General features: G+C 39.4%; 4 protein-coding genes across 10 annotated transcripts; 3 read left to right on the top strand and 1 right to left on the bottom strand.

Annotated features, from left to right (window-relative positions):
• The first annotated feature begins 7,911 nt into the window (after nt 1-7,911).
• Nucleotides 7,912-10,596, top strand: RIPPLY2 (ripply transcriptional repressor 2). Its single transcript, XM_066179612.1, has 3 exons — nt 7,912-8,295; nt 8,432-8,496; nt 10,294-10,596. Exons 1-3 carry the CDS (start codon nt 7,984-7,986, stop codon nt 10,457-10,459), a joined length of 543 nt encoding a protein of 180 aa, XP_066035709.1. The 5' UTR covers nt 7,912-7,983; the 3' UTR covers nt 10,460-10,596.
• A 1,038-nt stretch (nt 10,597-11,634) lies between these two features.
• CYB5R4 (cytochrome b5 reductase 4) lies at nt 11,635-42,460 on the top strand. Its single transcript, XM_066179610.1, has 16 exons — nt 11,635-11,765; nt 12,869-13,022; nt 15,824-15,924; nt 17,943-18,027; nt 21,836-21,877; nt 24,160-24,214; nt 25,541-25,598; nt 25,708-25,801; nt 26,378-26,410; nt 27,169-27,291; nt 34,217-34,357; nt 35,530-35,682; nt 36,290-36,440; nt 39,334-39,420; nt 40,811-40,975; nt 41,842-42,460. Exons 1-16 carry the CDS (start codon nt 11,691-11,693, stop codon nt 41,894-41,896), a joined length of 1,572 nt encoding a protein of 523 aa, XP_066035707.1. The 5' UTR covers nt 11,635-11,690; the 3' UTR covers nt 41,897-42,460.
• Nucleotides 42,461-66,247: 23,787 nt separating this feature from the next.
• MRAP2 (melanocortin 2 receptor accessory protein 2) lies at nt 66,248-86,350 on the top strand. 6 transcript variants are annotated; one of them, XM_066180534.1, is made up of 11 exons: nt 66,878-67,617; nt 68,307-68,410; nt 69,062-69,202; nt 71,106-71,168; nt 71,289-71,383; nt 72,083-72,231; nt 74,087-74,220; nt 74,968-75,072; nt 75,469-75,618; nt 80,605-80,704; nt 85,099-86,350. In XM_066180534.1, exons 9-11 carry the CDS (start codon nt 75,492-75,494, stop codon nt 85,490-85,492), a joined length of 621 nt encoding a protein of 206 aa, XP_066036631.1. In that variant the 5' UTR covers nt 66,878-67,617; nt 68,307-68,410; nt 69,062-69,202; nt 71,106-71,168; nt 71,289-71,383; nt 72,083-72,231; nt 74,087-74,220; nt 74,968-75,072; nt 75,469-75,491; the 3' UTR covers nt 85,493-86,350. The 6 variants fall into 6 exon arrangements, with proteins under 6 accessions (XP_066036635.1, XP_066036631.1, XP_066036629.1 ...); XM_066180532.1 differs by having other exon boundaries at nt 68,304-68,410; XM_066180535.1 differs by lacking the exon at nt 69,062-69,202 and having other exon boundaries at nt 68,304-68,410.
• A 4,042-nt stretch (nt 86,351-90,392) lies between these two features.
• Nucleotides 90,393-142,283, bottom strand: CEP162 (centrosomal protein 162). Of its 2 annotated transcripts, XM_066179608.1 has the most exons (28): nt 142,047-142,283; nt 141,317-141,402; nt 140,387-140,490; nt 128,769-128,907; nt 119,883-120,035; nt 119,442-119,628; nt 118,464-118,513; nt 117,098-117,213; nt 116,117-116,147; nt 115,625-115,747; nt 114,722-114,913; nt 114,474-114,555; nt 113,364-113,631; nt 111,963-112,230; nt 110,104-110,246; nt 109,084-109,311; nt 108,321-108,455; nt 107,307-107,419; nt 106,401-106,506; nt 105,583-105,709; nt 104,513-104,676; nt 103,009-103,113; nt 101,747-101,971; nt 99,377-100,047; nt 98,429-98,570; nt 97,391-97,489; nt 94,422-94,556; nt 90,396-92,714 (listed from the first exon to the last, which is right to left on the bottom strand). In XM_066179608.1, the coding sequence occupies exons 3-28, from the start codon at nt 140,444-140,446 to the stop codon at nt 92,496-92,498; spliced, it is 4,281 nt and encodes a 1,426-aa protein (XP_066035705.1). In that variant the 5' UTR covers nt 140,447-140,490; nt 141,317-141,402; nt 142,047-142,283; the 3' UTR covers nt 90,396-92,495. The 2 variants fall into 2 exon arrangements, with proteins under 2 accessions (XP_066035706.1, XP_066035705.1); XM_066179609.1 differs by lacking the exons at nt 140,387-140,490; nt 141,317-141,402 and having other exon boundaries at nt 90,393-92,714.
• Nucleotides 142,284-143,760: the final 1,477 nt, after the last annotated feature.

Genomic DNA, 143,760 nt, shown 5'->3' with positions numbered 1-143,760 from the left:
TGCCAGTAACCATGGTGGCTGCAGGATTAAACAGACTTCACAGAACCCTTAGGGACTACTGCTCCCATTTTATACTGGGTGGCTGTTGTTAAAAAGGCTCTTTAAACCTGGCTGGTCAGTTTGAGATAATGAGGATTTCATTTTTCCATAGACTTGAATTATATAGTACTGCATTTATGGTACGATTCTCATTAATTTCAAATGCAGTCCTGAGCCTCAGATCCAGTGTTCAAGCTACTTAGGACACAAAAATGCAAGAGGGAATTTGCACTTGCAAACCCTGGGACGGATGGACTTAAACACTCCTACAAATCTTAGTGCAGTCTCTCATATCAATCAAATACAGAAACATGTCATTTGGATTCACATTACCTCACTTGAGACATCTAAAAGCTATTGTGAAGCTGAATTAGGCATTTCTAAGTTAAACTGGTCATCTTTCAGAGGCAGTAGAGACAGATTGTGCCAGAGAACCTGTTGTCTTGCCTGCCCTGTGCATTTTAGACATTTTATGACATTTCTAGAAGACATCCTCTTTTTCTAGGACACAATCAGTTGTCTGAAGGTTTCTATTGAACAGCAGCCTGAATTCATCATGTTAAATTTAGATTAATAACTATTAAAACTTAAATTTGATGATCTATAACTCACATGTGAACCTCACAGATTTTTTTTTAAGTTTCTTGGGTTTTTTGGGTGACTTACTACAGTATTAAAATTGTTCCACATTACAGTCTAGAGGTGAACTGCTATGTTATGCAAATACCGATGGAACAACTAGGAGGGAAGAAATCATGGGGTCATGCAATAATAGGACCTGGATGGAAAACTTCAGGCCTATGCTGCAGGATTTTGAGCTACAAGACTAACTAACTGTTAGTGGTACTAACTTGGAGCCTCACTAGAAGGAAATGGGACCTTTGCAGCAAGTTTCTCAGACTGCTGAAATAGTGTTTCCTGAGGTCCACCTTTGGAAAGGTGTACACTGGGGCTACAACTCCTATGCCTATTTTATTCCCAACTCAATTCCCCTCTCCCTTCCCCTCAATGTAGTAATAATTTAGTCATGTATCTTCCCAATTTTGGCTTTTCATCTTACTTATTAACCAGTCCCAGGTTCTAGCTTTCAGACCTCTCTTTAGCTCATATCTGGAAACAAGACATCCAGGCTCAACGTCCTTCATTAAGAACAACCTATCTCATGTCTTTTGACAGTTTTTCCAGTATTTTCTCATTTGTAAACACTTGGGAGTTCTTCCTGTCCTCAGTCTTTCACCTCAATCTTCTTACCCCGTTCTGACATCAGCAAGTTGTTCTTTTCCAGTCTGAATTGTCCTTCCCATGCTAAACCCTTTCTTTTGCCAGCTCCTGTTCTAGTCACTCTTGCTTTGCTTCTGCAACCTGGCTCCTTGGTGACTCCTTCTCTCTTCCTGTTCTCTGCTGCCTATTTGGGACTTGGATCCAGTCTCCTTGCTTAGACATAGTCTGTTCTTCTCACATCCTCAAGCTGCCCTTCCCCCTATCTACTGAAGACTACTTCTCTCCAAAAAAAGCCACCAGAACTTTTTCATATTGCAAGATGATCTTCCAATCCCCAGAAATGTTCAAGGCCAGGTTGGATGGGGCCCTGAGCAACCTGATCTAATGAGTGGCATTGCTGCCCTGGATAGAGGGGTTGGAACTAAGTGATGTTTAAGGTCCTTTTCAACCCAAAACATTCTACGATTCTTGAAAATGGCTCAGTGATTTGAGCTGTCTTACTTTGATTGCAGTCTCCTCTAGTCCCACCTTCCCCGTACCACCCCCCACCCCGTCCCCTAACTAATTCCTCTACCACAGGAAAATTTAGCCCAAATAAAATCTGGAAAATTATAAGCAATGGAAATTGTGATTTTAAGGGTACTGACAAGCAGCCATAAAAACAAATGGTATCAGTTTTAACCTTTGGTACCTTCAGCATTTATCTGTTTCATTAAAACAGACAGGCTAGCAGCCTATTCCTTGTGTTCAGTGCTACCAATAAGGATCTCTGGGATGTGAGCATGCACAAAGAAGTGCTGAAATTCTGACATGATGGAATTGGCAGCCTCATAACATCAGTCACAAGAAGCCAGGCAGGAAGTGCAGGCTTAGAAGGTCTCTGTCAGCATCTATCTGCAGGCACCTGTGTAAGAGCTCTGACATCCCTGCAGTGCAGTATGAGATACCGTGTGTACTCCTCTGGCTGGCACTGCTTCTCTTTAGCACTCACATCCTTTCTCAGGTGCTTGTTTAGTGGAGGTACAGCTCTGTTTCTTGCAATTCATTCCTTCCTGAGTGAGGTTAAATGCTCCATTATATACGTCATGATGCATTATATACATCATGCTTAGTGGCATGCATCTTTTCAAAGAGTTGGTGCTGTGCTGATAGCTTGGAGAGACAAGGGAAATTGAAAAACAACCACTCTGCCTCCATCGCTATCTTTGTAGCCAGGAAAGCAATATATCTGAAGAAACAGTTAATTGAATGGAACATTGTGAGAGAGGAGATGACATTGGTAGGGACTGTATTACCAGAGGGGTCAGATCAGGACATTCCAACGATTATCTTAATTTCTTCATCTCTTCTGTCAATAGCTGTTGACTTCATTTCATTTGGCTGCTTCTCACTTATTTCCAGAGGCAAGAGGGTAAACCCTGCCAGTGCCACACTGCAGCACTATGTGCTCCAACTGCAGCAAACACTGTGACATTATGCTGCATTATGCTGAGCCAGCCAGACACTTCTGCTGAGCCCTGGCATCAATGATGTATCAGGGTTTCACTGACTCCCATTCTATTAAAAGAGGTTAACAAGATTGGTGTTCAGCACTGATGTCTCTGTTTCTTATCTGCATGGAATTTAAAGTGCCCATAACTCAATAGCAAGCGATACTCCTATTTTTTTAGAAGGTCCCTGTAACTGATGGCTGATTCCATTACACATTCTCAGTCCCTTAATGTGCTGCTTTCCCATGTGGATACATTATCCTTTACCATTTGCCAGCCTGGGCCTGGGAGCGGAGTGCAGAGGGGGAGGGAGATGAGGAAGCCCAACCTGCTGTGTGCAGTCACACTTTGCCACATGGATGTGCGGGGCTCTCACGTAGCCGCACACGTGCCATGAACACAACACACTGCTCATCTCCTGGCAGATTCCAAGGATCGCCCGACCACAAAGTTTGTGACAGCATCAGCTCTGGGATAAACCTAAGAAAGTTGGAGGGTTTCAGTCTCATTGACAGAATGAAGGGTAGAGCTGTGCCCCTTCAAGAAGTGCCATTCACTCCTGAATTACCAGGAGCTGGTTTCCAATAGCAAAAAGAGGGCAAAAAGATATCCTGTCTCGGAATTGGATCCCTCCTTTTCACAAAGTATTCCTTCCAGTGTTTCAGTTAATTAGAGGAAGGGGAATAATAATTTTCTCCATAAAATGAAAGAATGATGTTTAATACTACTACAGCCTAGTCAAAATCCAGAGAAATGAGGAGAAGTGGAATGGATATGTCCATAAAAGAGGATTTCATCTTTAGACATCCAACATACACCACTGTAGGAATCACCTGGCACTTTGGTTTAAGTGAAATTACACTGTTTGATTATATACTGCATTTTTGCATATAAATAGGATGGGAAAATACACACCAGCAACAGGTGTGTAAATAAGACAAGCTCAACACTTATTAGCCAAGCAATCATTTTATAGCCATTGGTAACACTAGTAATGTGAATACACTGGTCTACTGACTCAGTTCTACTCCTTTTTTTAATATAAAAAAGTTAATTAGTATTTATTTTATTTTATTTCTTGGAATGTAGTCTGGATCTTATATTATTTACAAAAATAAATCATTTGTGGAAATGCTGAATGAACCCCACTTTTAGGTACATTAGGTCTGTTGAAAATACGGTATCAAATCCAAATAGTGGTATGGATAAAGGTTGGTGAACACATCTGTTGTGGTCTTTTTTCTTTGCAAATTGATATTTTATTTTCAAACCATAACAGAAAGAATGCCCTTTGTGTCATATCACAACTTAAAAATGATAAAGGCCTCATAAAACACCATTGCAAAGTCTCCAGTAAATTGTCATTGCACACAGATGAACATCTGTACAACACAAAGTTGATCACAAATTTCCTGAGCAAACTTTGCTTTTAGTGGGGGAAAAAAAATCAATTTATGAGCTAACAGACCAAACATGCAAATAAATGACATATGCATGTACAGTCAATATCTATATGCAAATATCAGGCATACACTTAATTTCAAAACCTGGTCCTAAAGTGTTGCTAAAAGTGGAAGCATGAAGATGAAGCTGGGCTATAAAATAATCAAGGTCAAATTTTGTCGGTTAATCAGTTTTCTCACTTCAGTCTCAGTAAGCAGAAGAACAGTTCCATGTCTGACCTTGCTTTTGTCACTGAAACAAATTCCTGACAAGATCAAGCCAATTCCCTGTATCAACTCATGCAATGATTTTCATGCAATGTCCCTGCTTTACTAATAAGTGAGAGGTACCTCTGCCTTAAGGGAGGTGAATATGAAGCCAGCTGACTGTCCTCTGTCCAGATATTCCCATGTCCCAGTGTGATTAGCACTGTTCTGTCAAATTTAGCTCTAAGCCATTTGTGAACACCTTCTTTGTTTATAGTAGCACACTGAAATCTGCACAGATCTCTGTTTGCTTTTCTGTGTATCCTATTAACAGCTCACTGCATTTTAAGACGTCACACTGCAGAAAGCTACAAAATCGTTTTAAACCAATTTAAACCAAATTTTAAAAAGTTACTTTCATTCTGGAAAAATACTGCTTGGTATAATTCTGAGAAAACAAAATTGGGGTTTTGTTCCACTGATGTAAAATTAGAGTGACTGTAAGAGAATTTTTGTACTGCATTTGAAATTCTTCACTTGCAATTTTGTACAAAAATCTCTATAAAAATCAAACTATGGTTGAGCAGGATTGAACCCTGTAAATGAGTGGCTATGATCACTTGGAAAGTGGTATAAAGAACTTTTTTTAATCTATGCCCTTGAGAGAAATATTCAAAAAGCTGATAACTGAACAAAAGCCCAGGTATTTTTATTATTGCACAAGAGTAAATAGAACCATAAACCACAATATTTCAGTTTTCATTCCAGTATAATAAAGCACAGTATATTAGATCCTGATTCCCAGCCCTCCTTCCCTAGAGGCAGTCTAGTTATATATGTACAACCAAGAACAACCTTCAACCCAGGACGTGCACTTTTTTAAAAAAGTAGAAATACAAAAAAGCAGGGACTAAGGCACAGAATGGGGAATACTGCTTTAGTTAGATGAGTCAAGAATGCATGAGGGAACTGACTCTATTTGACTTCATGTTGAATTCAAAGCTATGTATTCCACTACTATATTAAAATAACCAGTTTAAAGTGTATTCCATCACTCCTATTTGACCAACTATTTGTTCAGCAGTTGTTTGCAGCTCCTACATAAAGAGATTTTAGCACGATGAAACCAATGCACTGTTACTGTGCACAAATTGCAGAAGAGACAAACATGACAAAGCGCCTTCTATCCCTGATTTACCAGTTTCCAGCTTGTATTTCAAGGTCAATGGGAAGATAGCAAAATGTTAAGGGTTTTTTCTTGTTCAGGTTTTTTTTTTATTATTATGTCAGTGACAACAAGTTATTATTACGACAGACTTCTGTATTTCTCTCAACAAACAGGACTGTGTTACAGAACTATAAGGCCAAGAAGACTCATACAGTGTGAAAATATGCAGGGAAACAACAGCTGTTAGTCATTATTTTCTCCTTATCCTTTCAACACCTCTCTTTCAATTTGCTCTCTAATGGGTAAATCACACTTTCTCCCTAGGACATTTTCTCATTTCAGGCAGGTACTAAAAAGAATCCTGAGACAATTAAGAGTCGTTGGTCAAAGACACCCCATCTTTTGTTGGTTTCACTATAGACATTAAAACTATTTTTTATGCTTTATCAAACAGATAAAGCTGGTGTGTTCTCCTAGCCCTTTGTCACTACTAATGAGATGGAGGTGTTTCTGCTTTTCTTCTTTAGACAATGAACCCTCCCTGTTTTTTTTTCCTTACACAGGCTGTGTTAAACTTCTCAAAAGAGAAATGTGAAATATAAAATTTATTGCTCTCCCTTTATTCAGGCCAAAGAAGAATCAACCATCAGACAGCTTTAAAACATTTCTTTTATGCTTTACATCACTTGAGAAGCTTCACAGTAGCTATTTGGAAAAAAGAGGAAAAGTAGAAACAGTTTTCCTTATGATCACATTTGGTTTATTACACAATTCACTATACTTTGCTCTATTCTCTGTTTCTTAGCTGTAAGATGAATATGTATTGTAATTTGTTCACCCTGATCTTTAATTCTGATTTTAATAAATCTGATTCTAGGCGACAGCAAAAATGAGGTAGGGAAAACCCAAACAGCTACAAACTTCATGTCCTACTAAACTGGATTTTTAACTGGAAAATACATTTTCCTTTGCTAACTCTTGAAGTCATAATTATCAATTTTTCCAAGTGGCCAAATGGCACAGATCTCCAAAATGACAGCATGCCCACTGGTGAAGCTGGAATCTATCACAGGATAGATTCACAACAAGCTTGAATGTATGCACTCTTCCAACTATTTCTTGTTCAAAATAAGTGGTTGCTTTCCTTTAGAAAGCAAGTCAGTCTACATCTGGTTTTGACTTTAGGACGTGAAATATTAACCTGATTAAATTTCCCACAGAGCTACTAATAAATAACATTTTTTACAACTGGTACTGCTGGTACTAGTTAGTGAAATGGATTGTGCTGAAGATGTTGTGGAGAAGGCACAAGTGTGGTGATGCTCTTTTTAGAGTAGCAGCTACTTGCAGCTATTCTTAGGCAATGCTAAGGTAGGCACACTCCTTATGCCTCATACAAACTCAAGAAAGAAAGATATTACTACAAAGAGTACCTCAGTCTTTGTGGCACCTCAGTAACGAGGGTCTTTAATGGGACAATAAATTACCTGGGGTTTAAGCCCTCCTTCGCATCTAGGGCAGCTCCATCCCACCAACCCTCCTAGTCTTTAAGGTTAATATGATTACTGTTTACCAGCTCTTATATAACTTGTTTCTGCCCCTGTGCATCACTGACTGCAGCCTCAGAAAGGAAAGGGGAAATAAGAATAATAAATAAAAATAGAAACGAAAGTGAACTCTCTTGGTACCGGGGAACATGGAAACGGCAGGAGCTCCGTGTAAACCTTGCACGTGGAGTGACAGCACCCAGCGCTGGCAGCAGAATGAAGTATTGGGACCACATGAAAAAAAGAATTAAGGCAGGCACGTTTCCTCGGTAAAAATACCCTTATTAAAAAAGGTGTGTGTGCATACATATACGTATACACACACACACACACACACATATATATATACACACACAAAGACCCACCACCGTTGCCTGAAGGGAAGACGTCATGGAGCGCACTGGGGCTGACGCGTTATTGACCAAGGACCCCTCCAAAGGGCGTCATGTTCTCCGCCACCCCGGGATGGATGGGGTCCCTTTGTCCGTGCCTGCTCCCGCGTGGAGCGGCGGGCGCTGCCATCCGTGGGGTGGGGGTGGGGGGTGTCGCGGTGCCCACACGCCGTGACTCGCCGCTCCGGAGCACAGACAAACACGCCTGGAACAACAAAAGGCCGCGGTCGCGCCGGGGCGCAGAGCGGCCGGGCACGTCCCCGGTGCCGCCGCCCCCCGCTCCGTTCCCACAGGGCTGTCCCCGCCCGCCCCCCGGCAGCTGCCATGTGTCTGCCCGAGTGCGATTAGCACCGACTCGCCAAATCCCCCCCACGCCCGCGTCCCCTCCCCGGGCCATTTGGGGCATGCACGCGCCCGCGCCCCGTGTTTACACGGCGGCGCCTTCGCGCGGAGCCTGTTTGTGCATGGCGCTGGCAGATGAGCCGGGGGAGGTGGGGGCTCCGCGCCGCGCAGCGCCCGCCGCCGGCTATAAAAGCCTCCGGGCCCGCGGGCGGCAGCGCCAGGCGAGCGGCCGCGGACCGGCGGAGGATGGAGGGCCGCTGCCCCGATCCCCTCTCGACGGCGCTGCCCCCGCAGGGCTACTCGCCCCTCTCCTCCTCCCGGTGCGGGGGGCGGCCCGGTCCTGCCCTGACGGCCCTGCCCTCGCCCCGCCGCCCTGCGCCCTTCTGGAGACCGTGGGTGCCCGTGCCGGATGAGGCGGCCCGGCGGAGCGGCCCCGGCCCCGCAGCGGTGAGTGGAGCGCGGCGCGGCGGAGCTTCTGCCGCCGGCATCGCCGCGCACTCGGCTGGGGAGTCCCGGCGGGGCGGGGGGTGCTCGGGGAGGGCCCGGTGCTGTGCCGGCGGGCTGACCTCTGCTCTCTCCGCAGCCTCGCAGCCCCGGCGGGCTGACGGAAGCCTCCCGAAAGCTGGCGCAGTACACGCACCCCGTCAGGTAAGTGGCAGTCCCCAGCCGCCGCCGGTTCCCGCGGGGGACCTCGGGGCACCGGGGGCCCGTGGCGCTGCGCGGCCAGGAGAGTCCCTTGCTCGCCAGTGTAGTGTCTTAGCATTAGCTCTCCCTCCCCTTTTGTTAACACCCATATATTTATGTAGATATTAAAGCGCCTTGGGAGTGAATTGGCCATCAATGCGCTTTTGAACTGACAGATCCTTGGGCAAAGGATTGCCAGGACTCCTGGATTTAACATATTTGAGTTGTTGATGTGCCTCTGTGGTGTGAGACTTGAGACCTATTACAAGTTAAGTGGGTGTTTTTGGTGATGGTGATGGAGTTGGCTGGAGCACTTTGTTACTCATTCCTGTGCCCAGGATTAAAAAAGGCACGGGGGTGTAGTTCCTAGGCTGTGTTGCTCTGCAAAAATCCAGCGCCCTCCCAGAGCAAAGAAGCAGGTGGGGGCGTGGGAGAGAATGGCAGGAGGAGAGGGTATGCGCTGGCTAAGCCACCGTTGCCGAGGAAGATACTTGCGTAGCTACTGCTTTAATGATAAAGGTAATGATAGTATCTGCACTGTCAGTTCTGAAAACGAAATAAAGAAAGTAACAACAGTTGAATCTTTAGGAGAGTCTGTATTCAGAAATGCTGGTAGGTGTGGCGAGGTAATTAAAGTAATTGCGCAGGTAGTTTTTCCAGACAAGATGTAGCTTTCTTTCAAATCTAGACCCCGATCCTTCAAACAGTGATGCACTAACAAAGCAACTATACAGGCAAACTTCACTGTGACTGCTCCAATGCTTAGGTTTGAGAGAATGCTGTTGCAGGGAACATTGGTAATGGAGACCTGTTACAAAGCCGATGTCAGTGGCTTTGTGCTGCCAAGGAAGCAGTGTTCTGTTAAACAGTAGCCTAAAAAGTATTTCTTGTAATTGTTAGAAAGCCATCTAGTTCTGTTCCTTAATGCATTTCTATTTTAAACAATCTCTAGTCAGCATTTCATTATGTTGTTGTGGGCTAGTCTTGGCTCTTGGGACTTCCATGGTCTGTTCCTTCTGGCTATTTCTAAACTGTAAGCGAAAGAGGATGGTAGTTGAAAAGGAACAGGAAATTGGAGTATATTAATTGGAATATATTATCATTAGCTGATACCCATGCTAACTATGATCTTATCAGCCTTTTTTTTTTTTTTTTTTTTTTTTAATTTCTGGATACAACACAGACTGCTTTAAAATCTACATCCGTGAGACATCTTCCTTAAGGAGTCTGTTGATTGTTTTGGGAAAGACAGTTGAAATATCAAGGTCTGATCACCCCATGACCTTTATCATACCTTTAGAATTTTAGAATGGTGTGAAACAAGTATCAACAACTTCCTAGGACTGGGACCTTCAGTAAGAAAACTACTAATTTGATTCAAATGTATTTTTGATCCTGTTTGACACCCATTATATTCCCTAGGAACAGTTCCAGTAGGGGCAGTACCACTTGGATCAGATCCCCAGGTAGCACTGTAAATGGGGTACTGGAGTGGGAAGTTTCAGATGCAGGCTCTTGGGCTTTCATAGTTTTGCTGCAAAACTAGCACTCGAAATCATCTTTATCTCTTCAGATGAAAATAAGAATCCAGAGAATTTTTTTTTCCTAATTGAATGTAGAAAGAAACTTAGAAATTGAGCATGTAAGGAAAAGCTCTGTAGGATTCTTGTTTTAATAGAATTTCACTTTGGTTTTTTGCATGTCAGCCTCCAAGTAAAATATGTAATAACAATAAGCAAATCTATTGTGTACTTGTTTCAGACTATTTTGGCCCAAATCAAGGTGCTATGATTACTTGTATCAGGAAGCTGAAGCACTTCTGAAAAACTTCCCAGTTCAGGCTACAATTTCCTTTTATGAAGACTCGGATAGTGAAGATGATGAAGATCACCTGGAACAAGATTCAAGAACAGAATCAGGTTGCTGACTGCAGGGAAGGCTGATGTAACTTCTAAGACTTAATTTAAACTTAATATAAATATGTATTATAATATTTTTAAAGATAATTTATTTCTATGTAAGTTATTCTTAATAAAACTGAGATGTCTTGTAATTTTATCATTTTCCCTTTGTCCTGCTCCTGTCTTGGTTTAAGTGGGAAGGTATTGATTGGTATTTTTATATCTGAGGTCTAATAGTTTGTAGATCATAAGTTGAACACCAATTTCTGAAGCAGAGAACAGATGCCGTACTTTGAAGGGCTCTATGGTTATGTGGCTTTCTCAAAGTCTGAGGACACAAGGAAAGCTTGTCATTGTGATTTAGTAGGCTCCATATGGAAGTGTATCAAGTAATCATTGGATTAAGTATTCCAACTGTGTTGTGCCTGCTGTTACAACAGAGTTTCAAACATGGAGAAGACAAACAATATAGCTGGTTTTGAAACAGAGTGAAGAGTCCAAATTCTAATCTAGCTCTTGTTGTGTGGAACAGTTTGCCTTACCCACTCACGCTCTCACGTATATGTGCTGTATTGTTATACATAAAAGTGATAGTTTCATACTGCAGTTATTAGTAAAGCGGACATCAAGAAATGAGAAAATTGTCTAATTTAGATTATAACAGTGAGCTTGGTTATAATAATTGAAACGAAGTTTGCTACCAATCATGGTGAAGGCCAAAGCCCCTAAAAGAACAACAAAACAAATCCAAAGCTTTGAATTTAAGGCCAGTTCCTCTGTCAGGTGGCGCCTGTGTCCATACCTGGCTCTGCCCTTGCCTGCGCGCTGTGTGTTGGCTCACTGCGCTAACACCAGCCAGCAGGGAGTGTTTGCCCCGTCCCGTGTGCTCCCAGGGGCGCTCACCCGCAGCCTTCTCACGCTAAACCTCCAGAGCGTGGGGTGCAGCGGCTGTGTCTGCCACAACCTTCCAGCCTAAGCACCTGCCGCTGGGAAACCTGGACGGAAGACCAGTCCTAGTGCAGGGGCAGACAATTTCCCTCGCCCGCGGGTGAGACGAGGCGGCGGGCGGGGTACTGGCCTCTCCCTGCCCACAGGGACGTCCGGTCCCGGCCGGTCTTCCCCGGGCGGCGCCCGAGCCGAAGCCGCCGGCCCCACAGGCGGCCGGGCCGCGGCCCCGCCCGCCGCGCCGGAGCCTGCGCGCTGTGCCCCAGCGCTCCGCCCGCCCGCCGGGGCCCGGCTGCGGCCCGGCCCGGCACCATGCTGAACGTGACGCCGCCGGCCTTCCCCGCGCCCGGCTCCCAGCAGCGAGCGGCAGCGGGTGCCCGCAGCAAGGTGGGGGCGGCTCTGCCGCTGTTGGTCGCTTTGGGGGAGGTGAAGGGCGCCCGCGTTTTCCCGCTGCGCCGGCGGCGGCTGCCGGGCCCGGCCCCGCCTGGCCGAGCGGCGGTGGTTCCCGGCTGGTTCCCGGCCGGTTCCCGGCTGCCGCCGGCCGCCCCCCTCCAGCTGCCGAGGGACCGCGGCAGGGTCTCGGGCGGGGGGCCGGCTCGGCTGTGTCGCTGGAAAGCGCTTGGTACTTCTCGTTCGAGAGGGCGGCGGTGATAACGCTTCCGGCACTTCCTGCCCCGGCCGTTCCTCCTGTGCAGAGATGGAGACTTTCACCTTGGAAATTACTGCGTGCAGCTTATGCTTTATGTGTTGGATCTTCATCTTTGGAGGGGTTTTGAGAACACTTGTTTTCTAAAGGCCTTTCTCGGAAAGCCGGCTTGGACTAAAGTAGCATTAAGCAATGTGTGTTTATGTACGCTTTAGTTTTTTTGCGTCTGTTTTGCCTGTGGTTTTGTAAGACCGCAGTTCTTTAACCCTGTTTCCTGTTGTTAAAGTTTGGATCAAAAGGGTTGCCAGACTGTGGTGCTGTTGAAAAGAAAGGTGTCAGATACCCTGAAGATCTTACTTTGCCTTTCAGGACAGGCAGGCCATGGCAATACTTCTCTGGAAAGCTACTTACTAGACTTCTGTCCCAGCTTTCTCTGGGTGAGGCTTCCAGTTGCTGTAGAGCTTGTGGAAGGTCTTTATGAAATGCTATGAAGGCGAAACTTGCCTTACTTGGCCAGGCTTTTTAAGTCTCCTTTCTTTATTGCTTGTAGTTTTCCAGACCATATCTTAAATGATTTGCCACCACAGACAGACTTGGTATCTTCAGTTTGCATTGGGAAGAGTCATCTGAATATTTGTTGGCGTTCAATAATTTCTGTGTCACTACCTTAAGCACCCTTACTACTGAGTAGGGCTCCCAAATATCAGTGAATAATATGAGTTGGGTTATTTCTTTCTTTTTTTTTTTTTTTTCTAAGCCTGCCAACGGAGCTTTGGAAAGTGTATTAGAATGGCTTTTTCTTCCTTTAGTGTTTGAAGTTGTTTGTACATTTGTTGTTTTTCAGGTACCTTTAAAACCAGGAAGGAGTCTTATGGATTGGATTCGGCTAACTAAAAGTGGGAAGGACTTGACTGGTTTGAAAGGGAGGCTGATTGAAGTGACCGAAGATGAGCTCTCTAAACACAACAAAAAGGAGGACTGCTGGATATGTATAAGAGGTTGGTTGCTGTGATGTTTCTTCTGCATTGTTTACCTGGCTTCTCTTTTCTGTACTTAAAAGAAGAAGCAACAAAACTCAAAAAACAAGAACAAAAGCCGCACTCCAAGAGAAACTATGCACCACCTGTGCTTAGGCCATGTGTAATCTTGACATAATTTGGCATAACTTCAAGTAAGAGGTTTTGTGTTACAAAGATTTTCTTTCCTTCCAAACCTTTCAAAAGAAATCTTCCAAATGGGCATATTTTATACCTGTTTTATAGGTGCCTATGTAAGTAATAAACCCAAGATTTTAGGCAATGGATCAAATAAAAAGGACTTAGCAAGAAAATAGGGCTTTGAAAATGCTGACATGTGCACTCCACAGTCTTGGACAGTTTATGATTTTGAGCAGTTGACTATTTCTAAGGATTCCTTTAGAGCATCCAGTGACATAGAAATATTAAAAGTACTACTTAAACCTGGGGAATGGTCTTTGGGAAATAACTGTGAAAGCACATATACTACTTCATAGAATTTGGTAATGCAGATGACAGTTGCCACACAATGCAACTGTAATCTCTGTCTACAATGACAGTACCTGTGGTAACCATGCAATTCTGTTATTATTTTAGTTAAATTTTAGCTTGGAAGTTGAATCATATGTTATTTAGCCATGTGTGAAGGTGGTGTGGAGCAATAACCGTGGATAGAAGAGTGTTTTCAGAGTTGCAAATAAAGTTTCTAATTGTCCTACAGAAAGGAGTAAAATATTTACTCTGTGGTTTAATCATTTAGAGGCTAAAATACACTAATGTCACTGTAAATTTGTTAGGAGATAACCCAAATTTCTATGAAGATAGAACTGCTTTTCCTACAGAAATGTCCCATTAGCTACTCTGATCTTCTTAATCTGTTAGTAATAACATTGATCTGGTTAAGGAACAGCATTGATTTTTCATAAAATGTCATGTCTGAACTTCAGCAAAAGAAAGTTAAGAATTTCTCTGTGATGATGATTGTATTATTGTTGGGTGTTAAAGGGGATGAGAGTGAAAGTAAAGGTAAAATGTTATTCAATACTGGCCTTTAAGCAAAATAATAGGATTGTTAATTCCCTATGCTGCAGTTGTTTGTGCTAGTAAGACTATAATGGGAGGAGAGCTAAAGAAAGCTTGTTTGCTATGGACATCTGTTAATTTTTCACTCTGAAAAAGGAACATCTACTGCAGACAGAATTACTGTCTAAAAATACTTCTGTTTTCTTTTTAATTTCATCCTACCTTCACTGCATCTCTGAGGCTGTTTTTTTTACAAGAACTCCATCAAGTTGCCTCTGTATCTTTCCTTAAATCTTTCCAGGTCTGCCTTTTCTGTGTTCTCAGATGAGCAGTGAAAAGACTATCATAACTGAAAATCATGGTAGCCCTCATATGTGGACAGGTAGTAAAAGAATATGATTATGGAAAACCTAAATTAGGTCTCTGCATTGGTAGAGACAGTGTCTCTGTAAGAAGGAGCAGAAACCCATGAGAGCAATGTGAAGTAAAAGAAGAGCAGAAACAAACTTGGTTCAAAACCCCAGTGTGATGAAAGAAAGCTGTCATATAGGGCACAGATTTGTATATAAAGGGGGGTTCAGGGGAGTTAAAAACACATGAAGGGTATACAAGTGATATTTCTTTTGCTCCAGCAAGTTTGATGGTAGATTTGAGTAATAGTCAGGAGGCCATGGCTATGCAGATACTTAAAATTTATTGTGTGCAGTAATCGCTGCTGCACACAAGATGGCACAGTGAATACAGCCATCAGAAGAGCAGGTGGGTAAAGATCCTTCCTTTGTTGTTGACTGGGTCTTTGTTGTTGACTGGGATGGTTGTTCTTGCCAGCTAGGATTGATCCAAGTATGTCTGCCCCAGGGTCAGTGCTGAATGCCTTTCTGTCCTTCTGAAGTAATTAATCTACACTTCCTAATGTCTTCAGAGCTTCTTCTCAGGGCACTGCTACAGTTCCGTTTTTGGTAGCTTTCTGTTTTGATAATGTTAAATACCTTCAAATATTCAGCTAGGTAGGGATGCAATAATCATGTTAACAGCAATATGTCTGTAGTTAAATCTGTTTATAGCTGCATTCTTCAGGCTCCAATAACCCAGTTGCCTAGCAACAATAATTAGCCTTCATCATTTTAGACCTGTAAAGAAACATTGTTCTATCTCACTGGAAGTGTAGAAACAGTGCTGAGCCCTTTTGCTGGGGCAGATACAACCAGAGTTGTAAGCCATTAATGAGCACAAGCTATGTTAAGTTTCTTATACTGCTGAATGTAAAGAGTGGAAGTTTTGTTGCTGATGGTGACAGTTTCTCCTTATGCGAGACAGTTCATTCCTGGAGGCATTCCATGATGGTGATGGGTGGTAGGGAAACAACTATGACAACTCTTCAGGGATAACTTAATTGGAAGGGAAACTGAAAACAATTCTATGCACTAGCTGGTTCAATTTTGTCTCATTTTAAACCTGCCTGTGGTACTTTTACACTCTAGCTAGGATACATCATGTTCAATTTCTAGGTTGAAGTCTTAACCCAGGGCAAGTGGTGTGGCATTGTAGGATTGGCATCTCCATGTGATAAGATAGCTCTTGTGCGCTATACAATTGTGTCACTTATGTTTCTGTTTTTGTGAAGTCATACTGTTTTTTTCCAATTATGCCTACTGTTTGCTAGTGCACTCTTTAATTTATGCTAATCTTTGCACTATTTTTGGAGACAGAAGTGGTTATAGAAATGCTGCTCATATGCTTTTATATTCTGTTTTTTTCAGGATTTGTATATAATGTCACGCCATACATGGAATACCATCCAGGTGGTGAGGATGAGCTAATGAAAGCAGCAGGAACTGATGGTACAGATCTCTTTGATCAGGTGAGAACAACTGGCAGCAAATGACACTTGCTCACTGTACTTTGAAAAATGCATGTTTTGCGATTATTTTTAGGGCATTTCAGTGGAAATGCTGATTTGAACTTTTTCAGTCCTAAGGAAAGGCAGCAGGTGACTGCTCAGAATGACACGTGCTGGAAGAGACGTGTCGTTTGAACTTTGCATCAAAAGACAGTAATGAAAATGTCACTTTATGTTGTTAGATCTATAGTTCAATTAGATCTCTTTTTTAGCAGAAATAGCAATAAAGCTAGCAACAATTTGAGGTACCGCCTTCTTTATAAATTGCTGCAATGATTACTGTTGTTGGAAAGGCCTGTTTTTCTAAAAGCTTTCACTTACTGAAAAAAGCTTGTAGAATTCTTTATTTACTTGGCAGCTGCATTATCAGAAAAAATGCTGGAGCTTCTATTAACTTTAACTGGTGAACAAATCACAAGATGATAGTTGGTCTCTTATTTGTTTACTATTTCTTTAAATGTTTTGAACGTACTCAGAAAATAAAGGTTCTGCAGCATGGGTGTGCTTTCTGCAAGGAATTGCAAACTTGGTGCTGTAACATGTAATTCACTGAGTTGGTATTTTTTAGAAACAGATATTCTGTAGGTCTCCATTACTCAATCAGTTTATCTGAGAAACTGGGGAAGAGCAGAAAAGAAATCTCTGTTTCTGAAAGGAAATATGTTATCTCTTTACATGATGTGTGTCAGAGTATGTTATGCCTTCATTTGCAAAATGTTTTTAACATTGTGAATAAAAATGGATAATGTTTTAGCTTTGTTGAGTTTGTCCTTGGTTAATCCTTTCACAAATGAAGTGTTGGTTTGGGGTGCAATTCTTTGATTTCAAGAAATTTGTAGTATCAAGTATCCAGTATCAAGCTGTGGCTTGGAATTATGTTGCTGGGTCATTATATGATGTCCTTGAAAACTGGAGTCTTGACATCAGTAGTATTTGGGGAAGCCCCTGTAGTTAAGTTCAGATATATGCTTGCAGCTTTCTAGTTTTTTGTTGTGGGAATGGAAGCAGGTTTAGATCCTGAAAATGTGATTTTCACTTTTATTGTTTCTGACTTATGACTTTCCTGTAACTGGAGGTGTTTGTTTTCCCCTAAACGCATTCTGTGTCTGTCAGATAGTGGTCTTTTTTTAATAGCTTGGTAGATTGCTAGTGTTCCCCAAATTTCTGGAAAAATTAACTGTCATTCATAATCCTTCATTTCTTTCTGTTACCTGTATATGAGGAAACTACAACTTGTTGATGAGATTCTTGATCTCATCTCCTTAACTTGTCCAGTGTAAAGTTTTTATTTTAAAATCTAGATACCATTCAAATTTGTCATGCAACACTTTGTTTCCTTTTCTCTTCTTGTGATGTTATCCTGGATGCCCTATCAGAATTCGCTTTTCTGCCATCCATTTCCTCTACAAGTTCTCCAGTTCTGGTCTGTAAAGCTACTGCTTTTTCTTCACTTTATTTTACTTTCTAAAATAGGGTATTTCTAAATGATTCAGTCATAGTAAGACAGAAGCAAACAGAAATACACCAGCTTGGTAGGAGGTGTTTGGTTTTTTTAATTATTATTCTTTATGTTTGTTTCCTTCATCCCTTTTCCCTTCACTTGTCTAAACAAGACTAATAAACACTGTGGTAATGACAAGGTCTTTGTTCTGTTAGTTGTGTAGCACGCATCATAAAAATGCTGTTCTGAAATATATTCTGTAGCTCAAGGTTATGATGTTCAGATATTGCAAAGTATAAATGGGTAAATTAAACTATTGTTACTTTTTTCATAATCCTATTGTTTCACTTAATGCCATATCTGTAATAGAAGTAAAAATAAGTACTGATTGATGTAGCAGTGACTTCTAATGTGTTTTAAAAAAATCTGCTAAACGAATTATATTAGTCAATGTACAAAAACAAACTTTTCTATTTCAGTGCATAGAACAACATAGCAAGAAGTCCAAATTTTATGAAAAAATACTTTGTTAATTTAGGTTCATCGTTGGGTCAATTATGAATCAATGCTGAAGGAATGTCTTGTTGGGAGAATGGCTGTCAAGCCTGTTGCTGCTTCAAAAGGTGGGTTGTTTTATAGAATATTGTCTATTACACTTTATTCCAAAATTATCTGGAAATTATGGGAAGTCCTAAATCACCTCATATTTATGAGGAGAGCCTCTATCCTTGCATAGACTTCAAGGCTTTTGCATATGTTAATTTTTTACAGCAGATACCTGAAGATGAAAGTGTTGTATGGTTGAAGACTTCTAGTAATGTACTGCTATGTTTCTTCTTTTGTTTTTAGTCATTAGAAAACAGCTGTGCATGTGTGTTACATGTGTGTGTACCTGGGAAGCAGACACTGTTACTCAGTATTAGCCCTTAGCAAAACTGCAGTGAAAACATGAAAGGATTAATGGTTGCAACTATTTTTTCTCCAATTCTGTGTCGTGTCATGCTTTAGTTTGCAGTTTCATCTATCTTGTAGCTCTTCAGCTCCTGAAGAAGTGTGCTGTGTGCTTGCTTAATGCTTAGATAACATCGTCTTAACAGTGAGGTTGACTTTGTTCTTTGTGTGGAGTGGAATAGTATTTTGCATCTCCATGAGGCTAGGTACCTAATTCCAGTATGGAACTTTCAAGGTAAATGCTGGGAAATATGGAGAAACCTCAGCAGCATAACTGCCTCACTGAGTTGAGGTATTACAGAGACATTGTTGCTACTTCGTCAACTGAGTTAGAAATTTAAAAGTAAACATGAATTTTTTTGATTTTATTAATCTAACTTTTCTGTGACTGGAAGGAATTCTTGTGACAGACAGTCAGTAAAACATGAACACATCTTTGCCCTTGCTGGTTCTGGCAGTTCATTTTCTGCTGTTCCCTTTTTCTGCTGTGTCCTGTAATAGGACTATCGATTTTGCTGTAGTAAAATTTGCAGGATAAAGATTGTTAGTTCTGTTGCCTTTGTCACTTTTAGCCATTTCAGACTTGAAAAAATGTAATTTTGTTAATAAAAAAATCAAACTGATAACAGAACTACAGAGTCATTTTGGTTGGAGAAGACCTCCCAGATCGAGTCCATCCTTTGAACAGCCATCACCTTGTCAACTAGACCATGGACTGAGTGCCATGTCCAGTCATTTCTTGAACACTTCCAGTGATGGCAACTCCACGGTCTCTCTGGGCAGCCTGATACAATACTTGACAGCCCTTTCAGGGAAGTTCTTCCTGATTTCCAACCAGAACCTCCCCTGGTGTAGCCAAGAGGTCAATCCCCCTCTGGCTACAGCCTCCTTTTAGGGAGTTGTAGAGAGCAGTAAGGTCCCACCTCAGCTTCCTCTTCTCCAAGCTAAACAACCCCAGCTCCCTCAGCCACTCCTCATAGGATTTGCCCTCTAGACCGTTCACCTGCTTTTTGACCTTTTCTCTGGAACACTCCGGCACTGGATTTGCTGAAATCTTTCACTGTAAGATTCTCAAGGTTTATGTCGATTCCTGGGAGGTTATATATCCTCCTCCTTTGAATTATCAAAAAGTGATTGACTTCACTCTTAGCCGGCAATAAATCTAGTCTTTTATCCTTCCAGAAGACCATATTCTGTAAAGTTTGCATTTCAGAACAGAAGAATAAATTACTAAGTTAAAGTGCATGTTTTTGAATAGAGGATTAAATGGGCCCTGTAAGTATAGAGGGAAGACAAGACTTCAAATTATGGATAACATTGCTTTCTTTTTGTGACAGAATGAGTGTTCAGTCGTAGGACAAACCTTGGTACTTGCAGTTTGGTGCAATCTCAGTACAGAGCAAGGAAGGCAGATGTTGGTTTGTTGGGCCATTGTTGTAAGATTTGTATTTGTTTAGCTTAGGGGTTTTTTTTATGTGTTCCCGTGGTTTCTTGGGAGATGGTGCAATTTGCTAACTGAACTGCTTAAGGAAGCTGAAGTTTGTCTTTGCACACTCTAGGTTGGTTTTTTTTTGTTGGTTTGTTTTGTTGTTTTTTTTTTTTGATAAAGAAGAGTCTTTTTTTTGCTGGGGATAGTTAATGTTTTGTCAACTGAATTTTGAGAATGCTGCTTCATCCTTTGATAGTGACTAAGAAGAAATTTGAGGTGTCCCTTCTGTAGTTTTACAGTGGATCTTTGCACTGAAACATGTAGGGTTTGTTCTTGCTGGGTAGGCCTGTGCAATACCCAGATATGTAAGAGGTGATTTCAGAATCTCCCTCAGCAAACCTGTACAGCATGAAACTGCTTGCTGTCCCTTCAGGGTGCTCAGCTGTAAACATTATAACATTCTGAAAAGTTTTAATACTGCTGATGTTTCCAGAGACACTTGTTAGTGTATAGTAACATAGTCCCTATGTTACTTTAATGGTTACTTGGGTGTCAGAATGCATGTTGTACTGTTGTTAGTTCAACAAGATTAGACTGAGAGCTGTGATGTCATCCAAGGAAAAGAGGCAGAGCTCTGCCTTCATTGTGTCTCACATAGTCTGTAAAATTGCAGTTCTGATTTCTGTGCAGTGTGTTTAAATGTAGTGAAATTAGAGTAGACTTCTATATACAAAAAATTGCCTTTCATTAGAAAGACGTTTTTGTGAACAACTTGCCCATCCTGGCAGAAACTAAAAAGCGGTGTATAGCAGAATATGCAGACAAATGTTGCCTCAACCAAAATTTTGTGGAGTATTTTCTTGTTGCCTCAACCAAAATTTTGTGGAGTATTTTCTTGTTGCCTCAGCCAAAATTTTGTGGAGTATTTTCTTTTTACCTCAACTAAAAATATGTGGAGTATTTTCTTTTTACCTTTCAATGGCTTGACATTAAATCCTCTAATGAAGGTTGTTCTTGAAGAGCTCTGAAGTAATTTTGCAATACTGTATGGTAGATGCTTTGCTCTAGGAGCCTTCCTTTGCTTCTCTGTAGCATTTTTCCTGTAACACTGGCTGGTGTGATGCAGAGCGCTGGGGAGGATATGGAAGAACAGGGAAGAAACATTCCCATTTTGGTTTTCATAAAAGGGAGTAAGAAGAACAGTTTTGTTTCTCCGACTTCGCAAACTTGGCTCCCATAAGAGAGAATATAAATTGGATCTTTCATGTTAGGGCATTCTAAGGTGTGCAGTGTAGAGAAGGGCAGAAAGGGGCCCAGGTATATCCAGTGGTCTGCTTTCCCTACAGATTTACTGTGAACAGAAGGACGTGGTAGAGAGGTGCAGAGTGAGAACTTTCCCATCAAGTTGAGCACCTTATAAATGAATTGACACTGTGTAATTCAACTTGGTCTTTTTTTTTTTTTTCCTTTTTTTTTTTTTTTTTTTTTTTTTTGGCCTGCTAGAGTTGGTTGGTTTGGAATAGTTGTAGCATACTGTAGAATTAATGAAAAACACAGACAGTAACTTGAAAATAAAACCATTTGGCAGTAGGAGCTTATAGAAAGATTTCCTTTTTCCTGTCTTCCTGCCAAGGATTTGGTTTAGATTTCTAAGGATTTGGTTGATCAGATTTACAATCCACTGTGCCATTTTGTAAGACAAGTGTCATTGGAATTCTTAACAGAGTCAGTGAGCTTCTTAATTATGAAGTTTATAAAAGATGATTTGTGATGGGTTTTTTTTGAAGTGTCAGGGTTCTGCCATTTCCTGTCCTTAAGTGCTGTGCAACTTTTCGTGCTTGTAATGTACCAGTTATTTAATTGGACTTAATCTTTTGAAATGGTAATCAGGGCTGCATTTATTGTTGCTTCTTGATGTCTGAAGCATCCTGGTCATTCTGTTAAGCCTTTTGGAATGTTTATTTGGAGATCCTTACTTTGGCTAATTTAGCATGTGGGCAAGTACTGTAACTTCTTAACTGTTGTTCTTGTTTTTTTCTTAATGTTTGCAGAGGTTTCTTCTACTGTGTCTGAAGACAAGAAACAGCTTAATGGTAAGTTTTTATCTGAATCGAAGTGGGGAGTGAATCTCAAACTTACGTGAATATCGTTGAATGAGCAGTATTTACCCACACCTCTCTTTGCATTTGAATCCAGAGCTGAGGCTGTTGTGATCTGTGGAAATTTCAGAAGACAAAATCCTAACCAAGTATTTTGAATTCTGTGTTTGAAAGTATTGTAAAACTGCAGTGTAGGCAAGGGAGGTATGGGATGGACAAGCAAGGTCAGCTTGTCTGTGAAATGCCGGGGAGATTTTCTGCCCAAGTCTTTTCTGTCCAGTCAGGTCTTCCACCTGTTTTGCTGGATCTTTTTTTTTTTTTTTTTTTCTTTTTCTTTCAAAGTGCAAAATTCTGCATTTCCTTCAGAGCTTCATGAAGTTTTTGTCAGCCCATTTCTTCAGTCTCTCTGCATCCCTTAATAACCTTAACCTTTCATGTTTTGCTTGTTTGAATGATATGTTATTGCTCTGACTGGGAGAGTGTGTACCCTGTAGGTTGTTAGTGATGGTGTGAAACAATGTCATCATTCCCTGTTCCCTGGGGAATGCTAACAGTAACTGGCCTCCAGCTGGATTTGTGTGCTGATAATGCCTTTTGTGACTGGCAGTTCTACTCATTTTCTGTCTGTGATGCATTCCACCTGCCAAACCCAGCTCTTTCCAATGTGGCTATAAAGATGGCATGAGAGCCTTTATTGCTGGCCTTGCTGTTCAGTGGGATTGTGCAGAGCAGTCCCATGATGTGCAGGGTTGTAATTCTGCTGTTCATCTGGTCACCTTAAACTCTTCATTTCGTGCCTGCCATCAGCCCTTGGCTTCACCCACAGCTTTTCTTTATTTATGACCGCCATGACTAATAGAGCACTTCGCTTAATTGGTTCACAGATCACCTGATTCATCGTCTTTTTATTGAAGCGTGAATCACTGTTTTCATGTAGCATCTCACAGTATTTCAAAATAATTCATAAATAACTTGGTTTGCAGAATGTTCTGTTTTATTGTGACTGTTCATATATTTCTCTGGAACTGCAGAAGCAAGTAGGAGTATGTATGACCATGGATTTCTGTTATCCCTGGAGACCAAGCAAGTCATACCATGTGTGTCCTCAAGAAAGGCTTAGCTTTTGAGACGGCTTTTGTCATTAGGTGATTGGTTTTCTTTTGCAGTGATCTGACTGCTCTGCCATTTAGCTTCCTTGGCAGCTGCAGATGGTGAGTGCTTAGGAGTAATTAAGGATCAAAGAATAAGTAATTTGACTGAGTTTTAATTGCTTTGGGTAAATTCTGGATGATCGAATAGTTTTGACAGATTGGATTAGACCAGAGTGGCTCTTTTTGTTTTTATCTACATCCCACGTGGTAGAGCCACTCAATTATATGTTTAAGCTTGTAGTCATACTACAAAAGTTATTGGCATTTAGAAGAAAATAATCTGGGTAACTGAGAATTCGTGTGCTAATTATTTTATGCATAGCCATTTCAGGTTTGCAAAGTTTGCCTTTGGGCTTGAAACCAGCACTTAGCAGCTGTTCAGTCTGCAACTTCCTCCATCATTTAGCTTCTTTGTGTTAAAAGTGATGCAGGATTGCAGTTGCTTTTATCTATCATCTCTGTCCTGAAGTTTTTGCCAAATATGTTCTATTTCTATTCTGCCAGAGATTAGTACAACTGACATTTTGAAAGACTGACCAATTGTTGCTTCCCAGCAACGGCTGTTTCAGGCTGTTTTGTGCAGTTAAATAGTTAGAGTGAGTATCTGACTTCTGTGAGAATTCCTAGTAGAGTGCTGTGTAGAAAGATTTGGACTGATACCTTTGCTTAATCGACTGACATTAAATTTTACTTGTGAATTAGGTTAGATCAGACATCTCAAATTGAATTTATTCATCTGAGTTGTATAAACAAATAATTCTGTTAAAGGAAAGTCGTTCAGATAACATTTTTTTGTCTTTTTGTGCTTCCCAAAGTGTAAAAGCACAAGCCAATAACAGGTGAAACTGAGTACAGCACAGGTACTGTGGTGTATAGAATTCTTAATTTCTGAATTAGACCTCTATATTTTAGGACCCTGCTCTCCAAGAGAAATTGCTGAATAAAAACTAAATACGAAATGTACATGGTCTGGCTGTATGTGGAAATAAAGCCACCAAAAACTGTTCAAGGGCACTTAGAACATTCAATTAAAAAAACCAAAACCACAAACCCCAAACATACCTGTGTATTATTTATATTAAGCAAGCATCCCAGAAAATATTTTAATGACTCTGCTCTTTGCAGGTGTGCTTCCTGAGAAGAAAGTACTGCCTTCTTCTGCTAAAGATTTAAGTCCAAGGTAAGCCTTTGTTTGTCATTATCCGTTGGATATTCTATTTAAGAATTCTGTGCAATTCTTAGTAAATACAAGGCAAGTTCTTCCATGGGTAGCTCTTGAAATTTCAGTTAAATGAGTATATGTCATGACCATCCTTGTATAAGTAAGTAGGCAAGTTGAAGTTCAGGTGTAAACAACTTGCCAGAGGTGATGCGGGCCGATGATGGTTCTTTGCAAGTCCTGTTGATTCCTAAATCTTGGGCTGTCTTGATTGTATACAAATGTATGGCGTGTATTTGCAGGCTCTTCAGCTTTGTTTCTTGAGAAAACTCATGGAAAGTGATTTCAACTGGACTGATTACCTTCTTGACACTAACTATTTTGTCCATAAACGATTGCCATGCCTTGAAAATGGCATCATTTCAAGTTGGATGTGATAGCTGCATTCAAGTTTCTACAGTATGTAAAGGAAAGCAGGCCCTCATATATCCCTGTGATGTGCCTGCTGTTGTCACTGAGGCATAATTTTACTCCATGATGCCTTTGGTCCTCAAGGTGCAGTTTCTCACTTGGCAGCAAAATCCCCTGGGAGTGTGTGTTCTCTTGGCTACTTACATGCCCTAGTCATAAAACACTGTGGCTTGTGAACAGTTTGAATGAGGTTTATTTTCTGAAGTTCTCCAAACGTCACTGCTTTTCTTTCCATGTGTGTCTGGCATATTCTGGCATGTGACTGGAGAGTGTGCAGCCTAAAATGTGTTGGCTGTCAGGAGTGTTTGCTCCTCCCTTTGTGCCTGTCTTTCTGGTCCAGGAGCAGATGGAAGTTACCTCCTGGCAAAATAATGAACATTCAAAGGCTTTGTTGTTTTTTTTTTTTTTTTTACCTTACCCTGGATTTATTACAAGGTTTGGACTTGGGAAATAGGAATGAATGCAAAAACTTGATTTGTGGAGATGAAAGGAACTGGTTTTGTGGTATGTGCATCAAATCCTTAACTCTTGGAAGCCACCCTGCCTATTTAATGCTTTCGTCTGGACTCAAGATTCTGATCATCTATATGCAAGGTTCATATACTACAAAGAGAATGTATGTGCTTTTTAAGTAAAACTAATGCCATACAATTTTAACTACAGTATGCTGACTATCAGGATGCATAATAAGATAGTTATTTTAGTAATTTTGTCAAAATTACTGTCTTTGAGCTTAGTCTTCAGAAGTGGTTAAGTAATATGTTTGGCTTGTAAATTTGTTAAACAAGCTCTGTTTGAAGGCTTGAGGTTAAATATGTTTTAATATGGTCAAAGAAAGTATGTATTTTTTTCTTAATTGTATTTTTTGTTTTACAGTTATGACTGGTTCCAAACAGATAGTTTGATCACAGTTGTCATATATACTAAGCAGAAGGTAAGTGTATTTCATGAAGGAAGAATTACAAGATCCAGTTGTGATCTAGCTTCAGTTCTGGGAGAATTTTATAAAAATTGTTGGATTTTTTTTCCCTTGGCTATGAAAGGACATGAATGCAGATTTGGTGATAGTTGACTATCAAGACAAACGATTAAGGGGAGAGATCATCATGGATGACTACTCATATCTTGTAGAAGTTGGTAGGTACTGTAATTTTACAGTTGCAAGTAGTGAATTTCTTTTCTACTGTATTAAAACCTGCTCATCAGACCATAAGCATTTTACATGTACCAATTAATATTTTATTCCTTTTTCATTAGAGTTTGTTAAAGTAATGATGTAAAGGATCATCCTTGATGTACATCCTTTATGTAAAGGAATTATGTTGTTTATCAACTCACAGCTAATTTGTTTATTATGTACTAAATTTCTTGCATGTGGACTAAAATGCAGTAAGAAAATGATTTTAAAGTTGTGTAAAATTTTTCTTCAAATGTGTTTTTTATGTTTATTAAAAGCCCTCATTCACAAGGGCAAGTGCAATAATTGGTAGCTTTACATGAGCCATTGTTAAAAGTAATGGGAAAAAGAATGCCTTCATGCATGAGGCTTGTAGAAGTCATGAGTCAAGTTTCAAGGTCAAATAAACATGCATAACTTCTTAGGGTTATTATTTCACTCAGTATTCCTAGACTTACTTATACTTTCTATGTGTATGATGGCTGGAATAGAATTTTGATATTGCTTAACACAGAGTTTGTTTGTATTTCTTTCAGACTTGGATCATGCAGTTTCAGAAGATGTGGCTGGTAATTTCTGTCTCTTGCACCACTTCTGTATCTCTTCTAGGATAGTCCAGTCAGGAGCTGAACTTCCATGATCCTTATGGGTCCCTTCCAACTCAAGATATTCTATGATTCTGATACCAGAATGTGGAATTTCAGTTTATTTTTCTGACTTATCAGATACTTAATGGTTTTACTTACCATCAGGTCCTGACACAGTCAATCAAACCAAGCCATAACATTATTTTTTTTTTAATTGTGGCATTTGGGCCTGTGAAAGTAATAAGTTGATAGGGCTCCGATCCCTCTAAATATGATTAAATGTTAAAATAGCTGGAAGTTAGTTCTGTTGTGTATTCTGTTGTAAACTGTTCTTTGCTTAGACTGGGATTTTCTTAGATTTGATTATTAATTCAAATGGCCTTGAAAAAAAAAGTAGTAACTAGTGGTAACTACCAGTTTCCAGTATGTGAGGACTCTGGGTTTGTGAGGATTTTTCTTGATTTGAATGGTCTGTGAAGTTGTCCTAGTTCCACAGTCTATTTAGCAAATAATGTGTATTAATTATGTATATGCAGTTAGTGCTTGTTTAACTGCACTCTAAAACATTATAGAGAGATAGGTTGGAAGTACCTTCAATTAGATATTCTAATGTAAAAAATTAATTACGTGTGTCTTGGGAAGTAAGTAATTGTTCTGAATTTCGTTATAGTTGATGTGTGAAATAGTATTTTGTGTGGAGTATAACTAAAAGTAACAATATGAAATGTTCTTTCTTTTAGTAAATATTGCTGAAAAAGTAGGGAAAGTAGAGATTATTTTAAATAAAAAGGATAGCATTCATTGGAAAATGCTGGGACAACCCCGGGAGGCTCACAATACATTTATCAAACACAGAGACAGAGGTAAGCAATTTCATTTTTAGGACTTCTTGGAGCTTGTTAGTCATATTTGGTTTTTTTCAGGATTTTCTTTTTCTTTTGTTGTACCTTCATTTCTTTCACAATTGTTGTCTGATCTTGAAAGCTGTTCAGGCATTTTCCTAGAAGAGGTTTGACTTGGAGGAGGGTGTTCTGCTGTGCTTTAGTTTCTTGGTTTGTTTTGTCCCACAGTGGAGTTGAAGGTGAACCTAATATTGGAAGGTGAACAATTCCCAAGTGTTGTTCTATCTCATGGTTCCCTCTGTGCTTAATGGCCTCTCTGTCCATTTGAAAAACATCTTCTCAGTAGATCCTGAGGAGAGAGTGTATGGACATGTGTCAGTCATTATGGGATTAACTGGAGTGAAGGATCAAAACCCTTCACTTCTAGTTGTTAGTGTAGATACAGTAACGTCTGTCAGTGCTGTAAGGTTGTTCCAGTACACTGCATCTTTGTAACTTGAGCTCAGATTAAATAAGGGACTTCCAAGTCATGTGTAGGTATTAAAGCCAGCTCTGAATAAGTTGATGTGTCTGCAGTAAATGTTATATATGGATTCATTTTGTGGTTACAGAATAGTATGAACTTGTTGCAGCACCAAAGTATATTACAGTGATCAGTATGGGTTTGGGTTTGTTTCAGCTAAATTGAACATTTCTGCACAATTACATTGTGTAATGTAACCACACTCCTGATGTTATTGCGGTCACCTAGTTTCTCAAAAGCTCTCTTGGTCCTCTGTCTAATAATGCTCAAAAATTGACTGTTGGATTATAGTCTGCCTTATTTTGTGTGAAAGCAAAGCTGTGCATTGTTAAGAGCTAATGAAATGTTGCTTACTCTTACTGGCCCACAGTTACACTACGTGGACCTTTAAAGTTGAGAGATTACTGTGGTACAAAGAGGAAGACTGCATAAAAGCACGTCTCTCTAGCTACCTTTAGTTTATGTGGAGTGTAATTTTCCTTTTGAGTGTTTCAGAAACTGTTGAGTCATCCACTTTAAAATTAGATTTTTCGATATAATCCTCTGTATCTAAGGGGTTATAGCCTGATCTGATATGTTGTCCACTGTCTGTTGCTCATTTTTCTCCCTCCTTACGGCTTTTTGTGATTATAGAAAACAGAAAGAGAAGGTATCTGAAAGAACAAGAGATACAGAATATAGTGGCTTTATAGATCCTTTGCAAATGAAGAAGGTGTGGGTAGTTAGATGCAATTGACAAAATACATATTGAGCATTAGTAACCAATGCTTTCTAGATAATTACTTTTTTTTTTCCCTAAGAAGTCAATCTCTAACATAACATTTCTCCTGCGTATGCAGAGGCGTGTTACAGGTATTGGATAAGTTTATTATATATCATTGACTGAGTTCACATCAGCTTAAACTGAATATGAATAAACTTAAGTTGAAGGGCTTGCTGACCCTGAGTTTCTTCAAATCTCCAATTACAGAAATGAGGAACCTAACAAATAAATTTATATCGAGCTTTTTTTATCCCTACTCCAGAAACTCCTATTTTGCAGCTTTTTAATTTTAAAATCCCCAGATTTAAAATTGAGCATGCAAGAACGTTTATAGAAAACGAATGCTCAGGCCTACATGTCGTTCCTTCATTTGAACCTATGATTTCAGCTCAGCCATAAAAGCTACATGTTGCAGGCTTCTATTCACTTGATTTAATTTTAAGGAAGCATTTTCCTTTTCTGCTTAGATTGTGCTCCCTTATTCTAAATTGCAGAGTTTTCATTTTTGTTTCCGCTTTTGTGGGAGCAAAATAATGTTACAGGTAAAGAAACCCGTATCTTGTGCACCGTGAACAAAGAAATAGCTAAAACAATAATTTTTTAAAAGCTGTTTTATGGCTTTATATCTGGTATTTCTGTGCAGCACTCAATATATAGTAGTACTGATGTGTTGCCCTAAATATTCTTGAATCTTCCTCTGCTTACACTCAGCATTGCCCTTTGTTTCTGATGCATATGAGAGTCTTGTGTGGAGACAGTGCAACTGCTAATTTCCACTTCTGAAAATTTGAGAACAGATAGAAAGTAGCTATGTTATCTTGTTACACTTTTTTAAAAAAATATTTTTTTCAATTTTTATGTATTACTAGTTCTTTCAGTAACTTATGCTTTCCAATAAAAGTAATCATTTTGCCTGAAATTATTCCAGTTTGGTGGCAAGGCTGTGAATAGTCAGTGCCTATGGGAGCACTGGTGTTTAATTAATTAGGTTTTTCTTGTCTTTGAGTTTTTTAGTATTTCTGTGTGTATTGACCAGTTAAAACACTTCCATTGTATTCAGAGCACAGGAGGAAGCACTGAGAACCAGTCAAGATTGACACTTGAAAAGTTTATTTGATTTTATGTCTTTATTACATTATATCTTTATTACTTGTTGATATAACAGCATTCAGGAATGAGTTTGTAAAGGGCAGGTGTGTGATCACATGTGCAGAAGCATCTATACTTTATAAAGTTATTTAATATTTATTTTCAAAGCAAACATGTCTAAATTCTACAAAAAAGTGATAAAGGCCTTCTTCAGGAACAATGACTTAATGCAAAGATGGTACTGGAAGCCTATGATAACTTTATTATATGAAGAAACAATTAAGATAAGCCCCTACTTTTTTCTGCATAGGCGAGGAAAGTCATGCTGCCAGATAAATTGCCTATGTACTCTCAAATTCCTGCTGAGTTTATACTAACGTTTTGGCCAGTATATTTTAGTTAATTGGATGGAATGAACAGAATTGTTGAATTTCCTCATAGTGGAAGGGGATTTTTTTTCCCCAGAATTGTACAATTTCAGTTAACTCTACTGTGTCTTAGGATGGTCAGGAGTTTCAGAAGAATATCCAATATTGCTTCTGCTTTTTGAGAAGGATTAAGTGCTTAGTTTTCTGGAGAAGTAATTATTTGTAACCCACAGTATTGTATTGAAGACACTATTCAGTATAATTAGGTTGTCAGTGTAGGGAAGTTGATGACATTACTTTTAGGTAGCTATTATAAAACTGGTCATTAAAAGTGTAAACAAAGGCTTATGGTCATAGGGCTGGCATCCTGTGTAATTTAAATGCAGTATAAAAATAAGATAGAGCTTTCTCATTAAAACAAAATAAACCAAAACAAACCCCTAAAACTTGACCCCTCCCAACCAACCAAAATATCATACAGTGATAGAGTGCAGGTTTTCACATAGGTATTAAGATGTGATTTTCTAGTTGGTGCTTTTTCTGGGAAATAAGATATGGAAACCCACTCAGGAGGGGCATGCACATAAAAGCAGTAGCCATATGCAATTAAAAAAATATGTTAGTAGGGGTGACTTGGGTGTGTGTGACTTGTTTTTTTTCCATGGAGAATAAACTGCTTCTTCTGAAAATGATTCTGAACTTTTACTCAGATTCCTGTTTTGAAACATAACCTAATTACTAAGTTCTGCTGTTTTAAAGGGTGTGCAACAACTGGCAGATGTTTAGAGTGTTCAGTAAAGAAACAAGGTGTTGTTGCCTCTGAGGGCTGAAATGGGATGCAATTTTGTTTTGTGCAGTGGTTTTCATGTGCAGCAAGTGGATGATCATAGAGGTTTTGTGTTGAAAGTACCAGAAGGGAGCAGAGTGCTGCCGCAGCACTTACTGTGTATCAGCAAGACTGATGCTGTGACAAGCTGCTGTGGAACCAGGGAAAGTTTTAAAGGTGTAAATTCAGTTGGAACTTTTTTTTGGGAGGGGACAGAGGCCGTCTGGGAAGAGCATGGCTGGCCTTTTTGGATAATACGAGATAGCTTGTGAAATCTAGCAATTAACTGAAGCATTTGAGGGTACTGATGATTTGATGGTCAGCAGTGAGGGTTTGTGGTTGTCTTAACTCTGAAGACTGGGCTGCTGCTGTAAGTGGTAAGCAGCCACCTTCCTTCAGCTGTGTGGTCTAATCTCCATTACATTGGCAGTAGGAGTACTTGAGGCTCCACAACCAAGTAACCTGAACAAAATAAGGATTAACTTTCAGCTGGTCGGTGGACATGTTTGGGTGGTAAATGCTTGCTGAGAATGGAGTAGAATTCCTCTACCTGCGGTGGAAGGGTAGTGGAGCTATTCATCTTTTTTCCCAAGCCAACAGGTTAATGTTACCACTACATCATCACTAGGATTATGATTAGTAACTAAGAAATAAGAATTGTCGTTGAAGTTTTATCATTGAAGAAAAGCAAAAAAACATAATTAAGGAAAAATTCTTTAACTCCCTTTCATGACAAGGAAGAACACGCAGGAGGATGATACTCTCCAAAAGCTGTCATTTTCTGTACAGCAGGTTTGTTACTAAAACTGAATTTGCATGCCTATAAATCAAGGTGCTGTAGTTCTTGATTCCAGCAAAGGTGGAAGCTGAGTGAAGTCTCTAGCCCATGATTGTATTGTTTTTTTGTGGCAAGCCTTTGGTAGTGAGGTGCTGCAGGGCTGCTTCTCCTAGATCAGGAGCTGCAATGCTGACACTTGATGTCTGCAAAATGTTTAATCAAACCTAACCTCCTCACTAATGACTTTGGTCACTTTGAAAAATTAGGATTTGCTGTTGGATATTGACATTGTGATCCAAAATTGAGAGAACAGTACCTTTTGCTTCTGTATAGTAGCAAATCATATGTCTTTGAGATCTGACAGTTACTATGGCTTTGTGGGTTGACAAAGCCAGCTGTTTGGCTTCAGCTTGCTACTAGAGCTGGCTCCTTTTGTTGAAAGTCTTTTCTGCTTTGACATGTTTTTTTGCTTGTGTCCTCAGATTTTATAGGAATGACTGATAATGAACTAATTTTCGTTAATGTAGCAAAGACTAGTCTAAACTAGAAGTTTACTTAGAAGGTTTTCAAAAGTTACATTGAATAAGTCAGAACAAAAGTTCTGTGTGGCAATTAAAAAGAGAGAGATAAAGGTTATTTATGAGGAAAAAGCTGGAATTAGGTTGGAAAGGTGGAAAAATTGTCAGGGAACAGTGAATCAGTTGATGAATCAGTTTTAAACTTCTTTTTCCACTCCCAAATATATGTAAAGAGTATTAGCTGATTAGTGCTGTGGGTTATATTACCAACCAGACACATCCTTTTAAGCAATTCTTATGTCTGCAGAATTAACAGCAATCTTGGCATTTTTTTTGGCTACTTTGCTTTGCAGTCTTATTGCATATTGTTTATCAAAAGGATAGAAAACAAATTTCCACAAACTTTTCATAATATTTATGTAGCTGGAGAGATGCTGATGATTTGTTTTACTTCAAGATTGGTATGAAATGGAATTACTGACTTCCACTTTTTCAGAGCTTTAGGCATCCTTTTGATTCATCCAAAATGCTTGTTCTTTCAAAATAAGGGATTTGTAGGATGTTAGATGAAAGATGTGAGAAAATCATAATAAAAAAATATTTATTCTAAGTCAGAAGTTTTACATCGTGTTTCTGCAGGCATTTGTAGTGGATAACTCACTAGTAGCTATTTGAATTATTTTAAAAAAACAGTGTATGAAGAAAAATGCCAATGGTAGACTGACTTAGTTGAAGGGGTGCTCTGGCAGTCATTTGATCTAACCTCCTGCTCGGAGCTGTTCATTCAGGGTTTGAATGTCTCCAAGGACAGACTCCCTCTGAGCAGCTGCCCCAGTGTTTGGCCAAACTATCCTCATGGTAATGCCTGGTGGGAATTTCCTTTGCATCTCATCCTGTTTCATGAGTAGCTCCACTATTCATGTAAGCAACATGAGTATTTTCCAATACTATGAAGAAAAGGGGAAAAGAAATGCTGCTTCACTGAAATTGCTCCAACGTAGAAAGTGTTGTTAGAAGGGTGTCATGCTCAAGTATTCTCATAACCTGTCAAATTTTGAGAGGCTTTACATAAAAAGACCCACTTGGACTGGTCACAAATTCTACATTGAAAATGGCAAATGACATGGTAGGATTATTATAGGAAAGTGGCTTCTTCTCTCTGCTTTTTTTTTTTTTTTCTTAATTGTTGTTTGGCTTGTTTTGGATGTATGAACTTTAGATAATGCTGCTCATAGGATTTGGTTGCTTGTTAGTTTGGGGTTTTTTTTTTAAATCTTTGCAAAGCTTTTAGTACCTAATACCCCGTGAAAGTTCCTTTGAGTTACAAACCTGTTTAGGCACTGGGTGCTGTGATCACACTGATAAAATACTGCAGTGCTGAAACAAAGACCTAGCTGAAAAATACTCTTCTAAAGGTAGAGGAGGAAAAATTACTCATAATCTTCTTCTTTACTGGAGGCTCCTATAAACTTCCTGGAGCTTTCTCTTCTCCGGGTTGAGCAACCCCAACTCTTAGTGTATCTTCATAGGAGAGGTGCTCCAGCCCTCTGTTCATCTTTGTGGCCCTTTTCTGGACTTGCTCCAGCAGGTCCACACCCTTCTTATGTTGGGGACCCCAGAGCTGAGCATGGTACCCCAGGTGAGGTCTCACAAGAACAGAACAGAGGTGCAGAATCACCTCCCTCAGCCTGCTGGGTGGCTGTGGGTAATCTGTTGCTGAGGAGTGTGGTGTGATGCTGGCTTATGTTTCATTTGCCTTCCACCATCTGGTTTCAGTCTGCTTGTGTGTACCCATGCTGTGCTTGTATGGGGAGCTCAGTGCAGGTGCAGTTTGGTACAAATGGTTCTGATAGTGTTTTTCTGCTTATTCCTAGTCAATAACTCAGAGGCTCTTAAAAATGTTATAAATGGATCCTTAGTCCAGAATTATCAAAGTTATTATAAGTAATTATACAAGAAGCATCTATTTATTTTCTTTTTATAAGTATGTAGCGAAAGACACAAATTTGTCTCTCTAAGTGAAAGATATATAATAACAGAATGATAGATTGAGACTTAACTAACAAGTAAAATGTTTTTAGGACTGTTCTTCAGAAAATGCAAGTTGGTTTCTAAGACAGAAGTTACCCATGACACCAAACTCTTCTGCCTCATGTTGCCTAAGGGCACACATCTCCGTGTTCCCACTGGACAACATGTTTACCTCAAACAAGTTATTGCAGGTAAGAAAATTTGAGAATGTAGTAATGGATATATTAACATAAATCCTTTTCATCCTTGAGAGAATGCCAAGTCCATGGCCACTAATTCCCTGGTGGTTGTTGGCAAGTCTCTGCTTCCAGGATCACAATCAGTGCTTAATAATGAACTGACTGGATTAATATTAATGGAAAGCTTATTATTGGGATGGCTGGCATTTACTGGTGACCTTATTCTCTGTACTGTCAACTCTCCCTTTAAAAACACCAAAGCAGTGCTGTTCATCTTTGAAGTGTGGGAAGCTTATTGTGTATGTCTTATGTATCATTAGTCAGTTCATTGTAGTTTGCAGCTTTTTTGAAATGAGGAGGGTACTCTTGCAGTTTTTTCCTTTTTTTTTTCCTTCTTCTGAGGGATTTATGGTAGTCATGGTAACACTGCTTTACACTCCAGTTGTGCAATATTAACAATAACGTGAGGTTATGAGAGGAATGTGTCTTGAAAAGCACATGTGCTTTTTCTTTAATGTGCTCTTCTTCAAACTTTTGTAAAAACTTAAGAAAAGAAAACAGAAGGTCAAAGAAATAGCCAATTAACTATTATAAACGGTACTTCTTAAAATTTGCATATTAATAGTTATACTGATGACTGTACTTGGATTGCAGTATACATGATAGAGACTTTGCAGAACACTTTTTAAACATCCCTTAATTGAGAACTGTTTTGACCTCCTCCTCCTCCCTTCCTATTTCTTTGCTAGTGTCCAGCTCTTGAGATCTTACTATCATTATATGATAGCTTTTTGAAATGATGCTGCAAGAAATTATAATTGTGCAGTATTAAAAATCTGCTGTTTGAATTTAGAATAAATCAAGCTGTGGTACTTGAAAATTAATGAAAATGTTTAGATTTTCGTGTTCTTTGGGGATGACTCAAGATCTTTTCGTCCTGTGTACTGACTTGCTAAGTACCATGGAAATAACATACTCAAGTTTTAAATTGGAAGTAGAAGGCTTCCAATTCTGTAATAAAAACTGGTGCAGTGGAAAAGTAATGACTTGCCTAAAAGCAAGGGTTGGTTGTATTTTTATGGTGCAGGGTATTTATTTACTCTTTGTTTATTTCAGTATTTGCTTGTGGTATCTGGATGTAGGATACTTTTCATATTTGTGATAAATTTCTGTCTGCTCTTTAGGGACAGAGGTAGTAAAACCATACACACCTGTGTTGCCTTTTTTGTCACTGGACTTCCAAGAGCCACCTCGCCATGATGGAGTACATATATATTTAATGATTAAAATTTATTCCCATGGACTGTTCACACAGGCACTTGACCACCTACAAATTGGTAAATATATGCTGGGGGGTTGTGTTTGGTTTTGCAACAATTTAATTATTTTTAAAGATTCACTGTCTGAGTATTGTGACATTCTTATTGTTCACCTACTTAATCAGGACCTACTTAAAACTTCTTTTAAACCTTATTCTCCATTCCCTGCATTTAAAGGCTTGTCCTCACTGTAACTAGGAGTTGTCCATTACAGAAAGTTCTCTCCTGAGTGATCTATGTGAACTGTATCACACATCATAGTTGATGGCTTTGATGTCATATGCTCTGAGAACAGCTTCTTGTACTTCTGCAAAAGAAAGTAGGTCTGGTTTATGGGACTGAGGATGCACTTCCTTTTCCATTTCAGATACAGACGTAGATTTTTAACACTGACTTTGGGAATGTTAGTGTACTCACATTGCATAAAATTCATCAAGACAAAACATTTTATTTGTACCTCTCATCTTTTTACAAGAATGATCCTTATGTGAAGTGCATAGTACCTTTCTGAAAGAAACCCTGATATTAAAAAATGAAGACAATATGAAATGGCCTTTAAAAGTCAGAATGCTAATTAGCTTGCTTTCATCAAATGAATGTTTACTTTTTCATTTTTTAAATGAAGGAGACTATATTTCTGTCAGCAATCCTGAAGGCAACTTCAAGAAGTCGCAAGTTGAAACTTCAGAAGATCTCCTTTTATTGGCAGGAGGCACAGGTTTCACGCCAATGGTTAAGCTCCTGAATTTTGCTCTGACTGAAGTTAGCTCTCTCAGGTATGTGGACTTATTGACACACAGACTTCAATATTAATAAAACAGTTAACAAAATAAAATGGTATTGAAAACATTTTTCTTGAACTTACACCAAAAACTGACATGCTTTAGGGGAGAGTCTGGCAGAAGCTGAGGCAATTTCTACTTATTTGGTCATTGGCTACCATCAACATAATGGACTGATTTTGAATTTTAGTTGTGGTATAAAATGAGCTCACTGAGTAGAAACTTTGAGGAAGTTTTTTTTTTTTTATCAGCTTCACATTTGAGTGTCTTTTTTTATATGGAAATATTACAATGTAGATACTGGATTTTGGACTCAGGAGGGCTGCAACTGTTTACATATGGCTTCTGTCTGATACATTAGAATAGTTGGCTGGTGGTTTTTGCCTGCTATGCAGCAGTAACACAGAGTTCCAGTTGAGTTCCAGTTTTCACAGATTTATATGTCATTTATGTAAGTACAGCATTAAGTATATTAGAATTCATGAAAATATGTATATTACATATGCATTCTGTACTCTGTTAAATCTACAAGAAAGCACTATTTGCTCTTGGTCAAGGGAACATATTGTTATGTCCTTCAGAACTGCAGAACTAGTACTTCTGCTGTTGAAACATAGATTAATTGTACACTAATCTTCAAACTGAAGCTACAGAGGATGATATAGACTGCAAAAGTTTGTTTCTAAAAAACCAAACCCTAAATCCAAACATCATTCTTATAATGTTATATTTCAACAGTTACATATAATCCTGTTCTGTGAGCAGAGAGGCTGTACTGTTTAGCTCTTCCAAAATGTCCTGTACTATCAGTAGCAGAAAAAAAAGTGGCTGACTGGCTTTGCAAATCCGAAGGATGAGTCTATCATGTGACAGAGTGCTTGGCAACACATTTTTAGCTATTTTCAGCACAATTTCATATGGGAGTTCAGTGTTAGTTTAGGGTGCGCAGCATCTGTTTCCTTACTGGTCAAAGTAAGTGAATTTTTCCTTCTTGCTGTGGAGGCTGGTTAGATGCTGGAATGACTTGAACTGAGACAGATGCTATTTATATGTAGACTCTATAAGGCTTTGTTTTTCTGACTGTTCTTAGGCAATTTGGTTCCTTGGCCTTATATTTGCTCTTTAACCCTCAATATATATTTTTGGGAATATATTTTTACTACCAGTCTCTTTTATATATGTGCATGTTTATCGGTATGAAATATATATGTGTGTATATGTATGTATGAGCAGTATAAATGTGATTTGCATATAATTATCTTACTTTGCAAAGCAACTAGCTATAAGCTTGGATTGCATATGCTAGGACACAAATTGCAGAAAGCTGAGGAATAATTTGTACAATGACAGACTTGTCACCTGAGGGTGCCAAAGCAACCTCTGTCTGGAGTGCTGGGTGAGTGCTGCTGAACCTCTGGGGCTGCACTGTGAATGCTGGAGAATCTTCAGCTTCCCTGGGCAGCATTTGTTGCAATGGGCTTGGATAATTGGATTTGCATTCTCACTGTCTAGACAAAGCCTGCCTATTGTAAGTCTATTTTTTGCCTACTGTAAATGGGCAAAATAATTTGTTCCCTTTATAGCTGCACTATCCTTTTGTGCATCAAGTCATGATGCTCTTTCTTCAGTCTTGTTTCCCCTCTTACGGGCCAAATTTTATTTAGCCAAAGTATTAACTGTAAAAGAATATTGGTCCTCTTGTTCTCCTTTTTCAGATGAGGTTTTTTTGCTCCTTTTACTAGCTGTGTACAACTGCAGTCAGGTGGGTACTTTTCTTAAAGAAGACTGAAGCACAAAGGCACTAAACACTAGGTAGGGAGCTAATGCTCTTCTCAGGTGTAGGATGCTTGAAGAAGACTAGAAGCAATCTATTCTTGCTTCTCCTTGGTAGTTGTATCTTTGTCTCCAGGTTTTCATTTAAAAATTACCACTCTGTTCTCATATTCACTTTTAATATGGTATCCCACTTTCATCATCATTCTTGTTTGGAAGGTAATTTTTTAACTTTCTATCTCCTCTTCTTCCTCTGTGTTAAAATCCTTTAAGGGTGTCTAACTCCTCTTTCAGAACATTCTTCCATAAGACCTTGCGTACCAGTGTTTTTAGTTCATTAAAATCTACACCCCTTGAAATAGTTTCCACTATGATATATTCACTCTCTTTCCTTACAAAGGGCTGATGAAGCTTTTTATTTGTTATCTAAGTTTTTGTCATCATTCTGTCAACCTGCTTTTCTTTACTGGTGGGGATCATATCTAAATTTCCACTTCTTCATTATAGTTCCTCCCTTATTTCCAGCAAAACTGTAACCAGTTTATTCCAAGTTTGTAGTTTTCTGTTCTTTATAGTGCTGAGCACTGAGCAGAACTGCAGCAGATACATTTGTCTACCCTGGGGAGTACCAGTAAGGGTGTCTCAAAATACTGTTCTCCAAATAACCAGTTTCTACTTTTGTGCCCAGTGGACAAAATGCATGGCTTTCCTATGCGCTTTTTATTGACTTTCCCCCCACCTGAGTAACACTCGATCCTCTGGTGCACCGTGCCACCATTTAGAGCACTGCTTTAGTGTAGTGGGCTTTATTTTTCATGTTTTCAGAGACATGGGCCCTGGGAAGTGTGTAAAGATTCTGGCACATTCTAGTTTCTGAACAAGATAATTTTAATGTTTAAAGATGTAGCATAGCTGATTTGGGGCTGTTTTGTCTATACCAGGCAAGTTTTCCAAAGCTTGTTCAGTGTGTCTCATTTTGACTTATAATGCCTCTGGAGAAAGCAGAAAATATAAGTAAAAGGTTTCTGTATGGTGCATTAAGTTCTGATTCTTTAACAGAAACAATCTGCAGTTAACTTAATTGTTTTGTTTTGTTTCGGTTTGTTATTTTAAGGACAGTGAAGCTGATCTTCTTCAACAAAACCGAGGATGACATACTCTGGAGAAACCAACTAGAGCAGTTAGCTCTTAAAGATGAAAGGTAGTTAAAAGTCTTGTGGAGAGCAACTAGTAACATCTCTGTGTACAGAACAAGTCTTGGGACTTAGACTAGGTGTACAGCTTTGGCACAAGGACAGATTCTGATTCTGTAAGCTCTTAGCTAAGAATATAATGAGATCTAGGGAATGGAAGGAGATACACTGTTCACAGATGCATGGTAGAGGCTATGTTGTTATGTTCTGTAGGTCCCATGGGAAGCCAGAGATTTGATTTACCGTGTTTAATAGATAGGTACTGGAGATGATACGTTCGATGAGATGATTTTTAAAACTGAGAAGCTTTTTGATGCAGAAGAAAATTTGCCTTAGCCTTAACAATAGAAAACACAGTTATGCTAAAAGGAGCACAGCAGAGAGAAAGAAGGGGAATGTACCACAGGAGAAACATTCTGAATTTAGACAAGTCTTATAAAAATCATTTTGGTGTCCCTGCTTATGAAAATATTTATGTAGAAATTAAAAGTTTAAATAGGCTCATTACTTAAATTTTTTCTTAATAATTATTACAATTTGCCCTCAATTACAATGTATTTGCAGATTAAAATGCAAGTAGTGCACGTGTAATGTCAACTTAATTCAGCAGGCCATAGTTCTGTCAGGAGACACAGGATTATCAGATTACCCTTTAATTTCAGTTCCCTTGCTGTTACCACTAGATAAATTGTCACTGCTTAGATTTTATGGGATAAAAATAGGTTTTGTTTATGGTTAATTCTTAGCTGAATTCTTGCTCAGTAGAAGTCTCTTGTTCCTTCACAACATTGAAGTGAAAAATCAATACTATTTCATACCCTAGTGATGTCTGGCACATTCAAAGCCTTGTAGTCTAGACATTGTGCAAATTTACAGTGAAAGCCTGTTCTCCCTTTCCATAGGAGCCTCAGATACAGGAGTGCTTGGTTTTTACTCAGTTACCATTCTGTTAGTGAGTGTTTGAAACCAAGATTCAGTAACGAGCATTTTCTCATTACTGAAGTTGTGCTCACATTTTCACGAGTTTGACCAAGCATTCTTATCTCACTGCTTGTGTATTGAGCTACACCAACATTTGTGTATAAGTGACTAATGGAGCAGTAAAATCTGTGCTTAAGTATCTTAATTGGTGCTAGCTGGGGTTTTTGTAAGGTGAAATAGAAAGCTGGAATTTTTAACATTGAAAGATTTGGTTAAATAAATATGCAATATTGGAAGTGATTTGACTGACTTGATGAGTAGGAATGACTAAATACCTGTGAGATCTGATATTGCAGCGGGGAGCTGAGCAGAACAGGAAGATAATCATAGGAAACATTAGTGTCTTGGTCACTAGCATTTTGTGTAGCAGATTTCTTATCAGAGGTAATATTTATGAAATATTCTTCTGCTTACCAGGTTTGAGGTTCAATTCATTCTTTCACAACCGTCAAAAGAGTGGGTAGGTAAACAGGGGAAGATTTCTTCATCTCTTCTCTCTGAGTTTGTGAAAAGAAGCAGAAGAGACTCCAAAGTGCTTATCTGCATCTGTGGTCCAGCACCTTTTACAGAACAAGGAATACAGTGAGTATTTTAAATAATGAACTGGAAAGTGAATTTTTTTTTAAATTTGATCACCTAATCAGCTGTAGTGTTCCTGATTTGGTAGTCTTTAAAAAATGCGTTGTCTGCTTTGTAAGAAAACTTTCAAAATTAAACAAAAAAAAGGAATTAAAAAAAATCCCTTGCACCATATTTGAGAAGTGTATTTATATGTAGCTAAGTATCAGCAATATGTAAGTTTCATGAGTTATAGTAAGTTGTCTAAAACTTTCTAAAAGCAACTCTTAAACAGTGACCTTTTTTCCCAAGGTTTTAAATGTTGCTTTTAATTTGATGTTCATAGAAAAGCTGGAATAATATGAAATAAGCTCTTTGTTGGTGTTAGCATGGTAAATTAACTTACAAAAGTTAAGTTCAAAGGAGTTGTTCCATCAGAAGCATTTTTCTCAAATATTTTTAAATTAATTCATTTATTTGTGTCTGTACCTAGTATTTTCTTGTTTTCATGCATGTTTTAAGATAAAAAGTCCTCTAAATTTCTCTTGCCCAGCTTCAAAATACTGAACCAATATGATGTCATTTGCACTTCTGCAGTCCTACTGAAATCAATGTGTATTGGCCAATAATTATGCTGCCTCTTGAGAAATCTGAGATAATTCGGATATCTGCATTTATTTTTAGAAATAGTTTTCATTACCCAAAAAGTTAATATAGTGTATCTGAGCTCCTGGGCATTGACTGTTTTCTAAATGTACTTGCAGGGGTAAAGTTGAATGTGCATGTCTGAATAAAAACAAAGAAGTGGTGCTGAAGTTATGCTTCATCTGTGTCTGTGGTGGGTTTTGAGTTCCAAATATTAATATTCCAACTTGATTTCTGACTTTTAGATATCTGAAGGATCTTGGATACTCCCAAGAAGAGATACACGCTTTTACTGCATAAACCCATAGGAGGATATCAATGTTTATTTGTATAATTCAGTGTTATTTATTTATTTCCATGAATTTAAATAAGTGAGAAACAATTTTGTAAGACTTGAAATTTCATTCTTGGTACCAAACTGTTTCTTGGAAGAGGCATATCTTTGAAAAAAGGTTTTATACTGTGTTTTATCTTCTTTTTGTAAATACTTTTGCTAATATTTAAGTCATCCAGGGTATTAATTTATTGTAGAGGCAAGCAAAAAAGTGTAGTATACATTATGTCAGGTGTTTCATGTTGTTGGTTCATGGGAATTCTTAAATTTACGACAAGCTCTGATTAAGGTTTTGACTTGATAAAGCTTATTATTTCTTACTGTAAAAAGTCCAAAGAGCAATACTGTCTGAAATTAAATACTGCACTGTAACTCAGGTAATCGGTCATTGAAAAATTTTTCTTTTCATCTGATGTCTCTACTTGACTTGCAAGTGATCCAGATACATTTTTGGCTTTGTAAACAAAAAAGAAAAGTACCTTTGGTAAAATATAAAATTTACATCAAATAAAAAAAATAATTTTACATTGCTTCATGTGTTTCTGCAATTTTTTTTCGTATTTTCAGTTAAGTGTTATAAAAAAGAGGTTTCCACAAGCTTAGTACTCAAGATGATAACTCAAAACAGAGCCATGGAGTCTTGGCCTATCACAAAACTTCCCATGTGACCATGTGACTGATGTCAGGTATCCCTTGTTATGACACAATCTGAGGTGAAAAACATGACAGCCCAGATAGACCGCAGAAATACCTAAAAATATTTGACAGGTTGCACTAGGTTTAAATGAGGTTATTTCCATCAGTGTGATTTTTTACACACCATTATTAAAAATATGTTATCATGAGTAATCCGCAGCCTAATAGTATTTTGGGGAAAAAATCAGTAGAGCTGCTACTCTTCCTTCTAGATGTTGTCATTAGTATACGTAGGTGTTGTTTGGTGTGACATCTAGCACTGTTTATGTCTTCCTGTTCTGTTGAATGGATATTTCTTCCTCTTATGAAGCAAGACTGGTATTTGTGGCATTAATACATTCAAGAAAAATGTCTTAATGATACCTTTTAAAGAGGCTTAAATTACTATCTGACAGTGACTGGATATGCTTAACTGAACTGTAATCTTTTCAGTGCCCCTCCTCTGTTTAATGGACTTGAAGTTAGAAAAGGATCTGGTTGACGGTTGTTGCTTGTATGTCACAAGTTATTTCAGAATTCTGTAGTTGAGAGCAGTCATAATTTGGTGTCTATAGTGCAGTTAAGTGGAGGGACACTTTTCAAAGTTCCAAAGTGAACTTTCTGCTAAGATGAGCAGAGCTACTTGTTTTTCCCAGGACTGTCCCTCAAAACCTTAGGCAGTTTGAGGATTTTTCAGATGTAATTTAGGACTAATTGTCATACTTCTAAAAGCCTCATATTTCTGTTGGAGTTTTGCGTAGATCTGTTATTACTCATAGCAGATCTTTGTGTGAGTAGCTCAGCAACAAATGGTCATTTGACATTACTTCAACTTGCTAATCTAGATATGATACAATTTGTTAAAAAGGCCTGAAGTGTATCATTTAAGTTTTACTTATATTGTTCTAGTACTTGAAAGACTTGTTGTTGCAGGTTATAAATTTTATAATACATTCCTAAAGTGATGGCCACCAGGCTGAGCATCTAAAATCAAATGGAAATGTTTTTTGGATGCAGCAATGCCCATGGTCTGGCTGTTTGCATTAGGAATTGTCCCAGCCTTAATGCGACTGTTAAAATGGAGCTGCTGGCAGTCAGGTTTATTTCTTTTAATTAACCATTATTGCTGGCGATGTGGCACAAAACATTTTGACTGGAAAGCAGCCCAGTGCAAAAGGACTTGGGGGTCCTTTTTGACAGTGTTGAACATGAGCCAACTGTGCCCAGGTGGCCAAGAAGGCCAATGGCACCCTGACCTGTATCAGCAATAGTGTGGCCAGCAGGACCAGGGCAGGAATTGTCCCCCTGTTCTCTGCAATGGTGGCACTAAATCTTGAGTTCTGTGTCCAGTTCCGGGCCCCTTTGCTACAAGGATGACATTGAAGTGCTGGAACAAGTCTAAAAGACGTTAACAAGGCTTGTGAAGGGTCTGGAGAGTGACTCACTCATATGAAGAACAGCTGAGGAGGGATCTGGGTTTATTTGTCTGGAGAGGAGGCTCAGACATTCTCACTCTACAGCTGCCTGAAAGGAGGCTGCAGCCTAGTGGGGGTTGGCCTCTTCTCCCAGACAACCAGTGACAGGACAATCTCAAGCTGCACCACAGGATGTTCTGGTTGGACATCAGGAAGAATTTCTTCAAGGGCTGTCAGGCATTGGAATGGGCTGCCCGGGGAGATGCTGGAGTCACCATCCAATGTTCAAGAAACAACTGGACATGGCACTTACTGCCATGGTCTGGTTGACGAGGTGGTTATTGTTCAATGGTTGGACTTCATGATCTTAGAGGCCTCTTCCAACCTAAATGATTCTGTTATTCCTGAAAGTTTTCTGTGTTTGTGTCTGAGCTGGTGTTGGTAAGGTGTATCACACAGCAAACTGTGTGACTGACAAGCAGGAGAAATCAAGTACTTAAAATACTCAGTTGAGTGCTTCCAGTACATTTCTTCAGTACTGTGTTCTGTGGTTAGATGAATATCAAAATGTTTTACAAACAAAGCAGTTATATAATTGCTCATATAAGCACTACCTTACAGCTTTTTTTTTCCTTTGTAGGATGATATTGAAAGTACCATAACTGCTTTTGTCAAGCTGAGATACTTTCCCACTCTTTCATTCTTTGCATTATTATGTGTTTAAAAGGGGCAAGGGGTGAAATGGCAGGAAAAAAAAAACCCAAAAGAAAGTTTTAAACACCTTACAGGTCAGTGTTTTTTTTCTGTCTATTTGATCTCCCCAGAGCAGGAGTTAGGTTGAAAATGAGTTGTTTAAAATGAGCTGCCTGCGGCAGAGCTACATTTCCAAGCTCTCTGTAATCACTAGAATTCAAATCAGCACAGCCTGTGCACATCTTGAGAGTCGGTTCAGCTGTACTGGATGTGGGATTAAGGGTGCCCAGGGCCATTTGAGTTCAGTGGCAAGCCAGACATATCAACAGCAACTTTTTTGTGTGTCTGTTTGTTTTTCCTTCCATTTTTCCTTCCATGCCTGTCAGACAATGTTTTCTATACATCTGAAGCCCAGTTTGATGCCTAAATATCTAGATCTTTGATCACTAGTGATGAAAAGAAATAGTACTGTGAAAGCAGGTTTGGGTTTTTTGGTGGTTTTGTTTTTTTAACTGTCTTCAGGGTTTTCCTGTACATGTTTATTGAAAAAATATATCTGCACTCCTAAAGATTTGATACTTTTTATGATTTTCCTGATCTTCCTTTAAATGGTCCTATTAAAACAGCTGTTCTGACACAAATAGCAGCAAGAATAAGCTTACTCCATTATGTATTCTACAGATACTTAAATCTACTTGGAGAAGGGGTTATGTAATTTTCCTAGGCTAGTCTGGAGAAATTTAAATTGACAAAAACCCAAACTCTCTGTACCGCAGCCCTTTCAACTTCTTGAGCAGATATTATAAATATTAAAGCTGCCAATTAGAGGAAAAAAAATAATATTTTTACAGAGCTGTCCTAGAGTGTGTGATCAGTGGCTTAACACTCTAGTCAGAGTCCAAATGTACTTAGTTCTTGGCCAGAGTAAATGTTCTGTGGTTGTCTCTCTATACAGTCCTATGAGTATGCAGTACAGATTCTTCTAGTTAACTACCTGTCTTTCATTCTTTCATTTTCCTGTTATTGGATACATTTCATGTTTTCCCAGCTGGAATTTCGGGGCAGGCCTGCACGCTTAGTTCCCATGGAAACATGTTACTGTCTTCATGCAAACTGGACATGCTGAGTTGCTGTGGCAACACAGGTAAAAAAATTCTAGTAGGTGTAGAAAAGTGTTAAGCCCGTGCTGGCTGCTAAGCCTGAGCATCTGGCATCTGCTCGGAGCTGCTGCTGGATGCCCCAGAAAGGAGTGAGGAGCTCCCTAGGATGCAAATGATGGTTTTAAACCTTAAAATGGCAGAATGTTCCTCCCAACTTGCACATCTTTTTGCATTTAACCATGAGAAAAGTGCTTGCCTTGTGTGTTTTGTAACTTCTCAAGGGATTTATTGATTCTGTTATTGATGAGTGGGCACGTAGACGTCAAAGAGGAATGTCTGGGTTTTGTCACCAGCTTGAAAATGTTTGTAACTGAAATGTACCTGCTTTCAATCCTGTCTGTGTTTGCATCTGCGGGTAGAAAACATGGCCCTGTTGGAAATATTTTCTCCTATTTGAAATAAGGAATCAGTTTAACATGCTGTGAGATGAGGTCAGGAAGATGCACTTACTGTGGATTTAAAAGCAAGTAAAACAAGAAGTTTGAATCAACTTGCAAAAGCTACAAAGATATTTACCTGGCAGAAAATGGAGGAGTCGGAAAGCACTTGAGATTGTGTGATAGAGGAGTAACTGACTTCATGCTTGTTGAATTGTAGTCATACAAGAGCAGCTTTTACCAATGTCTATAAAGACAAATATGTTAGTTAAAGCACAGTATGATATGACCTTTTTACTCCTAAGTCAGAAGTGGTGCCTGGCTCATGCCCAGTAAAGAGGAAAAAAGTTGCTAAACCGTTTGACCAGCTCAGGATGGGAAGAGGGGGCTCATCTTGTTTGCCATTTGGTTCCTTGTTGATCTGTGCTTTGAATTGTGTCTCTCTTGATCAAATGAAGGTCAGTGCAGAAACCGAAGTAAAATTTTGAGCATCAACTCCATAAAAGATGAAGAGGAGACAAACCAGTTTAGAGAGGAGTCATCTGCTTCAGTTAAAGTTTGGAAATTACACCCTGAATGGTGTTCGTGGAGACGCCAGGGAGGTCCTGCTCTGATGCATATTCCAAAATGGCAGTATGGGAGATATGAGTGACAGGTCTAAATGTCAGCTTCTTGGGAGGTGAAAGAAATTATGTCTGGGAATGTTATAATTTAGGGGTTTCTGCATAAAATCTTCATGTCTTGAATGATCCATTCATATGTCAATGCTCTAAGTGGTGAAAGCCCTTCACAGGTGCTTTTAGACCAGGGGAAGGAGGGAGAAAGGAGGGTGCATACAATGTAACTGTGTTAAATTTTGTGGGGAAGACTTCTAAAAATTAGGAACACGAAGGTAGGTACCTAAATGCAGGGGCACAAAAACTAACTCCAGGAGGTACAAAGAGCAGCTGAGTGCCTTTGTGCTCACCAATGTGAGCAGTTGTCATGTATGTCTTAAGGAAGAGCCATCTCCTACCTCCACAGCAGGCTGAGCCGCTGTTGAAAAGTGCGTCCAGTGCCTCTGGTAGCCTGAACTGTTTGGGGCAGTCGATTTTGCTCATAAATAACACAGTCAGTGTGAGTTTTAAGTAAGGTCGTCTTCACCTGCTGCCTCCCCGTAGACATTCAACAAGATAAATGAATAAAAGCAGAGTAGATTCTTTATGGCAGCGTGTTTTAAGTCTAAAAAGGTGTTTAAATAACTGTCTTAAATCCATCTATTCTCCCTTCATCATTCTGCATCATTCCTCATAGGAAAAATAAGTTAATTAACAGGAATTCAGTACACTAGTCAAATGAACATTGTTCTTTTTCGGTGCAGAAATTCCTGTGCAATTATTTTTCTATGAAGACTACTGAATAGGGAAATCTTAAATAAAAAATTTCTGGATAAATAGGATTTATATGCAGAGATTCCTTTGCGTATTTTGAAACCAGTGAAACAATTTTAATAAATTAATATCTTCCCTACTGTTTTTTCATGATCTTTAGGAAACTTGCTGCCAAAGTTTACATGCTGAGTTACTCCTATGTCTGCTTCTTAGGAAACAGACAGGAACTTGACCAGCCCTCCCAAGCTGTCATCCTGGAACCATGCAGTTTGGCATAGGCTGCTTTGTCTCTGTTCAGGCTCCCAATGTGGGTGATGCTGGTACCATAGGACTGGTACTCCCCCAGCTTTGGGCTTTGTGAGCGCAGTCAGGATGGACCCTGCCAAAATGTTTTTGCAAACCTTGCGCCTCCCCTTCTCCTCTGCTGAAGAGAAGCAGAGGCTGAAGGGCTTGCCTTACAGGTGTTGGGGGCTGTGGACTGGTGCACACTGGAGAACATGTGGAATGTTCCATATGCAGAGAGCCAGTTTGGAGAGCAAGAGTTCAGTGCACCATAGGCCTGAGTGGATATTCAGTCACACAATTTTGTCTTTCACCTAAGCAGTTTGTTCTTGCATTTCTCTTGGTTGATGATGCAAACAGCTACCAAGGCCTTATAATGTATTTTATTAATATTAAAATAAATCAGTAAATCAACTATTTTAAATGTGAAACTATAAGACTTCGGTTACCTTTTGAACTCATCTCCTAGACCTTTAATTTATATTTGAGACATAACCTCTCAAAAACTCCCCTCAGGAGACCTTTGATCAGTTCTTTGCAATGGTGTTCTGCAGAACCACAGACAGTTAGTGAACAAGGGCAAGGGAGGGAATTCTGTATTGATAATACACCAAATGTTTGGTGTATTTTTTTTTTCAGACTTGTTTATACATTAGTTTGTCCAGTGACACTAATCTGTAGTTTAGCTTGCCTTATCAGTGCTGTTGTCTCAAAATGTCTCTCTATCCTACTCCAATTTAAGGTCTCGAACCACCTCATACACATGAACCTATATACCTTAGATACTCCACAGCACTCATGACTGGTGTGTGTCTCTGTCCCCTGTACCTAACCCTGTGCTCACCATTGTCCGCTACTCTGTGCTGCTCTCTTTGCTTTCCCCTTAAGCTAAATAACTGAGGAACTGAATCAAGTCAAATTCAGATCAACCATCTCAAATTTCAGCTGGAAATCTGTTCTTTCTGTTCCAGACTTAAAGCTGATGTGCCCTCCTTTTTTACTTCTTATTTCGGTTTGTCTAAGACAAGAAAAAGCATCTCCCAGGAAAACACATCTTGTTAAAATTAAAAAACCTCAACACAGACCTTTAGCATATGTTGAGGACATAAGAACATGGTGCCTTGTGTATGTAAGGGAGACATTTGCCACTCTCTCTTGATAAGGCCTTGAGTAAGGTATAACTTACCTTGGTTAGTGTTTAACTCTGTGTAGCCCTCCCTGACATTCTCTTAGTAAAATAGGAATAATTTAATAATAAAATATGCTGGTGTATCTATAACTGCAAAAAGTGCTTCACCCAGCACAGCAAATAATTGCTTTGGAAAAGAATTTCTAAAACATTCATAGCAAATAAAGATTTGGCAACAAAACTTGCAAGTAATGGCCAGACTTTTATGTAGTCTCTTTCTGATTATTAGTATGACTACTTCAAAATGACAACAAGGAAAAATTGAGTGCAGCTCCTTTCTTTTTTTCATCCTTTGCCAGAAGTCAAGAAAATGCATGAATCCTGTGCATAACTGCTTAGTTTGTTCATCTAGAAATTACAATTTTGTATATTTTTCAAGGCAGAAAAAAAAAATTAATTTCTTTACTGCAAGCTAAGGATGATTAAAAATAACTGCTTGAAACATGTTTTCATCAATTATTAACCTTTTATTGACTACTAATAGTGAAGACACTGGTTTCAGTTCCCTCAGCCCAACAGTTGCCATTGAGAGAACTTACAGTGAACTCTAGTTTGATATCCCAATATGTCCTCCAGCAAAACTGTGCAGCAGATTTAATGCTCCTGGTTTTGTCTGTGCTGTGTCATAAAGGTTGGTTTTGTGGTACCTTTGAACCATAGTTGTTATACCAGAAGCCAGAAACTGAGACCAATGGACAGCTTAGACTGTGCTGGAACAGTTTAATCTACTAAAAAGCCAAACAATGTCTTAGAGCAAGGTACTGAGGTGTCCTAATCTGACACACAAGCTGAAAGCACCGAAACTTTTTTCTTTCAGGCGCTTGGCTTTGATTCTTTGTAATAGTTTCGCTAATCCAACTCTGAAAACTATCCTATGCCATGAATGTGGAAAATGCACATAACCTTGCCTCTCTGCATATGGCTGAGATCCCTTTGACAGTGTGAAGTGTGGCTTCTTGACAGAGGCAGGCATGTTTCTTTTTCCATTTGCAGATGTGGCTATAAAGAGGTTCAGTCATCAGTGAATATCTGTGCTCCGCTAAACATACGTAGATATATAGCAGAATAAGCAGGAGTTCCCTTGGATCCGAGGAATTGAGAAATAAATACCTAAACTGATTTCCTACCCCAGTCCTGTAACAGCTGTATAGTTACCATAGCAATGAAAATGTTGCTTAGCATAAGAGAGAAATTAGCTGGACTGATAGACCATGCCACGGGTGGTTTGGAACAACACTTAGTTCAGATTCCATTCACTGGGAATAAAGCCAACAGAACAATGTCACGTTTAATAAAACAAGAAAATAACAAGACCACAGTATGTCTCAGGTGAATAAATTCTACAGAAAAAGACACAGGATACAATGTTGGTTTGTATTCCATGCACAGTTGTATTTATAATGGCATGCAGCAGTTTTGGCAGTCCAGACAGCTTCCTAAGTGAAAGTGTGTTTGCTTTTATTTCCCCTTTCAAATAGACTGGTATCACGGCACTGTTTGCAAATAAATTTTATTTACTCATGGGAGAATGAGCGTGAGGCAAGTTCAGAATTTGTATCTTGTTAAGCTGTGTACAGTGAGACCCAAAGAGAGTGGAGTTTTACTCAGTAAATAATAATTATGTAATTTAAAAAAATAATTATTATATACATGTTTTAATGCAGTGGAATCTCCTCTTGGTAACGCTCCTAATCAAATTCTAAGCATGGCAACAATGTTTGTGAATTGTGTATTGGGATGCTCACACACCTGAACACTTGAAAAAAGAGCTGACAGATCAAGACCCTGGGAAGTGGGGTTATGTGAAAGTGTCTCTAAATGTGTGCTGCTTGACAGGAGAGCAGGATAAATCCATCACTCAGGCACAGGGGTTACTTTGCCGTGAGACATTGGAAGTGACTGATCTTGCAACTGCAGAAAGGTCCCTTGTGTAGGTTGGGGCTCTCTGCACATTCAGCTCAATGCATGTTGGGTCACAGGAAGCAGGGTCACTGTCACACTAATGGGGTTTTCTGACCTTGCTGGTCTCCTGTGAGGCCACAGCATCAGCAGGACATTCCTCTTTCATCCTCAGTCCTGACCTTCTCCTCTCATCTCAGATTTAATCTAGACTGAAGATTTGGTATGGTGAAGAGGCTTCAGTCTTGTCATATTTCTCTCATCAAATTGCCTACTTGTTCTCACAAAATGGAAAGCTGCTGGCTATCCCTTGCCCAGCAACTGCTAGGAAGCCAAGAATATAAAAGCATGCAGGGAAACACTGGTTTAGCCTCCTTCTATGTCCCCTAGTCATGCCGGGCAGGGCCTGCATCCTGTCAGTGAAGTGGCACAAACACGTTGGGAACTAAGGGCAAGTCAAAGGTTTTAGTAGAAAGAAGATGGGCAGTCTCTTGGGAAGAGCGTCCTCAAAGACAGCCCTGCTGCAGAGAAGGTCTTTCTCTGAGGCTTGTAAAGAGAGCTCCCATTAGCCCAAAGGAGACAGGTAATGCAGCTGCTCAGCAAAGCTGCCTGTCCTGTGTCTGCTGGAAACAAACATTTCTCAATACTTTTGCAGAGCAGGTGTTATTATTCTCATTGCTCTGCATGATGGAAAGTGTGTCTGGCCCACACTTCTTTGGCACTGGTTCAGCAAGGGATGGGCCTGGCCAAATATGGCTGCAATCTACATGTCCTGTACCTCAGCAGATGCTTTGGCATCACACCCTTGGAAAAGCAAACTGAGGTACAGTCAGCTTAGCTACTTCTATGTCCACTACTCCTCCATCCCTTTGGAACTAATAGATGCTCCTGATTAAAAGGTTTAGTGAGAGAACTCTTCTTCCGAGCCTAGGTTCATGTGTTGCAAACTGCTGAAAATAGTTTTAGCGGTCGTTTTGTCACCAACAACTAGAGTGTGAACTCCTAGGCAGTGACAAAAACCCCACTTCTGGCTGATTCTGTGACAGTGTCTATTTTAGTACACAATTGACTATATAGATGTCTGTGCTGGAACTGAATGTACTGCCTGCCCTGAGCCGTTGTTAAAACTGGAATGAAACAACAATGAGAACTGCAGTTCTTTTTCAAAAGTTGACTTGGGCTCTTCAGTATCTGTCTTTTACAAAAATGTGGACTTAGAAATAGTGCCTGCTGTCTTATTACTAGCTTGGTATGATTTCTTGTGTTGGTGGGGGTGAAGGTCAGCAAACACTTTATTCCTCCTCTCTTCCTCACCTCAGGCTTCACTGAAGAGAAGAAGTGGCAGCATAACAGAGAAACACAGGTGTTGAGGAGAACATGAACTTGACACAACCAGCAATTTCAGAATGCCTCAGAGCATTCTTTGAAAAAATGCCAAGAGAAATAACCAGGGAAAACAGACCAGCTAAATGTAAATGTTTTGACCAGTGGGTGTTATTTTACTGACATGTTCACAAGGATGAAGTGCTTGAAAAAGAAAATTAAACCAGCATGAAATTCTGTAATGTGCCTGCAGAAATCCAGGGGTGATGCCAAGGTGCAAAATGTTACCTTTTTTTCCCTTTGGTTTAAGTGAGCCTAAGGTCAGGCCCTGAATGCACATTCTCCTGCTGTCATCTGGGCTTGCAGAGAACTCTTGTGATGAACATAAGTAGTAAATGTCTTCTTCCTCGCTTCACATTGGGCAAAAAATGTTTGGCACAGACAGAATTTATTCAAAGTGCTAATTTGTTACAGGTCTCCCCTGCTTCTTCTGTAAACATGGTTTTTTCAAGTCTACATTGCTGTTGAAAACAAATCCTGAAACTGTTTTTTAATAAAACCTACCTCATCTGTGAAAATAATCTGGTACGCATTGCAGGGGTATAATTATCACAGTCACTGTCAGAATTGCATAATTTAAATCCTTTATCCCTTTCTTGTATAGAAGAAAAGGAACTAATTATTGCAGGGATTCTCATTATTTAGGAAGAGCAAGATTCTTAAAAGAAATTCAGTTCTTTGGTGGTAAGTGCCTTGTATCATCCCAAGGAGCACTGCAAGGCTTGACTGTGTGAACCCCAGAGAGATGTGGATGTGGGGCCTTTGTTTCAGCTTTTTGTGTTAGCTAAGTGCAGGCATCTGAATGTATGTACTTAATTTGCAGAAAAAGGTGTCTGTGCACATCATCTTCTAAAGCAGAGTCTCTGCTAGTACTCTGAGGTGAGAGAAAACCATGTTCTCCTGGATCATTGGCAGCCAGTGCTGCTGCTGATGCATGTTTAGGCTGACAGATAGAAGATTTATTTACAAAATATGTCCCATCTTCCCTTCAGACATATTCATGGATATAGTATTTTATTACCACTGCCAAGAAATTCTGATCTCTTCTAAGGACCTGGAAGTCTGTGGTGAGCATCTTGTGTGTCCTGCCTGCCTGATCATTGGCCTTTTTGTCTCTGCAAGGATCCAAAACATCTTTATTTTGTCTAACGACTACATTGCCTGGCAAACTATCTTATATTTATTCCAATTACTGTCTCTGTCTTTTATGTTTCTCACTCTTGGTAAGGTACTTTACATAACAGAGCAAATGTGTCAAAACTTGTTTACACTGTCCTTTGCTTCTAACAGACTACCATCAAATTTTCCTGGCACTATGGACCTCTCCTGTCTGTGCAAGTCACTTTCTGAAATATCTGGTAAAACATATTACTTGGCTGGTTAGTTCTGTTAGTTCTGTTAAAAAACCCACCAGTTTGATATTTCAATTGTTATTTTATCTGCTATGCACTCTTTTAGACCATACTCTGGTAGATTGGCACTGAAGAATGGCATTGTCAAGAAGTTACCTTTTAACTATCATTTCTGTCCTCTTTAGACATGAGATATTTTTTTCCAAAGTGATCATTGTCCTGTGGTGTGGAATACTTGAAGTGTCTTTATTGAGTCTTGCTGAGCTGGAGCTCACTCTTCTGTCAGTCTGGTCTTCAGTGAGTCTTCAGTGACAAGGTCAACCTTAGCTTGGGGTAGATCCTCAGCAGTCATGGTTTTTCCAGAATTTACTGCTAATTACTCTGATTTCCATGTTCCCGTCCCAGCTGTGATCTTAACAATCTTTTCCAGAGTGAAAATGGGTAAGTATGAAACAGACCAATCTGCACAGATGGGATGTGTGCAAGAATAGGCTGAAGAAGTGAAAAAGTGCCAAGACACAGCTTTTTATCAGCTGGTTTTGTATAGAATCATAGAATGTCTTGCATTGGAAGGAACCATAAAGACCATCTAGTTCCACATACAGTCAAGACTTTTCTTTTTTTATTGTGGGTTGTATCCTGTAGTTATTTCTGACACTTATGAATCTGACATTCCTCATATGTCAGGCAGTACCCGAACACTGTCCATTAAGTTGGTTGATAAATGATCATATTCAGCAAGCAGACATGCACAAATGCCATTTGCTGTTAAATTGGATAGAAAATCTTTGTGTATTGTTCTAATAATTGAAAAGCCTGAGCTTGAGATGGGAAAATTTTAAGCTGTACAACATACCCTATTCCTTTTTAAGTTATGACATCCATAACATCAGGGCTTATCTAGAAGTAAACCTAGTATTACTCTCCCCTTTTGGGAGGGTAAGATTTGATCTTGCACACTTCTTCATGAGTTGCATAGCAATGTAATTTCCTTGCTGTCACATGGTGTATGAGCCTGAATTTTTCCTTCAGCTTCTGATCATTAGGGTCTCAAACCTGGGACAATCCTCATCAAGCCTGCTGTAGGAAATTCAATTTCTTCCACTCCATGCCTTTGTTTTTTCAGTAATTGTGATTGTTGATTTGCCTTCAAACAAAAGCATCAGTGAACAGGAAGGTGTTCTACCTTTATATGTAGTGGGGGTGATAGAAAAGGGATATGCATGATTCACTTTCCTTGACTACCCAGAAATCAAGTGTAGGATGTTCAGCTCACTCGTGCTTATAGTCAGGGGGAGAAGGACAGGCTCCTGCAGTGGATGTGTCACTTAATTGCAGACAGACTCATTTCCACTAGGCAATGATTCCCATCTTCCCCTCCACTTTCCCTGTACTGAACCTGCACTTTATTGTCTTCATAGCAGCTCATAGGTGCTTTGCTTAGGTTTGTGACCACAGAGTGGTGATAACACACTGACATTTTAGCTACAGTTGGACAGTGTCTGTGCAGCATCAAGGCCCTGGTTTCTCACTCTTCATGTCCATGCCCACCAGGGAATAAATTGAGGGTGGGGAGGGCACAACTAGGCAGATGTCCCAAACTAAGCAAAAGGATATTCCATGGCATATAATGTCATGCTCAGCAACAAAATAGACAGGAGGGTGTTTAGGGAGATGAGCCTTTTTTTTTTTTTTTTTTTTTTTTTTTGCTCATGGCTGGCATCAGTCCACTTGTGGGAGGTGGCAAGTGATTGTTTTGGTTTGGTTCAGTTTGTTTTCTTGCCTTCTTCATCCATGTCTCCTTTGCTTATTAAAAAATTTTTATCTTGCTTTTGCTCTTCCTTTCCTCTTCCCCTGCTCCACTGTGGATTGGAGGGGGATGCAACTGGGCAGTTGTTAAGCCACAGTACAACATTTGTGCATTGAGAAGACAGCTCCACTTCTAGTCAAGCTGTGTGAGTTTCTGAAGCCTTGGTTGGAATAGTAATTGTTAGCACGCCTATAGCTTATAGCTTATAGCAGGTCTCTGAAAACACTAAAGCAAAGCAGCTCTTACAGGATGGATCTTAACAGTGAATGCAGTAATCAGCTCTCTTTGGTGAAAGTCAGAGAGCTTCTGAAGATACACGAGCATGAGGATCTGGGAACATATGCAGGAGTCTGGGTCTTCCCCACAGCTGTGAATAACAACTTGCAAAGCCCTGGTTGTCTTCTAGTGCTGCTTGGGGATGACCAGTCTAGCCATGCCAATAAATGAACCAGACTTGTGCATCAGCAAGAAAGAATGGACTCAAGCACCAGCTGCTTTGTCTCATGGTTTTTCAAGTGCCATCTGGCTTAGCTGTGGACTGCTTGGGTAAGACCCTTCAAATCTCTGCCATGGCTCCACACGATCTGCTTCAGTGTTGTGGCAGTGGGAGAGTGTTACAGAAAAGCTTATTATCAGGCTCAAATAATGACACACACTGTGGCTGCAAGTCGATCTCTCCCACGTTTTGAAGCTGACTTGCCCAAATTGAAGCTGAATGAAAGATGATAGAGAGCTCTTTGTCTCTTTTCCTCTGTACAATGATAAATGTTCCTCCTATGGTTTCATTTTTAAATTAAAGCAATTTAAATCCATTGTGCTTTCTCTGCACCTTTATTTAATTTTCAGCCTCTTGGCATTTTCCTTTCACTCTTCTTCAAAATTTGTTATGATTTTTACTGTCTGATTAAATTAATTTAGTGCTCCACTTGTCACTTGTTTATTGTCTGACTCCCTAGCTCCCTTCACTCTCCTACTGTTTATTACTTAGTACACGTTGTATTTCTCATCTTTAGCAATCTTTTCTCCATCTTCCTTGGCTGTTGTCCAGTATTTTGCTTATGAGTAGTTTTCATGACATAAATGCTTTCCATTGTTATCCATCAACATTGGAAACCTTTGAGTCAGCTTCTCAGCAAAGAAGCAGATTGTGCCACCAGTCCTGCAATTTTCAGTACTGACTAGTAGCACTGTGAGTAGTTCAGCCACCACATTTGTTTCTTTTCTGATACCAATTTTAAGTTTTTGAAAATCTGAGAGAGGTTCTTTTAACCATGAGGTTGTGCCGGTATCTCCAGCCTTATGTTCTAACACAACTTGCTTTTGTGCCCTTGTTGCTTCTGTGAAGATGGTAAGAAAATTGAGTTAAATTATATTTTATTCGTATAACTGACTTATTGGTTGGTTTTTTCCCCCTTCTGGAAAATCACAGAAATATCTGAAACCAAACAATGCAGCACAGTGACAGGATACTCCATCAACAATTCACCAGAATATACTTTCTCACTGCTCATGATGGAGGATTTAATCATAGTCACGAAGGTAAGAGTTGGGAGCAAGCTTTCTAATGCATTTTTTTATTTCCCCCGTGGGACTGATAGCTGGGGTGTCTTCCCGGGATGCAAAGTGTGATAATATTTTTATGCTTTGTGTTTCTCAAATCTCCTTTTGGGCATCTTGCTATAACATCCCCCCTTCCCATTTAACCTCTATCTGCTTCAGGACAGGGCTGCCCCCGTTATATGGACTTGTACTCTGCTTCCTACTATGAAATTTTGAGATCTGGAACTACGGCCAAGGGCTATGTTAAAGGAAAAAAAAAAAAAAAGAGAAAAATAAGAACCAAAGTTCTTCAGCTTCATTTGGAGTTCCTTAGCTCCCTTGCATGTCAAGGTGGTGTTTTTCGTTTTGGTTTTGGTTTTGGTTTTGGTTTTGGTTTTTTTTTTCCCTGGATGTTATAATCATAGAAACATAGAACAGATTGGGGTGGAAATGACTTTTAAATGCCATTTAGTCCAACCCCTCTGCAGTGAGCAGGGACATCTTCAACTAGATCAGGTTGCTCACAGCCCATCCAATCTTGCCTTGAAATTTTCCAGGGTTTTACCACCCTCATTAAAAAAATCTTCTAAATTAGATACAAGGACTGTTGTATCCTACAAGCTCAGAGGACATCTGTCACTTTTCATCAGCATAATGGACTTACCAAATATATATAGTTACTTGCTTACTTAGAACTTAAGTTACAAGAAAGAGATATGGATATTATAAGTTTCATTTTCATTCTCTCCCATGCAATTCAAAAACTGATCTTGAAGACATGGAAAAGCAGCAAGAAGTTAGTAATCAGCTCTTGCTAGAGAGAAGCACCGCAGCATTAATTGTGTCTCTCATGAGGAGGCTTCAGATGTATCACTTCCACTCACACTGATCATAAAACCAGCACTGTGAATTGTTTCACATTTTTATCCATATCAAGCTGATGCCAATTTATGACTGTTGTGTTCTTTTTAAATACCGAAATCTTATTTGGTTTTATCTGTACAGGTAAGGGCTGTTAGTTTCATTGTGAAGTATATAGTCTGATTCCATAAAACTGCCTATTATTTATTTTAGTGAGCAGTTAGTACCTCACTCCATTCTCAAACACTACCCTAGCAAGGGAACTAGCATATAAGGCCTATTGTCACTGAAGGGCTTTTTCATATTTGACATTTTAAACATACCTGGTGTTCTCATTTTAGCTTAGCTTTCTTATTGTAGGTTTAGCTTTCTAAACCATTTGCTTAACTAAAACATGTTCTTATAGCAGGTTTGTTTTGCACTTTCTGGGAATGGTTGTTCCATGTGTTTGCCCACACTACACAGAAGGCTGAATGCTGCTTGAAGCTGGTGACATGACACTCACCTCTGCCCTTTTTTCTGTCCCTCTGAGTCCCACTTGAGAACAAATCGTCAATGGGGATTTCAAGAACCATGTGGACGTCAAAACACAGTGTGGCTTGGGTTAGGCCTGGTAGAGTCATTTGACTGTTTTTGACCTAAGTAAGTTGAAAAGAGTTGGTTTTTCTCTGACTAAAAAAGATTTTGGATGAATACAAACCCCCCTTATTGAGTACAGACTTATAAATTCCATACTCACACAGCCTCTGACACAAGACTCACTGAAGCAAGGCTGCATGCTACCTATCAAGGTTTTCAATGCTGTGGGGAAAACTTTTCCATACTATAAAATAATCTTTGAAGTGTTGGAAGCTGCAACTGCCAGACTCTCAGGGAAGGAAGGCATTCAGGTCAGCAAGTTCAGCCTTTTCAATTTATCAGCAAGCCCTTTATGATGGGGGCAGCCTCATTTAAAGGTGAAGGAATGAAAATCCCTCACTTAGTTGCTGGTGAAAAGTCCTGACCTCCTGTCCTTGGGCTGGCCAGAAGGATTCCTGTATGGATCATCCTTGTGCTCCATGCACTCCAGACACAGATTATTTGGTCTCTGGAGCACTTTAAGTCTGATTGTGCAGAAGATAAAAGAGCCTGTCGCCTTTTCTCTGACACAGGAGGCAGCTTAAGCAACTCTGTTGAACTCGAGAGTCAGATTTGCAGCTGGCCTAAAGTCTTGAGACCTCCAGATAAAAGGTATTCTGCTATACAAATAGCATGTACTAAAATATTAAATAGCTATTTCCAAGCTCTATCCTAGTCCAAGCAGAAAGATTATTTCTTTGAAGAAATATGACTTACTAAGATCAGAGGCTAAAAAACTGATTGTAGTGCAAGAATATCTAGCTTTATAAAGGAAAACTTTTCCAAGCTAAAGATGGCTAAAAGCCAGTTACATGCAGACTTCAGGGAGGTGTGGTTTTATTCAAACTGTGGATGCAAAATGAATTTTTAAAACAGCAAGCCCTTTAAAGAGCTTAATTTTCATTGGAGGTTAAATGAGACCTGAGTTTTAAAGTGACGTTTAGTATTTAAAGTGCCTAACAGAAATGGAAACTTAAAATTTTTGGAGTCTCTGCTGACCACTTTGAAGAAAGGAGGCAATTCTTTCCCACCAAGGATCTTTTCCTTCTCTATAAATGGTGGGTCACTCTTGATTCTGCATTTCTTAAATGCACTTACCATTGCTGGTGCTATGTGCCAACTGCGCATGTGTTACAAACAGGGTTTTGTTCCTGTAACATAATGAAGCCTATTTAAGGGGCTCCCCAAACCATGATGTTTTAAGAAGGATGTTCCTTCTTAAATTATTGTTGTCATTACAATGACTGCTCGGGATCTGAGCTTTTTATGTTGGACTGTGGCTGTGTTTGTAGAAGTGGATATGTTGATCTATGAATTTTGAAGAACCCAAACCACTGCTGTGCAGTAGCACAGAGCAAACGCCTCCTTACAGTCATACTGTCAGCATTTTCAGAGAAGTGCTCCTTTCACCTCTCTCATGACCCACAAAGTGTTTACCTTAACCAGAAGAGTCTGGCAAGCAAAATTCATAACTGTACTGCATACTGAAAAACAACAGACTGAAGCAGAATGTTGGCTTCTGCCTGCTTCCCAACCTTGATTTATTGTTTACAGATCTATTCTGTAAGGAGTAAACTACTTTTTTTTTTTTTGGAGCTACCAACCTTAGAGCTGTATGTCTCTCTAATATCAACCTCTGCTGTGCAGGTTTCAATCACATATTCTTTCAAACCATTTAACAGATTAACATAAATAAAGTTAAAATCTCATTCAAATTGCATTTGACTTTGAGGATGTAGCTTCTCCTTCAGATAAGAAGGACTGTGTGCATGTTAGTTTGCCAGTCTGATTGTATTAGTTTCTCCTGGTTTATCAAAAAAAAAAAAAAAAAATCAGCTCACAGCAAACAATGCCTCACAGAAGGCAGTGTAATAATTTTTATGGTGAGTTGCCTGGTAGTTCAATGGCATGATTTCTCAAGAGGTGCAGACCTGGTTGATCAAGATCCTCTCTACGGCGGTGAATACATGGCTGTAAATCTTCTGTAAATCCTCTTCTGGCAGAAGGCAATCCCCACTGTCAGTATCCTCCTCTACTGTGGAGGAGACAGCAGGAAGGAAAATACGACAAAATCTAGGCTAGATTGGAGCCTCACAACCTGCCCTAAGGGTTCAGCATAAGATGACAGCCTTTGTAAAGGACCAGAAAATGAATATCTAAATGTTCTCTCTCTCATCTCTAAGGGAATGTGGAATTATATTCATTTATAATTGTGTTTGCCTTTGCAGTCTCCAGCTGTCTGATCACGTCCCCTTTATCCCTGCAGGTGAGAGTGCCCAACTCACAGGCCCACCTGAGCTATGACTTGAGCTACAAGAAGAACACGGACTGAGCAGGGCAGTAGATGCAGTGAAGCCTATAATCTAAACATCTGAGTCAATACCTGCAAGGCACACTGATATTAATATGCTTGGCAGGTCATCCCTGCCTAGAGAAGGACATGAATCTGTGAAAATAGAACAGATGAGCTGCAGAGAGATCTGCCCTTGCTAGGAAGCCTGGGGATACTTGGGGTGAAACATTTCCTTTCCTCCAGTCTCAGATCAGCCAGTTCCTTACAGACAACTTCAGGACAATTGAATTTCAGTGCAAGGGTCTGTGAGCACTTGTGAACCTGATGTCTGAAGGCAGAATGGAACTTAGCCTTCCTCCTTCCCTTCCAATAGTCTATGGAAAGACACAACTACCTTGGCCTCCACTGCAGAAGTGTTCTGTGCAGCACAGCAAAATCTGGGCAGCAAATCCAATTAGGTTTATGTGTTACTCAGACTGCAAAATAAAGCAAGCATAACCTGGAGGAGCTTTGGGCAGTGAGGCACACTTGTGATTTCCACCAGTTGACATGGCTTACCAGTTACAGTGGGTGAACACGGCTTTCTGGTAAGGCTTTGAACTCTGGGATGTAGCTTATCAAATCTCAGAGACATGGAGCACATTTCTGTTTTATTACTTACTAAGGCTGGGCTTGGCAGGCACTGCAGGTTATTTTGCTAAATTATGTCAGAATTTTCATCTGTAGGGTAAACTAGGATATAATGCCTGTGACTCTTGAGTAGTTTAGTTGGAATAAATCTGCTTCATATACAACACAATATTTAGAAAACAATACCAGGAATTTATTGGAATGAAGTCTGCCTGTCCCTCTTTCCTTGCGTGGCTTACAAGATTGAACTGGAAACCTTTAAGGGTTTTTTTCCTGTCTACTCCTCACAGAAATAGGAGCTGTTCCAGGAACAAGATGCTTCATGAAATAGGGTGTAATACGATATCTCAAAAGAATTTATTCTGTGATCAAAACACCAAGGAAAAAAAATGCTGTGCTAAGACATTACTGAAAGGACCAAATGAGAGGATCTGTACAGGGACAACCTAGATAGTTTGCCACAGGTGGACAAAAGAGCATGAGGTTTGGCACAGGATGAATCAAATAAATTAAAGCAGAGGCTGCAAGCACTGTGGGTGACTTATTCTTTCTTTTCAGAATTTAAACTTTTCCAGGTGGTAACTGAAAGTGCTGGGGAAGCTGGGACAGTTATCCATGAATCTGATTACTGATATTTGCTGGCGGTCAAAGAAACTGTTTGTTTTAACCTCTGAGAAAAGAGCGGCGAGCTTATTCAAAGCCTAACTATTACTTAGTACTTTTAAGAGAACCAGTGTATATCCAACAGGTATAAATCAGTTTTAAAATTAGACTACAACTTTGGATCATAAAAATAATGGCAAGTTAGATGTAATATCTGCATCATGTTCAAATAACACAATTAATTGCATTAAAATGCAAGTAAGAACTTATCAGACGTGGTGCTGTTTCAGATTTTAAACAGCAATCAGTGGACAGTCATGAACTTACTTGGCTTTTTTATTATATTGTTAAAAGGCTTTTCAGAACACGGAGTCTGGAGAGAGAGGAACACACAAAAAGAAAAAGGGAGCATATGCTAGAAATTTATGATTCTGAAGAAGTTTCTAAGGACAAAACTAGCAGTTAGGGACTTAACTGCTGTTTTGAAGTGGTTCTGTTGGCTCTACATCCTACTGAAAGGAAGAATATGCAGGATCATTAGAGAGTTGATATTCGCCTTTTGTGTGGCTGGTGCTGGAATAATGCCTAGATTCTGATCTACCTTCATTGAAGAATGAAAATGGATTACTAAAAGGAAAAAAGAGATGCACTGTTCAAGGCTATGAACCTTATTCAAAGAATGCTAATTGTAGTTACCCAGTCACCATTAGAATATAATGAGAAACAACTCACAGAAATAGTGTGAAGAGCTTTCAACTCCAGCAGGAAAGGAGACAACATTTTCAGTAGCTGAGCATAAGGGCAGTGGAAGATCCTTTGATGGAGGAGGTGGATTCTCTATGGCTACTATGGGCAAGGAGTGTGCCTCAGAAGCTATTCCACTGGCACAACAATGCCATTTCTCCTTAGTTTTTCTGCAGCCTCCACTTAATATTAATTCCATCTTAAAATTATCCCTTGTGAAAGAAGTGATATCACTGCAAGATATGAACACAGTGTGTGAGTAATCCACTTTTTATTAATTATTTATATCTGCAGATTTGCATCTAACCCAAAGGGCTGGGTTCTGTTAAAACTTCACTCTGCATTCATGAATGTTTTAGTCTTAGCTTCTAATTTAGTTTCATCTTGAAAGGTATATAAAATATGCTTTCCCCTAAAATATTGTTTCTTTTAAAACATGACAGAGGAATTCAACAGAGTTTGAAGGAAAGGAAAATCAATCAATTTTTGGCAACTTTGAACCCTTAATTTTTGAGTACAATTGTCTATCAACAGCACTGTTGGAAGTCAGCTTGGGCAGCTGGTTTGTAGATCTGCAACCCTGAGAAGTTTTTTTGAGAGTGTAGTGCAGAAAAATGACAAAAATTCAGAATTGTTTCTTTATATCATTTTTATTAACATGCAAATGCAAGAACTTTATTCTTATAGTCATAATTGTCAAAAGTGTTGCAGGAAAGCTCCTCTCTTTATTTCTCTTTAAACCACCACAGGTCTGGAAGAAATTCAAAGCTTTTCACTCTGAAATAATGTTCCTTTCAAGACTGTTTTTCTGTTGTTGTTTTGTTGTTTTCTGCTTCTTTGTTGTCAGTTCTAAATCAGCTACAATGAAAAGTGTTGTTTACTTTCCTTTGCTTTCTAGGTGTCTGCTAAACCCCAGGCAGCTGCTAACTACACACAAATCTAAAGATTTGGGAAGTGAGTATTGGTAAAATGAACTTCTGCAGAATTTGTGCTCTAATTGTAAATGCAGTTTCTGGCTGTGTGTCACCAAACCCGAGGATGATGCCACAGCTGCTGAGCCATAAGAGGGCAGCTGCTGCAGATGAAGCTCCATCCTCATTCTGGTCAGCCACAACGTGAATGCTTGTGCTACCTCTCCTCTTCCCTCAGCTGAATTCCTTTGCATTTTAAAAATTCCCACTGCTGTCCCTATTACAAGGAAGAGACAGTAATGATGAGCATAAAGAGCCAGAAAACAAAACAACAGGAGGAACGGAAAAAACATTGTGCAGCACCCTTATCTACACTTGCAGTTGTGCACCTGCAGTTCCACATCTCATCAGGCAAGAATACTGTGTTTCTTCTGCTGCCATCCCAGCTGCATTGCTATTACTGAACAGTCATTAATTCTGCATTTTCACTGATAAGAACTGTTAGAAACAAAATTTAGAATCTTGGGAAAATGCTACAATTCTGGTTCATTGGTCTATGGTTTGTTTTTATTTGGCTTTTTTGGCATTTATTATAAAAGCTCTAAAATCTTTTCTTAAAGGACATAGCAGAGATGTGTTGGAAGTGGAGTATTGGCTACATGAGGCTTCTTCCTTTTGGGGAGAATATGAAGGCTAATATTCTTTTAAGTCTCAGAAAGATGAGAAAAAGCCTGAGTCATTCTGCCTTTTCAACAGCAGTGCAAATAGCAGGAGATGGGAAGTTCCTGACTTGCCATTGTGTTTATTCACATTTCTGATTACAATCATGAGCATGCATAAGTATCAGTTCTGTATTTTTGAGATGAAGATGACAGTATTGGTAGCTTTTATGACCACTGCTGGAGAGGGACAGTACTGTCCAAGATGCAGGTCCTGCCTATAAAGAAACAGATGAAGACAGTGCTAACAAGTGTCAGAGCATTGGCAAAGAGCCACTGAAACATTAGAGGGTGGGTGTTGCAGGGGGCTGGTTACTTTGTTAGATTGGAGATGTCTCAGACTTGTTTCCTAACACTGGATTGAAAAATGAAGCCATGTCATTCCTTAAAACACGTGGTTGCCACGGAGGTGATTAAAAGCCATGAAGCTATGAAGCCATTAAAAGCCATGAAGCTGGTGCAGAGCCTGGGTCTATAAGCACTCACTAAGGGATCTATGATCCCTTAGCTTAGAGAAGGCTCAGAATGCTCTTGCTGATGTGGATGAAGACTGATGGTGGGAGTAAAGGAGATACAGTGGGATTGTTCTCACCAGTGTCCAGTGACAGGACAAGAAAAAATGGACATGAATTGGAATAACAGGCACTTCCATTAAACATGAGAATTCTTTTTTCCAGTGAGAGTGGTCAGGGTTTCTCAAGTTGTGGGGTCTCCACCCTTGGAGCTACTGAAGACTCAACTCATGTCCTGAGCAAAACACCCTGGACAACTCTGCAGGCCTAGATGGTCTCCATGTGTCCTACCGACCCCCACTCAGTCTGTCAGAGCAAGCTACAGATATCACATTCTTCAAAAGGTCTCTTTATTTTAAGAAGCTACAATTCACAGGTTTGGAAATTCAGATGATTGGTTTACCTCATCAGTGTATATAAGCATCTAAAGGGGGATGTCAAGAGGATGGAGCCAGGCTCTCCAACAGGAAGAAACTGATGCACAGGATGTTCCGTTTGAACATGAGGAAGAACTTTACTGTGCTGGTGACCGCACACTGGAACAGATCGCCCAGAGAAGCTGTAGAATCTCCCTCACTGGAGATATTCAAGAACCACCTGGACACAATCCTGTGCAATATGCTCTGGGATGACCCAGTTTTAACGGGGAGATTGTACCTTATGATTCACTGTGGTCCCTTCCAACCTGATCCATCCCGGGATATATTCAAGAGACCTGAACCAAACCCCAGTAGATTTAGGGCACTGCCCTTCACCTCCTGGCGGCTGAGACAGCACCTCTAACAACCTTCACTGCTCCCCACCAGGTTCCACTCACAAAGATTCCCCATGTGCAAGCGTTCCGGCCCCTCAGCCCCCAAGTGGGGACAGGCCATCCCTCTCCGTCCGAAATCGATGTTTCCCCTTGGGATGTGTGAGCCCCTGCCGGGCAAGCGACACGCAGGGGTTGCTCCCAGCTGATGCTCCGCCTGGAGCATCCCTCGCCGCTCCCCGCCCCTCGACGGCCGCCCCGGCTCCGCCGCCGACCCCGCGCCCTGCCCGCACCCGTGGCCGCCCTCGGGGCGCTCCCGCCCGCGCTGCCCATTGGAGCGGGAGCGTCACGCGGCCGATCCATGCGGCCCGCGCGGGCCGGGGCAGCGAGCCCGCTGCTGATTCATTGGCTCTGCCGGGGAGCGAGCCCGCAGCATCCCGCCCGCTCCATCCTGCCGCTCCATCCTGCCCGCCCGCGCTATCCTGCCCGCTCCATCCCGCCCGCATCGCCTCGCCTCGCCGGGGCCAGGGCGTTCCGCGGGCGCTGCGCCTCTCGGCCGGGACGAAGCGGCGCTCCGGGGTCTGGCCGGGCGGACGTGCCCGGCGGGGTAAGCGCGGAGCGGGGCCGGCGCTGCGGGGCGGGGGGTGAGCGAGCGGACGAGAGAAAAGGACGGCTCTGCCCTGCCCCGCTGTGTCCCTGCCCGTCCCTTCCCGGGGGTGGGTGCTCCCGGCCGGGCGGTGTGAAGAGCCCCGAGCGCCCGGAGTTCAGCCTGCGGTTAACAGGTGGCTGAGGAGGTTCGGAACAGGGACCAGGCAGCTCCCGCAAGCCTTATGGTCTGAAGCGTTCTGCCAATTTTTCTTTCATTTTAAACAATAACAATAACAATAACAATAACAATAACAATAACAATAACAATATGCAGGAGGTGGCACTGTTCATTTGGGTAACGTGGAGAACGTCAGCTGTAGAAAAGCTTGTGTCTCCTTTCTGAGTTTCTAACGGAGTGATTCCTTCGGTATTCAAAAGCAGAACAGCTAAAAAGCACACTGACTGCTGAGTATTTCAATGAATTTAATAATTGAACCGTAAACATTTGAAAAAAAAATGGTTGGGGGGAAAAAAAACCCCAAGATAAGTTTGTTGTGTGTTTGTTGTCGGGTTTGGTTTTTTTTTTTTTTGCCTTTTTTTCCCCTTCAGGTAACATCTCTCTTCCTTTCTGCTTTCAGACCGAAGGGGTGAACATCTCTTCTCCATACAGTCTTAGATTACTTCTGTTGCTCTGTCTTGCCTTCTTCCCTTTCTCCGTGTCCTCTTCCCTAGTCTGTTGATTCACATACTTCCCCCCTGCCCCCTCCCTTCCTTCTCCCTTAACAGTCTCTGTTTTTAACAGTTGTCATCTCAGTGGTTTCTTCCTCTGGCCTCAGCCTCTGTTGACAGTGACTGATGTGTAAGTTCACCTCCCTCTCCTGAGCTGTCTGCCATTCTTTTTTTTGCTGGAAACAATCACCTAAATGACACGCTCGCAAAACTTCTGTCTGAGCAGTCCCTGTTCCCTGACATTTGCCTTTTCATCCTGTCATAGAACTTTGCTTGGCACATAAAGCTGGATAGTGACTGGAAGCATAGACACACCACAAATAGCTTGTAGAGAGATGGGATAGCAGTGGCAATGCTGCCTCAAATTGCCCCAGCAGGGCTGCTTGGACTTTGTTGGAGAGAGCACTGAGGTGCTTCCATTTCCAGGTGTGTTTCCCAGCCCACTGCTCTGTCTTGGAGTGTCTCCCTGTTTTGGTCTGTTCCTCTCATTTGAGCTTCCCAGAGGCTGTGTACGCAGGGGTGCGGATTTACATAATTGCTGTGGAAACAAACAGATGTTTTGGTTTCTACTCAGAGATAATCAGGTAATTGTCCCCCATTCTGTTTCTTTTTCTTGTCCATTTGTGGCTTTCTAGTCAGGTTCTTAATCAGAGAGTCAAGACAATTTTGACCACAGGAGTAAATGCCTGGGAAAATGCCAGGGGAATGGCAGGTCTCCAATGACTGAGGACAGCCTGGCTCTATTCTTGTAAAAAACTAGTGAGACATTCTGGGTGTATCAATCACAACCAAATATGTATAAAATAAACCAAGCTATTGCAAGGGATCTTTTTTTAAAGGAAAAAAAAACCCAGAATATTAAGAGCTGGACAAAGTAATTTACTGCCTACTCTTTCCTTGGTCACCAGTGCACACTTTGTCATGGAAAAGGAGAAGCACAGATCATACTCTTGCAGCTTGTTCAACAATTTAAATCAAATTTGAAGTATTTGAATCTATAATAGCGGCTATTACTGGCCAAATTATACTATAAATATTATTACAAATAAATTAAGGCTTTATTTTGTGTACTCACTGCAATGGGCTGTGGTTGTTCACTGATGTTTTCTTGGCATCTAGTTACTTATTTATACTTATTTATAGCACAGAGACATAGCAGGGATAAGAATGGGAAATTCAGCCATGTGCCTGTGAGTTTTGTACTGCTGTCTGATTTACCTGATGAGAAATTTGTATTTGAGGAACTACATTAAATTGTTTGCTTCTTCAGCAGTGCTAGAGGGAAGACTTTGATTTGAAGACAGGGGAAAAAATCCCCCAGTTCTTGTCTGAAACAATCCCAGACCAGTTTGACTCTGGATGAACACCTCCATTTCAGTGAGTGCTTCAAATCATCACTGAAGCAATTAAGGCAGTATTTCTGCATTATGTTGTAAGATAACTACAAAAGTTATGAAAATATTTGTCGTATAAGTGTGGAAATTTTAAATAAAATCTCTATAATTTTGTTTTATTACTTCTTGAGGAAATGTAATATGTGAAGCAAATTAAAAAGCTCGTGTTATTTTGCATTTGAGAGACTATGGCTTCCAGACCCTGTGTGGGTGAAAGCACAAGCTGAAGATTTTTCCATCATAGCACTGTCAGACCCCAGCTGCGAGATACCCAAGTGTGGGAGTAGCTCTGATAAATGGTCTATCATACCTGTTTTGTTTGGGTTTTTTTATCCCTGCTAGCTGGTTTATCTTGCTCTGGCTTCAGCAGAGGCTGGGAACAGAACTATTTCTGCAGGGAGAACATTGAGAAGTGAAGAGGTGCAATGGGAAGCGTGCTGTGGCCTGTACTTCAGACAAGATGAACACTGTGTGAAGATTAGAGAATTATTTTGTAATGGGAGAGAGGAAACTTTCATTGGCTTCCATTCCACTTGTCAGCCTCAGCTCTGTGGTGACTTTTTCACTGATGCAAAGCTGAAAAGCTAAAACAGAGCTACGTAATGAAGTCTGAACACACTCATCCGTTTTCTAGGCTGTGCAACCCTACGAGTAACTGCATTAAACCCGGAGCCTGGCACACTGCAGGTTGGTGAGGCTGCCTGTGCAGCAGCAGTGCCCCTGTGGGGCGTGGGGCATCTGCAGGACCAGGTCGCTGACACGGAAGGGAGCCCAGGTAATTTTAGCTGCTAATCAGTGCTGAGTTTCCCAGGAACAATCACACAAGGGTGGTTCCTTCCTTCAGCCTTGCCTCTGTTACAAATGGCTGGTTTAGGTGGGGTTATTTGAAACACACCTGGGTGCCTCTGGTCTTGGGTTTAGTTGGGTTTTCTGGCAGCACAGAGCACTTCGAGTGTTTCTTCATGACTTGCAGACTAGCCAATTAGAGTCAATCTAGTCTGGTAACCCTCTCCATTGAAATAATTTCTCAGTGAGGTTTTTTTTTTTCTTTCAAATTCAAAGCCATCTTTTAGTTATAAAAAAATGGCAGTCTTTGTTCTATCCCTTCTGTGGAGGCTGTTTTTGTTTTTTAAATAGGTTCTTACCTGGTAGCACAAATAGGAGGTATTTTAAAAGCAACTGTTACAGGTAGGTCATATTCTGATGGAGCCATTCCAGTTGACCTGCAGTGTGCTGATCAGTAAGAGCAGACGGAGGGAGCTTTCCTTTCTCTCTGCGCAGAATAAGGCATTGGGTTGACCGACCTCAGAGCTAGAAAGGAATTCAGAACATCCTCATCTCAGCACTGAGCTTTCTGTGAGAATAAAGTTAATAAAACTTCCTTTACAGTTTAATCCTCTGTCAGTTTAATCTTTATACAGTAGATATGCCAGGGCTCTTTCACTTCAGGGTTTTCTCAACAAATCAGACTGGTAGGTTAAAAATTTTTAGTGAGAAAGGTTGAAATAGGCAATATTATAAATGGCTGAGGGAAAGGCAGCCTTTCCTTTGGGAAGTGTTGATTATATGCATATATACATACCATTGGTGTCAGCATTTATAACATTATAGGACTGAAAAAGTCTCAGTACTTTAATGCTTACTGATAGGGCTTCTTCTAGGCTGATTGGTCTTGAGGGAACTTGGATTTGCCGCTGCCATACCTGCACATTTAAGAGGAGGCTGGCTTTTAGGGGGGAGAGGAAAATAGGCTCAGTACTGATTGTGTAATCCTGCCCTAGATGCAGGAAATTAATGGAATTATGGCTAATCTTTATTACTTTTAGAAAATGCTGGCTTTTAAGACTGTATGTTCTGGCTGTAATATAAAGCTTTTTGGTACTGCAGTTGAGCTAAGCTTCAGTGTTTTTTGGGAGCAAGTCCCAGCAGCTCCATACTAACACTCCCATGTCCCTTTACTCTCAGTGAAGGCCTGAAACTTTTTAAGAGAAAGAGAAATGCAGATGTTCTGCAATAACATGTCAGGTAGAATCCATCTGCCTTCTCAGACAAGGCTAATGAGTGGGCTTATGTAGTATTTGCTTTATTTATTTTTAGGACCATACAGTTGTCAGTGAACTCATAGTATGGTATGATTTCATATTAGTTTCTGCCTTAACTTCCAGGTGGCACCCTCTGAGTTGGACTGCTAAGTAGGCATTATTATTTGATTATATTGTTATTGTCTGTAGGAAAATAGTTGGCAAATCTTTAGCCTTTATGAAATTTCACTTTAAAGTCATAATGTCGTCACTTTTAAACTAAGTACAAACAGTAGTTATACAGTTGGCATGCAAATTGTATATAATGATGTGGAGTTTGTGTGGGGTGTGCAAGAAGTTTGTTGTTGAAGTTTACATTGCACAGTAGAGATAATAATAAGGATAATAAAATGCATGTAATATGATGTGTAATATGGTGGTATGAGGCAAAGATGTTTGTAACTAACCTCTCATCCTTAGTTCGCAGTTTAGGCAGCAACTAAACCAGCTTTTTTCATTTCTATTGTTATAAAGTCCTTTTGTGATGAATCCAACATTATCCTTGTTACTTTAGTGAAACAGTTCCGACATTGCTGTTTGTGCACATCAGTAAGAAGCATAAGCATGATTAACATTGTACTTTCTTTTCTCTCCAAGGAAAAATTTAGGTATCATAGTTGGCATTCATGATTGATTTTTAACTGCAAAATCAGTTTTCAGGTATCTTTCTTTCTTTCTTTCTTTTTTTTTTTTTTTTTTTTTTTTTTTTTTTTTTTTTTTTTTTTTTTTTTTCTAAATTTAACTAATTTTTCTTGCTTGCTTTCCTTTCTTTTATTGCAGGTGGGATTGGGTATTCCCCTGGAAGGACCACAAATTTGAACTCAAACCCTGCCCACCTAGGGTATTGAGAATTGGCAAGAAACAAGGACCCTTAGGTGAAGTATTTTCTGCAGACTTTCCTGTCTGTGCTTGGGAGTGGCACAGCTTGTTCAAAGCCACATGTAGGGTTGTAGAAAGATGGGGTCTGTCTTGCTTTCCAGCTGATGCAGTGCAGCAGTGTAAATAAGTTTGTGCTTGTTTTTTTATACTTGTTTATTTCTCTGACTTCACCTCCTAATCTTTGGGATGGAGTAAAAAGGAATGTGGGGATGGCTGACTCCCTTTTCCCTCATGCAGAATATCGATGCTGGTATGGGAACGTAGAAGACATGGGAACAGCCTGAGTTGTTAACTTCTTAGAGCCAACAACTTCTGGGTTGACTGTACTGCCTAGCTGATGGACATGATCTACCAGGATGTAGTGCTAAGCTTTCTCAGGCTGGGACTTCTCACAGTTTGAAATGTTCTTTCTTTTTTCTGCTGTCTGGGTTTTGGGATCTTCAGAGTTTGCAAGGGGACAGTGGTTTGTTCATTTGTTCTTTTGAAAACCATTGAGTGCTTAGATTCTGTGGCAGTAAGCAGAATAGAAGTATGTGGAAAATAGATGCAGGTTGGGTTTTTTGTTTTGTTTTGTTTTGGTTTTTTGTGACTGGAAATTCACCAAGCTCCTTGTGCCTACCATACTAGCTGTTTCTCTTGCTCCAGAAACAAACAGTACATGAACAATCCACATGGTTTTCTTTCTGTACCTGCAGGTGAGCTTTGGAGGTAATTGTTGCTGGTTACAAGGACAGTTTCAGACATACACTAAACCAAATATGCCTTTGTGGTCTCAGTGGTGGTGTAAGCCATGAAGTTGTGTTGCAGATGTGGTGTGCATTCAATTTTGCTTTCATTTTGAAAGGTAAGTGGCTGAGAGCCTCATGCAATGCATCAGTGTTGTCCAGAATGGAGAAAATAGTCCAGGTGCACAGTGTTTGATGTCCTGTTGCTGCTGTTCAAGGGCGTGGGTTTTATGCAAACATAGCCCAACAGCCAGACTAGCTTACTTAGGTGCCACTGGCAGGCGTCAGACCAGCTGAGACCTTACAAACTTTCACCCAGGTTACAAACAAGTTCTCATGAAAACATGATTCAACTCCAAGGGTTGCAGGTGGGTCTCCATGGAGAACATTTGGTTACATTTATCTGCAGAGAGCAACCCAATGCTCCAGAAGAAAGCCCTGAGCACTTGCCCTTTTTAGATTCCAGGATACCGACTTCCCTAAATTTCTGGTTGGCAGCACTGAAGAGAGTCCTGCTTTGGGGTTTCTTGAATAATCAAAGGGAAGCTTTTTGTTCCTGACTTACTTGCTCCTGGGAGAACCAGAGTGAGGAAAGCCTGTCTGCATCCATACACACCAAAATCAATAGAGGAGCTGTCGTGTTTGCCTCAAAAGACTCCTGTACCTTCCAGAAAAAACCTCAGCAAAGTCAATAAGAAGAGGTCCCTGTGAAGTTTCAGAGCTGTGGGATGAATCACTGCTCTCCATACCTGACAGAAAGAGTGTTTGAGAGCATCTCCTGGAGGAATTCCTTCTTGGAAGTGCTTGCCTCTTACCTGAATCCCTGCATGACCTCCTGCAGCCAGGCAAATGCACCTGACAGGCTGCTACTGTGCCAGATCAGCCTGCTTTGCTCTTCCTCAGGAGGTGCATGGTCTAAATAGTCACTTCATTCACTATGCTGGTCCTTGTACCACCATGCTAGGCTGGCGTTTTAAATAGAATAAAAGGTTTTCAAAAGTTTGAGGCTGAGTTTTTGGAGGTATTTGGACAGACAAAGCTTACAAGTGAGCTGAAAGTTGTTTTGGAACAGTGCTTATGCTTAGCCCTCCTGGCTGATTTAGAAGCATGTTTTTATGTCCTTCAAAACACAGATTAGCCAGAGAGCTGGTGACTCAGCTTTTCATTAGCACCTGTCCCTCTGAGAGTGGCTCTACAGTGAAAGCAAGTCACCACATGCATGCAGTCAGTGGTGAAAGGCTGGAGCTTCTAATCCTAACCTAATGCTATACTGGGACAGAGTCTTTGTGTCCTGGAAGTGGCTATCCTCCCCATAAATCATAAATTGACACTAGTGACTAGAGTGGGAGAGAGGTCTGCATGCGGCCCAATGAATCCCATCTGCTTTGAGGTGGGAAGAAACACCTGAGGTGGAAGAAAAAACATTTTTAAGATTGTTCCTACACTTCATTCTGAAGTTTTCTGCAAGTGGATTTCAGCTCTTTTTGCAGTACTAAAAGGAGGGGGGTGACAATGGTCATTAGTGATGCCATGTGAGGAATATTTAAATGAAAGGCTTCTCTGAAAATTTATAAAAAAAGAAAAACAGCCTTTAAACACGACTGATCAATGTTGTCAAGAGACGTCATCAAAAAAACATTGAGGAGAAGGCGGGAAAAAGATGGTGGGAACCCTATGTGGCACCATGTAGTCTCTTGGAGCACTGTCACAAAATTAGACAGAGTCTTGTAATACAACTGACAGAGCTGAGACAGGAGCAAATTAGGACAGGGATCCTAGGATTTTCTCTGTGCCACTTCCCTCTCCCGGAGGCAGCAGTTGCTTTAGTTGATTAAAATAAGAAAACTTCTGTCCAAAGCTTAATCAGACATTCTCTTTTTTATTTGAGGAAATGGAAAAGCCAAGGAGGAACTTTAATGCCAACACAGGCACTTTTAGTTTGACTTACCTCTTTCTCTCTGTCCATTCTGAAAGGGTTGGAAGTACAAGAAGGGAAACATCCTCAGCCCTGAACTGGATTGTCCACAACATCCACGTTTTTTTTCCTTCTTCTCTGTGCTTCAGGCTATTTATTCTTGCTGGAGGCTTTCTGAATGGCTAAGGGGAAGGTAAGGGTAATGTGGTGAAGCTCATCCTGATCCAAGAATGGGCTTGGTCATTTCTCTCCCCAGCCCATCTCCTCACCTTTCCTGCTGTCAGGTTGCTCATTCTGAAAACTAAATTGGTTTGGGTTGAAAACTAGGTCCATGTATTGTTCTAAAAGATTTATAACTTGCCAGTCAAGTATTTTGGTATGTGTTTAAAGTTCTGAATATTGTATTTAAGTATGAAGTTTACTTTTTCAGGCATACTACTTATTTAAAATTGCTTTGAGGCACTACTGCAAGCATTTGGTCATGGTAAAATAGCAGCAGAGAGAACTATTTTACAAAATTGAAAAGCTGTTCATTTTCCCTGAGTGAAAATGTTTCTTATTTTGTGCCTGACTTTTTGTTCTTTATGTATGGCCCTCCTAGCACTTGAAGCCTTAGTCAATCCTGATGGCTTTTAATTGAACCCAAAATTACCCAAAGCTCAGCTTGCTTTCACAAGAAGTATTTTGTAATATGTTTCAATTTGGATTTCCTGACTCCAGCTACTGCATCAGATGTTTTGTGCAGAGATGTGCTTTCTTTTGGTGTGCATAAAACTGTCTCATATTCTGAAAAAATTACTCCATAAAATGCAAGGCTCTAGTACAGAATGGTGGTAATGACAGAGATATCTATCAAGACAATTTCATGATGCTCAGTGTTGCTTTGCAGTTTTTGTTAATCTGTGAGGGAAATCACTCCTGTTTCATTTTCCTTCTGTAGTGGCATATTGAGCCCGTTCATCAGCATAGAGAAATTTAGGTTGGAAGGGACCCCTGGTGGTCATCTGGTCCAATCTCCTATGCAAAGCATGTTCAACTAGATCAGGTAAATTTTTCCTTGTATCTAATTTGAATTTCCTGTTTTCTGGTTTTTGTCCATTGCTTCTTGTCCTCTTACTGTGCATCTCTGAGAAGAGCCTCGCAGCAGCATCTCTGCAGCCTCTAAGTGTAGACAGCACCGAGGTCTCCCTGGAGCTGTCTCTTCTCCAGGCTGAACAAACCCTTAAGCTCTCGTGCCTCCTGTGCTTCAGCTCCCTAAACATCTTGGTTGCCTTTCACTGGGCCCCAGTGTCTGTGTCTATAATTAGGGGAAGGAGTGGGTGCGGATGGGATAGCCTTGTCTTAAGAGGCAGTGGCTGCTCTTGGGAACAGTGATGAGAAAGATCAAAAACCCAAGAGCTGCCCTAGGTGTAGTCTCCATTAACGCCTTTTATATCTACAGGTCTGTGTTTGCTGAGGTGCAAGATGTCTGCCCTGAGGCTGATCTCTAACAGAACCTCCCAACAGGCCTTGTCTAACTCTGATTACACCTGGGACTACGAGTACTATGAGTATGGACCAGTGTCATTTGAAGGCCTGAAGGCTCACAAGTGTAAGTTCAGTAGAAACATACTTCAGTGCAGCTGAGCTTCCTGTCTACGTGTTCCTAGTCTTCACCTGTGACTGAATATTGTACCAAAACTTTTCTCTCCTAATTCCTAGGATTCTCTGCAATTAGCAGCATCCCTCTACTTACTAGATCATCATTATTGTTTATTATTCTGTATCCTTTTGTTGACTTTTTCTTGTGCCCAAGAGATCATGGATTTATTGGCTGTGGTAGAAATTTGTCAATCCTGAGGAATATCTGACTATTGGGAAAAGTTAACAACAACAACAAATACAGATACACTGCTTCTTCTGGTGACTACTTGTTAAGATCAGTGTTGCTTTGTTTTGATTCTATTTGTTTGTATTTGGTTCTATTAATGGTTAAAAGGCAGTGGTGGGGAGCCTTACCTGCATTACCTGTGTTTGGTTTTCCCGATAGAAAATAAAGTTTAGGTTTTTAAAAGGTTGAAAATAAGTGAAGAATTTCCTCCTTCTGAACAAACTTGCCTATGGTACTTTCTTCATAGGGGGTGTGGGCTAAATTCAGTTTTCTGTTAATACTGGAATTGTTTTACAGTATAGGCAAAAAAAGGATAGGTACCAGAAAGATGAAAAATGTGGATTGGAACTGGGAGAAAATGTAAAATGTTACTAGGACAAGCTAGTATAGCTGAATCAACATTTTTCTAAAATCTGGACAATGGATATGATGATCTTTCCTTTTAGAGAAGATGATTGTGACGGACAAACAGTAAAAGAGGGGGAAAAAATGTAAAAGTAACTGACTCAATTACCTGCTGGATCTTGCAAGCACTTTGCTAAAGAGAAAAATACCATCCTGTTTCTTTGTTCCTGAGCTAGATACACTGTGAAAGGGTTTGATCCCCAAACTTCAAAGTTTTGGGGAAGGGTCCCTATCCAGTGCTGGAGCGCTGGTCCAGGATGGATTACATACTTCGTCTCATTTGTCACAATGAGCATTCAGATTGGGAAAAAGTAGTGCCTGCACTGGCAAACAGCAGCCAAGAAAGGCTGATCTCCCCTTGCCTCTACACAGTCAGAAGGTTTTGGGGAGGCTCTGCAAGGGACAGAAGAAACTTGTTGAATTACTAACACTTCTGAAAAAAAAAAATAGAATAGAATTTACTTTTTATTTTTCTTCTCCCCAAAAAAGTCTGCTGATTACTGTCTGTATTTTTACAGATGATAGGTACTTGAAAAATATGGGCTAGCTTTCATCATGTTTTTAATTTATCTTCCATTCTTCCATTTAATCAGAGGTTAAACCTGATTTCAAAGATTACTGGTTGCAAAGATCCGCTGAAATGTTATGTACACATCTTCTTTTCAGCTCAGTGTCTCAAACAGCATGATGGGACAAAAAAGTATAAATGACAGCTGCCTCTGGATTGCAGAAGGCACAGCTGCAAATCAGGTCTTGGATTGCCATCAAAGTGATTGTCATGCTGAGCGTGGCAGCTGAGCTTCTCTGTCTGGCAGTGCTGTTGATACAGCAGAAGGTCCTGGACAGCTCTTAGAGAAGGGGACAGAAGCAACAACAGCTTTTCAGGAGGAGCTTGATGAAGGATGTCACTAGTAGTACTTGAGTCAGTGATCTAGGAAGTCCCTTCTGGTTATGGTGGATTTTCTTTAGTTTTTGTTTGTTTCTTTGTTTAACTGATAGGTTGGAGTTGCCTCTGGTTTTTTTCACTGTTATTGCATGCATTCCCCAGAGGCCAGAGTTTAATCTACTAAAGGAATAGTCTGTGTTGTGTATGGGATGGTATTTCTTGGCATGGTGTGTTCTTGTTCCAGATATTGCCAGCTGAGCTGAGATTGTTGTGAAATATGGAGGCAATGCGATCAGACATGAACTTCTCTGAAATCCTAAACCAGGGAGAAGGAGAGCAGACTAAACAAGGGTTGTATGGGGAGGGTCACCTTGAATACTTACAAAGGAAAGGTGCCAATGAATGCCTGTAACTTATGTTGGAGAGCTCATCAGGGAATGGACTTCACTTTAGCTGATTTGATTTAAATACAAAGGAATTCAGAAGCCTGTTTTCTGAAAGCAGAGAAAAATTTTTTTGAAGTGACCTGTCAGAAAAAGGATAGACAAAACAACCTACTACTCAAAAATACTTTTCTTTGAACAACAACAACAACAACAACAAAAAAAAAAGCCACAGATGTTTCAAATATATGACTGCAAAAGAAGAAAAACAAAAGGCAAAAAGTATGTTCTGCTGGAGAAGAAGTGAAGGCAGGAACTAGAAATCAAAAAATCTGGAAAAGTTGGGACTAAATATTTTGTGCATTAAAGCTTTAGAAAGTATATAGACAAAGACAGCCAGGAAATAGTTGTGACTGCCAGAGATAAGAACAAAATCACTTTTTTGTGCCCTTGAAAATGAGGAATCCTCAGTAATGTTAGTGAGAGACAAAATAGGTAGGAATGATCAGAGGACTTGGAACTGCTGCCAGGATGTTGTGAGTCTGTATTATGAAGAAAAGGAAGGCTGCAACTTGAAAATGTAAAAATATCCCATGACTATCTATTTGTAACTTTGGGCAGTGTAAATGTCCTTCATACCGTATTTGTTGAACAGAAGTTGGGTTATGTACTGTTAATTTTGAATAAGTGTTTAGAATTCAATAGGTTTGAATAATTTCCACTTAAGTGGGTGAGATCTAGATGAAATATTGAAGAGAACCCATGATACCTGCTTGAATTTTGAACAAATTCAAACAATGTAATTTGTACAGCAGAGGGTTGCAAGTGTGTCAGGAGGCACAATAAAACAAGGAAGATGTAGCATTAGGCTCAGTAAATGTAAGAATTCTGTTGGGAGCAGGGACACCAAACCAATCACAAAACAGGCTTGTTATTCAGCACACAATAGTAGGTAGCAGTAGTTTATCAGAGTCTTGATTTTCTCTTTTTCTCTTTTTCCCTTTTCCCTTTTTCTTCTTTTCTTCTTCCTTTCGTTAAGATTTTCAGGTTGATTGTTATAATCTATGTGCGTTTTTTTAGTCATCCTGACCGCATTTTATTCTCTGGTTGTTAATGCAGCTGCATACCATCCAAGCATGTCTCACTAATTGGAAGGTTCTAGTAGCTATAAATGTTTAAGTGGTAAAATTTTTAAAGGGAGTGTTTCTTTTTAGATGAAATCTTCAGGTACTACAAAGTCCAGCAGGATGAGCTATTTTGTATTAGGAAGGTTGACCATAAAGTATATCTTTAACCAGTGAATATGGGCAATGCCTACAGAATGATTTTGAAAGTAATTTAGTTCACATAATATATGGAATTACAGAAATAAACTCATGGAAGAATGCTTAAAGCAGAAAGGGGTATTAAACCTCCATCACAGGGACCTATACTCAAACCACATTCCTGTTATTTTACACAAGGTATTGAGAGGGGAAGATATGGCATAGGAGAGATGGAATAAATATTGTAGTGGGAGATTTGAAACTTAACCTCCTTAGTTCACCTGAGAAAGGGATTAAAGAGAGACTTCACTGTGATAAAGTATTTTCTCAGGGAGAAAATCTCAAGTTGCAGCAGGCATTTTGACTTTGCAGGGAAAGAGAATGGTTTGAGTTGATTTCCAGTTTTCACATATGCCTTTTAGTGTGGAAGATATTTCAGAGTGGAAGCATGATTAACAGCTGGGGTCAAGCACCAGGTAGGATAGTTAATTCCTCATTTTTTCAGTGTCTTTAATTAGTCCTATAGGAATTCTGTGCTGTGCCTGCTGCACTGGTCAGATATTACAGCCAGTGAGGATTTCTGAGGTTTGGTAGTGGCTGTGTAATGAGAGTTCAGGGCAGAAAGGATTCCTGTCCTGACCGAGCCTTCCCTCTTCCATATTTGTATGTTAATGTTTTTGAACTTCTACTGTGGAAGTTTGGAATACTTGCATAAGCAAAGAATTACTAACTGAAATGATAGATGAAAAAATACCTGGGTGCTGATGGGTCCTGGGCCAGGTGATATAGAGTGCTAGTGCTCTGTAACTTTGTTCCATGCTAATCAGTTGATCATTGTTTGGAAATATGTTTGTCTCACCTGAACCTCTCTAAATTAAGTTCCTGGAAACTTTGAGCTTCCCTCAGGAGCAACTGTGGATCTTCCTTGAAGTTGTAAGTGGACATAGATTTGTTTTCAGTAGCACTGGCAAATTGTCTACGGTCCGTTTGCTGTAGATGAGAACAGTAAATACAGTTTATGCACACAGGCAAAAAGCCATGCTCTTCCCAATGATTGCTATATTTGGCTACTGCACTGGTATTTTCTTATTGATTAACTGATGGTTTGACTTTTTTGTTCATATCTGTTGCGCTCCTCTGACATTGTGTTGCAGTTTTCTGTACTTAAGTTGGAAATCCAAATGGAAAATTATTCAAAAATGTATCATGTCTGTTGGTTATTGATATTTATTGAAGCAGCAAATAGTTTTATCTGTGGTTCTGTTCCTTGCAGAACCCTCTGTCTTGCCACTAAAAGGTCTTCCTAAACATATTTTGTCAAAGAAATCCATTTAAATCCAAAAACTTAATGGTCTGGGGCAGAAATAACTTAAAATAGCAGGAGTTCAGTTCTACAGAGATAGAGGATTTTGAGGAAAATCAAATAATCCTCTATTCCTTGTTTTAGCACTGAAGTTCCAAAGCAATGCTTGGAAATGGGCCTGGCATCACATAGGGAGCTCCTCTTATTTTACTAACCACAAGAATTGTCTTCCCTCTGTTATCTACTGTCTGGTTTGTCTAGATACCTGTAGAATTTGGTCTCAAAATGAGATTTTCAATGGCAGCTTTCTGTTTAAAAATAGATAAAGATAAATTTGTTTATCCCTTCTCTTTGTCACCCAGAAATAAGCTGCAATTTTTTTGGGGTTTGCTGCCTGTGGAAGGCAACAGTTTGCAAGTGCATGTAAAATATTGATCATCTTGTTTCCTCTTTTTATTTCACCAGATTCCATTGTGATTGGATTTTGGGTTGGTCTTGCAGTTTTTGTCATCTTCATGTTTTTTGTCCTGACCCTGCTGACGAAAACAGGAGCACCACATCAAGAGTGAGTCTAAAAAGGGGAATAACAAATCCAGCCTGCTAAGTGGCACACCTGGGCTCTTGCAGCCCCCAAACAGGCAGTGACTGTGTGTTTATTCTAGTCTGCTCCTATGAAACAGTGCAGTCTGTCTTCATTTCAAGCAATTTTAGTATTTTCATTTTTAAAGCATGTTTTGGGTAGGCTGCCAAACAGGTGCCTTTAGATTACTGTTTTGCAAACAGGTGGGATGGTTCTAGGTAGGCTCAAGTTTTCATTGAGTGATACTGTGAATATCGACAGAGTAGATACAAATAAAATACAGTGCAGATGTTGAATTAAGAAAGCTGTAGCCTGGCTGGTTTCCAAATGTTTGTGTGTTCAAGTCCAAAGATAGATAAGGGTAGTATTTGCAAAATCTTCCCTTAACCCCTGAGATCTGAGAGTGTCTTAGTTTCTGCTGAGAAATTGCAATAGATACTGAAGCAGAGATCAGCTTGACATTTCTTTAAAGCCAGGGTCCCTTGAAAGTCCCGTATTTTTTATTCTTTCTGGCTGATAAGTAAGTGCAGACCATGCCTTGCCTCAGTGGTTTATCTGCATTTGCACAAGACACAGGCTGTCAGTGTCCCTTCCTCTGAGAAAGTTTGAAACCACAACTCTGCTCAGGCTTGTGTGCCATAAAGTGGAAATAAAAAGCCTCTCTGGAGCGTGAGATTGCTTGCAGGCAGGTAGCAATGATGAGAAGCTGATTGCAAAAGGCAATTGCTGGTGCTTATCACTTCTAAAGCAGCCTGTCTCTGCCTCCCGGAGCCGCTTTCCTATTCAATCACATGTAAACTCACTCTGGAACTCTGTGTAATGGCACATCTCGAGAGACAGGACCACATTAGGGAGGGCAGATGTATGTCCTGAGCCTCTTCTGTGCTCCTAAAGTTTTGCTTCTGTGAGAAGAAAATAGAGGCAGAAGAATCCAGCTTACCAGAACTGACATGCTGGTATTTTTGCTTCCTCTACAGACTGTTATGAACTACCCAGATATTTATTGCCCCCAAACAGATTTAAAATCCCTGTAATTGTTGGTGTGCTGTCTCTTTTTCATGAAGGTCTTATTTATTAGCTGGGCATGAGTCTGGATCTCATGAGGATAACTTGAGGGGAAAAAGTGATAAAGTCAAAAATACACATATAGAGAGAATTTAATATGGATATTTGTCAAAAACTTTCACACTTGTAAAAATTTACTTTCAGGTACCAGAGGCCTGCTTGATATCTCCCACTTTTTTCTACTTTTTTCGTCAATCTTCTCAGACCAGTGTCCTAGAGAGTTTGTGAAATGTCCACCTTTGGTCAACTTCTACATCCAGATAACGTGATCAGAATTCAGACTTCCCCTTAACTTCATCATTAGGCTTGAGACCTCCAGAAATCCCTTCTGTTCTACACCTTAATATAATTTTTCTTCATTTGCTGGAGCAAGACCACTTATTCCTTTCTGTATTTGTTGTAGATCTCTTTGCAGCTTTAGGAGCTGTGTGTCTGAATTCTTTCTCACTGGATATGTATGCTGAGTTGGCACCTTCAACAAATTTGAGCAAGGTTTTTTTTGACATTTGGTAATGAAATGTGCATGGGTACTTAACATGGATGCTCTGGGAATATGCTAAGGGCAGTGAATACAGTTTTGTTCTCTTATTTTTGATCCATGTATATAAAAACCGGAGAACAGCTACCTGTAAAACCAGAGCAGACTGGTTTTAGTTTGCCTGCATTTTCTATTTTTATACCTGACTGGACTCATCGTGACTCAGTGTTTCATTACTGGGCTGCCTTGAGCTCTCTTTTAGAAATAGATGTTAACGGGATTCCTAGGTCCTGGGAGAAAGCCAGCTTGATGGATGGATGAAGTCTCTGACTTCACCAAGGCTATTTTGCTATTCTTTAAAGTACCGTTAATGTGAAAGATTAAGTGTATCTGGGCTCAGATGGATGGATCCAAAGTAGAATACTCAGATTTTTTTTTTCCTAGTAGTATGCTTTTCTTGGCTCAATATGAGAGGGCATGATAGGATGTACTTTTCAAAATCACACAAGATGTTCAGAATTAGGTACATTCTCAGACCAGAATGGACAGGATATGGATGGCAACTGGCAGAAATTCAGTGAGTTATGGAAATTATGTCTATTGCATTTCTCCTTTGTTTGCTTGAATATATAAGTCTGTGTGGAACATGGTGCAACTGAAAAAAAAATTTGTTGGCAATATCTGAATTTCCAAAAAATGCTCTCATTCATCACTCAGGAGAGGAAAGCATGCCATACCATATTTGTTTCTGCATTTGAAAATGTCCTTAAGAGCATATTTATGCAACAAATGCAAAAGATCATGCAACCCTATCTACAAAACCCATCGATCTACAAAATATTGGCTGATGTAATCTTAAAGCAGTAAATATTAGATAACCAATTTTTAATTTTTTTTTTTAAGAAATCAGTTGATCTTGGTTAAGTAAATATGAATTTTGAGGCTGCTTTTCTTGAGTGTTCTGAAAATATATCTGCTGAGGAATTCTGGCAGATTGTAAGGAGCAAGACCATGCAAGTTTCTAGTCTAGTTTTAAAAAAATGTAATAAAATTCCTCTCCAAAATACAAAGATGGTGTTTGTGAATTTCAAAATCCAAATATATCACTCTGTATTAGATCATGTGTTCCCTGCTCATGAACACAGGTTTATGCTTCATCACATATTCTCAACATTCTGGGTCACTGCAAAATTTATTTGCATCTTTTGTTCTTCAATCGAGATTAGGTTGCCATTGCCAGTCTTGTGTTCCCCTCTGCAGGGTCAGCCTATGCTCCTTCATAGTTCACTGGATTATGAGACACTTTCCACCTATGAAGTAATTCTACTCCTGTAGTGGATGCATTTTAAACTTTCTTCTGCAGTCACTTCTTCCTGGGCCCACAATGCTTTTCCTTTCTGTGCTTATTTGCCACCTCTACTGCCTGTGCCACAACACCACCTAGAAACTATCGGGAGAGATTTGCCAAACTATATATGAAACTTAAACTCAGAGTGGTGCTTTTTACAGCATTATAAATACATAAATGTCAGTTGTCAGTTCAGAATTATTCCAGGCTGTTTGCCCCCTGCTGTGTATACAGTAGATTATTACTTAGTTACTGGTCAGTCTTACATCAATTTAAATGCTATTCTTCTACCTGATTCACTTTGAAATGCAGAATGAGCCAACACAGTTTTGACAAACTAGAGAACTGCTCTCATTTCTGGGCTAGTGGAAGTGATTTTATGACGACAGAATTCCCCCATCATATAATGGAAGTAAATTAGCTTTTGAGAAGCAGGGATCTTTAACTGTGATTGAAAGACCAGTGGTAGGTATCCTGTGAAAATTTTAGTGGGTAGATTTCTGAAGGTGTCATCTGAGACTGAGAAAAGCTTGTAGGCACTTATCTCCTACTGCAGGCTTGAGGAAATTAAATTACACCAGAAAACTCTTCAGTGCTGGGTGGACCTTTAGGTGTCCAATTATCTGACTCCAGTGTAATTTGCTACATCTTCAGATGTAAACAGTGAGATTTACTAGCTCTTAACAAAATTCATATTCTGAGAACGTTTCATTGCTCATTATCTGAATACCTCTACTACCTTCCAAATGCAAATAACTTGCATTTTGTAATGATAGCTTATAAATTCAGCCTGACAAAGAATGAATCTGTAAAACTGTTTTCTGGCTTAAGCTCTTCTCACCTCCAGCTGCAAATGGCTCTCGCATGAGTCCATGCAGATTGATGCTGGTTTGAGATAAGATTTATAGAGAAAACGACCAAAAACCATGTTAAACTATCCTTCCTGGGCTGCCTGGATTGTTAAGACTGCCAGTGTTCAAGGCATTCTTTAGTTCCAGCTCTCCTAATCTGGAAATCTGAATGTCATTGATTGAAGTCACTGGAAAAGATGGTTTGATGTCTGGACAAACAAGCCCTCAATGCCCTTAGTGAGAGCAAAACTGCCTGTGCCTCAGAAACATTTTGTCCATCAATGACTTTGCTCAAACTGTTTTATGAGCTATTTAAAACATTTATTACTACTTGAAATCAAGAGTGTTTACAAACTCATTCAGTGAGGTGATTATTATAGCATTTTGATTACTAGAAGTGCCATTTAAGAGTGCTGGCATTAACTTACTCCCATGGAAAATTATCCTGACAAATGAAGACTTAAAATTGCTTGAGCAGAAAATAATAGTGCTAGCTTTAAAAGTCTGTGGTAGATAAACTGTAGGGTTTCCTTTTCTCCTGATCATAATGGTTGCTGAAACCATTGCTGAAACTTGTTGCTAAGAACTCAAATAGTTCTACTTTTGTGTTTACTCTACTTTTCTTTTTCCTCCACAGCAATGCAGAACTTTCTGAAAAAAGATTTCGCATGAACAGCTTTGTGGCGGATTTTGGAAGACCTTTGGAATCTGAGAAGGTGTTTTCTCACCAAATGGGTGAAGAATCCCAGTCACTTTTCCATTTCTGCATTAATGAAGTGGACCACATGAACAAACAAAAAGAGAGTCAGAAAGGTCCAAGTCTGGAAAGTAATACCCACTTCCACGAGGTTCCCAAAAGCAGTGGAATGTTTGAGGAAGATGTACATTGTATTACAAAATTTAACATTCCTAACTTTGTGAACACTGAGCAGAACTCTTCATTAGGTGAGGATGATCTCCTCATCTCAGAGCCACCAATCATTTTAGAAAACAAACTGGTTATGCAATCTTCCCATCGGATCCTTGATTGAAAAAAATATTTTCCTTTAAGGTAAACATTCCCATTATTGTCCAGTTTGAAGCTTTTCTTGGCCTCCTGCTCTTTTGACAGAAGGTATTCCCAACCTGTGCTTTTTATTGTATGTAAGACTGGCTGTACTGATAGAACTCAGTTTAGACAAGAAGACACTGAGTGCTTTTTTCTGATGCCTTCTATGGGCTAAAATTTCTGCCCAGTATTATTTTTGCTTTTTGATTTTTTTGTTTGTTTCTTGTATTGATCTTCATTTTTAAATGACTACTTACGACCACCTTCTGAAGGATAATAATTTACAAGGACTGTGAAGACTGGAGCCTGGCACTGGGAGGTCTGTGAAAATTCACTGGCCAAGAAAAGTGTAAATCTCAAAGAAGACGGGAGAAAGGAATAAACAGCCCTTGGGGAGGTTCTGTAGTTTCCGCTACTCCCAAAAAGGATACCTGAAAGTTAAACAGCACAATAAATATCTGCTTGGAACTTCAGGTTCTGATCCCTAACTCTTTTTGGTGCACGTTAAACCCAATTTACAAAGCTTCCAGAGGGAATACCTTGCAAATTAAATTATTTGGTTACAGTGTTTACAAAATGCTATCACCACCTGCTGCTGAGTAAAAGCAAATTGGTGCCTGTAATTATGCTTCAGAATGACACCTCAGCAGCTGCCCTGTGATGACATGGAATTAGTATTCTACACAAAAAAACCACACACTGTGATTTGACTCTTCCTTTTTCTTTTTTTCTGTTAATTGCTGATGTGAAATTCTGTTCAGTAATTACAGGATTCAGTAGCTAAATCACAGGAAATAAGAAAAAACCTTTTTCTTTTGCCAATAAAGTTACTACATGCAAATGAAGGTAGTATGTTATCTGTTGCTAATAGGCTAATCCTTCCTATGCTTTTTGCTTTTATAAAATGTCATTTCTTTACTCATTGGTCAGTGAAGTGCTAGCAGGCTTTGAGTTGAGAGGACAAACTCCAAAAGTATAGCTAAGCTGCCCTTGCTCCATCTTCTTTTTTACTCAGTTGGGATAGGGTTGCAACCCCAGCTGCTCTCCCACTGAAAGATTCGGTAAGGATTTGAATAGGATTTGAATTCTTTATTTTTGAGACATGAAATTAAGTTCTGAACCTTTGAGAGCACTTAAAAGTGTATTTCAGCTTCAAAAGATGGCAACTAAAGACTGAATGGTTTTACAGCAAGTATGTAAGATGGAGAGGTACCAGGTTCAAATCCTTTGCTAGATTTCATGTATGCTCTGCAAGAAGCTCTTAATTGAGATGAAAAGAGTGGATTCCAGACACTGTGCCTAACTGGATTTTCTTGAAATAATGTGCTTTGTATCCAACACATCTGTGTTTGAGGTTAGAGACCTGCTCATACATTCTTCAGCCACTTAAATGCTGATTAATTCATCCCTTCTTCACCTTACAAACAGGAAAAAGAGTGAACGGGTTAAGCATTTAAAGAATACAAATTGTGTAGGAAGAATTCAGGAAACATCTTTTTTTTTTATGTCCTGTGCCCTTATTACACACCACTTACAAATTAATTTCCTGTTTTCAAACGTAATTTTTGCAGGACTTGCTAGTGTTTAAAGCAACAGGATTACACTTAAAACAAAGCAGAGACTATTTAAAACTACTGGGTTATTGCTGAAAATACTTCCCAGAGAAGACTGAAATGAACCCTGTTCTGAATGAGCACAGCCCCATAGGCTGCAATGGATATCTCCAGTAAAATGTGTCAGGTGCAGAAAAGGTCTTCTTTCACAAGAAATACATAACTACAAGTATGAAGGCTGTAGGTATGGACTTTCCTAAACTTGGGAAATCTGTCTCTGAATATGGCATCTACTTCCTGCTGAGGCACCACAATAACTACTAGCTATCTGATGGTTAAATTTTGAAGCTCAATATTGCTCCTGCTAGCCCATTGTGGGACTTGTACTAAACAGGGCTTTTATAGCTGATTTCTGGACGAGTAAACTGCCTTTAGTAATGTTTGAGCTACTATTTTAATTTTATTTTTGCCTTTGCTGTGCTTGAAAACTGCAATGCTGCTTGAAGGAAGGTCAAATCTATGTGGAATCCATCTCCTTTGCAACTAAGAAATGAAGGGTACTTTAAAAGCATTTAAAACTATGCTCCATTTAGGTTGGAAACAGACCTTTACGATTATAAAGTCCAACCATTAACGCAGCACTGCCAAATCCCCCTCTAAATCATCTCCCCCTGTGCCACGTGGCTTTTTAAAACCTCTAAGGATGGTGGTGGAAGCAGGAATGGTGACTCCACTGCTTCCCTCGGCAGTCTGTTCCGGTGCTCTGCAGCTCCTTTGGGGGGAAAAAAAATCTCAAAAGTTTCACAAGTTTCAAAACAATGCAGATGGGGTTTTAGAAAAAGATTCTGCTATTCCCTGTAGGCTAGCCTATGCTTTTCTTCTGCTGCCTTAAATCTCACTGGCTTTTCTTTGGGTACATAACTACTGCTTTGGGGAGAAAAAGGAAGCATTTTGAGTATAGATATTGGCAATAATGCCTAGATGAAGGGTACTTAATAAAATGACCCAGACATGATGCCAACTTAACTTACATTTAAACTGCATAGTTAATATCCTTCTGCAGCATGTATTAATCCTGAAAAGCTATTAAGTGTTTGGTTCCTGCTTCTGTTCTCTCCTGATGATGGTTCTACTTTTCTCATCTTACCTCCCTTCTATATTTAAAGTCCTTCATGCTGCTTTTCTCAGAAAAATAACCTGTCAGCCCCCGCTGCAGAGCTCCCACGCCACTTCAGAGACACTGTGGCAGCAATAGTCTGATTCAGACTTTTGGTCTGCCTCTGTATTAAAGCAGAGCCAAAGACAAATGCAAAAACGTTCTGCAGTCTTCAAAAGTAACTATTTTAAGGCTGTCCTTCCTTTTTTAAAAATTTTTTTTTCTTTTTCCTTTTAAAGAATAAGACATATTTAGCCTCAGGGGAAAGGGCAATATATAACCTGTTTAAAAAAATGCCATCTTTTCTCAGAAAATAAACTCATTTGTGCACTAGAAACAGAATAGAAAGTGTTCTGATCATAGCAATCTTCAAAAGGAGTACTTGGAATTTAATGGTGTTTGAAAATGGAATTTTTGTGAGTTTTCTTAGTGCTTGGCCTCAAGCCTCTTCTCAAAACTCAACATAAATGGATCACCTGCAGCAGATTTAACTGCAGAGAGACATAGCTCCTCTAAACCAGCTACATATGTTTGCTTGCCTAAACATATCTTGAATTCTGTAAGAACTTACTAGGTCAAGTTATTTATCCCAGTTTTCAAAGGTAAATATTTGCAAAATGCTCTTCTGTGTAAACAAGTTTTAGTTGTATCTTAAAAAAAAAAGGGCAAAACCCCCAAACCTATAATGTAAAATCAGTAAATGCCTGCTCATAGAGAAGAGAGAGAATGGTTAAACTGTTTTTGTCTCTCCTACAGTCCAGAGCTATCCAGTCTCTGAGACGGCAAGGTGAAGTAAATGAGGTATACTTGTCATGAAATTAAGTATTTATGCACCTGAGTCCTCGACCTTGAATATTCTAACACTGACATTTTTTGCCACCTTTTAGCCTTGGATATTGACAGGTAGCAAGGACAGCAGAGAAGAACCTTCTACCACATGCTCTTCAATGAGAGCAAGAGTTGGAGGCCTGTGCTTTCTTATTTTTGGATGAGAGGTATGTGGTTAGCTGTATGAAAGGCTAGTTTCAATTCAGAGGTATCACTTGATTTCCTGTTCAAGAATCAGGGCAACACATTCCCTGCGGAAGTGGTTTTACACAGCTAGTGCTGGTGCCCTTGTCCTTTTTCCTTGTATTTTCCAGAGTAGGTTAAATATGGATAGATAGAGGGGCAGACTTCAAAATGTATTATGTACTATCAAATAGAGTCTTCACTCACAATAACCTGTTTGTTACATGAACAGTTTAGACATGTATTTCATAGAACTTGAAACAGAACAAACTGCTGCTGTCTCTGCCCCAAGAGCCGTGATGAAATCCGATCCTTTTCTGCACATCATGTTTTCCTCTCTTGAAGCAATCTAGGTCACTGAGTCAACTAGCCAGCTGTTCACGTGATTTCTTAAAAGCTTCAAACATGACACTTCAAATTATTATACTCCAGCTGCTTTGCTGTAAACAGATGAAGTCCGCTAAGCATTAGGCAACGACTTAAAGACATTATGTTTGATTCTTTTAATGAATCCATTATGGTGCCTCCTGGAAATACATGATGAAACAGGATGGCACAAGAAGATGAAAAATATACATGAGGAGTATATAATTATGTAACTCCTTGAAAGATCACACTGAAATCCTCAGAGAGTCAGTAACAACTTTAGAAGATAACTTAAAACTTGCACCTTAGTTCTTTAAAAGGACACTCCAACTGCAGCCATTCAAGTCCAGAGAGAGAGTGTTACTATGCAGAGCCACCACTTCATGGTAAATGCCTAAAAACTGAAGACCATGCTGCAGTGAGTGTACAACTGCATAAATACTTGTAAGAAAACAGTATAAATAATCTGATAGCTTACAGTAATGGTAAATAATATTGTCCCTGAGTCAGTAAAACTGATTCAGAGAGAGAAATTAATTCCAACTACGTAAAATACCAGCACTGGTTGAGAACTGACTGTACAAATTGTAAAAAGCGTTTGAATGAACTGCATGAAGATTAGGGCAACCCTCTCTTGATGACTTGAGCATCATACAGGGGAGAGAGTTTCCAGTAACCAGAAATCCTTCCTCTAGGATTCCTGTCCTAGGAACCTCCATCCAGAACCTGGCCTCTTTGGGAACACAAGGGCTGCAGTAGTTGAAAAAACAACTCTCACTTCAGGTCACACCCTTTAACACAGTGTTACATATATAGCAAATTGTACAGGGAATAATTTAGTTGAAATGATTCAATTTTTATCCTTTTCATTTGCAAAATAGACACAAATCAAGAAAACGTATCATATTTACACATAGCTAATATTTTATATACAAAGCATTTTTATATCTACACATTTTATGAATATAAACTTAATACTTTGTTGCATGGGGACAAAATAAAAATACTGAAAATATCTGATCATGAAACAATCCATATTACCATATTAATTGGCAACCAGCCATTCTTTTAAAATATCTATATATGTGTGCATACAGGCTCATTTTATGTTTGTGTAGGTGCCAAAAAGAAAAAACCTTGCACTTAAGCACTGTCTATGTCTATATGGTATAATTTTTTATACTCTTCTGTTTTTTATGCATGCTCAGCCACATATTTGTATGAGAGAAAATGCATGTTTACTGCTGGTCCCTGAAGATCACGAGACATAAACACACATGCACAGACCTGAACTGTTTCATATCTGACTTAAATGCTAGGTTCAACCAAAACTGCAGGTCTTCAGGGACCTAAGGAGTATGTTCTAGCTTTCACCTTCTCTTTGCTCTAAATAAGTATAGTTGATTGAGCTAAATATATGTGCTACAGAATTCTTAAGGACTTGCAGCCACTGAAACTTCAAACTAATGATGTACTGATTTATTGGGAAACCATTCCTCCCAACCACCAAATTGCTATCATCATCTATTTGGAATTTTCTTTATTTTTAATTGCTGCTTCTTGCTTTTAGCAGCAGGCTTTTCATATATATGTTAAGTGTAATAGCCATGCTCATCATCCCCCCCAGTCTCCTGTGGTGCAGTGCAGCTCCTACAGCTTCAGAGGTTCCTAGGGCTACGTTTCCTGGAGTGATGTTTCTTCTTTCCCTCCACTGGGTCCATTTCTTTCTTGAAAGTGGCAAAGAAGGCAGAAGTGTAGCACCCTAAGGTACACGTTTGTGCTGCAGTAGGTATTGCTCCTATGTACCTGCTCTACAAGACAGGTATGTATCTGGCAGGGCCTGAGGAGAGGGAGAAGGCAACAGCCTCCAACATTCAGCGTGTTGCCTGTCAGCTCAGCAGAAAGTTACCCTCCATGTTTGGTATTTTGGTCTGGTTTTCATTTTTTTGGGTGGTGGTGGTTTTTTTGTGTGTTTTTATTTGTTGTTGTTTTTTTCTTCTCCCACCGACCCCCTCCGGCCCTTTTCCTAACTTGCTCAGTATTTTAACTCTAAACTTCCCCACCTACACATCGCTGAAGTCTGAGCTTTAGCACATAGTCTTCACATCTGATTGGTCTCTTTGTCTGTCAAAATCGCCTACAGAGGTACTTACTATCAGATCCTGAACAGCCCATTGTAAAAACCTTATCAGTACAGCCTTCCCCTTTAGAAGGGACACCAATAACTACTCTCACACTTTATGTTATAGGTTTTTTCTGTATCTGCCCAGTAAGAATTCAGCTAGACCCACTCTGCCCATCAGTCTTACCAGCAGAGTTGGAATTATCTGAAAATGAAACAAAGTTCAGCTTGAATTTGAGCACCGGCAGGTAAGGCCTGCTCTGTTCCAGCCCTCCAATCATTCACTAAAGGGGAAAGGGGTCTTAAAGATAAGGGAAGAAATATATGAATTGGAGGGAGAGAAGCAAATTGGAAGAAGACACTTTTCCTGCCCTATGGAATGAAATACATGAATGTTATACACTAAACATACAAATCAAACAGCTCACTACTCAATTTTTTGCAAAGGAATCACTATAAGATAAGTTAGAAATCAAAAATATTCAGGCATGTTCTACAGTCTGTGAAAAAGGAAAATTTTCAATGGTAGTTGAATTTATGGAATAACTTCAATATTCCTATTATTAAAAAAGAAAGTAAATTTATTACTTATAAAATAGAAGACATACAGTATGACTAGGGTATTGCTCAAGGCAAATCTGCCTCTGGACATGATAGATTCCAGACAAGATCAGAATGCAATGCAATTTATACACATTACAATAGTGATTTTCAATAACATTTTCTATACATAACTTTGAATATTAAAATTCTGCTTCCCCACTTAACTACTACCTAGTCATGTCTTCCAACAGCTGTCTGTCACTCTGAATCCACCGGAATCAGGTGCAGGAATAACAACCCCTTGTTTCTGCAGTTCACGTAAAACATCCAGTATTGAATCCAATTCCATTCGAAATTTCTCCAGTTCCTGATTCTTCTGCTGTGCCAGCCTTCGCCACCTCTCAACCTCCTGGGTTTGCCTCACTTCAGAAACGTGCTGTGTTAGTTGGGTTGCCTGCAAATTAGAAGAAAGTCAGCACTGTGACTTATGCCAACACTCAGCCAGTGCTGCCACTTAGCAAAAATGTGCCACATCATTTTATCTGATGCTCAGTATCGAAGTTGAATGCTCATATTGAGCAGAAGCAATTTGTTCTGAATATCACAAAATTCATTCCTATAGCAATGAATTCCTTTAAATATCTGCATCAGTGACATATGGGTAGAATTGATTATTGACTAATGAGCCCTAGGAGAATTTCACTTATCCTCTCCCCAAAGCAGCAACTGAATTTTAATATTTAAGACAAAGCTGAGCATATAACATAAAGCCCTCTATAAATCAAAATAAACTTTTTGAATTGCCCCTTAAATGTGGTAATTAAAATAACACTCTGTAAAACAAACTAAATCTGAATGACATGTTGTAGCCTACTTCTCTGCTTCTAAAAACCACGAGTTCTATGAATTATCAGAAATTGTCCTGGAGTCACAAAGATCTGATGCTGCTGCAGATAAAGGTCTGAATAACTTTAACACGAATCCCTGACATAATCATATTAAACTACACAACATAAAAAATGTCATAAGAGATCAAAATCTCCACGCCACAATTAATTGTAATAGATTTTTTAAAGAAAGCCTATCACTTAAAGGCCATAATTACCATATTGGCAGTTTGATACTAAGGATAACCTGTTAACTTCATGCTCAGCAATTTTCTTTTCTACTATTCATTTTGATATAATTCATTTGGGCAACTGTTCAATGCCCCAGTGCTGATGGTTAAAGGAGAAAAACTAGGACAAAACAAAATGCAAAGCTTAACACATAACAAGGGCAGGAGCACCACAGAAAGATGAAATTATTTAGTATTAATTATGGATTAAAAAAACCCCAAAAAACAAAACATTACAAAACATCTTAGGAAATACTACTGGTATTCAGTGGAGCTAGATCAGAGTAGGCAGCGGCAAACACTTCACAGAAATGGTAAAGACATCCTCACATTATATAAAAGCAAATTACCAACAAAAAAAAGAACTACATTGTAGTTACCTTTAGCAGGACAGAATGTGAAACAAAATAACGAAAACAACAGTGGCAACAGGATTTGGTTTTAATTCAATGACTTGTTTTATGCACATGTCTTTTTTGACAGAAAATAAGTATCTTACATAGAAATGTACAAGAAGAAATCCTTCTATGACAAAAAAATCTGTACATTAAAAGTATATTGCTTGAGATCTGGTTTTAAAATTTAAATTCAAATAAGGTAGTTCTATACTTTCAATGTAGCTTTTCTGAATAGAGCTGCCAGGACTAGATAATTACAGTTCAGTTGAGGAATATATCATAGCTCAGACTCTGTATTCCAAACTCTTGCCAGATTTCAGCAGTTCGCTTTCATTGTGTAACTGATGTATGAAATAATGATATTGACTCCAGAGGTCACACTGTCCAAACCTCTGAAACAGCAAGGCCTTTTTAGAACAGGCTGCAAGGAAGTTACACAAGCAATCTTAATTACCGCAGCAGGGTCGAGCTGACCAGCCCTGCACCTTCATTCACTAGCATTAGCAGGCAAAGACAAAACCATGGCTGTATAAAAGCTACTTGCCTCCTGTAGTGCAAGCTAAATAAGCCTGAATAAATACCATAAAATTATAGCTAAACCAATAAATTGCTCTTGAGAAGTAAATGCAGTGATGCACTGGTTTACCTTTTGAATTTCATGCTCTCTTTCTGCATATCTGCTCTCTATATGCTCGATTTTCTTTTCCAGGCACAAGAAATGTTTCATTTCAGGACTCTGGCTCTCCCTAGCCTCCCTCAGTTCTTCCAACAATTTTGTCACCTACAGTCAAAGAGAATTGATGAAAATTGTTATCATTGTGTTAGGCAGTGTATAAACAAGATTCCTATAAAAATGTATTTGCATTGTTTAATCATTACATTCAAAAGCTGTAGAAAGGAAGACATAAAAGAAAAATCTCCTTTGTTCAAAAGCATTAACAGGAATTCAGGGACTTATATTAGGATTTTTCTTTTCTAAGAAATAGTCTGAGGACATGAAAGTGTAGTCCTCTTGGATAAATCAAGTCCTGTTAATAATGTTTTGAAGGGATTGCGTTCTGTCACATTTTATACTTCATACAATAAAAGTTAACAGAGAATATTATGATTAGATGTTCTTACACAATCCCCTCTCACATCCAAGATAAAGACCAAATACAAAAGATACCAGTGTATTTCTAAGGACTAGATTAATTAAAGACAAGCTGCTAAGAGAGATGATTACAAGCCTGCATGTAAGTTAAGTAATTAGCAGGTAAAATCAACTTGAAAATAACTTAAAACTGATTTCCTAATTCCCCAGAAATTCAGGGAAATTTTCTTATAAAGCCCTACTGGTTTATTATCATTCTTTGCCTATTTTAAGTAACTTGATATTCCTTCATTTAACATCCAAAGTATTTTTTGGTCACTCTTCATGTGTGTAAGTGAAGTAAAGTGAAAACTTCAACATCTTTATCCTTTATGATAGTCCTTAGCTACCCTTAGCCAATATATTTGAGAACTGCTAACCCTCTTCAAGCACTCAGCCATCCTTGGCTCTCTGCTGTGAATTCAAGTAGCTGGAAGCATTGTGTCTTCATAAGAGGTCTCTCTTACTGGGAAGTGACTCTAAGGCAGCTCTCTATTATTTACATATTTTAAGGTGGCTTTCTAAAATAACAAGGCCTATATCAGCACATTTTTGCCTGTCATTACTCCAGCAGCTTTGAACCTACTCAGCCACATTTGTCAGAGAAGTAGAAGTCTTAGTTTCAAAAGGTCTGTGCAACTGAGTGCCTGCTGCTTGACTGCTAAGTTGCCACACTGAAGAGAAGGGCTGATGTGTGGTCTTGTGTATATAATTAAATACAATTAAAAATCATAGTGGAATGATCTCATGAGGGGAAAAAAGCCCCAGGAGAAAATGGGCTCTTGTGTATTTTGCCAGCGACAGAACCGCGTCAAATACAATGCAGTGCTACGTGCAAGCTGCAAAGGAAAAGAAGTACTCAGCTAACGGAAAACATCCATGAACAGCATTTCTGACATTAGTAGTCAAATAACAATCTTCCAAGAAGCCTCAGGAAAAACTTTGCCTTTTTGGACGTACCACCATTTTAGACAGAGGACTCAATCCTATTATCAGTGAGGTGCTTTCCCCTATCACTACTATTTCCATTTGCAAGTTTGGTTGTCTTCTTTTCTCAGCAAAACTTATTTAACCATTTAATGCTTAAGATGTATTTTAAAAGCATCACAGAAGTTGTGCTAGAGGGCAAAAGCAAGGCTTTACATAGGTATTTCTGTACGGTCTTGCAATGATTTCTTTAACAAAGATACTCCTTTACAATTTCTTAAATGCCAGCACCTTGAAGTTGGCTCCACCATGTGGGTCAGATTGGATGATCACTCTCTTAAACCATCACTGTCAATAATCTGTAAAGCAGTCATAGAGGAAACAATAATATTTGTCTCATTTTACTCTTGCCATGTTTTTCCAGGAAGAAGTGTTACATACACTGACACCACTGGAATGAAATAAGCTTTGTAAGGAAAGCCAACATCTATAGGAACTCAAAGTCTTGGCCTCTATTCTGCAAACACAGAACTTGTTTAATAGGACATCTAAAGGATCTATCTTTTTCTTTTTTGATGTAGGACATCCCCCTACAAACCCACAGTTTAATACAACTACGTCACAACAAGTAGAATTTTGTATATGAAAGATAAATACTCAGATATATTTAAGTTTAGTGAATTAAGATTAATTGCTTTTAATAACCCTTGCAAGTTAGAGTATTATCAAAATTAAGTTAAAATCAGTGATGTTCGTACGTCAAGGAGATGGTGAATGAAGCATAGGCACAATGTTGAGACAGGCTACATCCTCCTCCTGAATAGGAGGTAGCAACAAAAAGACTGTCAGTACTTCAGTAACAACAAAAGCATAGCAAATGATTCTAAACGCTTGAGCTAAAAGGTGGACAGCAATTTCACACAACATTAACCCAAAAGCAAGGATAAGAACAAGTGTAATTTTTAATTATGTGCTATTGATGGAAGTAGAAGATTAGAAAAGAACTTTATATGCTTCTCTCAAAACCCATTGACTTTCATAACTTTTATAGCTAACTCTCCCTTCTTAAGGCACATTAAGTTTCAGAGATAGCACCGGAGAAAGCCAAGAATGTAACTGCCTAAGTCAGTTTTATGGCAATGGAAGATGAAAAAATAAAAGCTTATGAAAACAGTAATATAAAATCCTCTTAATAGAGAGGAATAAAGAAAAAGTCCTATGGTCTATTTACCACTGCCCATCATAACTCACAGAGGATATGAAAACCTGGATTAACCTGCTGAACAAACTTCATACAGATGTCAGACATTACAAAGAAAATTAAAAAAAAATAAAAAGATTAAAATCAAAAAAGATCAAAGTCCTGCATTCTGTTCTGTGTTGCTCTCCTGATCACATTAGAAAAACCTTGCCTTCTCAGGGATAATTGACGTAGAAGCAACTGACAAATATTTTTTTTCTAAGACTTATTTTACAATATATTATTTGAGGCTTGATGTGAATTATGACGAAAACTCTTATTAAACTAAGATACCCCCACTGAAATTTAGATATACCTCTTTTTGTAGGAGTTGCTCTCTTATCTGTGAAACTAAAAGAGCTTCCTGACGTCTCTCTTGATCACCAAGTTGTTCTTGAAGATGTTTTATCAATATCTACAAAAGGTTTAAAAATATATTGTTGTTAGCATACACACCCATGACAACATGTGAAAACCTATGCAGGAGAAGTACAGAAAAAAATAACCGGCACTGAGAAAGTTGGGGCTGCTTAGCCTGGAGAAGAGAAGGTTGTGTGGAGACCTCATAGCAACCTTCAGTATCTGAAGGGGCCTACAGGGAAGCCACAGAGAGACTCATCACTAGGAACTGTGGTGACAGCACAAGGAGTAATGGGTACAATCTGAAAGAGGGGATGTTTAGGTTAAATATTAGGCAGAATGAGACACTGGAACAGGCTGTCCAGGAAGGCCCCAAACCTGGCAGTGTTCAAAGTCAGGCTGAATAAGGCCTTGAGCAACCTGGTCTGGTAGGACGTGTCCCTGTCCATGGCAAGGGGGCTTCTGAGTAGATGACCATTGAGGTCCATTCCAACCCCTTAACATTCTATGATTCCGTGATTGTAGTACTGCAGGTGTAAGTGATGTGTGCATTAACAACACTGCCTCCAACATGTGTGTGTGTGCATGGGCTGTTAAGAGCACACAGGTACATTGGTAGTATATGAAAATTAACCTCAATCTTCAAGTTACTTTCCTCATTTTAAGATGTTCTTAAATAATCTGAATGAAAGAGCTCTTTCCACCCTTTATACTATATGGAAAACAGCCCAGAGAAGTGGTGGAATCACCCTCACTAGAAATACTCAAAAGCCACCTGGACACGGTCCTGGGTGACCCTCCTGAACAGAGCAGCTGGACACGATGACCTTCAGAGGTCCCTTCCAATCTCAGGCATTCTGTGATTCTGTGAATACTGTGGCACAGGATGATTTTTAAAACAATAGGTCCTACTTCAAAGAAAGTAAGTCTATAGTAATAGAGAAAAATCTTTAATATATATCTAGATGTAAGCGTTGTATCTACTGTATCTTACCTCCTGTGTTGAAATTCTATTCTTTAGTTCAGCTACTTTAGAAGTAGAATGTTCCTTTGCATGCTGGCAAACAATCTTCTCGATTTCCCTCCCATGGGAAGCTTTCAGAGATGCAATGTATTCTGCTGTGTCTTCCTGCATCCTGAACAGAGCAAGAGAAAAGTGAGATGTAGTAAAGCAGCTACAGACAATTCTTCAAAAATGCAGCAGCTTCTCACTTGAACACACAAAATAACAAAAATTTTAAGGGCAGCATATCCTAGATACTTCACAACAAAACCTTGCAAAACAGGACCACCATTAATTCTATTGCTCTGAAAGGAGGAAAGGGTGGGAAACCTATAACGGTGGATATGTATATCATCTAACTAGAGGCAGTTTGAATACAGAAAATTCAGTCAATCATCTTTGCTGGTTCCTCTTATTAAAACAATGTTGAGAAAACAAATGCTTTTTAATCATAATGCAGCTATCTTCTTTGAGGTATCTATTCTAGAAAAGAACGTGTTGAAATGCAAATATGCCAATTTCTTCTTTGATTGTGAAGGAATGTAAGGAAGACTAGGTGAAGTATAAGGTTTTTACAGTTGGCCAAGTAAATCTCACTGAAAGCATACCCCAGGTTTGAAGGAAAGAACATGGACCAAATATTAATGCTATACAAAACAAAGCATCTGAGATACGATTTACACTGAGATAATTTACATAAAAGCATAAGAAATTATAGCATTAATAAAAGCACTAATACAGATTTGCCTGTAGAAAGAACTGTGACAGTGCACTGCTTAAAAAAAACATCAAAAAAACAAAGCAACAAAAAAAAGCCAAAGCCAGAAAACAGTACAAATGAGCAACCTTCACACATGGCTGACATGTTAATGTGCTACTTCAATCCCATGTTTGCAAACACTCAAAGAAGGTTTTTAAAGGAATATGTTGAGCATTTACCTTCGTATGTTACTTTCAGAATATGCCAGTGCTGCTTGAGACTTCACCCGCTGCTGGCTCATTTCTAGGGACAATCTCTCCAGCTCCTCTTTCAGATGCGCATTTTCTTGCAGAACTTCCGAGAGATGAGAATCAGAAAAGGTATGTGCTTGGTGCATTTTGTCATCATTGAAAATGCTTAGACAGGCTTCAGTGTTGTTGGAATTCCTTCCATCTGTTGCTGAGGCATTCTTTTTCAAGACCTCTGTGGAATTTCCATTAGTGTTTGTTTTATTTCTCAAATTATTATCAGACAACATCATCATCCTTTCTTTTTGAAGTTTCTCTACAGTTTTTGTGAGGTCTTGTATTTCTCTATTTTTGGTGACCAGTTCTTCATTTAGTTTTAACAACCTGTCTTTTGTGTTACCTTGTTTCATCTTAGAGTCCATGGACTCTAAGTCTTTATTATCATTTTTACTTCTGAGTTTTAATTGGGAATTTTGACTTCTAAGATTTTCAATTTCTGTTTGGAGGTTTCCAACAGTGATCTGATGGGTCCTCTTTAGATTCTGAAGCTCCTGTTCAAGTTCTGTAGAAGTGGCTTTATCACCATTCAGTTTTGGTGTTTCATTCATAAATTCATAGGCAAGTAGTTGCTCAAGCTCTGCAAGTCTTTGTTCATACTGTATCTACGAGGGGAGTAGAAAGCAGGAACAAAAAAGCAGTTTCATAAGTGTACTGTTATTATTATTCCTATTATTCTTCCTATTATTCTTTAAAGATACTGCCCATCTGAAGGAAGATTTCAGAAGACAGGATACAAATCAGGATTACTAACAAACTACTCTATCAGTTCAGAAATTAGTGAGTGAAATAATTAAGTCTGCTGTAAAACAATTACTCAAAACATTTACTACAAAATAATCTAATCACAATGGATGCAGTAACAATGGGACAAAAAATCATATTGACAAGAAAATATTTCTTTTTTATGTGATTAAGTTCTCTTCAGATGCTACCAATATTAATTTTGTCATTATGTACTTGTTATATGTCAGCTGGCAAACATTCATGTCACATGTTCAAAACTGTACTTACACATTTTTCAAAACATCGAAATTTTTAACAGATCTTTCTTTTTATGTATTTATAAGTATGAAGATAGAAGTATGAATTCAGAGAGACACAGAATCTTTCCTCCTAATGAGCTGAGGAAAACCTAACTTTAATAGCTTGGATGGCCTTTGAAGAAAGTATAATGAGCAACGTGTGGAGGAAAGGTGGAACAAGTGGCCAATGCTTCCCTTTCTTGCTCATTAAGCACCTGTGCAGTTCATCTTTTCCTTGAAGTAAAATGCCAGACTTCCATGCTAACCTGATTCTTTAGGCTCACTATCATGTAATTTTTGGACAGCATGTTTAGTGGTTCCCAATGTTCCCTTAAAATGCTCAGCCAGCAGATCTTTGGAATCACAGCCTTTGGTACAACAAGGAATTAGATAAGTAGCTACTCTGACCCACAGGGTGAAAACCACTTACCTTACTTGTAAGAATTAAATTATTATGCCTCGAGACCATGTCCTCTTTGTTTCAATGCTACCCTAGCAATTTCAACGCTATTTTTATCTTAGGTGCTGAAGTGTTGGAACCCTGGGCACTGAGAATTTTAGACTTTCTGTGCTGACAGGCACTGACCCCCCCAAAAAACACTGCATTTGACCTGAGGCCTTGGAAAGGCTTTCAAAATTGAATGATAGCACTGGGATTATAGGTGTGTAGTTTGAATAGAAGTGTGTAATATCACATGGTGGAAAACTTAAGAGTTTAAGATTTTAGAATATAGTAATATATATAAAGCAAGATGGAGGTTTTAGGGCATAGGCTAGTCCTTCTTTTTCACCTTCTTCTCCATGGGTCTAGGTGGTATTTTGTAACTGGAGAGAAAAGTCTGCACTGCGGACCACGGGTGGTTGGTTATTGGGTTAAAAGTAAAAATAATTTAGGTGTCAATACTTTATTGGACAGTTTGTCCTTAAAAGGCCTTGCAAAGAGATAGAGATGGCTCCATTTTTACTTTTTAACTTCTTGTTGGCTAGAAGTGCTCACGGCTTGTGACACTGTAATATGGATAAAAGTTAATAAACATCTGAGTCTGAACATGAAATACGGCTCGAGCATTTAATCCTGACTCCGGCAGAAAAGAAGATAAAAAGCAACACTGCAGGTACTGGAATTCTGGTTCTAAATTCTCTGAGTATTTTTTTTCCCTTGAATGTGGTCTTTGCCTTCAGTTTTAACCACTACCTTGGAGTGTTAACCACTAACTGGAGTGTTAGACTCCAGTTGCCTTGTGACTGCTACTTGCGAAGTAGACTACTCAACTTTTACCTTTATTTTTTGAAACTGTTGTTCCATGGTACGGAGGCTTTTCTTAGCTTCATCATCTTTACCTTCAAGTTCTGTTTCTAATTTCTTTATTCTTCTCTCCAAAAATTCAACTGTGTTTGTTTTAGCTGAAAGATCATTTGTTTTCTCAGCAGCAGCAGCAGCATAAATCAAAGCAGGCAAAGAATTTGGATACCTTCTTTTTATAATTCCTTCCATTTCTCTGATCTATTCATAAGAAAATTAAGTCAAAGGTCAAAAATAATAAAGTTCTAATGAAAAGGGAACAGAAATAAGTGACAGAATGTTAACAAATTTCAATTCCTTAAGGAGGAAGAATGAAAACTAGATGCCTATACTGAGAATTATTGTATATTCCTCCCATTTATGTTTTTGTTTACAGAAAAACAAGACTCCTCATCTCTTACTGACTAACTTACACATGATCTTAACAAAATATTGTTCTAGTCTTCAGATTGCCTTCTGTCAAAAGTCTAAAGAAAGTCAGAAAAAGGGATTTGAATATGGCTCCTAATGCTGTGAATATGCTTTTTTTCAGGATTTGCATTCACATTCTACTTTTCCAACTGTTAAAGATATTTCACAGCGATATTGGAATTATTCTCCCAATAAGAGATTATATGCCTTTTATTTTGTAGTCTGTAATAATGTAAAACTAATGCTGCATGCAGCATTAAAGTCCCTCTCTTATCTATGGATAAGATATTGCAGAAATCTGCAAAGGCTCTTGCCCATGAGTTCCACATCTCTAACTAATGCAACTGCCACCTCCTAAAATTCAGGAAGGCCCACTTCCACTTGATGTTTCTTTAGTAGAAACATGGATTTAAAGATCTCCATTCTCCCAGTTTTCATGAGTCTTGTAGGAATCCAACAGAATTTAAACCCTTACTCTTGAATCAACTTGGCTGAAATTCGTCATACTGTTAAGGAATTGCTGAATGTGGACAGGAGTCTTAGAAGGTAAACAGCAAGCTTTGGCTTTTGCCCTCTTGCCCCTTTCAAAGAAACTTTAAAGTCATTTAAAAATATTTTAAAAGGAATATCAGCTTGTTAGAACATAGTAGCAAGAAGAGCTCTTTCTAAGTAAATAATTGCAGCTTTTTGTGTTTATGAGTGTTCAATAACACAATTTACTTTATCACAGAACTTCATGCTATGCTTTACCCTTATGAACACATTGGGGTTTTAAGAGACTTATCTGAAACAAAGGTTAAATGAAGGACAGTTCTTCTATTGCATACTTGTCGCTCAAGATCCTGAATTCTTTTAGCATCTGCTGCTCTGTCTCGCAAACGTTTCTTCTGTTGCACACATTGATCTCCTGCTTCAGCTCTGAGCTTCTCAACCTGTCCAATTTACAAGGAGACAAATTGAAATATGTATTCAGAGACACTGTCTAGTAGTACAGAAGCATTTCAAACACACATGATACAATGGAAGTATTCTGCCACTTAAAAACTCGTAATGGTAATTTCTGTACTAAATGATTCTTCAGACTCTTAACCCACATGACAGCTTCTTTCTCCAAAGCAACTGAAACTAGATATAGAAATCTAAAAAAGAATTTCAGCTCTGGGACTCTCTTGTCTTCATACCAGTAAAACTGCTGCTTTCTTTCATACTGCTAGTACACAGGCTTGATTAATAAGCTATCATATAAAATACAACAGTGCATTCCATGGTTTCAGGATGAGTTTAGGAAATGGTTTGCGATTTACAATCCTACCCATGTGATGAGATAAAAAAATAGCCAAAAGGCAATGTTATGTTGTACCTAAATAAAAGCTGAGTCCCAGAACCAGGGGAAGGACCCATATAACTCATGTTTCTGCACTCCCATGAAGTCTGGCCAAGAGAACTCAAAGCTATAATCTAAAATTGAATATCCTACCTTTATTAGCCATTATGACATCTGTACAGGGATATTACACCCTGGATATTTAAAAATATTCCTATATTGAATTCTGTCCCACATTGGTAATGTTACCGTAAGTCACGCTTTCATGCCAGCATTTAATAGTTTGACTGATTTGACTATTTCCATGAAGTCACAGCTCTAGGCAACAGAATTTTTAGACACCAGTCCAGCCAAGAGAACATGCCAATAAAAATATTTCCTTTCACAGGGACGATATCTTGATCAAAGTTTGATATGGTGGTGTCTGACCCTGGCTGCTCCTTAAGAAGCACCTCCTTTCATCTGCGGTCTCTCTAATAAAACACCATAAAAAAATTCCAAGATCAGTTACATTTTAGCACTGGAAGAACTTACTGTTTTACTGAATCCTAAGTCAAATGTAATGACAAGCAGACAATGCAAATCTCAGCAGTATTCAAGATTAATGTAATAGTTTTGGTTTAGATTTCAAGTGTTTTGGGTCTTTCCTCCCTACTACAGTAACTGGGGTGTTTTTCCTAAGAAAGAATTTAGAACTGGTACTTAAGAGAAAAAAAATGTGCCGCCTAAGTTACTATGGAGTAAAAAGGAGGAAAAGAGAATGAGAAAAGGGGCATTCCTAGTTGTTAATGTAACAATATATTTCCTTCTCTTAGGTCAAGAAATTTGAAGGTTTTAGGGAAGCATGTGACTTTTCTTCCCAGAAGCATAGCCAAGACGTCCAATAGAACCAATCTAATATACCAAAAAGAGGGATTATTAAGAAGGAAATAATTACATTACACTCATCACTGGAAAAATAAACAATTTCCAGTTCCAATTTCTTAAATAAAGCTAGATATTATCACCTCTAGTCTTAGTTTGTCAATTTCTTCTCTTGCATCTTTAAGACGGGCTGCGTCTCTATCCAGAAGATCTTGATTTTCTGCATACCACTGAAGTCTTTTTTTTAAATGAGTAATTTCCTGTTTGTATGATTCTTCCATAACTTTAAATTCATAAGACTTCTCACCTACAAGAATAAAACATTCTTAGAATAGTTTTATTACTAATTATGTATTGGAGTAATTAGTCAACACTGTTTTCCTCAGCATATTTCATACATTTACCATTTTGACAACACTGTTACTGTAGTAATTTTAAAACCAGATCCTAATTATGATTTTAAAAGGAACAGTATTTGTAAAAAAACCCCTTTATTTCTCTCATACATAGCAGTACTCAATGGCTCACAGTTCAGCACAGAAAGTATTTAAAAATAACCAGAACTCAGGGAGATCTATCCTTGATCATGCTCTAGTAAACAGACCTTCAGCATCAAGATGAATGACAACACAGAATATATGCTTAGATGTGTATTGACCATACTCCTCCCATTTAGGGATCAAGCATTTTCAGAAGAGACATGGAGGTAATTATTACTGCACTTAGCATTTGTGATGCCTGACACTGGAAATGAGAGAGTCCAATTTTGAGTCCTCTCTCATTAATTCAAACTGGAAAAAGCTCTGATAAGAATGCTGAAAAGAGTCCCAAAGCATAAGTTATAGGTAAAAATGGGCAAGAGCTAAATAGGAGACTAAGATGTACCACAGTAAATCTTTTCTCATGAACAGAGTTGTCAAATAATTGAAATCATCAGTTTTCCATGTCGAGTGAAAGATGGGCAAGAAATCAAACTTAACAGGCCACAACAAACAGTTTGGTTGAATACAGGTAGATACTTTCTAATAGAGTACCAAAAGTACTGCAGCATGCCCTTCACCATATGCTTTTGTTAGAAGTTTAGACATTATTTGGAAATGTTCTAGATGCATTTCACTAAGTAATACTTCATTAAGAAACAAGTTTTTGTTAGGTATTTATTTACAGAAATGCTAAGTAAGAAAAATTATTCAACAAAATGAAGGTGCTTTACTTGATGCAGATGCAATCTGGACTTTCGCTAAATCTCTCTCTTTCTTGGCTTGTACCAAGTCTACCTCAAGAGCTTGCTTATCTTGTTTTAGACGTCTTATCTCTTCTTGTAATTTAGCTTCTTCTTTCTGGGTTTTAGAGAAATACAAAGACTAAATCACAACAGTTGTATCCGCCAACAGCAACAATAAGGTCTTTTAACTCTGGTACTATTTTCATGCCTTGCTACAGCAGAGCATGGGAAAACATAAGCTAAACATTAAAAAAAGCCCCAAATCCCAGATTTTTTAAGCCTTACTTAACTGTCACAGAAGAAGAAAACCTCCGCCTTTTGAGAGGGTCAGTAAAGAAAATGGCTTGACTTCCTTCTGAGACTGAAGACTGTAGGTTAAATGGGCAGATGTATTGTCCAACAGTCCACCTTATTACATTCTACTTCTTGCCATATTCTGCAGGCAGTCTCTCTTCTTTTTGCTACGTGTGAACACTAGCAGACTTCAAGACCAAGTGGGACAAAAGGTCTTGGTGCCAGAGCCACCTCTAGAGATGGAGCCCCTTGGTCCTAGTACGCACAGGTACAGCAAAAATCAACTGGGGGGCTGAGATTTTGGGAGCAGCCAGTAAACAGACCAAGTGTCTAGGCATGTGCATGTAGATATGTTACTGCTAGTGAGCTCCTATCCTGATCTGCTGAGCAGCCACATCAGGCCTTTGTGCATCGAGCCACAGGTGCTCCTTGGGTTTCCATAGGTATTATTTGTATTTCTGTGTTACAAGCAAAGGCAATACTGTTTTCTTAGAGGCCTGGTGTATACCTACCCGCGCTGCTCGAAGCTCTGAAATCAATTCTGTGAAACTCTGATTTCTGGCTGGTTCAGAATCCTGCATGATTCGTGACTGGTTATTAATCTTCTCTATCTTTTCTCTAAACAGCAAGAGCAAAAGCAGTTATGCAATGTGGTGACTCAGCATTCTATCAGTGGCTAGTGAAAAACAAACACAACCCCCAGCCCCCCAAACTGTACCACAAAGTCAATCCATGCAGGTTCAAAACCAAAAGAGAAGCAAATATGCACAATATCTATATACAAACAAAATTCACTGAAAGGCAAAGTCTTCTCACCTCACATGAACTAGTTTATTTGGACTACACAGGGGAAGGAAATAAAAATCTGCCCTGCAACAGTGGAACTCATTTACTGGCCTCTCCAAAGCAAAGATCTGTAGATTAGGAATACACACAATTGCTAGGTTGTTTTCCCTCATTACTAGCACAGGATGCAAAACTCACAGGACCTACAATGCAGTGAATAGGATGGTTTCTCCACTCACAGAACCTCCTGTGCCCCCTGATCTACTGTGTATCTCACAACAGCATCAGAACATCTTAACAACATCAGCAGAGCCATAATATCAGAACAAGTGCAATACAATGTATTATGCATTCTGATGTGAATAAGAACATTGAAATATTTCCCAAGTGGAAGACTCTGGTCTTCCCACGGGTTTGCAACATCATGAAGTAAACAAAATTAAGCGCCCATAATCATCACAAATCAATTCTCAAAAGAAGAAACAAAACCACAAACCTGAGAAACACTAGAAAACATGTACCTGATAGACTCTGCAATGGGTCTTAAAACAAACAAACAAACAAAAAAAACCCCACCAAAAAACAAAAAACAAACCCTAGAGATTTTAGGTCAGATATGTAAATGAGCCTACCTTAAGTGATTTAATTCAGACTTTAAGCACTGATTCTCCTTAAACATTCCTTCCTCATTTTTTTTGTTTTCCATTTGTAGCTCTTTCATTTGTTTGTACAACCTCTCATTTTCCTGAGTTGAGACAGACAAAGTTAAAGAATGTTCATAAATTACTGTTTTCTACAGTTATAAAAAATTTTTCTACGAATCACATAGTTTCCCTGCTGAAACAGTGGAAGAAAACACAAAATATTTCATTACTGAGCTTCTAAAATGGGTATCTTACTTTCATTATCTCATCCAAGTGTCTGCTCACTCTGCAGGAAGGAGCTAAGTCAGATCCTCTACAAACTATCCCAACTATATTCTAAAAACATGTTCATGGGTGCATGCTGATAGATCAGAGCTCAGCCTCCCCATGCTCCAGTCCTGGGGACACAAACCATCATTGTTTGGGATCCTCACAGCCATGTTGGAAAGACATTGTGTTTATATCAAGGAATTATGCTGAGCATCAGCTGGAAGCTGGTTCAGCTACCCACTGGATTTTACGGCTGCAAGTATTCAAAAGCATTATTAAGCTTGAATTACCTATTTCTCCACTTGACTAAGTAATACAAATCAGCCACGTTAATAAGGCTACCTTGAAATCTGCCACTCAGATCTTGAGAAAAACATTTTAAAAACCCAAATTTTTCAGATTTATAATGCTGCTTAAATGTACTAATTTTCAACTACATTTGGGCAAAAAGTTTGTAGTTCTTCATTGACCATAAAGTATTTTCCCGGTTCTCAATTGAAAAGTTACCGATTTTTACAATTTAGAACATTTACATGAAACTGTGGCAAAACTTAGTCCAAACTAGATGTGTGAAAGACTTTTTAAACCGGCAAAGTGTTTGCCCTTCACACCAAAATTCCATCCACTTTTGAGAAAACAAAGTAACTCTTTTCAACAGAAAAGTGGCAACCATTAAACAATTTTGTTTCTGAAACTGGATACAACACAGCTCAACACGATATGTGCCGTTACCTGTTGATAACCTTGAATAATGACCTCTTGATCTTCAATCTCTTTTTGTATTTGTGCCAGTTTTTCCTCAGTTACAGGAATTGTTGCTGTATGGGTCCACCTCTTTTCTTGGGTCATCTCTTCCATACTTCTTAGCTTTCAGGAAAAGACATACAAGCAATAAGAAAATTTTGTTAGCAATTTGGAATTTTCTGCAAGACTACCATCCAATCTCTTCATTACGGTATGACAGCAGACTAATGAGGGGCTCTTAATGGAGTTTTACAGAAACAAAAAAAGGTATAAAACATTTGGGAATAGCTATAAGTTTCTGTTCTTATGTGTGTAGACAGGAGGGTATGTTACAAAGCAGGGAGTTATCTGCAACAAGGGTATAGTGGAATAACTCTGGGAATATTTCATTCAGACAAAACACAACATTGAAAAATGCACCAAGAACTATAAACAATATTTCAGTATATACTTATCTATTACAAGTGGTGTCTGTGAGAGTAAATTAAATCTTTTCAAAAAAGTTGCTGCAGGATTCTCAAAATAGAAAAGTAAGGGAAGTCAGGATAACATGGTTTATCTCCAAGAAAAAAGGAAAAAAACATGTCTTACAGGCAATAAATGTAACAGCAGGTATGCATTTATAAAGTTGCAGTGTCCATACATTTAGATTTTCTGCTCATCAACAACTCATGTAAAGTAACATTGATTCAATTTCCACAAGCAATGTTTCTTCTCTTCTACAGGCACAGGATACAAGATGATAACATACCTTACTCTGAAGAACATAGTTTTCCTGACCCAGACGGGAAAGCTCCTTTTCATGCTGTGTTTTCAGTTCTACTACCTTGGCCTCCATCTCCTTCTCTTTTTGTGCAAGCTTGCTGCTCAGCTGCTGAACCAAATCCCGAGCTGTGTGCAGGTCCTCCTCTGCTGCTTGTACTCGCTTTAACAAATACAGCTCTCTATCACAGCTTTTGATAGGGGAAAATGATAAGTCCTAGGGTAGACAATTCAGGGAAACATTACACTGAGCTGATTGTTTACCAGAACTCTGCTCATCAGTTTTATTTAACTGGTTTGTCTGACTCTCAGCAACAACACAAGGCACTTGAAAAAACAACCCAAAATACAACCCCCCCCAACATTTTATTAGCAAAACATCCTATATTTAATGAGCTACCTTCTCATTTGCAAAATATATATGAGGAAAACAAGACAAAAAACCCCAAAAGAAACAAATACACCACATATGACAGCCACTATATTGCTACCAGAATTATTCTATTATGCATCTTACTTCTAGCAAAGCAGTGCTTTAGGTATTCAATGAATAACTTTTTTTTGCAGTTGATAAGTAAAAAGGAAAAACCATTATGGTACGGTAACTTCAGTCATCTTGGAGAAGTCAAAAGACACTATTAAATATTTAATGCAATGCAAATAGGAAAAATCCCTGAACAGCAGTACTGTTTAAACATTCATAGCAGAATATTTTAAGTAGAAGTTGTATTTAACCTTCTTTTACAATGGAATAGTAATTTTTAGAATTTAATAAGCACTTTGATTATACAGAACCATCAAAGCAACAGCATTATCCAAGCAACTGAAAAGCAGTATGATTATATCTGCATATTTTAAAAGCAAAAACTAGCGTTTGACCAAAGGGAAGACTTCATTCAATATTTCAGTATTTGCCAACCTTGTGATAACTGCTAAAAACCTTGACAAAATAGGCTTGCAAACCAAGCTGTACATGCTATAATTAGGAGCATCACTGATTATTACTCACATGATGATACTGCCTGTTATAATCCACAGCCTGGCGTCCATGATTACTAACAACTGATTGGCCAGACAAAATTCTGTTAATACTTCCCTCCAAAGTTGGTTCATTCGTTGCAGATCTTATTATCCTAGTAGCAAATAAGGCTTCTTCATTTAGGCAGAAAATAAAATAAAACAAATTAAATTCAGAATTTTAAGTCCTTTAAGAAAAATATGCATCAATGTGATCCAACCTGTAGGTATATAAAGTATTCTACAACCTGAATTTTGAATGAAATATAGAAACCTGAAAACAATGATACACTATGGAAACAGGAGGTGTTTTTGTTGTGTTTTTTTTTTTTTTTTAAGTAAGAAACTGATGACAAGATAAAACAAAACCCAAGAGAACAACTGAAACAAGTAGCTGGATAATAAATCCTTCATGAAACAAGGTTAACCTCACTCCTCTACTTCAGAAGTGGCCACTTATCTAAGTATGCAGAAACACAACAAATTTCAAGCTCTCGGGAAGAGAAGACACAGCATTTTTCAAAATAGACTTTGGAGTGAAGACAGCATAAAAAGAAATGCAACAGTTATTTGTTGCATCAAATAACAACTTGACTGGAATAAGAAATCAGGAAAGTTCCCCCTAGAGTCACTAATATACATGGAACTATTCACATCTCAGCCTTCTGAAATACAGATAGTAACTACAATTGCCATTTCAACTGCTTCTGCTTAGGAATGCTACACATGAAAAAAAACCCCATCAGACAACGATTCTTTTCCAAATTTCACGCTTTTTTAATGTCACACACCCCTCAGAAAGGTGTCCCCTTAGCACTGATGACTTGGGAATTTTTTGATTCAATGCTATTCTCTTCCTAGGTATAGAGGAGGCCCTTGCAGAATGTGGCCAGGTGAGATTAATTTCTGCAATCACCTAAAATTGCTATTGTGAATGGTTATAGCTAGAGAGGGAAGAGGATGTTTGAATGAAGCCAGTGGTCTTATTTTCTCAGTACTTGTCATTCATGTTACCACTTTCACCAGGCTGTAAAATCTTCTCTTCCCCAGGGAGAGACAAAACAATGTACTGAGGAACTGAGGTCCTTCAGTTCAACAGCTGCCACCGAAGCATCTCCCTAAGGTAGGTAACAATCCTAAACTGCTTTTCCTGACACTGCCTGCAGGGTTTTTAAAAGCACTGCACGCTAGAAGTGCACTAAAGCCTGGGTACCTGTAGAGTTCCTTGGCCCTGCCTCATGGATAGCTAACATTGTCTGCAAAGACACTAAGCTGAATTATCTCACAAAACTCTTCAAGCTTCAGCCCGAATTAAAAAGGTTCAGTCCTTTACTTGTAACTCGGTTTTCACAGGATTACACTGGTGTTCTCCTTTCCACACTGCTTCCGAGAGACAGGAACAGAAAATAGAACTTCCTTTTTAGTACTTTTTTTGTACTCTAGGAAAGCAGGGATCAAAAGAAGAAGCTGAGGACAGGAATTCAGCCTCAAACATACAAGCTAGTGAGTGACTCAGCGAATCTTTGCATTTACTGTAATGAAATATGTCAACTTGTAGATATTACCTTTTGAACACCAGCTTTTTTTATTCTTTCGGTCCTACTGGTGAACAACAGATAAGTCTCAAACACATCGGTGGTAAATGTGAGTGGAAATGAAGCAAGACTACAAAGGTTCATATAAAAGTCTCTCTCACAGCAATTTCATGCTAACACAGAAAAAAAATCAGTACTTAACAGCATTTGAGTTTCGATTTCGCTATGACATCTGAGTTTTTTTAATGTGAAGCATAGAAAGCAAACCTCTCTGGCTCTTAAACTCAGAATTAAAACTCTTGAAACTTAGAATTACCTTTAGATTTTGCTCTATCTGCAGGACTTTTGGCTTTCATACAGGTATTTTTGAAAGTTTCTTTTGGTGTTTTCCTTTCACTAACTGGAAAAGATTGCTTTGAAATTAAAGTGGGTTTCCCATAGCCAGAACTTCTAACCAGTCCATGAGGACCATGTGAAGGTTTCTTTTTGTGTGCAGTTGCTGGACTTCTGATATTCTTATGTGACATTGGTTTGGTTGTCATTGATCCTGATCTTTCATTCTTCAAGGAACAAGACCGAAGAGCCTGTGGCAGAACACATTTGTTTAAAACAAGTTTTAAGCTCTGCTGTAAACTGAGGGTAGCATTCACCAGTGAAAAACACAGAACCAGTTACCAAAATTACACAACTGTAAGACTCAGGGTGACGGCAAGCATTATTTTTAATCAAATTAGTAGAAAGTAATTTTGCAGAACTGTACTACTTCAGAACTACATAGGGCAAGTATTTTGTACTGGCTCAGCTTAATTGATGTGGGAAATTCCATTTTATTTTAATTGTACTGTACACTACAGGATCTTTTGCTTGCTGAAGAAGGTAGGTCATGACTAAAGGCTAATAAACACGGTGAATATAGACACCCAGCCATGAAGAAAGGAACAGTGGCAGGCAGAGGAACCCTGCTAAACTTGATCATCAAAAACAAAGCACACAACTCCCAAGACCAACAAATGAAAAGGTTTAGCCTGTTTGCCCTCTGTCAGTACAATGCCTTGCACACACAAGAGATAATTGCCTAAAGGAGTGTGAATCTAGGGGATGCAAGGAGAAAAGAATTTGGGGATGCAGGGAGAAGATTTGGGATTACGTAAATCTTGTTCTGGAATGTCTGAGATGATTGTAGGAATGTGCAAAATTTACAGTACCTTTAGGGAAAGAATAAGAACTAGGTAAAGAAACAAGTCTGGGAAACAGAGGAAAAAATCAGATTAAAAAAGCTGGTGACATGATCAGGTGGCCGGTCAACAAGCTTATCTGACTCAGCTGGACACTGACCATGGCAGTCTCTCCTATATTCTTACTGAACTGCATTTCTAACTGCTCTCTCTGTACAAATGTTCCCTGCTCTGTGCCTGCTGTGCATTTACATGTGTCCCTCCAATGCTCACATGCTCAGAAACATCACTGTCTTGAGCTGGAGAAACGGCATTGCAGCAGCTTTACACATGTTGGGCTGGGACAAGAAGAATCCCACTGGTCTCAGTGTCCACTAGGTTTGGTGACCTCTAACAGTAGCAGTGGCAACGTGAGAATTTCAAGAAAAAGAACAACAGTCTCAATTTATTAACAACAGAGCATAATCAAGTGACAGACTGTCTAAAGTACATGCCTTTAAAAATTACTTCCATGGAGCAAAAATCTGATTGGCAATACTCACTTTTTTAGTTTTGCTTCCTTGTGAGAGCAGAGAGTCTTGTCCTATTTTTTCCCTTAGTATATCAGGCTGTACTTCACTGGTTTGAACTTCTTTCTCAGCCATCCGCTGAAAGTTATCGTCATTCATACTTGTCCGTAGAAAGATGCTTTCTTCTCTGTTTAACTTTTCAACTAAGTTTTTCTCCCAAGCTGTACTATGATTCTGGGGGTCCTCAAAGGGTGAGTGACTAATGAGGTCATGTTCTGTGCTGCCTACCAGTTTCACAGGACTACAAGAAAAAAGAAGTCATACATAATAAGACTTTTGCCCTTTGCTTTTTTATCACTTTGCAAAAATTGTGCCATTTTTTTCCTTAGGTATCAGCTGTAAAGACTGCCTGAATGCCGAAGAGCTACTAAGCCTCTTTTAAGACCCATCTTGCAGATTTAGTCATACAGATTCACTCCCATGCTGTGTAAAAAGAGCCTCTGTTTTGGGGCAGGCAGTAAAACTGGCCACAAGATAAACACCTGTAAGCCTGCAATTAACACTAATTAAAAAAAGAGCAGCATTTCTGCTGAGTGCAGCTACATGATGAGCTCCCTGAACTCATCTGCTAAGCTTTAGCCGTATTTCTGATACTTCCAAGGCCTGTGCTGACTCCTCTAGACAGAGCAGTTGCAGCAAAGAATGGGGAGGTATGGAGCACAGGTTGGTAAGAATCACAACAGTGGGGTTTGGCCTTAAGAGGAATTGAATTTAAGATTATGGAATTTGGAGAGCTAGGATAGGATGTGGGCTGAAATTCTTGTATGGAGAAGGGGAAAGAGCAGAACACTGGGAAGGCAGAGATCCTAGCTGTGAGAGTGACGAACACTCCCCCAAAAGATTTGACAAACACTGCTGCTTATTACCCAATGTAAGTATGGGAATCTCTGGTCTAAACCTATTAACACTGTATAATTAATTTAACAGCTTACTGCAAATGCCATAATGCCAGTGCAAGATGTAACAAAATTTCAGTATTCAATTAGGGAAAGAGACAGATGAGTTATTTAGTAAGGCATTTTTCACAAATCGTTAGCAGCTTTAAGTTACTGCAATTCTTAAAATGCATCTTGAAATAAATACCTTTCAGGGTCCACATCAAAATTTCTGATACTACACATATGCCCTCTAATTGTTTTCATCAATTCTTCCACAGTAGGTAAATCTAGATAATGAGAAATAAATATAAAATAAATTATAAAAACAACCTAGAAAAAAAAATTGTTACAAGGACATCATTTAAAAATGTTGCATAAAGGAGTATTATAGATATCACTAGCTCACTCGTTTCACAAGCTTGTACAAAACATGACTTCCTTTGAGCTATTTACCTGAATCAACAGTTGACATTTTTTTTGCGGAGATGTCGTTATTTTGTGAGATGGTTTGCCCTAAGCCTTCTGAGACTGCCCGTGCAGAATTGTGCAGTTTCTGCTCGTCAGTGTCCCCCAAAGACTGACCAATGTGATGATATGCCTGCTGTAGCGCTTCCATCTCACTGGTGGTTTGTCCATAGGAAGTACCTGAGAAAAGAAGCAGGCTTGTAAGAGACACTACTCAATTTTCTGTTCTGGGAAACATCCCACTGGAACCTGTGTTTGTTACTAGCTTGGTCTATTATGTGGGGAAAACAGTGATTCCACTTACATTAAAAGAATAATTAAAAATCTTATTTTTCTTATTAAAAGAAATAGTTGCCAAGTTAATTAGTGTCTACTAAATTGTCTCATCTACAGTTTGCATTCCGCTCCCCCATCCTCCCCCACCTCAATATTTTAACAGTACTAAAATTAACAGCTTATGTTATATGGCTTTTTTAACAGGTGCCATCACAGCCATAATCTGGATATAAGTCGGCTTATATAAGTACTGTTGTGTGAAGTTTGCTAAGAGAACGTATTTAATAATTCAGTTCAATGCCGTCAAAGAAGAATTTTAGATTGAGAAATAACCAAAGGAGATGGTATTTAAATATGAAATTGCAGCATCAAAAGCTACTTTGCAATAACCAAGTGTAAAAAGGAGTCTTTTTAGCAGAAACATCACTTTTTTCCTGAAATATTTCCTCCTGCTTTCAAGATTTATTGGCAGAAGCCAAGAGCTTCAAGTTAATCTAAGAACAAGTGAAGATATTGGAGTCAGCTATTTTAATAAATTAAGATTTTAGTTTTTGAGTTTTGTTGTGGGGCGGGGTTTTTTTGGGGTTTATTTTCTTTCTTTAAAGTACCCCTTACCTGCTTCATTCATTTCAACTGCACTGACTTCTTCAGGCTGATCACGCTCACCTGGAGCTACATCTGATGTTTCAATGGCCTTCTGAAGTTCTACAGTAGAATCTTGTGAATCAAGCAGTACAACTAAGAAAATAAATATTTAAGAAAACCTCTTACTTATACTTCGTCACACTGGAATTAAAAATATACCAGAGCTTATCTTGATGTCTTAAGCATACAAAAAATACTATGTAGATTATTTTATTGCCATTAATGGAAAACCAATGAACTCTGATTACAAATTTGAGTTCTGAGTAGGTGTAATAAATATAAAAATACATTGATGATCACCTTGAAGTGTTCATGTAGATTATTTTTAACTATTTCAATTCAACATATTTTCAGGACAACACAATAAAATAAGGTAAAAAAATCAAAACAGTAAAAATCAAGTAAGCAAGTTTCAAAAAGTTACATTTAATCTTCTTCCACTGATCAAAGTTTGTATTTTACCTTTAGCCAGCATGCCAGTGTTTGCTTCTTCCTAACAAAAAAAGGAAACAATCACAAATAATTACTTTTTGAATATCAGGGAAAAAAAATTGGACAAACTAGAGAAGTTGGTCCAACACTAAAAAAGAGTTTTTAGAACTAAGCAGTTATACATTCTCAAAGAACAGGCACTTCTCTAAAACCTCCTTAGGATGCCAAAAGGTTCTTAACACCCTGTACTCTATAAACCTTCTCACAAGTGAACAGAAATTACATGCTTCTCTGCATAGAGGAACATTCTTACACCTTCCTGGTTTTCTTTTGCTGCAATTTGAGAAAAGAAAGTAAAGTAGCAGTAAGCACATTATTACACTTCCATTCTAACTTTTCAAACATTTATTAGAAATACTACACTAACAAATTTATTTTAAAAGAACTAAAAAACAATTAAGTTTACCTAGTGAAAATGAACAGACGAAGCTCTATAGACTACTCCTGAAAAAACCCCCAAATCTGAATGTGTGCTCCATGGATGCACCTATGTGCTCCAACCACATGTGCTACACATCAAAAGACCTGACTAAGCCAGTGGACAGCAGTGCCCTCACAGCTCATACAGTGGAGATTTTTGGGACCTTTGTCCAAAGGGCTTCTCTGTACAGAATTACTTCCAGTCTGTGCCACTTGGTAGTGTAGACATCACCTCAATAGGTCTGAGAGTATTAATCACTATCCAGTCCAAGGCTGAGTCTCCATCCAAGCTCATCATTTGTACACTTCCATCCTCATTTCTTAACTCAAAGGAGGAGTAAGCAGGAAACCCTGTGAAGATCTTAACCCTTTCTGTGATCTACCACAGGAAAGCGCACATCCTTAATACAAAGATATAGTCTGAGGGCCACTATATTCTTTCAGACAGTATGTATCATATAAAGGTTGACTGAATTTACATATTGGAGAACTTTTAAAATCCCTGCAATAGAAACATTTAGCAAGCTATACCTGTTCTTGAGGACTTAAATCAACTTCTGACACGACGTTTTGATACACCTGATCTCCCTCAGTTCTAAGGGCAGGATTAGTATCTGTTTCTTCTTCAAAGTCTTCACTGTAGTGACCTAAAAGAGTAAAATAAACATCAAACAGAATGAATACTCAAGGAAGATAAAGCAGTAACAGACAGCTATCTCCTTTTCCCCAATGCCTCCTTTAAGAACAGCTACTGCTAGTTACTCCTTTTATAGGCAACTTTAACTCCTTTTATAGAGGTAACACAAAGTTTCCAAAACTGAGTGTGGTACTGAAACTACAGTGAAAGTAACACACAATCTCTCTAAATTCAAAGGAAGCTTGCCCTGTGATCAGATGTGCTTTGTCTCCTCAAGGTGTGTTTGAATTGACGCCTTTTATGCAATTACTCTCTCTCACTTAGGGGGTGAAATAATTCAATTCCAACCCCATAGATAAAGTACACTGTACATTCACTTTGACAACTCCAGCAGTTTTGAGGCTCAGAATCTGTAATTTGGCTTTTTATGACCTGCTTTGGTGGGCCAAAAGCCACTCACAAAGTAAGCACTATTTAAAACCAGGTATGTCAGAGAATGAACTTCACAAGCAAGCCAAAGGCTTTTCCTTCACTCTCCTAGATCCTTTCACGAGTTTCAGTTCTCTTCTGCTGCATCTCTCCCACTGAGCTCCTGTGATTACAGGCTCCAGTGTCTGCATTATCTGTAACACTTAAACCTAGAACCCTTGCAAAACACTGGCTCATAATGTGTTCTTTGTGTATTTATGATTTACAAATACATCCTCCTTATGCCTGGAAAATTCAAGCATGACAACAGGACCTCTCAAAAGTTCAGCTAAACATATAAATTTGAAAATACAATCCATTAAATTACAGTAATACACTCTATCATATGCCAACAATGAAGCATGAAATAAAGAGACATGACAAGTGAAAGACAAATAAGCAAGAAATGTAGCATGGAAATCTGGAGGGGGGGGGGAATCAGATAAAAGTAATACTGCAGATTACAAAGATTAAACACAGGCATGAGAAGATGGCACAAAAATACAGATGACAGCTAAGACACTGGAGTAAATCAAACATCAAATCAAATTTCAGCATCAGGGTTTTTTTCATTTATGACTGACACAGGGTTTTTACTACTTTTTCCCTCCCTCCCTTTTTTTTTTTGTCTTTTGGTTTACAATAGATGAAAAATCAACTTAAGAAAAGAAAAAGCACTGAAGCAAGAGTAAACCCCTTAACCCCTCTGTATGAATAACAGCTACACAGTCATTATGCAAGGACAGCATAAAAGGCTGATGTGGAACTACAAGTAAAACAAAAGACTATTACCAGATTTCTCTTCATGTGCAGGTTCTTCTTCCTTTTCAGCATTTTCATTTCTGAGAAATAAAATAAAAATTCTACTCTCTTTTTGGACAGCAAATAAATACACCCTTTTTCTTGGAACTCTACACTCTGATACTTCTTACAATTAGTAATAAGAGAAAAAATTGTCATTTGCCCAACAAATCAAATGAAAGGTAAGAAAAGTGGTAAACTGCCAGCAATTATTAACATAAAGTATTTCCCAGCTAAAATTCTCAATTGAATTCTTAAAACCACTCACTTTCTGCATTCCCTTCAAGATCCAAATTAACTCCTCAAAAAATATTTTTATCATCAAGGTTTGCCTCCTGTTCTGACCCTGTCATTCTGGATTAATAAAATAAATTAAAAAATCACCCACCTCACCCTTCTTTCCCCTTTTCCCATAAAATTCAAGTTTTGTCCCTGTCTAAAGCTCTCCAGAATTCTGCCCCTCCAACTGTTTCCATATCAGAAGTTGCCTCTCAACTTAGCAGTTTCAGCAGCAGCAGCCTGAACTTCCCCTTCATCCATTTCTCTCACAGATGTTTGAACTCATTTTCACGTAAACTGATTATAAATGGGCTGCCCTAGTTTATGAAGATTAAGTATCTTTCCTCTAGATTAATTTGTAATATCATGTCTAAAGGGACACAGAATATTTCCTGATCCATTTTCTTGTTATTATCAGTTGTTACCTCTTCATTTATTCCTTACAATTAAGAAGCTGATTTGTAACTACTGAGTTATGTACAAGACTGCAGCTACATCCACTCACCACTAAGTCATGCTCTCACTTTTATTTATTAAGCTCATTTCTGTTCTTGTCTTGAAGAAAAAAAAAGCCAAACCACAATAAACAAACAAAATCATATACAGGATAACATCCAAAATCTCAGTGGCCATACCCAAGCCACATGTGCCCACTAACACAGTCCACAACTTTTCTTCTCTCTAAATTACCGTACAAATGGTGCTAGTATGACAGAATCATTGGAATCCAGCTCTTTATTTAATCTTGAATAATCAATAGTAGAGGAAGCTTCTTGTTCAAGCTTGGCAAAGAAGATCTCTTTTTCTTCTTGTTCTTCCAAGGTATCCAATCCAACTCCCATGATACTTTGATTAGGCCCAGAAGCTAAAACTGAATCTAAATTTTGAAAAAGAGAATAAACTGTGTTTGTCCAGTATGTCCACACAGAATAGCCATAATAGTTAACAACAACTACAGACAGACTCATAAAATATTAATGGTATCAAATCATCACAAACTAGTACTAAGAGACTTCACAACACAGCTGATGGAAGAATTCCATCTTGAAATTAATTAAGGTAAACTGCTTTTAATCGTAACTTATTTAGATCTAGTTAACTCGATGAAATAGCTGGGCTCTCAGTTCTCACCATTTGTTTCCAGGCTGTCTCTAGTCAAAGAGACAGCATCTCCATTACTTTTCTGAAGCTGCATCTTTTCCACATCCATATTTTCATGACTTTCTCCCATAGACTGTGAAGTGTTCTGTATCTTGACAAAGGTTCCATTGCCTTCAAGCATTCCTAAGAAAAATACGGCAATATGACCATCTGAAAGCTATTTGACACACCAGTCTTCTAGTCTCCTTCCAGAACCACCAGTTTTAATCTCACATTGCAATTGCAAAGATATGCAGTCTCATGAGTCACATTCACCTAATTTCCACTGATTCTATATGTAAATCTTGTTTAATTAATTAAGCTATTATAAACTTTATCTTCCTATCCTTTGCACGCATACCTAAAATTCAGCACAAGTCAAATGTAAAAATTCAGTTACTGTCACATTACTCACGAAAGACAATCTCCCACACAGACCCTATACAGAAATAGACATTTCTTTCTTAAAACCCAGTTCATTCCAGTAGATCTACTACCTCAGATCACCACAGATATTTTAAACTTGCTAAGCCATTGGCTTACTGGCTACATTTCATTTGTTGCTTAAAGGCTATAAGGAAAAATAAAACAGTAATCAAAGTCTCTTAAAAGTCACTGATGAACAGCCAGTTCTCCCATTCTATATATTTATGCAACTACAGCTTGTAGTTGCTCTCCTAATTGTAATTTCACTTTTGTGAGGGCACAACATCACCTTAACTTTATGCTGGCTCTCGGGCAGAATGCTACCCTATCTACTTCTCAGTGGAAGACTAAAAGTCAGATATTGCAAGACACTCCTAGTTCAGAAACTCCCTTCTGCCTGCCTGCAAAACACAAGCATTTATACTTATTTTCTGAGTAAGTTCTTGTTGGAGAAGAGATAGGAGAAAAGCTGCTTATGCGTTTTATCAAATGACACATGAAATTATTTAACAGTTCTCACAGAAGGGAACGGGAACTAAGTCCGTCTTTTCCAACATGAATCGTCAGTTGGTAACACTGAGAATTTTTTGCTCTGCCTGGCCACATGATCTCGAGACTGTAGCTGTGTCCTTGTACTGAACACACCAGAAGGGGTGAAGACAGTGACAACAGCTCATTTCCTGCTGCAGGAGACTGGACAAGATCCATACATCAAAAACACTAAATCAGTCTTCCATGTGCTGACCAAGAGCCTCAGCTCCGGGATCTTCCTCTGTTCTCTATAAAGGGCCATACAAGGCCCATTTAAAAATGCCACACTTGCCTAGATCATGACAATGGAGAATCCTTTTCCTTTGGTACTGAAAATGTACTTAGGGTGAGGGAAGGTGGGAAAGTAGGAGTCTCAACACCTTTTTTTCTCCCTACTAAGCAGTCCTCAGCATGTTCATTCTGATTATAAGAGCCTCCTTTTTAAAAAGTGGAAGAGTTTTATTTTCTTGATTTTAATGACAAAGTCCCCTTGGATGTCTTATTGGGAGGCTAAGTGCATAAGATTCCACATCTTGGAAATCTCCATTCCTGTATCTAACCTCAGCTCTGTCCTCAATACAGAGCTCTGATTGACTTGCCTTGCATGCAACAAACAGATGTCAGAGACATTGTCTAAAGGTCAAGCTTCACAGGTATAGAACAGTTAATGCCTAAATAAATACATATTGCTACACTGAAAAGTAGAAACCGGAAAGCTCAAAGTGCTGAACAGAAGTAAAAAGCTACAAATATAGCCCATTTCTCAGGTAGTCAAATGCAGTAATTTAAAGTAATTTACTCAGATGGCACTCTATTCTAGTTATCAAGACAGCAAACAGGAGTCTGTCACAAGTTTTTTGCAGAGCTTTAGAATAGCCATAATCTCACCAGACCTCCAACACCCTGTTTTTGAATAAAAATTTATTAGCAGAATCAAATGCTAACTGCAACTGACCTCCTATGTAGAGATTTGCAAGAAAGGAGAAGGGATTATACAACAGTTTAAAAAAAAAAACCAATTAGAATGCTTAATAGAACAAAAGTTTAAAGAAAACATTTTCCTGTGTTTTTTTTAATTTAAATTATCTCATATCTAGGGAAATTTCTCAGCAGATGTACATTGATCTTGAAGGCTTCATGGGGTTTATGTAAGCTATATAATAATTTTTAAATGTTTTGCTAGTCAGAGTTTGAGTCAAATCAGAGGTTTTTTTAAAAAGCACCTTCCTTAATAATCTGAAAATCAAATACTGCTTCTGCAGCCATTAAACTTTGCAATTTAGCCATTCTCGACACCCAGACACACCCCCCACTGCTAGTGAAGGGAAGAGTATTTGTTTTCTCTCACCTTACACAATCTGAACTCTGAGAAACCTATCAAACTTGGAGAAAATATCAACACATATGGATTTAACAGTCTCTTCACTGTGTTTTTGGCTGTTTAAACAGTCCCACGGATTTCAGTGAGGCTAGTAAGCGCCATTTGTTTTTGTTACTTCTCTCAAAAGCTTTTTAGTTATCTTGAATGCCAAAGATTTCACTACCTCTATGTTTATATGCAACATTTTGTAAGGCTAATGATATATTGTATTCCTTTTTAAAATACAGTCACTTGAAATTAATTAAGACCCTGAGTTTCACTTTGAAGAATATTTCTAACTACTACAGTTGCAGAGAAACAATTAGAAACATAAATATAAAGGACTCAAACTGATAACGACAAACATCTACTGCACAAAGTATCTTCTTTTTTCCTAATCTGACCAAATCTGTCAGAATTGAGTCATTTTACCTTTTTAATACCATATAAAATACAGTAAATTTGTTACCCTCAGAATTGTCTGGACTGTTAGAAGTGAGGGCTCCTTCTTCTTTGTTTACGGATGAATCTTTCTTGTCCTTATGAAATTTTTCCAGCATTTTGGATTTTGACAAAGCCTTGCTGCAAGATGCACTGGAAGTTTTAGAGGGAACTACTTCTAAGTGTACATAAACATTATAAATTTTAACGCATAGTGGACAGGGAATAAAGAGAAGAATGAGATGTGAGACATCAAAGTGACATTACTTCTGAAAAAGTAATACAGTTCAGTTTCTTGTACATTGAATTACCTATAATTTTCTACCTATAATTAAAAACTAAAATTAATACTTATAACTTCTGGAAATAAAACTACTCTTCTCCATCCTTTGTTTTTAAAGATTCTTGATCCCTGTATACTTTGTATTTAATTACACTGTTCTAGGAGCTCAATAAATGACCTGAAAACAAAGAAAAGTAGTAAAACTACTTCAACAGTAAAAGGTTTTTACTATAAGGTTTGAAAGAAAGCATCTAGACTGGTTCAAAGAAAAGTGGGAAAACATAGGTACATAAGTATAAATTACTACTGTCTTTATCACTGTCAGATATAAGAACTGCATTTGTTTGCTCAAACCCTTGTGGGGACTTGCTCAGCAGCAAATACAACAAATACCTTCCATTCACATTAGCAGAATTAAGTTTTAGATAACAGCACCTATGCTGAGAACTTCTCTCATGATCAAAGAACCATAGAATGGTTTGGGTTGGAAGGGACCTTAAAGATCAGCCAGTTCCAATGCCCCTTCCATGGTCAGGGACAACTTCCACTGGACCAGATTTCTCAGAGCCCCATCCAATCGGGCCTTGAACACTTCCAGGGATGGGGCATCCACAGCTTCTCTGAGCAACCTGTTCAGTGCCTCACCACCCTCACAGCAAGGAATTCCCTCCTAACACCTAATCTAAACCTACTCTCTTTCAGAGTGATATCATTCCCCCTTGTCCTATCACTACACACTCTTGTCAAAAGTCTCTCTCCATACTCCTTGCAGGCGCCCTTCATGTACTGCAAGGGCACAGTTAGGTCACTCTGAAGTCTTCTCTTTTCTTAACAAACCCAATTCTCTCAGCCTTTCCTCATACAAGCGGTCCTCCACTCCCCTAACCATCTCAGTGGTCTCCTCTGGACTCCTACATGACAGCTACACTACAGCCTTTATATACCTTAGGCTAGCCAGATGGTCTGTGTTCAATTTTGCCATGTTGAGATTGGTACGCTGGAAGAGGCTTCAATAAATTGAATAGCTCAGATAAAACTCTTAATTATGGGTCTTTTAAGTTTGCCTTGACAGAAGAGAGAGTAGTCTATGACATCAAGCCAAATATTTCTGCTATTTAGAACTAGAGTACAGGGATATGTGACCAGAACTTAACACAGCTCAAACATCCAAGATCTGTTGGATCCATTCTGATACAATGCATAGATTCTTTATTCCCTCAACTGATGTGTAAGCTCACTAGCAAGGTACTACTTCTCTAGATCTATATTCTCCCACATTTACTGGGAAACTAGAAGTGTTAACACTGCACCATCTATTGTAAATAATGCAAACACCTGATACCTTTTAAAACAGTAATCTGAAATAACTACAGAGGTCCTCCTATTGGTCGTATTTCAAACATTAATCCTAACTTGTGAAATAAAATTAATTTTAAGTATTTATCTCCCAGACTAAGATGCTTTCCAGCCATTCTATGCAAATGAGGCTTACGAAAACATACATACATTTTTGAGGGCTCATTTACATTCAAGAAAACTAACACAGGGAGATGTTCTATAATCTACAAACTAGATCACCAACATGATCCAAAGACCAAGTGCCAAATATTTCATTGTCATGGCTCTCCAAAACATTACTGATCTGCTTGAATTTAACACCAATGCCACACTTAAATCAGGACAAATTAATTGCTATTGTCTTTTATATGGAAGTATTTAATGGATCAATGCTTATAATTCCTACTTATTCGCTGGAGTTTCTTTTCAGATAACATAAAATGACTCACATAAAATGCTGAATTTAAAGTTACAATGACTAAAACAATCCTGCAGATTAAACAATTTAAGTTTTTCATTTATACCAACTGCTGTTTCCATTCCAGGGGCAGCATGCACAAAGTAGCACAGTTGTCAGCAAAGGGAAAATAAATAAAATGCTTATCTGACTGTTGTCTTTGAAATTAAACAAGTAAAACAATGGATATTAATATTTCTCGAGTATGAAATGCAGGAAAGTGTATGAGACTTTCTTTTAACTAAACACCTGCTTAGTACAGGTGAGAGCTTTTTGTTCAGATTTTCAAAGTTATTTCCCCCTTTCCACAGAATGACATTCAATACTGTCTGTCCTACTACATCACTATATGTAGTGATACATGATGCTACAACAATTCAGCAAAAGTTCACATAATTATTAGTTTCTTCTGAAAATGAGAAAAAAGTATGTGGCAGCTTGGTCAAGTGGAAAGTTTGCTAAGGATTTTCTATAGGAAACACACTAGTAATACAAGGTTGATACTGGATAAATATATTAAAACATATTTAATAAAATACCAGACTGGGAATCTGAATGGGGACTCTTTCGTTCAGTATTTTCCACTACTTCAGCATGGCTTTCTGTCAGTTTCTTCTCTTTTCTCACTTTAACAAATTTTATTTGAAAATCTTGAAAAGACAAACAGCAGGAAAAGACATGCAAGCAAGACAGGACAGGAATTCTTAGTATCCAATTTCTTTTTACCATTTAAATGACAAAAACAAGTAGAAAGGATATTACCTAGGTCTCTAACCTGTCCAGTATGGGAGACAGTGTCTTGAATCATAATTTGCACATTTGTTCAAAGCTGAAGAACAAATAGTTTAAACGTGTCTAGAATAACTAGAGAAATCATTTTAAAATGTACTTAATACTTCTCAGTGAAACAGGCTATTAGTTTACCTATTTCCTGGCACTTCTGTAACAAGATGCCTTGGGAAAAAAAAAGAATAGACAAGAAATAAGTGTAGAGCACATATTTCATCTTCTCTTTGTCTTTCAAGAAAGCATGATATAAATAATGAAGTAACTCAAAATCAGAACCTCAAACAGCAAGCAACATATCAGCTTGGTGTATCACAGAAGCTAATTATCCAGGCTTTCTTCAGATAACATCATCTCTATACAGTCACACCCAAAGACATCAACTTATACATACAGAGCATGAACTTGTAATGAATGCAGTGCCACACTGTGGGTGAAGGTAAGATTTATGCATTTATATAAGTTTGATTCGAGATAATAAAACAACTTAAAAAATACTAATTCTATTAGCTGACAGTCTCTTGATTATGTCCTATCTGCAATCAACATGAAGGTTCAAGCCTAGAAGGACACACAAGGATCTCCACAAAATTTTGAAGCATGCTGACATTACACTTTCCAGAAATTAAATTCAGCTTATTTTCATGTTTGTTAGCATCACAGCAGTGTTATTATTTTCTCCCACAGGAAATTATTTTGCTATTTAGGGGATGTTTACATATAACCTTACAAAGAAGTACAAGGCTAAATCATCACCTTCTCAGTCTTCCAGTGCAGTAATTTACATTGCAATGCTGCTGTGCCATCATCCACTTTTAAGAGGTCTGAGCAACACACTGCACAACACACACACGCTGAGAATATTAGACATGGCAAAATGGTATTTGACAAAGTACTTGGAAGCACACTACACAAACACAGAGATACACAGAGGAAAATCTGAGCAATTCTGGAAGCCTATCCTTAGTGAATTCCTTACAGCCACCCGACCTGTCATTTTAAAACACCACAAATACGTCTACATGAACTAAAATTATAGCCACATAAAGCAGCAGAGGAAAACTCAATTTATCCCAAAGGTGGCCAAGGTGGTCTCCGCAAATGGCTCTCTTTTGACTCTAGGTTAATTGCCCTACAACTAGACCTTACCTTGCAGAAAGGCATCTATCATAGCACACGTTTTGCACCTGTGACCATTTGCAAGTGTCCAGTGTGACAAATATAACCCCTTCCTCGTGGGATGACACAACCGGAAGATCCACTTCATGCCATGGAGTTACCACCTTCTTGCCAAGACAGAAAGAGGAAAGCCCTCTAGTAGGAATTAAAGGCCCCTCTGCTTGGCAATATTAAAGCAGTAGGTGGGGGATGACTTACTGCATATGCTCCATGAGCGTGGTATTCTAGGCAGAGTGGTGACAGTGCGGTAAATGAAATAAAACTAATAATCTGCCTGGCAAAAATGGTGCTCAGGGAAGAATTCTGTGCATGGATCTGGCACATTTGGCACACACTCCTATATTCTCAATTTTGTTATGTCCAACTGCCAAGACGTTGGATCTTGAAGTCAAAATGTGTTACACGCAGATTACTTTAAACTCCCTCCAAAAAAACCCAAAAAACAGCCCCTTATCAACAGTATGAATATGAACAGGCCAGCTTCTTTTGCATGTAAATTGATTCCATACTGGCAAAGCTGAGTAGGCTCACCTTCTGAATGTTCTTCTGTTAAATAAGAAGCTTTTCTTAAGAGAGACCTTAAAAAGTTTACCAGATATTTCATACATCAGTAAATTGTAGATCAAGTTAGTTTCAGTTCTAATAGCTTTACCTCTAGTTAACCTGCAAAGCTGATAAGATATTCTTAATTTTAAAAATGACAGTGGTGGAAATCATTTGGATGGAACATCTCGATATAATCACATTGTTTCTTGTGATTCTGTTTTGAATTTCACTTAATACACACAAGCATTGTTCTCTAAAACTTATAATCACCCTGCCCTTTAGGAACCTATTCCAGTGTGTTTTCTTCCATAAGAAGTATCAAACTTGGGTGGCCTCAAGATTCTTAGAAAAACCATGGAAACATGCTGAACTTCTAAAGTCACCAGAAAAATTTCTTTGGTAGTATGTAGGAAAATGAGGTCATGCTAACCTCTTAATTCTCACATTGCCCAGCAAGATCACTCCATCCTTACATTATTTGTAAAGCTGTAAGGAAATCATTGCATCTCACAATCACCTGATAAGAACTTTCTCATATCCATCTGAGCTTTACATCAACATCTTAAAAGGTCATAGACAGATAAGAAGTCCAGCTACCACCTATCAGGATTAAGCCTAAATGGCACAACTGCTGACTAGGATTTGACTCCTCACTAAGACAACCCTGACAGGATACAGCTTGTCTTAAAATCTGAGACTACCAGCAGTATTTTAACTCTGGCAGAAGAAAAACTGATTTTTGTAACTTTCTGTTAAGGTCTACTTGCAATTAATACGAATCATGAAAATTAAGAAACCACCAGTTATTACAAGAAGAAGAGGCAATCACCCTGTGGAAACTCACTACTACCCATAGGCTCTACTACCTAACAAGAAGACAATGTAGAAATAAAAAAAAACGAGGTGGAAAGCTTGCAAACAATTATATATTTTCTTCCAGAACTATGTGACCATGTCAATACTGAAACCAGCAATCATGTCATCACAGGCCATTTTGCCTTGAGCCATGGTTCCTGGCAAGGGAAATGCTGAGAATACTGAAGACATACATCTTGGATTCAGCTGGTGTTGAAAAGTTTTTCTGTGCTTTTCCAACCTACTACAAAAGTTGCAGTTAGCGTATGTTTATACAAATTGGTCTTTTTCCACTACAGTTTTGAAAACAGAAAGCTATAAAAAGTCAGTATAAAGAACAGGTTGGCTACAAAACATATATACCAATATTTTTGCAGAGTTTGTAAATTGTATTTTCTAATTATTTCACTATTTACAATGTGTTTATTTTTTACAAGTTTTATTAACCCAAAAGCTATAGAAAAAAACCCAGCAGACAGCTTGCATACAGCTTGAATATGAACCATTAAAAAATACAATTCTATTTGATGCTTATGCTTTATAAACTTACACTGTAACATTCTAAAACACTTGAGTGGTATCAGCTTAATCTGAAACCTGGAAAGGCCTAACACACAGTATGAGAAAGAACTAGCCTGACCCCCTGTGGCCAAAACATTGCAAAAATGAATTTACCACCACCATCCGAATCTTCCTCAGACAACCACCACGGCACTGAATCCTTTTTCTTCTTTTCTTTTTTCCTGGGCTGTCCCAATTTCTCAAGAATGCTGGACTTTTTCTTTGAACTTCCAAGTGAATCATCTGAAAGAGACTGAATCAATTGCATAAAAGATTAAAGAGAGCTTTAACATTTTTACATTGTTTCAGCCACTCAATTCTGGACTTCTGAGCCCAGACGACTCTCATTACTCCCCACTGTTTGTCTTTTTTGTATACGCATGACAAAAATGATTAAGAAACAATAACCATATTCATGTAGCATAATACTGCATATTTTAATAATCCTGCTGCCAGAATTTGGATATATTAAAAATTGATTGCTTCAGAGAATGTATGTTCAAATGAACAGCACCATCAGCTCTTTTTCAATTAGTTAAGACATAAGAGAACCGAAACTCTAACTATATCCCTGAAGATAATGAAGTAGAGCAGAAACAATTTTGCCTTGTCCTTGCTTTGTACATGAACATTATTATTAATATTCTAAAAATAAATGTGCACTAGCAACATTCTAGCTGCCAGCAAATCAGATTTCAGAAATTAATTTCATACTTTGTATTCCTGGAATGTAGTAAAAATGCCAGAGCCATTGCTACCCAACTGTGTATTGAACTTTAATATATGTTAGTCATCCATGCTGATTTTGACTGATGGCTTAAATCAATGGAAAAAAAATCTATGAGTATGGACACCATATGAATTTAAGTTACTGAAAAGTAACAGGAAGGAAAAGACAACTAACCTCTTCTCTTTTCCTTTAATAAAGCCTTTGTGGCCTACAGCAGGCTCAGAGCCCCAATCAGCTATCCACACATTAAACAAGGAAATATTCATTAAACTAAGGAAACATTAATTAAACTAGTGCACTGCAACCTTATGCTCTAGATATTCTTTGTGCAGCAAACTGGGGTTAAGGGGAATGGAATACTTTTAATCTAAATTTTTAGCTATAGCTGTTAAAACCAATTGTACTAAAGTGTCTTAAAGAACATGGTGCACAGAGTTAGCCAAAGCCATAAAAGGTAAGAAACAAAGACTTCATGTATGAAATGCATCGCATGGGAAAATTTCAAAAGCTTCACTTTTGTAATAGTCACAAATAAGAAAACCTGATAATATAGACCAAATATTAGAGGCAACAAGATTGTGGATACATAACATGTAAAACTCAAGGGTATGTTTTATTAAAACAAACCTCTGCAATCCACTGCCTCCTATTACATTAAAAACTACTGCCATAGAAGCCTACCTTTACTATATGACTCAAATTTCAACTTCTTTGGGCTTAACAAGAATATTCAAAAATCGAATGCCAACTATATAAAACTATAAGAAAAAATAACTGTAATAAAATATTAGTATCTCTGATCAAGAACATCTTTCGAGCTTTCAGTTTCACTAGAGAAAACTAAATGCCTGTCATACATCACAGGAAGAAGTGCCCTGAGCCTTGCACTTTAATAAAACACAATTTTAATAAATGATGAAACTGTTAGACAACAGGATGTATTGCAATTTCTCTAAGTTGGCTCTGTGACACAGAACAAAACAGCTTTAGATTTCTAACAAATATGCCATAAATAACAATTTCCCGACACTAGTCACAAGCACTAATGCCATTGTCCCCAAAGGTCAGACTGCCTCCTGCTAGCTGGAAGCACTGACAGATGCTTGATGCAAGCTCTGTTATCACTTGCTGTTTCTTTTACAACCGACAGTATCCTCTGCTCCACAAGCAGAACTTCAGTGATGCTCATACTCCTTAGTGGATTGTAACTAAAGAACCTGCAACTCCCACAGGTTGTGCTCAAGTTCTGGAAACTTTCCATGTCCAGCCATCTTGTCAACAGCAGATAGTAAAGCTGCAGCAGCTGGGAAAGAAATGCTGACACAAAAATACTGGTGCATTTTCCCCAACATGTCAGTCGCCTCAATGGCAAAACTTCCAGATCTTTTTTTTCCTTCCTTTGAAAAAAAAGTCAATCAATCGTCAATCAACTTTTTGGACTCATAATGACTTCTCAGCACCAGTAAGCGGCACCAATTTCTTCCTTCCCCTCCTACATAAGAGAGCCTCTTAGTCTTTCAGGAACACAGACACACAAGAAGTGTCAGTTGCTTAATCTCAACATAAATAAAAGCCAGAAGAGACAGTTTTAAGAACTAGAACAAATACATGGCACATCATCAGCTTACCACCTCCTTCGCATGTGAAGGAACTTAAAAAAGATAGGTAACACAGAATTTGATCTAAACCATTCAGACTTGCATGAACAGTTGTCCTAATTAATTCATGAAACCAGTATCTTTCAATTAAATAAGTCTACTCTAAAATATGCTTTTATTACACAATAATATGTTAACCTATTTGATCTTTTAATAAAAACTTAAATGTTTCTCAAACATGGCTTAATGTGTGATTGTCTTAGTTTGGGAAGACAGGTATCTGCCAGGTAATATAAAAAAAAAAAACAACTGCAGTTTCTTTTGGGATGGAGAGTGTAAACCCCCCCTCCCTTTTTTTTTTTCTTTTTCAATTATAAGTAACAATCAGAGGCTCTTAGGCAAAGATTTGGGAAATAGGAATAGCAGTTCTTTACTAGTATGTATTACAAAGCAAACAAACACAAAAAAACCCCCACCAAACAACTACAGCGTTAATAACAAACGAAAACAGTACCAAGAACCTTGAGGGCTTTGTTTCACAAAACCCAGGGCAGTTTGGTTTCGGTGCCCCTGCAGGATCCTCAGAGCACCAAGCTGAAACAGTGGAAAAGTTCCGGGCTGGTAGCTGGGATGGCAGGGTGTCTCGGAAGGCAGGAGCAGGATGTCCCGGCAGCACAGGGGGTGCAGGGTCACACCGTAGCAAGAGGAGCAGCGCCGAAGAAGCTGAAGGCGAGGCAGAACTGGCCCAGCTCCCGCGGGTGACAGAGAAAACTCAGGATTCAGGCCGAACCGGTGATAGTAGATTTCCCAGGACTGGATCCCTTTGGCCACAGTGAAACTCTTCCAGCCAGCAACAGCCGTTCTCTCTCTCCCCGAATGCCGGAAAAAGAAGAGCCCGAAGCTGCCTCAAGCTCTGTCTTTTACTTGCATTATCTCCCTCTTCCACCTTTGTCTACTTCTTTGTTTCGGTTAAGTACTCTCAAGTATCCAACACTTGGTCTCCTTGGTAACTTATGGGGAAAAAATTCTTTAGAGAAAGAAGGAACAAACCTAACCCTCAACATTATCCACCCCGAATTTTTTTCCTATACCAACATATTACATTGAGTTTTAACTGTTAAAATATATATACATGCAAATATGGATACAGCCACATTGTCATGGGTAGTTCACTCCAAAACAAGGTCCCCTTGAGGTATGCATCGGGTCTCTCCATCTTTTTGCATCACTCACCAGGTGCAACCTGGTCCTTGAGCGAAGACAACCCCATGGATGGGATTGTCTTTGCTGGAGGCAGGATTAATCCAAACAGATTTTTTCAGCATACCTCATGTGTACCACTGGAACCTTACCTCCGTCTGTCGTTTGCAAGGGCTCAGATTGGGCAGGACTTGCTCGGTTGGTGGAACCTCAAGTGTTCACCAACCAGGTGGCCTTTGCTAAATTAATATCCCAGTTCTTGAAGGTTCCTCCACCCAGTGCCTTCAAGGTAGTTTTAAGCAGGCTATTGCACCGTTCAACTTTCTTGGCCGCTGGTGCATGATAAGGAATATGGCACACCCACTCAATGCCATGTTCTCTAGCTCAGGTGCTTATAAGACTATTTTTGAAACGGGTCTCATTGTCCGACTCGATTCTCTCAGGGGTGCCATGTCTTCACAGGACTTGTTTTTTTTAGGCCCAGGATGGTGTTCCGGGTAGTAGCATGAGGCACAGGGTAGGTTTCCAACTATCTAGTGGTGGCTTCCACTATAGTTAGCACATAGCGCTTGCCCTGACGGGTTTGGGGAAGGGTGATGTAGTCAATCTACCAGGCTTCCCCATATTTATATTTGGACCACCGCCCACCATACCATAAGGGCTTCACTTGCTTGGTTTGCTTGATTGCAGCACATGTTTCAGAGTCATGGATAACTTGAGAAATACTGTCTATGGTTAAATCCACCCCTCGGTCTCGGGCTCACTTAGAGGTGGCATTTCTGCCCTGATGACCCGAGGCATCATGGGTCCATCGAGCTAGGAACAACTCTTTCTTGTGTTGCCAATTTAAATTTATTTTTGATACTTTTATCTTGGCAGCCTGATCTACCTGCTTGTTGTTTCAGTGTTCTTCATTAGCCCGATCCTTGGGAATATGGGCATCTACATGGCGGACTTTTACAGGCAGCTTCTCTACACGAGTGGCAACGTCCTTCCATTCATCAGCAGCCCAGATTGGTTTTCTTTTATGCTGCCATTTGGCTTTTTTTTACTTTTCAAGCCAGCCCCACAGAGCATGGGCTACCATTCACGAATCAGTGTAGAGGTAGAGCTTTGGCCACTTCTTTCTTTCAGCAATGTCAAGGGCTAATTGAACAGCTTTGAGTTCAGCAAGTTGACTTGATCCCCCTTTTCCTTCAGTGGCTTCTGCAACCTGTCGTGTGGGGCTCCATACAGCTGCTTTCTACTTACGGTTCATTCCCACGATGCGACAGGAACTGTCAGTGAAAAGAGCGTAGTGTGTTTCCTCTGCTGGCAGTTGGTTGTACGGAGAAGCTTCTTCAGCCCGTGTCACTTGTTCTTGCTCCTCTTCGTCCGTGAGACCAAAGTTTTCTCCTTCCGGCTAGTTTGTAATTATCTCCAAAATCCCAGGGCGATTTGGGTTTCCAATACGGGCACGCTGTGTGATGAGGGCAGTCTATTTGTTCCATGTGGCATCGGTGGCATGGTGGGTGGAGGGAGTTTTTTCTTTAAACATCCACTCTAGCACTGGTAGTTGGGGTGCCAAGAGGAGTTGTGCTTCTGTGCCAATCACTTCTGAGGCGGCTTGAACTCTTTCACAGGCAGCTAAGATCTTCTTCTCTGTGGGAGTGTAGTTGGCTTCAGATCTTTTGTAACTTCGACTCTAGAATCTTAGTGGTCGGCCTCGGGTCTCTTCAGGCACCTTCTGCCAAAGGCTCTAGGACAAACTGTTGTTCTCGGCTGCAGAGTAAAGCATATTCTTCACATCTGGTCCCGTCTTGACTGGGCTAAGGGCTATTGTATGAGCAATTTTTTGCTTGATCTGGGCAAAGGCGTGTTGCTGTTCAGGGCTTTAGTGGAAATTGTTCTTTTTGCAGGTAACTAGGTAGAGAGGGCTCACGATCTGACTGTACTTAGGAATGTGCATCTTCTAAAAAACTTATGGCTCTTAGGAAAGTTTGTGTTTCTTTTTTGCTGGTCGGTGGAGACATTGCTGTGATCTTATCAATGACTTCAGAGGGGATCTGCTGCCGTCCATCTTGCCACTTTACTCCTAGGAACTGGATCTCTTTGGCAGGTCTTTTGACTTTGCTCTTTTTGATGGCAAACTCGGCATTTAGCAGAATCTGGATGATGCTCTTTTCTTTTTCGAACACTTCAGCTGCAGTTTTCCCCCACACAATGATGTTACCGATGTACTGTAGATGTTCCGGAGTTTCACTTTTTTTCAGTGCAGCCTGGATCAGCCTATGGCAGATGGTGGGGCTGTGTTTCCACCCCTGGGGCAGTCGGTTCCAGGTGTACTGCATGCTTCTTTAGGTGAAAGCAAACTGAGGCTTGCATTTTGCAGCCAGAGGAATGGAGAAAAATGCATTGGCAATGTCAATAGTGGCACACCACTTCGCTGCCTTGGACTCTAGCTCGTACTGAAGTTCCAGCATGTCCGGCACAGCAGCGCTCAGCAGTGGAGTCACTTTGTACAATGCACGATAGTCTACAGTCAGTCTCCATTCTCTATCAGACTTGCGCACAGGCCAGATGGGGCTGCTGAAGGGTGAGTGGGTTTTGCTGACTACCCTTTGGCTCTCTAGCTCACGGATCATCTTGTGGATGGGGATCACGGCATCTTGATTTGTCCGATACTGCCGACGGTGCACTGTCGAGGTGGCAACAGGTACTGGTTGTTCTTCTACCTTCAGGAGTCCCACTGAAGATGGGTTCTCTGATAGTCTCGGCAAGGTGTTCAACTGCTTAATGTTCTCTGTCTCCACAGCAGCTATTCCAAAAGCCGATCTGAGTCCTTTAGGGTCTTTATAATAGCCATTCTTGAGGAAGTCTATGCCCAGAATACACGGAGCCTCTGGGCCGGTCACAATCGGAAGTTTCTGCCACTCCTTCCTGGTCAGGCTCACCTTGGCTTCAACCAGAGTCAATTCCTGTGATCCCCCTGTCACCCCGGCAATGGAAATCGGTTCTGCCCCCACATGTCCCGATGGCATTAGAGTACACTGTGACTCAGTATCTACTAAAGCTTCATATTTTTGTGGCTCTGATGTGCCAGGCTATCGAATCTACACAGTCCAAAAAACCCGATTTTCCCATGCCTCTTCCTGGCTAGAGGCAGGGCCCCTCTAGCACTGGTTATTATTCCCTTTTTGGACATACATGGTAGAGGTTCCTTCGAGGGAATCCGACACAGCATTCCCACCTCCGTAATACCTGGCAGCTTGCTCATGGGAGGCTGAGGCTACTTTCATTCTAGTGGAACTTTTTCTGTTAGTGTTTTTCTCCTTGAGCTCACGTACTCGTGCTGCCAGGACAGAAGTGGGTTTCCCATGCCACGCTCTCATGTCTTCTCTATGGTCTCGCAGATAAAACCACAGGTTAGCTCGAGGGGTGTACTCTCTCTCTCTCGCTGGGGGATGTTGGGCTCTGATTCTGGGGCCTGTGACTTGCACTGATGCTACATGGGAACTGTTCTTTCTTATTTCCTTTCTCATTTCTCTCATCTCTTCTTTGAGTTCCTTCACCACCACAGAGACGTGAGCTTGCATTGGGCCACTGATCACACTTTCATAATTTTTGAGGTTGTTGGCAACAGAACCCACTGTCTCTCGGTTATCCTCGGCATTAATGTTGCGATGAATGCGGCGTATTGAGATGGTCCATGTGTTGCCAGATTCTACAACATGTGCCCTGTGCATCTAACCTTGTCGGGGTCATTATCATGCTGTCTGGTCCTCCCAAAAAGTACTTCCAATACTGCCACTTCTCTCAACTGTTGGATTCCTTCCTCAAGGGTCTTCTATCGCATTCTATTGTTGTGCTCTTGCATTCTGTCTCTATGGACAAATCTCTCTCACACACTCATTAGAAGTTGTTCCCAAAGGGAAAGGGGCCTTTGCTCTCTTACAAATACCTGATTTATACCTGAGTCCTGGGTCAAGGGTCCCAAATTCCTTGCTTCAGCACTATCCAGTTGCACACCTGTACCCATAAGGTCCCAGACTCGAAGTAGCCAGGCTGTATAAGCCTCACATCCTCGTCGTGCAATATCTTTTTGCAGATTACGTAGACTTTCATACGTCAGGGACTCAGTGATGATTTCAACCTGTGGCTCTTCTGTAGATTGTGAGGACCCTCCTTTCTTATCTTTAATACCAGGATCTGACGATTTCACTTTACACTTCCTTGTTTCCACAGGGGCGACTGCTGCTGGCTGTGGCTGCCCTTGTGGTTCAGCTGGAACCTGGACAGTTGTAATGTCTGTGGGTTCCACTGCTGCATCATCAGTCTATGCCTTCTCGGGGCAGGGGGAGGGTTTTTCATGAGCTGGGGAAATGTACTCCCTCAGCATCTGGCCCATCTCATGCATCTCTTTTACCAGAACCTCAACCCAATCCGGGTGGGTCCTTTCTGAGGCAGGCTGTGGGGCAGAGTCAGGCTCTGGGGTATCATCCCTTTTCTGTGGGGTAGGTATCAGGGTGGTTATCCAGGTCAATCTTCCTTTATCTCTGAATGCTAAATAGAATACGCCTATTAGCAGCACCAGCCATTGTATGATATCATTAGCATTCAGAGAGGATTTAAACCCTTCAAAAATTGGTGGGGCAGACTCAAAGAGGTGGGTAAAGGGTTGGGAAAAAGAAACTTCCCCCGGTGTCATTTCCTCACAGTAGGTACCATTGTTAAAGTAACTCCAAAAACATACAGTTAGTGTACGATAGCCCTGAATCCATGTGCTTACTTTCCAGAGGAAATTAAAAATCCATGAGTTCTTCACCTTATTAAGCCATAAAATAAACTGGATGACAGTCACAGTAGCCTTAGTTATAGGGCCCATGTTTAGATAAGGGCCTGCAAATGGAAGGAACACAGCCACAACCACATGCCATCCAAACCAGGCTAAGTTAGACCACATGATGCTGCCTAATGAGGTTTTTATATTCAACGCACACAAAAGAAAGTACTAGACTAGTTAAGAACCGCTATTTCTCTTCCCTTTTCTTTTCTCAGTGCCCTCAAGCCCCACACTTGGGCGCCAAAATCTGTCTTTGTTTAGGAAGACAGGTATCTGCCAGGTAATATAAAAAAAAAAAAACAACTGCAGTTTCTTTTGGGATGGAGAGTGTAAACCCCGCCCTCTGTCCTCTTTTTTTTCTTTTTCAATTACAAATTACAATCAGAGGCTCTTAGGCAAAGATTTGGGAAATAGGAATAGCAGTTCTTTACTAGTATGTATTACAAAGCAAACAAACACAAAAAAACCCCACCAAACAACTACAGCGTTAATAACAAACGAAAACAGTACCAAGAACCTTAAGGGCTTTGTTTCACAAAACCCAGGGCAGTTTGGTTTCGGTGCCCCTGCAGGATCCTCAGAGCACCAAGCTGAAATAGAGGAAAAGTCCCAGGCCGGTAGCTGGGATGGCAGGGTGTCTCGGAAGGCAGGGGCAGGATGTCCCGGCAGCGCAGGGGGTGCAGGGTCACACTGTAGCAAGAGGAGCAGCGCCGAAGAAGCTGAAGGCGAGGCAGAACTGGCCCAGCTCCCGCGGGTGACAGAGAAAACTCAGGATTCAGGCCGAACCGGTGATAGTAGATTTCCCAGGACTGGATCCCTTTGGCCACAGTGAAACTCTTCCAGCCAGCAACAGCCGTTCTCTTTCTCCCCGAATGCCGGAAAAAGAAAAGCCCGCAGCTGCCTCAAGCTCTGTCTTTTACTTGCATTATCTCCCTCTTCCACCTTTGTCCACCTCTTTGTTTCGGTTAAGTACTCTCAAGTATCCAACACTTGGTCTCCTTGGTAACATATGGGGAAAAAATTCTTTAGAGAAAGAAGGAACAAACCTAACCCCCAACAGTGATGTTTCTCTTCCAGATACTATTCTACAGATACTCTAGTAAAGATGGTATAGCCTTTCCTTTTGAAAGTCTTCCTTCTCAAGTATCCATGAATATCAAGTAGAACAAAGGTCAACTGAAAATAGTAGAAGCAGACAACAGCTTTTTCCCAACATTGCCTTGGGTCATCAAAAAGTGGCAATTAATTCAATTAATTGAAGCACTGTGTATTAGAAAGACCTCCTCACGTTGCACATGCCAGGAGAACACTACAGCCAGCAGAGCAAACGCTGAAAACCTGGAGCTAAGCCAGTATGACAGATGATGCTTAAGGGAAATCCAATTGACAGTAGGTGAAGCACACCTGAACAAGATACGGATGGTGAGGAGTGGACGGACCACAGGAACACAGACAGTGGAGCAGGAAGGGTTATGGGAAGAATTATGGATGACAACAGGCTGTCTTGGCAAGGGGTTGGGAATAAGAAGAACCAGGCAGAGGGAATCATTAAAGGATTTATCCTACATGCAGTCATTGTTATTACACATTTGTGTTTCCTTCTGTATAATGATAATAGTCTAGAAAATCCACCGATAGCCTTTAAAGTTCAGTGTATATGCCAAAAGACTTAGTTTAATCCTCGTATTAGACCTGCATCATCCAGCTGTATATACAGTCTTTCTTTTAACTTCATATATTTTAATCACAAACATACGTACACAGCCTCACCCCAAACACAGATTCATTAAGAGTTATTTAAAAGGGAAAAATCCTGCTCCATTTCCTCTTTGAAAGACTTGCTTAAACAAGATTGTCTTCCCCAAACTACTGAGAAAGAGATTTTACTATTCCCCACCCGCTGTGACACTCTCAACATGAACATCACCTACAGAGAGATTTCAAGAAATGGAGTACATCAGTTTCTCATCTTTCTAATGTTAAAAATGCCAAACCCTTTTTATAAAAAACAAAAGCAAGGAGAAGGACATAGCAGAAGTTGCATGTATAAAAATAACAGGGAGTAGATAACATCACTGTCATTTGGGTCTGTATCTAGCTGGCAAAAAACACAACGAACATCTTTAATAACTGGATTAGCAGCTTGGAAACAGTTTTGGATTGAAATAATAAAATAAAATTAAGACGTGACTTGTTAAAGTTACATCCTCTGGGACATTCCAAATGCCACTTAGAATAATTCAATAGTTATTTGGATTTTTTTTTAACAAGCATTCTCAATGTGAGTAATAGCTAAGGAGGAAGAAGAGCATGCCAAATGAGATATAAAATACTAGAAGCAATCACACGCAGAGTTTTGACAGCTGTGCATAACAAATAAAGGAATAAAACCCCTTTCTCTTCCCCAGAACAACTCCCTTTGTAACAACAGTAAGTAAAGAATTTTGAAGGAAATGTAAAGACTAGTTTTCTAATTTTACTAACATTAATAATTTAAGTGAGTTCAAGAGTGCTAACTTATTTACATCATTAAGTTGAATTACTTTTCACAAGTCATTAAATTGTAACACATTAAATTGTAACTCTACTTTAAAAAAAATTCAAGCCTATATTATATATAACAGAGACTCCAGAAATGTTCTCTGCCATCACTAGTTATGCTTATATACAGGATTAAAATCTAGCAAAGGCCTTATGTACCAGTATTTGTTTTAGGGTTACCACACTGCGTGTCTGACAGACCAGAGGGAAGTTCTGAAATTACAGATCTATTTGGATTGAAAAAAAACCATACCTAGTCAGGGCATTTAGATCATGTCTGATAATTCTTAGCTTAAGTCACAACGCACAGACTTGCATGATTTTGCTAGTACTTAAAACCATGGAGCACCATGAGGAATTAAAGTATTCTAATTCTAATCACTACAACATGCTTCATTTTACACAAGAATTTTTTAAAACAATTCAGTGAGAGTAGGCATTGCACAGAAATTTAAAGAAATTTTTAAAATGTAGCTTGTGGTTATATACTGGCAGAATTTTTACCTCATTTTCAATTATACATCAATTTGAAGCTTCTGGTACTAAGTAGCTCCAACAATAAAATTGAAACAAAAATCAAGAACCAAGGGCTCTTTCTGAAAATACAATCAGGCAATGACAAAATATTTATTTCATTACAAAACTGTTCTCTTGATTTCAACACAGCAAAACAGTATGAATTTAGCTTAGCAGTTAAGACCTTGCAAAGACCCATACATAAGACAGCTATGTTAATTATGTGATAAAAGCACAGCTGAATCAGAACATTTCATATTCTTCCATACTCAATTTCCCCCCTTTTTAATAAAGAATAGGGATGTGACCTTGCTCTCAAACATACCTCTTTCAGAAACTCTTCAAACTGCTCATCTAATTCCTCCTTTGAAAATCGATGAGCCATAATTTGCAGATGGATTTTACCTTCCAAACAACTGAGTCTAAAAACTAAAATTTAAATTAAAGTTAGTTAAATGCATTCTGAAATTGATGTAACCTAGTGATTTGCTTGGATAAAGCTATAAGCAAAAGAACTCCAATCCAAAACTTGAGAGATGACAAACACCATTCTCCTATCCTTTACAAAACTATTTACTGAATGAGACAATCAGTGCAAATGTACCTAGATCACCCAAATTCCTCACAAGCAAAATACTCATTTCTAAAACACCAGCTTTAGCATTTAAACTTTGAGGGATAAATAAAATATGATCCACTTCAGCATCTTTACATATTTTTTTAAAAAACAGCTCTCTTAGCAACCCACAATTAAGCGTTTTGTTAATAATCAAACAACAATCTACTGGAGTAATATTTCCATTTTAAGGGCTTTTAACTCCTTTGTATGTTTCTTCTCCAACACTGGGGACATCTGGCATTGTTAGTTTTGCTCATCTCTGCTGTGCTTTGGATTTAGTAAACAATAAATACATGCAAATATTTTTAAGATTAGGGAATGGCACTAGGTTTGATCTGCCCTGACACAGAAAACCACCTGCCCCCCTCTCCTTCCCCTAAGTCTGCATCAACTTCTCAGGTATAAAATATGCCCCACAACCAAAAGGCTGCAAAACTTTTGTGTATCACACTGCTCAACACATATGGCTGCCTTCAAAACTGCATATGTATGGCAGCGCTAAACTGCACTAGCATCTTCCAGGCTGAGAAGTGTGATGTAAACATAAAAGCACTAAACATTTGCAAAAGTACTTTTACCATTAAATAAAACTTCTCCCAGTATGGAGCCCACTCAGTACACACGACTGTTACCTACCTAGTAAATTGATTTTGACAGGCGAGTTGTGACAACTGTTTCCTGCTTTCACTCCTTATCCATCCATAGACCACCCGACACTTTGGCTTTGGCAGTTAAAAAAAAAAAAAAAGGCAAAAAAAAAGCGCTATATAGCAGACTGCCCAGGCGTTGAATTGAGCACGATATCCTTATGTAAGCATTTGGACAATATCTCTGAAAACATGGTAAGGAGATTAAGAATGTTACCTCTCAGGGCACACATAATCCAGTATCCTTTTATACTTTCACATCAAAGAATACTTGATGGTAAACGCAGGATGCTTTAGCAATTTACTAACTGTGCCAGCTACTTTAGCAAGTGGGGAATATTTAATTCTAGCCTTGCCAGAAAAACCAAAGTGATTCTTCTGACATTATCCATACTTCTTCCTCCATGAGAACGACGGCTTTCTTCCTACTTTATAATTACATCTTTTATAAAAACTAACAATATGTAACTTAAAGGCCAACAAGTATGTTTACAATTTCGGTAACAGAAGACCACAGGCAGACATTAACCTTAGCAAATGTACTTTTCAGCCATATCTTCAGACCTGGCGGCTCACGAATGACTTTGTGCACAAAACAAAGGCGGCACTTGCTGGGATATGTGCTACAACACAGCGCAAAAAGGCGGAAGTTTGGAGGAGATATGGCTAAACCACGAGGATGGAGGAAAGCTTAAACAGCCTAACACATTTCACCTAACCTTTTAATCATCCCAGCCGGGACCTGATCCTCCTCCTCCGGCTTTCCCTGGAGCACAGGCACGGCCGGCGCACGGCCCCGCGGGGGCTCGGCTCCAAGGCCCGACGGGCGCCCCGGGCAGCAGCGGGGGAGCGAAGAGGACGGGGCGCGGAGCCGGGCGCTGCCCCGGGCGCGCACCTACACCGCGCCGGCCCCGCTCAGCCACGGCCGCCCCGCTCGCCGGCGGCGCGGTTGCCCGGGAAACCCTCCCGGCCACCGTCCCGCCCGCCAGCGGGGACCGTGCCACGTGATTCCGCCAAATCTACCAGCTTCCCTCTGCTCTGCCCGCCCCGCCGCGGGACACACGTCACGGGGGGAGCGGGCCCCGGCGGCCACGAGGGACGGGACGGGACGGGTGCGGGCGCGGGCGCCATTCCCGCCGCGGGACACGCGGGTGGCGAGGGGACGGGGACGAGCCCGGGCGCCGTGGACGGGGAATGGCCGACGGGCCGCGCGTGCGGAGAGGCGCCCCCTGGCGGGTGGTCCCTGAGCGGTCAGGCCGGACGGGGCTGAGGGAATTCCCGTGTCCCGGCGTTCAGGAACCCGCCTGGCGTCACACTCGCGGCGCCTGAGCGGGGACCGAAGCCCCTCAGCAGCTTCAACACCCCGCAGTCACACGGTCAGAGGAGGTTCCTTTCGCCCCGACCCCAAGCACGTCGTACAACCGATCTGTAGGAGAAGCAACAACGAAAGAGTTAAAAGCGTGTTGCATTCCCTAATGCAAGGGTCAAACTCAAAGCATCCCTTCTCGCTTTTTCACAGAAATCCCTTTCTAAAGTTTTCGTAATGTTTCAGCCTTAGATGTCGGCCGTTGTGCTTTTAATACATTTTAGCACATCTCTGGAAATGTTTAAAGCACGCAGGGAAATTAATGACCCCTGTTTCCTTGACCACTGCCTCTCAAATAACCGCAGAACAATTGCAGTCTGTGCTTGCATGTGCTCTCCAGCGAGGGTCTGTCAGTCGTGTTTGTTGTGAGAGTCACGTTGCTTCAGGAATTTTTATGCCAGCATTTAGTAAATGGCAAAATAAAACAAGTTCACTTAAGAATACAAATGAACATTGTTCACACGCGGGCACACACACACACACACACACGCACACACACGCATTTTGATTCTCTGTGTAGCCGACTTGGAACAAAAATATTTTGAAAGGAAGTTTTCTTCCACGAGTGTTGGATTTTCATTGCAAGTGAGAAACCAGTTAAAGTCCTGTTGCTGCCTCTCATTTCCTGTTAGCTTGAGAGATAAAGACAGTGCCTCTAATATGGCCTTTATGTATCCCAGATTTTTTAATGCTAGTATAAATTATAGTTTAAATTCAAAGAAGCAAAGAAATATGGGCTCTTTATTTTCCACACAAGTCTATAGGAATTACTTTGCTAAAGGTGCGGCAGCACTTCTTTCAATCAGGCCTATTGTCTGCAGATGGAATATTATATTTCTATTTGCAAAGTATTTTTTTTTGTCTTTATGTGCAGCTTCTGCTGCTGTCTGTGGGAAATGTGGGAGATGATCAAGGGCAGAATGCCCACATAAACTAATATACTAGAACAATTTGTTACACACGACAGCCTACAGATGGTGAAAACATCAATTTCCAACATTTACTCTCTTCTCTTGTCACGTGAAAAAGCATGGAGTGAGGCATGAGAATTTAAAAGGAAATATGGA

Source organism: Chamaea fasciata, unplaced genomic scaffold (assembly GCF_029207755.1).
Source record: "Chamaea fasciata isolate MVZ Bird 193981 ecotype frontalis unplaced genomic scaffold, bChaFas1.0.hap1 SCAF_3, whole genome shotgun sequence".
NCBI lineage: Eukaryota > Metazoa > Chordata > Aves > Passeriformes > Sylviidae > Chamaea > Chamaea fasciata.
This window is presented reverse-complemented; position numbering and strand designations above follow the sequence as displayed.

Excerpts from the sequence above, each read along its gene's own strand:
- RIPPLY2 (XM_066179612.1), top strand. The coding sequence starts at position 7,984 with ATGAGCCGGGGGAGGTGGGGGCTCCGCGCCGCGCAGCGCCCGCCGCCG. Across the intron at positions 8,296-8,431 it reads GCGGCCCCGGCCCCGCAGCG|CCTCGCAGCCCCGGCGGGCT; the intron begins GTGAGTGGAGCG and ends CTCTCTCCGCAG. Across the intron at positions 8,497-10,293 it reads CAGTACACGCACCCCGTCAG|ACTATTTTGGCCCAAATCAA; the intron begins GTAAGTGGCAGT and ends TACTTGTTTCAG.
- CYB5R4 (XM_066179610.1), top strand. The coding sequence starts at position 11,691 with ATGCTGAACGTGACGCCGCCGGCCTTCCCCGCGCCCGGCTCCCAGCAG. Across the intron at positions 18,028-21,835 it reads GCCTGTTGCTGCTTCAAAAG|AGGTTTCTTCTACTGTGTCT; the intron begins GTGGGTTGTTTT and ends TAATGTTTGCAG. Across the intron at positions 39,421-40,810 it reads TTAGCTCTTAAAGATGAAAG|GTTTGAGGTTCAATTCATTC; the intron begins GTAGTTAAAAGT and ends TCTGCTTACCAG.
- MRAP2 (XM_066180538.1), top strand. The coding sequence starts at position 75,492 with ATGTCTGCCCTGAGGCTGATCTCTAACAGAACCTCCCAACAGGCCTTG. Across the intron at positions 75,619-80,604 it reads AGGCCTGAAGGCTCACAAGT|ATTCCATTGTGATTGGATTT; the intron begins GTAAGTTCAGTA and ends TTATTTCACCAG. Across the intron at positions 80,705-85,098 it reads ACAGGAGCACCACATCAAGA|CAATGCAGAACTTTCTGAAA; the intron begins GTGAGTCTAAAA and ends TTTCCTCCACAG.
- CEP162 (XM_066179608.1), bottom strand. The coding sequence starts at position 140,446 with ATGGCTCATCGATTTTCAAAGGAGGAATTAGATGAGCAGTTTGAAGAG. Across the intron at positions 106,507-107,306 it reads TCTGAATTAAATCACTTAAG|AGAAAAGATAGAGAAGATTA; the intron begins GTAGGCTCATTT and ends CTTGCTGTTTAG. Across the intron at positions 94,557-97,390 it reads AGCAACTCCTACAAAAAGAG|GTGACAAAATTGTTGGAAGA; the intron begins GTATATCTAAAT and ends CTTTGACTGTAG.